Consider the following 122,626-nt stretch of genomic DNA (forward strand, 5'->3'; position numbering starts at 1 on the left):
GTATCATTATGATAGTGATGCGAAGGCTAGTTTTCTCTTGGATGCATAGCTGACTCGCTGCTGCTTTGCTATTAAAGGTCATGCTTCATGAAGCTGTTACCTTACTCCACTCTCTTTACTCCCTGATGGTTGTGGTGTTTCCTGTTGGGAAGAGCAGTTCCCTGAAAGATGCTATGGCTGATGGGTAAGGCGAGTAGAGAAATCTCCATCCTCCCGCCCCTCGATTGAACGCCGTCTCTGTCTCTGTCTTTCTGTGTCTCCTGTTTCTCAGGACGTGTCCTCTCATGAAGGGGTCTCTTCCATAACTGCCTCCAACTCTTAAATTTTCTTAAACTGTTCGATGAGTGTCTCTATCTGGGAAAATCACCGTCACAAGCCACAGCCAATGTAGGAGGGAGATTTCCTTTTCCCTTTGCACGAGTCTCCTCTGTGAAGTATTCCTGATGCTTCACTGCCTTGACTTCTTCAGGGTTTAGCTATTTAAAGTCCCCAAAGGCATAGCTAATTGTTTTCTAAGCCATTTTGCTTCTTTTCTTGACTTGATCAAAGAGGTTCACATCTCATAAATGGGGCACAGAATAGACATATCTTGTTTACACATTAAAACCTTATCGAGTGTAACTATATTCTGTGATTACATCAACTGAGTTTGTTGAGGAGAACTCCCTCCTTTACACAATGATAACTGTGATGCAAATTATAATCTTTCCATGCTGGCTAATCCTGTATGACTCCCTTTGTCCCACTTCAAATGAAAAGGGGGCCTTAGGTCTCATACTCACTTCTCACTGGCCTGAAGCACGGAGCCCACCCTCCAAGGGTACTTCAACCCGGAAATGATCTGGGAGGCAGGAAGGGAGGACAGAATTTTCCCAATGGCACTTATGTAACTGTTACTATGAGTACCTGAGATGCCCAGCAGAGAATAGATTGGGAGCTTGCCCAGCGGGAGGGACCTAAGTGAGCAAATTTGGGGGAATAAGGGTAGGTGTGGTTGTGTTGGAGACAAGCCCTAGTATTGACTATAACAACAAGGGTGAGATATAATCCATCTTCCCAAGTTCCCCTTGGGATAAGATCCTGGCCCCCACTGTGGAGACCACTAGCCTAAAGAAGCAGAATAAGAAATGAGTTCTCAGACATGGCCAATGTATTAATTTATTTTGTCAAACTATACATATCTGTTCTATAGGGGGAGGGTTTCTATGGGAAGAAGGAGGAAGATAGCATGTAGCGACAGATATACAAAAAGAAAGAATAAAACATGTTTTAAAAAAATGCACAAGGGATACAGAGGAATTGTATTATTACCTTATTAAATTATACATGTATATACAATTGCTTTAAGATAAATTACATGTGTCAGAAGTTCACAATTTTTTTATGCAATCCTCTCTCTTGTTTTTATTCGTATATTGAAATGTTTGTGCTTGGTGATGATTAAGTTCACAATAATAAACAACATATTAAAAAAAGAAATCTAGGTTTCAGTTAGTATCAGGAGGTGGGAGGAATATAAGAGGAAAAGATTGAAAATAAAATTTAAATACAACAGACTGTTGGTACCAAATTATTAACGTTAAAGTTTATACCTCTGTGTGTGTGCACATGCACCACATAGACACAGACACAGACAGACACACCCACACCTATAGACATACATATGAAGTTTGGTAATAATAGAGCTGCAGATCTAGATAGCTAGTACAATGGAACAGGCAGACAGGGTCTGGACTTGGGAGATGAAAGGCTATGGTGGATGGGAATGAAACCATGAGGGGTCAAAGCATGGGAAAAGACTTTTCACCTTGGAAGGTGGTGATAATGAATGACGGAGATTAGGAGGAGTAGGAGATGGAGATTTGCCAGCTATAGAGGCAGGGGAACCACCAAGCAAGCAGAAGCATCAGAACACATCAGAACACACCCAAGGTTCTAAATAGAATGTTACTATGACAGAGACTTCACAGATGCCATCTCCGAGGTGAACCTTGCAGGCTTGTTTCAGCTAGAAGAGCCAATGGTAAGTGGCATAAGAGGACTAGAGGAGGAATGAGGCCTTCGCTGACCTTGTCTTGGTTATAGCAGGAAAGGACCTGTGATAATGTACTTAAATCCAGTGTGCTTCATAATTAAGATACAGTATTATAGGAACCAGGCAATGTCCTTAACTGCAGTGATAAGATATTGTTCCATATGGTCTCATCGTGTAAATTGGTTGTGTCTCCTTCGAAGCTTGCCTATTTGGATATAGGATTCCTCCACAGTGAGATGATTAGTTCATGTCTATCTTTGGGATATGGAGTGACCTAAGCTCATTAGATTGTCTATGATGAAACCTAGTCTCTAAATAGGTCATTAGCTTTTCTTTGAGAGAGTAACTCTGAGGTGTTCTTCACCTTTCTTTTTTTTTTCAAGTCTTGTTTCTTACTCACCATGGAAGTGAGGGTTGGGGAGTAAGAACTCATATATCCTTGCTATCTTGACCTATTAATTCTTACCCCTAAATAAAAAAATTCTTACCCATAAGCAAGGGTGTATAGAGTGTTCAAACAGGACTATCACCTCTGGTATGAGGGCTTGCAGATCCCTTTTTAAGGCTGCTCTTCCATCTTTGGTGTCTACCTGGCACTTAACTCTCACCTGTGACTCCAAGAAGCTGTACACAGCAGCCACACCCCAGTAAACCATCCTGGCAGACGGGCTGAACCAGATCAAGGGTAACCAACAGGCTTCAAACCTGTTGAGTTAGGCGGTGGAATAGGCAGATGAGAACAGTTTGTTCCATCAGCCATGAAGGTGCACTAAAGGAGGTACTGTGGAGGGCTTAGACTAAAGTCAGGCATCAAAGACACCGAGGTCATCCACTGCTTGCTGGCCCATTGCCAGTCATCTTGACTTTTGTCTTGCCATTGGACTTAGAGGACTCAGGGAGAGAGAGTAAGGTGGACAATTTTGCACAGCTCTGCCTCATTTAAATCTAATTTGCAAATGAGTCAAGACATCACCTCATGATGTCATTGGTCCTCTTTGAAAATAAAGGACAAACAACAACAACCCCTAAGCAACATCAATAATTCAGTTTCTCCATTCTTGTTCATGGGTAGCTGACAATTGTTAACAAGATCACAAAACCACACCGACTGCGGTCTCTACAAATTCTGACTTCAACTGGGACCTCATTGTGGCGCAGCACAGTGGTTATGCATTCCTATGCACAAAAGGAACACTATGGCTCCATTGGGCCGCTAGGTGGAGCAGTGGATAGAGTGCCATGCCTGGAGTCAGGAAGACTCATCTTCCTGAGTTCAAATTTGGCCTCAGACACTTACTAGCTGTATGGCCCTGAGCAAGTCACTTAACCCTGTCTTCCTCAGTTCCTCATTTGTAAAATGAGCTGGAGGAGGGAATGGCAAACTACTCCAGTATCTTTACCATGTATTCCTCAAATGGGGTCACAGAGAGTTGGACACAAATGCAACGAATGAACTACAACATAGCTCCATTCCTTCAACTCTTATTAGCATCCTATCCTATATCCTATAACAACTATTTAAAAACTTCTTCTTATCTTATCCCTCAACCTCACTTCCACTCCTCTGCCTCTCAGGATAATTATCTCAGTCTTTACTAAGAAGATCGAGATCATCTGGTGTGAATATCTGCAACGTTCGTCCTCTGTGCGTATAAATCTCTCTTCGCCTGGATCCATTTTCCCTTCTTTCCCTCTTACTTTACACCTGTATGTACTCTTGATCTTGTCCACCATTCCTGTTGGACATCCCTCCCATGCATATTTCTAAAAATTATATTTTTTTTCATGAACCAAAAATCCACCTTCTCTTTCTTCCACCTTCTCCTCCATTGAGAAGAAAAGAAAAAGAAAATCCCTCTTACAAATACAAATAGTCGAGCAAAACAAATTTTCATTTTTGGCCATTTCCTATATCTATATCTATATAACTATACACATATATGCACATATATGTATGTCTGGGTGTATAAAATTCAGTACTCTCAATCCTTCACCTATCTATCAGGAAGTGGGTAGTTTGTTTAGTTATTAGTCCTCTAGAATCATGGTTGGTAATTGTGCTGAAAAGAGTTTTTAATTCTTTCAAATTTGTTTGTCTTTATCATTTTGTAATCATTGTATAAATTGTTCTCTTGGCTCTGTTTACCTTGTCCTGCATCAGTTCATAAAAGTCTTCTCAAGTTTTTTTGAAAGTATTCTCACTCAACATTTCTTACAGCACACTAATGTTCCATCACATTTATATACCATAACTTATTCAGCCATTCCCCAATTTATGGCTACTCCTCTCAGATTTCCATTTTTTTGCCACCTCAAAAATAGCTATACACATTTTTTATACTTTTAGAGTTTTTCTTCCTTCCCTTCTTTTTAGAGTTTCTTTTCTTTTCTTTCCCTTACCCTCCCTCTAATTCCCCCCTCCTCTTTCCCTGTTGAGTGAAATTTATTTCTGTACCTGACATGTATGGGTATGCACATATTTTTCCCTCCTTTGACAAGTTCAGATGAGAGAACAGTTCAAGTGTCAGTTACACCTGCACATGTCTTTGTATTGCCCACTTGTTGAAACAGTAAGTCAATGATCACAATACAGATAATAATTGCCAAAATGCCTGTGTAGCTCTGTATCACAAAGTATATGAGACTTTCCACATGGAAGGTAGAAAAAGTAAACCATTTATTCAGACACCAGAGAACGATATCCCATAACCAAATGCTCAGCTCCCACAGCCAGTCAGTCCACTTCATCATAACAGCAAGGAACCCAAAACATTCAATGCAGAATATCACAACATGGACCCTCAACATCCCAAAACCTCTCAGACCCCTGCTGGGGTCTTCTCCAAAACAAACTCACAGTACAGCTAAGTCAGCCTGCTCAGTTGTAACAATCACGAAGGCAGCCCTTAGCAGCCACTAGCAGCCATAACATCTTTCTCTTTCTCTCTCACTCTCTTAGCATTTTTTGTGACATAACTTCCTTTTCCTCTCAGGAAGCTCCTCCTACCATGTAACTTAGGCTTCCTGTGATGTAAGCAGGTCACATGGCCTATTAATGGGTGGGAAAGATCTTCAAATCAAAACTGCTAATACACTTGTACACCCTCATTACATGAGATAATTTTCCCTAACCTTCCTTTCCCTTCTTCCAAGTCCCAGTATACCTCTTCCATTTTTTTCCCTTAAGAACATCAAGCCATAACAGAACATTGCCAGGCTTTACCTAATTTGACTCACTTTTTGACCACTGATGATGGGATTTTTCCTCCTGTAGAATTTTACAGTCAGTTCTGCTATAACACTTGTTTTGAAAAGATGAGTTTGTTCCAATGCAATTGATATATTAGGGAACAATTTGAACATTACTTGTATTTTGAGTTTGCTCATGAATGATTTCGCCTGTTAGAAATGACAAAAATGCAGAAAACTCCATCACTTCACTTTAACCCATATGCAGCACCACTTCTAGTGTCCACTTCCACAAGGAAACTTCAGGTCCTTTTCTAAGGTAAAGTATAATATTTATTATATATCTTCTGGTACAGTGGGAGCTGTGGGAAGAAGAGGGCTTATGTACACTCATGAACATTACTTTCCCCTCCCCCCCCCAGCTTCTGCAAGCCGTGGCTGGGACCCCTGCTCATGTGTACAGTCTGAGCAACACCCTAAGGCCATGGATGCTGCCATTTTTTATTGTAGCATTTGTGTATTTCTTAACCATTTAGCATATATGAAACCATGCTACCTTTTTTATCAAGTTCCTTCTTTTTTTGTGGGATGTCAGGAAGACTTGAGTTCAAATCTCTTCTCAGACACTTACAAGCTGTGTGACCCTGAGCAAGTCATTTAACCCTGTTTGCCTCAATTTCCTCTTCTGTAAAATGAGCTGGAGAAGGAAATGGCAAATCGTTTCAGCATCTCTGCCAAGAAAACCCCAAATGGAGTGACAAATACTGGACATGACTGAAACGACTCAACACAATCTTTTTTGTGTGTATGTCACTGACCAAGTTTTTAAGTATTGTGTCCATAAACACATTATACCCTATAAGCCTTGCGGTTTTTATTGTGCAATTTTGCATGGGGTGGTGATTTTTAGGAGTATATGTGTCACATGATAGTAAAACTGACTATACTCAGTTTTGGTGGGTAAAGTTAAGCTTTGCTGTAATCCTTTCTCCTTTGTCTTCTGGAACATCATATTTCAAAGTCTCTACTCCCTTATAGTAGTGAGTGCTAGCTAAATAACATGTGATTCTGACTTTGGCTTATTGGTACTTAATTTCTTTCTTTCTGACTGCTTCTAATATTTTTTTTTGATCTGGAAATTCTGGATTTGGCTATGATATTCCTGGCAATTTTCATTTTGGGGTTTCATTTAGGAAGAGACCACTAGATTTTATCTATTTCCTCTTTGCCCTCTGGTTCTAGGAGATTTGGGAAGTTTTCTTTCGAGATTTCTTGAAATATGGTATCTAGGATCTTTTTTTTTAAGTTTTCAACATTAACTTCCATTAGATTTTCTTCCCATCTCTCCCCTCCCCCCATTCCAAGACAGCATGTAATATATAAAGAAGAACTAGAACCAATGGGAGAAACCACTAGAAAGAAGAAACACACACACACACACACAAAAAGAGAGAGCGAATAATATGCTTTGTTATTTTTCTGGATGTGGACAGCATTTTCCATCATGAGTCTTTTGGAGTTGTCTTAGATAGGATCTTTTTTTTTCAATTATGGCATTCAGGTAGTCCATTTTAAAAATTATGTCTCGTCCTCTTGTTTTCCAGGTCAGTTTTTTTTTTTCTGTGAGATAGCTTACATTTTCTTCTATTTTTTCAGTCTTTGACTCTGCTTCATTATTTCTTATTGTCTAATGAAGGCATTGGTTTCTATTTGGTCCATTCTAATTTTCAGGGAGTTTGTTGTTTGGGCAAAGTTTTGTGCCTCTTATGACAATCTGTTAATTCCTTTTCCAATTCTTTTTTCTATAGCTCTCATTTCTTTTCTAGCATTTTCCTCTAGCATTCTAATTTCATTTATAAAAACATTTTTTAAGTCTTTAAATCTCTTGCTTCATCACTTTCAGGAACTCTACTTAATTTTGTACCCTCACCCCAAACTGTGTTTTCTTTTGAGGCTTTGCTTATAGATCTTTTGGAATCTTTCTTTGCTTCTGCGTTTGTGTCTTGAATGTCTCTGTCACCATAATAGCTTTTAATAAATGGGATTCTTTTTCTCCTTTCCTCATTCTTCCAGCCTCCTTACTGACTTCAGGCTTGATGGCAGGGCCAGCTCTGGTCACTTCTGGTAGTTCGGAGCTTTCTTGGGGATATTAAGTGTTATTTTATCCTAGGACCTTAGGGACATCTCAGGCTGAAGATCTGCCAGCTTTCAGTGCTCCCCAGGTGATCTGATCCAAGGCAAAGTTTAATCACTGACTCCCTGGTCTAAGCTCCACAAGTTCCTGATCTGGGTTTGGGTTGGAGAAACAGTAGACTACTGCTGCACTCAGCCACTGTCAACCACCTGGGAAGCTCTGCAGGTTCAGAGTGACAGAACTGCAGATTCCCTTTTGGACTGGGATTCCTACCCTGGCTATTCGTCTGTTGATGTGCAGTCCTGCACTCATGTCTGACTCTTCATGACCCATAGACCATACTGTCTGTGGGGTTTTCCTGGCAAAGATACTGGAGTGGTTTGCTGTTTGCTTCTCCAGTGGACTAAGGCAGAAGTTATGTGACTTGCCCAGGGTCACACAATTAGTAAGAGTCTTCCTGATTCCAGGCCCAGCACTCTATTCACTGAGTCACCTAACTGCCTTCTATTGCTCTACAGGCTGAGCTAGAAGCTGGAACTGAGATGCTGCTTTCCTCCTGGAATCTGAGCCAGGTGGTGGCCGTTTGCTTCTGAACTTCCTTTCTCTTCTCTCCATACAGGCCTAGGGCCTATGGCCACTCCTGCTCAGTCCACCATGGATTTGCTATCTGACACTGAGTAGTGGCTAACAAAGCTGCCAGCTGGCCTCTGGTCCCATCTCAGTGCCCCAGGATGGGTATGAGACATCCTCCGGCCCTAGAACACAGCCTCTCTCTGGGTACTTGAGCGCTCCCCACAGCATGCTTCTGAGCAGATCCCTGTCCAAGATCCATAGACCTCCTTGTCTGTCTCCCTATGCTGAATTGACTTAGAAAAGTGACTTGTGATTTTTTTCTTGGATTCACCCATCAGGATTCAGTGTGGTGCATTTCTAGGTCTGTTTGGAAGAAGAATTTTTTGTTTTGTTTTTTGGTTGTGAGGCACTTACTGGATTGCCTCCCACTATTCCCATCTTGGCTTGAGACCCCTCTCATGCTGTTCAATCAGACCCTTTCTACTGGCTCCTCCTCCTCGACATGTCCTCTTAGAAGGCACATACTAGGCCTACCTTACCCTAAAAAAACAAACAACAAAAATCCAACAACTATTCTCTTGAACTACTGCCTCATCTCATTTCTTTTCTTAATTCTTTTAATTTCCTTCATCATTTCTTCTTTTTTTTTAGGGGGGGGATTTTAAGTCTTTCTTTTTGTGACAATAGTGCAGGTTGCCCGTGCACTTGGTAGATGTTTGAGATGACACTCGATGAAATATAATATTAATATCTGACCTCGCCTAGTCCCTCTCCAGCCTTCTCAAAGAGCTTGTGGAAAAGCAGGTTGTCACTTAATCAATAGGAGAGCGTACTATCTAAATTGATCACTAGGTGGCACTACCCTCAAGCCACCAGTCAAGCCTCAGTCACTGCAGTGCTGCTAGCTGTTCTCTCTATGAAGTGCTCTAGCAAGCAGCTAGTGGCTGCCTGCCTCACCGAGGGCTCTCAGTCTCCACTCCTCTGTTCCTGTTTGCATGAAATGAATGGGATGGGTGGTCGACCAGCTATCCAGCTCCAAAGAGAACCCCAAGAAACTGAAGAAGGGGGAAGGGCTGAGTTGTAAACTCACACACGACATCTAATCATCTTTCAGATTCTTTCTGGCTTCATCCCTGTACTGAACTCCTGCTTGGGCAGTGACTGCAAACCTTGCTGTGTTCTTCTCTTTGACCAAAGAACTTGGATTTTTATTATGAACTAGAATATTATCAACAAACATCAACATTTCCATATACAAAGAAGGCCAAAAAAAGAGGATTGTATATGAAACCATGAACCTATTACATACAGTTTGTGTTTTTAATGTTTATTAAATTTAATCAATGTAGTACTCTGGTTCTCCACTTGTCATCCCTTACTATAACTCTGTGACCAACCCATCTTCTCTTTCTTTGATGATATCTCTTAGTTCTTTTCTTCAAAGTTCCTCCTTGGTTATATGTGGTGCTTCCTGATTACATCCAACATATGCCTTTCCAATGCCCTCTGTGTGATACCCATCTTTAGTTCTTTGGAGGTCTTCTGTATAGCAATACTAGTAAAATGCTTATATTGAAAAAGATGAGCCTTTGATCACATAGGAAGCTTGGGGTCAGTAAAAGACCTTTGCGATTTTCCAAAAGAAAGTACAGTTGTCTCCCCTGCTCCTTTTTTATGAACTGGGTTCAAGTCTGTCTATACTACTTGTTCCAGCTGTACAAACTGTTGAACAAATTCTATGGAGTATCCATTCAATTAGAGGTTGAAATTTGTGTGACAGATATTTTTCATCCATTTGGCCTTTCCTGTGTGGATGTGTAGGTTGAACTACTTTGAGTGATAATAGATCTTGGAAGAAAGTGAGGAAGGCCTCTACTATGCTGTCAGGATCCCTTGTGGCAAATGGGTAAGAATTACACACATGCATACACAGCCATGTGATCAGCATCATTAGAGGTAACTAACAAATCAATGAGATCACAGATCCATTTGAGTACTAAATCTAGCATCGTAATACAAACATTGCCATGCTTGTCTGTGTCCCCTTCTGGGTTTTCTTGCGCTCTTTTATGTGTATTTTTTAAATGTTTCACTGTAATTTTTTTTTTCTGATTTCTCCAAGAGTGCTTTCCAATTTTCCAAACAGTTTTTTGTCCTTATTCTGGTGTTTGTGTCCCTGGGTTTATTAAATAGTATGCCATCACGTTCAATTATTTTCGGATCTTGTGTAATTTATCCTATTCATTGGTCGACTTTTCTATTCTTTAATCAGCACCAAACAGTTTTGGTGATTACTACTTTGTAGTAGAGTGTGAGATCTGATATTACTAAATCCATTTCCAATTTTCCCCCAGTATTTCCTTGGAAATTCTTGATCTTTTATTCCTTTAAATGAATTTTGTTATAATTTTCTTTAGTTTTACAAAATAATCTTTTAATAGTTTGATTAGCATGGCATTGAATTTATAAATTAATTTAGGCAGTCTTGTTATTTTTATTATATTACCACTATTCAAATATGAGCAACTAATTCCTCTCCAATTATTTGTCTTCTTTAATTTCTGTAAAGAATGTCCTGAATATGTCTTAGAAAGTAAATTACCAGATATTTTATACATTCTGTATTAATTTTGAATGAAATTTATCTTTCTGTCTCTGCTAGGTTTTATTGCTAATACAGATGATTTTTTGTGGGTTACTTTTATATACCCTGCTACTTTACCAAAGTTATTATTTCTATCAATTTTCAGTTGACTTTCTAGTTCTCTCTAAGAATGAACCTGGAGTTTAACAAAATATGTGCAGAAGATGGAAGGAAGGATAAAATGTAATGGAGTTGGTCTTTTGCTGACCAAATCACAGAACAGGGATGAGGTGTTGACTTGTTACCCTCACTATAAAATGCAGGCCTAGGTGATTCCTTTATGACTAATGGTTAGAGTCGGTACTTTGAGTGAATCAGTAATAGGATGAAGAATGATAGGCCACGATTCAGGGTGACCTATAAAAGTGGGTTCACTGAGTTCAGGAAAGATTCAAAGAGAAACACAGCTCCTGATGGGGTGAGTGGAAGAATTAGGGAGCTGGAGAAAGGAAGCTTTAGGAAGTCACACTGGCGCTGAGAAAGAAGCATTAGGTAGAGGCAACTGTCACAAGAAAAGAGGCCAGAAATCTGGGAGCTAGGTTGTTCAGCTCATTCAACACGGGGTATATTAGGACAGAACCTGTGCCGCTGAACCATCACCCTCTTTCCACTATAGACCCCTAACTTGAGCTCCTCCATGGAAGCCTAAAGTCTTTTCCTTTGGGCGCTGGTGCAGTGGAGTCCATTTACTTCTCTTCGTTTTAAATATTTATTTTGTCTTTATAAACAGGAGTAACTACCACCACCAGAAGTTTCCAGCTAAAGTGAGAATACAGTTAGGAGGAAGCATCTGAGAGAGGGAAATATCCTCAGATAAGAGATCGAGGTAGATCTAATACTGGAGTATTTTGCCAGAAGTACTGTCTCTGGTTGGGGACTGAAAATTAACAAAAAAGGTAAAGGGAAGCCCTATCTATGGATTTGGTTCCTCTTTCTGCTAAAGGGACTCAGCAGCTTCGACCCTCCTTACAAGCGAATAGTCTTTTTCTGACTTACATACTCCACTCAGTTTCCTCGTTGCTAGGAGCCCTTTGATCATTAAGTCATCTACTTGGCTGATCAACAATTTTTCCTCAGGAAGAGTCTGCAAAGTGCTTTGTAGATATCTTGTATAAAATATATAATATAAATATTGTGTGTGTATGTTAGGTATGTATATATAAATATTGTATGTACATAGCTTTTTGATTCAACTTTCCAAAGCAGAAGATAGTTTATACTGAGAAAGCCCATCTGGTCCGTAGTAATAGGGACAGGGGCATCATTCCTTTACACTGCTATGATAGGAGTTCATTTGGGGATTTTTTCACCCTCTGCTGTGGGAGTTTGAATACTATTTTTATTTCTACCTTCCTGTTTCTTTGAAGCAGGATTATTTTGCATATTTGCTTTACTGTTAATTACTAAATGACACTTATAAAACATTGTTTATATACTAATACATAATAATCATTGTGGCATAATGTTCAAGCATTAGTTCTCTCCTATAGTATAGTATTGTTTAAAATTGCTATTATGGATCAATCTATTGATCAGAGGGGTAAAAGTTGCCTGAAATGTTTTATGGCCAGTGAGGTGGCCCACCCATAATCCCTGCTAATGGGGGCAGGCTGAAGCTGGTGGATAGCTTGAGTTTCAGAGTTCTGAGTTGTGGGGATCCTCACTAAGTCTAGCATAAATATGGTAAGCCCCTAGGAGGGGCAAATAGGCTCAGGTTGGAAAAAGAAAATAGTTTAAGGCTTCTATGCTGATCAGTATTGGAATTGGGCCAGTGAGTGGAGGCTGCACTTCCAGCCTGGGCAGACATGGAGGCTCTATCTAAAAAACAAAACGAAACAAAAATATTGGAAGAAGAAGAAAAACAAAGAAAGAAAGGAAAAAAGAAAAGTTTTGTGACCTCTTTAAATGGAAATTTAAGTTGTCTCCTGATTTTAGGAGTGAGAATAAGAATTAAAAACAAGGATCGTTAAGTAAGAACATTGAAAACAAATGTCAAAGAATTGGGAGATTTCAGAGTTAGAGCCGGGAAGATCACTCATTCAAAATCTGTGAATCACATGATCTACTGTATCATTCAAATACACTCACTGCAGAAGACAGTAATTGGGAACTGATCTATATAGCTAGGTGACATAAAGAGTAGAGGTTTGGATGTGGAGTTAGGAAGACCTGAGTTCAAATCTTGCCTTATATAATTTACTAGCTGTGTGACTAGGCAAATCACCTAACCTCAAGTTTCCTTATCCCTAAAATGGGGAAAATAATAGCCCTTACTTCACTGGATTGTTTTGAGGATTAAATGAGTTAATAATGGCTATGGACATGTGATGTTTATATTTATATACCTAATATGTACACATAATATTTATATCTATATACAAGATATCTACAAAGCACTTTGCAGACTCCTCCGATTAAGGAGGAATTGTTGATCAGCAAAGCAGATGATTTTATTTGTTTTTTTTATTTTATTTATTTATTTATTTATTTTTTTCAAAGCAGATGATTTAATGATCAAAGGGGGGCCTAGAAATGAGGAAACTGAGTGGGGTATGTAAGTCAGAAAAAGACTACTCACCCGTGAGGAGGGTCAAAGCTGCTGAGTCTCTTATAGCAGAAAGAGGAGACCAAATCCATAGAGAGGGCTAAAGCTAGGCCTCCAGTGATGGACAGGACATACGATACCACCTGTGAGAGAGATCGAGTCTGGGCATGAATTCAGTAGGAATTGTCTTATCTTCCCTACTTATTTGGGCTATCCACTCAGACATTTTTCTCCTTGGCAGAGAAGCAAAATAAGTCAAATGGGGTAGGCACTGAAGAGGAATGGAAAAATATGACGGTGCATAGACTACTGGACCTTGAACCAAAGAACACGAGTATACTGTGCCCGAAAAGTCAAGATGCCCGGACTAAGACAACACGAGGGAAACCAGAGAAATGATTATGCATGTAGCTAAATGACAGGACGCTGACCAACAAAATGAGTGCCTTGTACCTAGCTGCACGCTCTTTGACACACGACTATTGCATGCTTAGGACGCTTCTGCTTTTAGTAGTCTCTTCTTCATGTTTATTTGTTTTTGCATGGCTTTGTCTATTAAATGTACACGATTTTGTTGTTTGAACATTCACTGTTACATGCATTTTTGTTATTCGGCAAGCCTATTGGCATTATTATGGCTTCATTTTTGCTACATTGTAATGCCTATTTACGTTCTAAATTCTACTCACTAAACTTCCAATCATGTAAAAATGGTTATTCATTGCTTAGTCTTGGTTTAGGATCATTTGTCTAGATTCCTTTTTTCCTGCTTTTTGTGGGGAGTTGTAATGATAGTCACAAAAATCTCTGTATGTCTCTGAATATATATGTACTGGGCAGGTGGTGCAATGAGTAGAGCGCTGGGCTGGAGGCTCATCTTCATGAATTCAAATATGGCTTGAGTTACTAGCTGTATGACCCTGGCTCTGTTTGCCTCAGTCTCCTCGTCTGTAAAATGAACTGGAGAAGGAAATGGCAAACTACTCCAGTATCTTTGCAAAGAAAACCCTAAATGGGGTCATGAAGAGTTGGACATGACTGAAACGAGTTAACAATGACAAACAACACATTCATATATATATATATTGCTATGGAAGGCACATGTAATATGTCCTGTATATAATTTACACCTGTAGTCACTGAAGCCCCCTGTTGAGAGAAGATGCTTTATGCTCTGTATAGTGTGGGTATTTGCTGAGACTGGCACCTTGTGATGATTACCTGGGATTCCAGGTTAATCATCCTTGTTCTGTTAAGTGCTGGTGTTTATTTTTGGTTAGAGGGATAGACCCAGAGTCAGGAAGACCTGAGTTCAAATCTTTACAAGCTGCGTGACTCTGGGCAAGTCACTTTACCCTGTTTGCCTCAGTTTCCTCATCTGTAAAATGAGCTGGAGAAGGAAATGGCAAACCACTCCAGTATCTTTGCCAAGAAAACCCAAAATAGGGTCACAAAGAGTCGGATGACTGAACAATAACACTTAGCAGCTATGTGACCCTGGGTGAGTCATTTTACCTTCATGTGTCTCAGTTAAAGCCCTTTGCAAACACAAAGTAACTATATAAATGCTATGACAATGATGTGATATATAATTCTAGATAGTGAACACACTGTGGCTGATTTTGCAAGGAGCCATAACATGTGTAACCCCGGGAAAAAAATACAATAAACAGGTTTACCAAAGCTTAAGCTGAGTCTTGGAGAGCCTGTGACTGAAAGTTCAGTTTCCCCTCTCCTTGGGAGCTGTAAGAAGAGATGTTGCTCTTACCATCCCAAGGCGGTAAGAGTGAGATATTGCTCAGGCAGATGGCACTAGAAGTATACAAGCATTGAGGTTTAGTCTGGACCATCTCTGGGGAGCCAGTCTCCGAGAGACTCGGCAAGACACTTAGCTGTTTGTTAATAATGATAACAGCAAAAATCTTACCACTAGGTCTCCTACTTTGCTTTGGCTCTCTCCCAGGAAATCTGTTTTCCATTCCTTGTTCTTTTAAAATATTTATTTGCTTTCTGTTTTTCAGTCATTTGCTCGTAAAGAAACTAGTTATTCCAAACTAAAATGTTTGTTGATTGTATCGTGGGTTCTAGTGTGTGATCTGGGTGGTGGGGGTGGGGAAGGCTATACCAGAGTTAGATTTTGCAACTGTAATATGTATATATATATTTTAAGGGGCAAAAGGTCTTGAGTCTCTTTTATTCTTGAGCCTTTTTAAAAAATTTATGTAATTTATTTAATAATGATATATATTATATATGTATATGTATATATATTTTTTTTGTTGGAGAAATTCTCTTGGGCTGAGGGCTCAAGACAAACCAAAGAGATGTTGACCACTATTATAATCCCCCCCAAGCAGGAAAAATAATAAGGGAATCTAGACAAATAACCCTAGACAAAGACTAAGCTATGAGTAAGCATTTTTACGTAGTGGAGGAAGTGTGGCGAACAGAATCTACAGGAAGCTCCAGTGAGGCAGTGGCCAGCAGGCAAATTTTCGGCTTCCTGGCTAGAGGCTAAAGACAGCCCCCTACGGACTTCCCCCAACCCCTGCCAGTTAGGGAGAAGAAAAAGGTGATAATTAGAGAAAAGGTTAACACCCTTGGGGACTCAAAAAGAGTGGAGTTGGGAAAGAGTGGCTCCCTCATTTCCTAATGGGAGTAAACTGATGGACTGAGCTAGATTCAGGGAATAAAAACAGGAGAAAGACAGTTTCTGCCTTTCCAATGAATGAAAAACACAAATAAAATGTTATTGGTTGTTTCCATGTTGGAGTTTTCTTGGTAAAGATACTGAAGTGGCTTCCCATTTCCTTCTCCAACTCATTTTACAGATTAGGAAACTGAGGCAAACAGGGTGAAGTGACTTGCCCAGGGTCACACAGTGAATGTGTGTGAGGTCAAATTTGAACTGAGGTCTTCCTGACTCCAGGCCTGGCACTCTATCCACTTTGCCACCTACCTGTCCCAAAAGGAAGCTAGAAAGGATAAAATGAAGGTGCCTGGAGGCTGGGATGGGGAGGAAGTAAAAAGAAAAATCCTAGAAGAGAATATGGAGTGCAGGCTGGAGAGAAATTTAGACCTGGGAGAGTCCTGGGGGTGGTGGTGGTGGTGGTGATGATGTCTATGCTTAAAAAGGAGATCCTGGGAGAAGTCATGCAATCAGAGGGAGAGGCCACAGCTGAGGGTGCTTCCAATGTATGAAATCCATGCTTGGAGTGAGCTTTTTGACTGTTTTCTTCAGTTACATCCAACTTTCCATGACCCCATTTGGGGTTTTCTTGGCAAAGATACTGGAGTAGTTTGCCATTTCCTTTTCCAGCTCATTTTACAGATGAGGAAACTGAGGCAAACAGGGCCAGGGTCATACAACTAGTAAGTATCCGAGGCCAGATTTCAATGAAGATGAGTCTGACTTCAGTCACAGAGCTCTGATGAGGGCACAGTCTTTGGGAATCCCCTTGAATCTGGAATACAGTCTCTGGGAGCCCCCATGAACTCTCCTTGAATCTTCCAACTAGATCTGGCCTTCCCCTAAGGCCATAAGCCTTACATTATCATTAGGCCCAAATCTCTACCTAGCCTTGCCCTTTATTGTCCAGCTACTTACCACCCTTGATACTATCAATATCCATGCCTTCAGCTACTTCCCACCCTTAATCCCATTCTCTTGGTTCCTGGAATCTGACCTCATCTCAGTCCCATCAAGCTCCTCCTTAGACTCCTCCTCAAAACCCTCCCTAAACCCCTCCTCTAGGCACCCCAGACCACCCCTCAATCCTTGCCACAATCTTTGTGTATATAATCTCCATTTTGCCTCCATGAAGGCCCTCAGATTCAATCTAGCTCAGCTTAGATTGAATCTGGCCCGCTTGTGAAAACAGGCATCACAGAGGGTGGGTGAATCCCTAATAAACTTTGTCTTTTCCTTTGGCTGAGAAGGCTTGAGTCGAATTCCTTTGGCAGGACCCGGTGTGTAGGTGCTTTGGGGTCTCGAGCACCCCTAGAAACCTATGGTTCCCTCCTATCATCATTTTGCTTTAACCTCTTCAGCTCCATCTACTTTGCCACCTAGTTGCCCATGAGGTGAGCTTCCTGATGCCCAGGTCTGATTATATTACTCCACTGCTCAAAAATATTAAATGACCTTTTCTGGGTTTCTTTGTTGTTGTTTTTAGGGGAACTCCCAATGAGGAAACGATACTCTGCAACTTAGTCTCAGGGGGGTTGGGGCTCTGAGAGGGTATGACTGGCCAAAGATCATTGGTGTCAGAGACCTACTTTGAAGCCAGGTTTCCGTACTGAGATTGTCTAACAAGCTGCCTCCTTTCGCTCCTCAAACATAATCCAACTACTTATACCCTTAAACCTCTCCCATTAATTCTGACCACAAACTGTCTTTTTGGCCTTATTTCCAACTCTTCAAGTACTCTTCACCTCTAACCAAATCATTACTGTTTGTTATACAACACCTTTCCCTTGTTGCATATGAAGTTCCCTATGCCCAGAAAGACCTCCCCTTTCCACTCAATCTCTGCTCTTTAAAAATCCTACCCATCAATCCCAATTTAAAAGCCACCTCCCCAGGAAGCCATCCATGATCCCTCCTAGATACAAATCAGGAAACCTTCCCCAACCCCTCTTGATTTCAGTGTTAATGATTTCCTATTTATCCAGTAACATAACATAACATAACATAACATAACATAACATAACATAACATAACATAATCCAGTAGCATAATATAATTCCTATTTATCCAGTAATACAACTTGCTTTGGGCAGCTAGGTGGCACAGTGGATAGAGTGCCAGGCCTGGAGTCTGGAAGACCTGAGTTTAAATTTGACCTCACACCCTAGCTGTGTGACCCAGGACAAGTCACTTTTTGTCTCAGTTTCCTCATCAGTAAAATGAGCTGGAGAAGGCAAATGTCTTTGCCAGGAAAACTCCAAATGGGGTCAGGAAGAGTCAGAAGCCACTTGCTTTGTATATATTGGTTTCCCCCATTAGATTGTAAAATTTTGGGGGGCAGGGATGGTTTCTTTCCTCTTTTTTATCTATGCTAGTATAGTGCCTGGCACACAGTAGACACTTAATAAACGTTGATAGATTGGTTGCGCCCTTCTCTGAATTCCAACACTTTCTTTTTATATTTTCCTTACCTTCTATGTTGAAATTGACCTGTAAACATATGTTAATTTCTTTTCTTACACAGTAAAGTTCTCGAGGTCAACTAGTGCCAGGCACTAGGCTGGAATGAGACCGTTCTTGCCCATAGGGAGTTTATACTCTATAGTACAGTAGGAGACAAGCCTGGTTTCCTCTCCTAGCGTTTTGAGCAGGTTAGACGCTTGATCAGTGTCTACAGTAGGAACAGAAGTAGGCCGGCGGTGGGGGGCGGGGGGGCTGTGTGCCGTGAGACCGCTCCCAGGGCGGGGGAGCTGCAGAACTGGGGAGAAGGGGGAGGGGTGGCGCCGCGGACCTTCCCGGTGGAAGCCGGAACCTTGTTTCCGGCTCTGCGTGCCTGGGGGGAGCGCGTTGAGCGTGGCACCGGGACGTCGGCTGCAGCCTGAGGCCGGGCGGGCGGAGCTGGAGCGGCGGCCGTGGCTGAGGAGCGGGCGGAGGAGCGAGGCCAGGGCCGGGGCTGGAGCCGGAGCTGCGGCTGCGGGACATTCGGGGCGGCGGGCGGCGGGGTCCGGGCGCCGGGGCTCGGCGACGGCATCAGCGGCCATGGCCGAGAGCATCGTGAGTCAGTTTCCCCGCGGGCCGGCCGGTGCGGGAGGGGAGGGCGAGCCGAGTGGGGCGCCTCCGGGATGAGGCAGCAGATTTCACCGCCGAGGCCTGCGGGGCGTGGACCCGCGTCTCCCTCGCCCCCTGGCCCTCAGGCTTTCTGGCTTCCCCCTTCCCTGGCCCTGCCATCCGGGCCCCTTCTCATCCTCGGCCTTCGCCGGGACGCAGCCTCCGAGACAGCGCCGGGGTCCGGGGGAGAGTCAGCCAGCCGACCTTGGAGGCCCGGAGAGGAAAAGTCCAAATAAAAGAGACCCTCTTTCTCTCCACCCCAGAGCCCCGGCCACAGCCCAACCCCGTCTCTTCCATGACCTCCTGTTCCCTCCTTCTGCCCCCCACCTTACCTTTCTCCATATGAATTCCAAGAGCAGAGTAGCTACAAATAAGGACAGCACAGAAAAAAACTCCCTGTCCTCCGGAGGAGGCTCAGAGCAAAAGTACAGTAATGTGACATTTTTGTCAATTTCCCAAAAAGCTTGTTAAATGCTTGTCTAGAGGGAACTGGCGAAGGAAGTTCATTTTTCTTTCCTTGGGAACTCAGACTTCATCGCTTCTTAATACCTTACAGCAAAATTAAATCTTAATCAGAAAGCGCAGAAACCGGTTATTGCTTAAGCTGTGATAAGTTTTAAGCGCTCTACGCGAGCAGCAAATGACTCAGGAAAATTAGCTGGGGGGATTGGGGCAGAAGCGTTTTGGTGGTAAATAAAGAAGGGCAGTGGCCGCGGAGTGAAATGAGGGCTGTCCCGGCTTGGGGACGGCGCTTCTGGCACCTGCTGTTTGGGCAGCTCTTCAGGATGAAACCGGCAATCCCTCGATGTGTGTCCGTATTGAGCCACCCTCCCTGGATATGTCCGTATTGAGCCAAACTTCTTCGTTCCAGACTAATCTCTCCTGCCCCTAACTAGCTTTTTGTTTTACGGCAACCAGACTCATTGGTGAGTCTGTCTTTAGGGAGGAAGACAAGGAATAGTACAAGAAAAATTAAGAAAATAAAGTGTGGATGCTTTTAAATGTGAGGTTGCAGAAAAAAAAATAAGGTTACAGAAGTCAACTAACTTGGGGCTAGAAATAGGTTAGGAACTGTTGGTAGATTTAAAAGTTGCATTAGGACCTTCCGTTTACAAGAAAACTAAACTTTTCATTCTATTGAGGATAAGAATGCTAAGATCTTGTTACAAAGTTCTTAAGTCTAGGGATAGCCAGAAAAAGACCACTTTTGTAAGGCTACGTCACCATTAATAAAGCTAGGTGTCTTGTAGAAATGTTTTGACTGGACAACTAAGCACCTTTACACATGCTACATTTTTGAGATATGTTTTTTTTTTTAGGGGGAAAAATGAGTTTAGATGAATTGTTTCTTCTAAAAAATATTGAGTGTATTGTTGAGATCATCACATCAGTCAAAAGCCGAGGGTCTAACTCTAACCTATGGTCTAGGTCATTGGGGTGGGGAACCTGCTTTGGCCCCTAAGCCATATGGCCTTCTAGGTCCTTGGGTGTGGTTTTTTGACTGAGTCCAAGTTTTACAGAACAAATAATTTTATTAAGGGGATTTATTCTGTGAAGTTTGGATTCCGTCAGAGGGCCACACTTGAAGACCTAGAGGGCCACGTGTAGCCTCAAGTCCGAAGGTTCCCTACCCTTGGACTCTAGGAACTTTTACAAAAATATTTTGATAACTGTACTTCTTTTGTAAGTCTTTGTATGTGACTTTATAACATTCTGAGAAGGGGTACATAGGCTTCACCAAACTTCCAAAGGGATCTGTGCACCTCCCCCCCGCAAAAGGTTAAAGTCCCTAAAATTTTAATTCTAAACATTCTGTTTCTGTGAAGTACGTACAAGCTATCATAGTAGTTCTTGTTTTATAGATGGAGAAATTTTGTAATTATACCCTCAGGTCTGTGTCTCTTCTTGTGTCTTATAGAACTAGTACAATCTAGTTTTATCTTTTACTAAGAAATTTGAAATTGGTTTGGGAGCATATATAGTTATACACTGTTTAAGATGATCAAATGAAAATAATATCTGTAGTTTGAGGAACTATTTCAGAAACCTGGAATTTCTTTTCTTACACAGTGAAGTTCTCAAGGTAGACTAAACAGTCATTTATGAAGTGCCGGGCACTAGGCTGGAATGAGACCGTTCTTGCCCGTAGGGAGTTTATACTCTGTAGTACAGTAGGAGACAAGCCTGGTTTCCTCTCCTAGCGTTTTGAGCAGGCTGGACTCTTGATCAGTCTACAGTAGGAGCAGAAGTAGGCCGGCGGTGGGGGGGATGGGGATATGTGTGCCATGGGACCTCTTAGAGGAGAAATAAGTACCTTGTGTTTTTGAGTAGAATTGATCAGTTCAGGAACTAGTTTTAATATTCCTAATTATTGTGGGAGAACAGGCAGCTGAATATTTTTTCTTAGTTCATTTAGAACTAGTGGATTCAGATATTAATGGAAATGTTTTTATAAATATGTTTTGCATTGAAGTATTCAAGTGCTTTTTAATGTGGAGACATTTACTGAAATTTTAATCCACATGTAAAATGAACAATCCAAAAACTAAAAGGGCTAATCTGAGTTTAAAAGTTTAGGGTAAAGCAGGTAAATTAATTTTTTCTAAACTTTTAATGAATGAGATGTCCATAATGTTCATCCAAAGAAATAAACTGCCTTAAACTCAGAAATCAACAACAAAGTTTTTCAGACAAAAGTTAGTGATTTATTAGACAACAACCAAAAAAACCCCATCACATTGTTATAGTATAATGGGTACTGCATTTGGAGTCAGAGCACCTGAGTTTGAATCCTGAGTCTTCTGCTTATTATCTGTGACCTTGGGAAAATCATCTCCTATTTCTAAGTGTGTTTCCTTATCTGCAGAATGAGGTGGTTGGACTAGACCTTGAAGATTCCTTTCAGCTCCAAATCCTGTGATCCTTTGTTTTGGGAGGACATGAATTAGCCTTGATCAGTTTGATCCCGGAATATGTCAAGTTCAGGCAATCATGAGCCAGTGGGGCATTTTGCCATGTAATAGTAGAAATAATTTTTAACAGATCATACATTTCTCATATGAGTTAGCCCTTTTATCCAAAAACAGTACAGTAAATGTTGAGAAAAATAACTATAGCAGAAGTGCTTTCTGGCAGTCTGTTGTTGCAAGGACAGTTTCTGTTCATATGGTTAGAGCAGCATTTATTTTTCCACAATATTGTCCTTCTGTTTCAACAGCACTCTTTGCATGAAGCGATAACTTTGATTCAAATGAAAAATTTAAGTCCTTCTAGAAAGCGGTGACCTCTGCCCAGTGGACAAACATATCTAATTCCCAACTTAGCCTGTACCTGATCTTTTAGGATTGCTATAAAAAGTAGAGAGGCAGTGAGGTATAGTGGATAGATCCTGGAAGACCTGGGTCCAAGTTCCACCTCTGACAATCAATGGTTATGTGACCCTAGGCAGGTCACTTAATCTCTTAGTGACTCAGCCAGCTCGCTAAAGCTACCTTGCAGAGAAGGTACCTGTCTCCATTGGCAGAGAAAGTTTCCTCATTGGAAGTTCCCTAGACTAGTGAGGTAACAGCCCCAGTGCCTATCCTCTCTTCCTATAAAAATGCATTTGAGTTTTCTCTATTACGGCACAGGACTATATTTCTTAATTCTTTTGCACTTTTTACCAAGGGTGAGTGGTGGTTTGATTTCTTATACTACAGGTCAGTCAGTACTTTTGTAAAAAGATTCCAGAATCAAGTGAATTCCTTTTCAGAAGGACTTTGAATCTTCTTTCAGTGGTAATACATGTTTTCTTTCATGAATAAATCTCAAAGGCTCAGGATAAAAATAATCTTACCGTCCCAGATCTAGTCTTTTATAATTGCTCAAATGCAAGCTGTGTTTTTCAGCACAAAACATGAAGCCATTGCTCTTTTCAAAATGATCTGAAACTTGCGACTCAGGGCTATGCTTGTAGATAACATGACATTACCTGATGGTGATTGCAAATCTTCCTTTTCACCATTTCATTTTCTAGAAAGAATCGATTTGGTATTGAGAAGAAGGAAAAAAGTCTGGTCTGAGGCTTCTGAAGTTTCAGTGACAGTCTTTGTTTTAGTGCTGAAAAGCTATTGTTGTTTTTGTCTCAACCAGATAATGGGGCAGGACGTAACACTTTTTTGTTTCATTTTTAACAGATAATCCGTGTCCAGTCACCAGAGGGGGTGAAGCGGATCACTGCAACAAAGAGAGAAACAGCTGCAACCTTTCTGAAAAAGGTACCTGTGACTTTGGTGTTTACCTTTCAGCAGTTTACCCTTCTCTGCCCGCCGTTCTTCCCCATTTCCCGACCCCCAGTCTCTTCACTCACTCCTCCCTCACCCCTGTGGTCATAATTGGATCAGTATTCTGTAAAATCCTGGGGTTGGGTTTGTAGCAAAACTGGTCAGCGCTTGGGATCTTACAAGGTGACTTGCTGATGAAGTTATTAAAACATTTTTTGAAAAGTAAAAGATATTTAACTTAAACTATATTTGCATTTGTTGTTGCTGTTTGCTACCTACCCAAATGTTAGAAACAATTTGAATATATAAACAATGTGAATAAAAGAAAGGCCATAAAAAAGTAACTACAAGGCTTAGAGGAGTCTTGCTGAAGTTTTAAGTTTACTCTTTCTTTTTGCCTTTTTAGCCTGAGTAATAGACATTCGTTAGCATCATTTTTTTAGAAGTGTGAGATAATACTGGTTCTCTGTATGAGATGTCTTTATAGACTGAACTGAAGTAAAGTGACTTACTAAAAAGGTTGTAGGGGAGAGTGTGAACTGGAAATATGAAGAATAAATTGAATTAATTGTGCTTTGAATTTTTGAGGTTATAAGATCGCCGCAAGCATTCTAAGATTTGACTCTTATTTGCTAGAGGCTTTGATGTTCAGTTTCAGAAATACAATTATCAAACGCTGTGAAACAAGAAACATCAACATTTGCTTTTTTCCTGGGGGGAAAACTAGAAGACAGACCTTGGAGTTCTGACTTTGATTTGCTAGTAGAGAAGCTTGTTTTATAATCCCGCTGCTTCCTCCTAGCAGTTTATGTCGCATCTTGCCTTTCTTAGGGAGAGTGCATACATAACAGCTCCAGCTGTTGATGGTCTGGAGGGATCATATTGATGGGATGTGATTTGTGAGCCTTGTTGTTTCTACTCTCTTCAGCAGACCATCATAGAGCACCTATTGGCCAGGTGAAATTTCCCAGAATTATTCATAAAAATAAAGGCAGAACTGGTCTGAAACGTGCTTTTAAAGTGCATCCCATCCTGTCCCTTCAAAAAAATTGCCTTAAGAAAAGTAAGGGTAGTAAGTATTATTAACTCTTCCTATTCTATCTGTGTCACCATTTTATAAATAATCTCATTGATTAATATAAATGTCTTGTCATCTAGTCCTTAATAGCATCATACTTGATAACATTCAATAACGAGCTTAGTATTTCACTTTGTTTCACCTTGAGAATTTAGTATTTCCAACTCTGGTTCTTAAAAATTTGTTGCCTATATTTCGTAGAATTGTAGAGGTCTTAGAGCTTTATTCAGGTCTTCCACACAACTCATTAATCCCTTCTACAACATTTCTGATATTGTCTCCCTTTGACTTTGTTGAAAGTTGTTTTTTAAAAACAAAGTAAGGGACTGATACAGAGTAGACCATTTGAAAGATGAAGTGTGATTCTTGTGCTTCTGTTGTTGTATGTCCTTAGCGCACCTGTTTAATATCAAGTGAGTCTGTTACAAGATGCTCTTTACGTTAATTTGTTTGTTTTTTTTTAAATTCTTATAAATCAATAAAAATCAAGTTTCATTATCTACTTTGACTTGGTTTTTTGTTTTTTTAATTTAGAGCATCCAACTACACTTAAAAATATATTTTTAAAACCATGGAAAAAACAAGTTCATCTTTAGAGACTTATTAAAATACAAAAGGAGAGAGAAGGAGCACTAAAGTGTTTCGCTTCCTTCATTGTCTCTTTGCTTCAATCTGTCTTGCAAATGGCTGCCAAAGTAATCTTCTTAACTGTGCAGCTTTGATCATGTACCTCCACCACTCAGAAACCTTCTATGGTTCCGTATTGTCTATTGAATAAACTCAACTCCGTGAGCTTCACAGCCAGGGCCAACCACAGTCTGACACCCACTTTGCTTTCTGGCCTAATCTGACAGTACTCCCCATTACGTCTTTCATTATCCAGCTAAATTGGACTGCTCGTCACTCCCTTGAATTGTCCCACTTCTTTATTTCTTTGTGCCTTCGCTCTGGCCGTAGAATGTATTCCTTATCTCTTCCTGTTGAAATAATCCTCATTCTTTGAGACCCAGCTCAGGTATTACCTCCATTAGGAAACTTTCCATGATCTTTCACCCAGCACTGCTCTCTAGTTAAAAGTATTTTCCTTGTAACTCTCATAGCAATTCAGAAAGCACCTAGTAAGACATAAAACACTATATTAAATCAGGAATCATTATGAGTATTACTACTGTTTGTTCAGATAATACATCATCATGGTATGAAGGTGACCTTGGATTCTTGAAGACTCTGCCGGCAAATCACAAACTTTGGCAGGTCTTACCAAGCTGAATGGATTCAAATAGGGCCTTGGCAGAGGATTGCAGGGCTGGTATCCAAGGACCAGCCTAGAAGAATTTAAAGAAACTCATCACCAGGAGGTTGATTTTGGAGAGAGGAGGTGGGGGAAAGCATGAAGGGGATGGAGTGGGGGGCATGACAGTTTATTAGCAAGACTTGTCTATTAAGAAGCAGAGATTTAAATCTTTTTTTGTAGCAGAGATGCCTACACTAATTAAATCATGAATACTTGAAATATTCAAGTAAGATTGTTAATTGTACCTTTCTATGCATTTATATTCTAATTTGTATTACAGTTACTTGTGTTACCTTCCCTGTTAAATTATAAGTTATTTGAGGATAGAAACTGTTTTATTCATCTACCTTGTACAGAGTAGGTGCTTAATTAATATGGAATGAAATTGTGATTATATCTGTTGCTTTACATTTTCATTAAATTTATTTTTACCATATTTTCTGTTGACAATCTGTATGTTTGTGCAAGGGACTGGCTTCTTTCGAACTTAATTTCCTTACTCTAGTTGACTCTAGAGTGAGCAGCATATATGTAGGAGGTGCCACCTGTCTTTCAGAGGGAATTCATTTTCTTGGAAACTACTCAAAAGTTAGCAAAATAATAATGAAGGATCCCATCAAATGCAGAATTTTCTTAACCTAAAAACTTAGAAAATCTGGGTGTGCTCGTGTGTGTGTGTGTGTGTGTGTGTGTGCGCGCGCGCGCGCGCGTGCATATGTATGCGTGTGTTTATGCCTTTGTTGTTTTGGATTTATTTTAGGTTGCAAAAGAGTTTGGCTTCCGGAATAATGGTTTCTCAGTTTACATCAATAGAAACAAGACCGGAGAGATAACAGCATCACCGAACAAATCCCTCAACCTGTTAAAAATTAAGTAAGTACTCAGTGGGGAGAATTTCATACAGCAAATGTTGTCTGCTTGAGGTAGATTCGTTTGTAACTCATCTCCTCAAGGCAGTCTAGATACTCCCCTATTTACAGACTAGTATATGGCTGTCATATTTCTCGCGAGGTGTTAAGCAGTCAAACTGAGTCTGCAGTTACTGTTGAGCTAGATTTGATTGACTTGCAGTATTCTGAGAGGTATGTCATCGAGGGAAAAGATTTGTAGCCTAAGTGTGCTGAGATTGGATAAGCTGCACACTCAGCTTCTTAGGAACAAAAGACCTTGAATGTAGTTCTTTGGGAAGAAGTCAAGTCAATTAACTTTATACCTAAAGACCTCCATTGTCCGTGAGTGCCAGCAGTGTGGTTTCCCCACAGGTTGCTGTTTTTTTTTTTCAGGTGGCAGAATCCTCTTGAAGACATTGCTTTCCTCTGTAGCCAGATGCAGGTGTCAGTGGGGACTCACACTCTACAGTCCTCTTATTTCATTGTTGCTCCACACTGGAGCAGGTTTTCTGTATGTACAGTAATCACTTAAGTTAGTACAGTCTCAAGGCACTTTGGATTCCAGGCATCCCCTCCTTGGAGCACTGTATGGCATGAATTCTGTGGCCCTTAGGTGTATGTTTGTTATATTGCTATGTGGCCACCATCCTATGGGTCTAATCTGTCAAGAAGCAGATGTTCTTTGATGGACATTAAGATCTTTATAAAGCTTTTTGAACACTCTACCTAGAAGAAACACATGATAGTGCAAATTATAGGTCTCTTTAGTGTCATTCTAGCACATAATAGGTGCTTAATAAATGTTTTCTGATTGATCTCGTATGTTACTCTGACCAGTGTCATTTCTCATATTATTATTTTGTCATCAGCAAACCTCATTATCATATTGCAAGATTGCTGTTTGGCCATTTGTTAGAGTTGCAAATTGTATCGTCAGCAATAATCCAAGATAATAGTCAAATCCCAGTGAAACATTCGCATGAGCATCAGTTTCCTTACTAGGGGCCATTTTACTTATATATGCCTTCCTCAGATATCACTAGCTGCTCCCTTATAATGTTTGCCTATGTGTTTTCCAGGAACCAATTAATGTTATGTCCGTTATTATCAGCATATTTTAAACATTTTCTGTGTGCCAGACCTACAAAGTGGAAATGCTTACAGCCCTCAAGGAACTCATTGTAGTGAGAGTGACAACATGCAAACAACTATGTACATACAAGAGATATACATAATAGAGAAAAGGTTGTGGGGGGGGAAGGCATTAGCAGTGGCAGGGTGGGGGGAACCAGGAAAGGCTTTCTGAGGAGGGTGGGCTTTGGAGCTGAGTCTGAAAGGAAGCCAAGACAGTTAAAAGGCAGAGGTGAGAGCATTTTCAGCATGCTAGATAGCTAGCGCAGAGCCACTGCTAGAGAAGGAGGCTTGTGTGTGAGGAACAAGAAGTGACCAGTGTTGATGGAGCATGGACATCATGGGAAAGGTAGAGGCCAGGTTGTGAAGGGCTTTAGATGCCAAACAGAAGATCTCATATATGATCCTAGAGGTCATAGAGAACCAATATGTGTATTTCTGTTGTTGGAAATGTTTGTATAGATGTATATTGCATCTTAAGAGCCATTTTTTGGGCGTTAGGTCATCTTTTATTCTGTTCTGGCATTATGGTATTGGGAGAGAGTGGAAAAAATGGGATGAAAAGAACTAATAATACTTTAATAATAAGAGTAAACTGACTGAAAAGTTTGCGAAGTATTTTACCTACATTATATCATTTGAGCCTCACAACAGCACTACAAAGCAGGTCCCAGTTTGTAGAAGAGTTAGCTTAAGCTTAGCCCTCTTAAGTGACTTGGGCAGGGTCACACAGGTAAGCAGCAGACCTAGAATACAAACCAAAGTCCTCTGAACCCAGATTCATGCAATGTTTGGTTCTACATACATAAAAGCTGAGTATAATTGGTAAATAGAGTGCACAGTAGAAATGGATTGTCTTAACTTCTTGATTTCATGCCCTATCTCTATATACCTGAAGTGCTTTGAGGTCCAGGAGTCCCTAGGTTGATTAAAATAAAGTATTTTAGCAAAGATAATTTTTATTTAGTATCAGATTATAGCCCTTTGAATTTAGACTGTTAGTTGGGTCTTCTTTTGGGTCACCAGTATAAATCTGTGCTAGAGGACATGTTTTACATTTAAAATGATGAAAGTAGGACAATTAGAGATGACAAAGTAATAAATTTTTTTATGGTAAGGAACCTATAAAACAACTAAGAGGATGCTGGCATAATGAAAACTGGGACTTCATCATAATAGTTGACATAATCGTTTACTTACGTTAAGGGACCCTGCATATTTAGTTGGATTTTGTACACGGGCTCACTAAATTACTGTTGATAAAAGCTTGCCTTTGATATTTCTTATTGAATAGACATGGCGATTTGTTGTTCCTGTTCCCCTCGAGCCTTGCTGGACCGTCATCTGACATGGAAACTTCCTCCTCTCAAGCACTGCGTGTTTGGGGGGCTCCCAATGTGGTAGAAGATGAGATTGATCAATACCTTAGCAAACAGGATGGAAAGATTTATAGGAACCGAGACCCACAACTGTGAGTGTCGATTGTGATCAAACAGTTCACTTATTTCTTCCTTATTTAAGCAATCTTAATAGGGGGAATTATAGGGATACGTGAAGGGCCAGTGTGGGTCAGTAACCAAGAAAGCTAAGTCTGAGTCTAATAAGTATTTAATGAAAAATTCAAGTATTGAATTTGAGTAGTAATATCTAAATCATTGCTCAGATAAACTCACTTCAAATCATTGGGTTAGTTTTCTCTCAGACACTCAAAATTTCTCTAACATGCACTTTCAGAAGAAATTTGTAAAGTCCTGGGGAAAAGTTTGTAAAAAGACCAAGGGAAAGAAACCATTCCTTAAGAATGATCATACTTAAGAGCCACACTCTAAAAACTTATACCGAATCACTTAGGCAGCAAAATGAGGCTTGAAAAGTTTGAAAAGGGCAGAACTGAATTGTAACAAACAGATTTTTAATAGCATGTAAGTAGGAAGGTCCTTCCACTTTGAGGTTTCATTGCTCAAGAAATCACTTATTCTCTAAATGTTTATTATGTAAAATATATATGCACTCATACACATATTTAGGGTTTTTTTTTTAAGACACCAAGCAGAAGAAATCTCTTGGTTTACACTAGAGATATCAACATAGTTCTGAGAGAAATTGTTTGTCTCTGTTGTACTAACTCTTTTTAACTATATAAATTTGTCAGTATGATGTAGTGCTGACATTGAAGCATTGAGATTTCAAGTGCTGCTTCAGCAACTTTTATTTCTTAGATTAAAGAACCACAAGTGGGACTCAGTTATAGTTGGCTTTTATCCATGTCTCAGCTGTAACCATTAGCAGCACTCTTCCATTTGGGTTTCCTCCTAGGAACCCATTACTAGCTTTCCTTTTATTACCTGTAGCTTCATTGGAAATCATTTCAAACTGGAATGTGCGTGTGTTTTTTAAACTTTGACATGTTATCAATAGGAAATTATGTACTAGAAGACATAGAAGAGGTGGGAGGGTAAGGATGCACAGGTATGGAACATTGCATATATAATGTTAGATTTTTCCAGTGTAATGATCAGTTTTGCCGAATGTTTTTCTCCTTTAAATTTCTTTTTTTAAAAATTCTTTCGTAAAAGGAATGACTTTCCTGGAGTAGAGAGGGATATGGAAGAAATTTAGGTGAAATAAATATAAACGACATCAGTAAGAATCTTTAATGAAGAAATTAAGAAAGCAGGAAAAAAGATGCTCTTAAATAGTTCTGAAGTGTTCTACATAATCATGTTTTATGTGATATTCATATATATTTTTTTAGTGTGTAAAATGGTAGTAGGCACCAGCAGAAAAACAAACTAATCTGTGTTCATTTTTTGGCCTATAATATTCCTAGTTGCCGTCATGGTCCTCTGGGAAAATGTGTGCACTGTGTACCTCTCGAGGTAAGAATTTTTATGAGAGAGAGGAAGTGTGTGTGTGTGTGTGTGTGTGTGTGTGTGTGTGTGTGTGTGTGTGTGTGCATGCATACATTTTAGTGTTGGTTGATGGTCTCTTTCATAGAACTGTCTAAATACTTTCCCTAAATCTCTCCTTGATCAGTAGTAGCAATTTGAAGAACTTAACGTATTTATTGCCCTGGGCCTCATATTCCCACCAGTGTGAGCTGCAGAAACAGGATGAGTCCTTATTTATGGTAGTGACCTTCTCTGTGGATTATGTATGGTTAAAGCATTTGTTTTACTGTGATAAAGAGACACCATTTACAATAGACTCCCCAGCCAATCCTTTTAAAAAACTGACACAAAGCTGTGCTTGTCAGTTTTTATGCTTGTCATTGTATTGATTTACTTCTGCCCGAATCTTGGGTCTCCTCTACCAATTTGCCCTGTTGAGATTAAGAGTTTCCATGATAATGCTGACTGGTAACCAGGAGCCCTGAATTTATAGCAAGACCACCCTGATTTTCTGGATGGGCTCACCTGACTTCTGGCACTTTTTTGTAAACTTCTTTCTTGAATCGGGGACTTTTTTTCAAGGAGAAAATCTGTGGGGTTTTGAACAGAGTGGTAAATTAAAACGATGCATCCACTTTTTTATTTTTTTTTCCTGTCACTAGTGCCTGACTTACAGAGGGAGCACATGCAGCTAGATTATTTTTCTGTAAGCAGCTGAATCCAGTTTGCTTGTTTTTCAGTAACCAGCATGTTTTCAGACAGGTGCATAACCAGACTCTTTTAATATTTGCATTTTGGCAGCCATTTGATGAAGATTACTTGAACCATCTTGAACCTCCTGTGAAGCATATGTCCTTCCATGCCTACATTCGAAAACTGACCGGAGGGGCTGATAAGTAAGCAATTAGACTACAGTAATTGCATCTTAACAGACAGGAATGCCTTTTTGCATTGCTGGCAGTTACCTCGTGATTGCCACCAGGTATAAGGATGATAAAAACAGGGTTAATTTCATATGGGAAGAAACCCCCACATTAGTTAATTCTGTTCAGTTTAGGAAAAAAAAAGTTAGGTGATTGCCAATTGGCTAGCCAGCGCTGGGTGGCTCTGAAGGTCGGCGGAGGTGTCTGTGAGGAACTGTATGGCACATAGACAACATAAGACTGGGGAGTCAGGAAGACTTGGGTTTGAACCCTACCTCCAGTGTGTACTAGCTGGTTGACACCAGGCAAATCATGTAACCTTTCTGGGCTTTAGTGACATGGGGGTATGTTGATGACCTCTGGTCCTTTCCAGGTCTGCATCTATGATTCTTTACTTCTGGTCCTAGAATCAGAAACCCCAAATAATGACCACTGGGGAACCCTAGGGAATAGTTTTCATGATCTCATCAGGCTCCAGAGTGCAGTGCCTAAAGAGGGTAGATGAATACGCCAGAGTTTTGTGCAGTCTAAGACCACTGTACTGTGGAAACGTATCGGGATGGTTTTGGCTACCTCTCCTGGCTGGAGCTCTACTTTTCAGTTTAGTTACTATTACAGAGGAAATTTGGTCGTGAGAGGGATGGAGCTTTGGCAGTTGGTGTTGGAAACAATCTTCCTCACTAATTAGACATCGAGGTGGGAATAAAAATGGAGCCCTAGCCAAAATTGAGTTTGATGGCGGTGGCAGAGAAGGGATTGAGTTTAAACGTTTTGATCTGACCCGTCTCAGACGTTGCCTGTGGGGTTTTGTTCTGTGTGCTACAGACGGCACCTATAAAACAAGAGAGTTTCACCTTGGTCTTTTAACATTCTTGTTAGTATAGCAAGGCTAGGCGGTGACTGAGCTCAAATCAGCAGCATTTAGTGAAGAAAGCATTGTCCATTTGATTATGGCTTTTATTCTGACAAGCCATTGATGTCTTAGAATACTTTTCCTTGAGTCCATTTTGGAGGGAAAATAGAATCTCACATCTCACCCTTATTCTTGCATGCCAGCGTATAAAACTCTGTAGATTACCAAAATAAAAACAGGAAGGGAGGTTTACTTAGTGGGACTTGCACTTTGTAAGGCTCTTATTAATTAGAGGGAGGGGCAGTGGCATGTTCATGTGATGGACCAGGAACATTTTTATTTTTATTTTTTCTTAGTCTGTAGTGGTGGTGTAATGAAAAAGCTGTTGTAGTAAGTGAGGCATTTGTTGTGACATTATCTGGAAAGATAGGCTTCATGGCTATAAGTGTACATTTATGTCTCAGTTGCTGATATGCTGACTTAACTATTGATTTTGAAAATACATTAATCATACCATTATGTTCACTTGTGTATTTTTAATACTTTGCCCTTTGGAAGACTGGCATCCTGTAATGAAGGTTCTTGTCCAGATTCGACAAAAGCCAGTCAGTGGTAGAATCAGGTGTATAATTCTTGCTTTCTGGGTTGTAGTTCTTAACTTTGGTTTTGGCAAATAGAACACTTTTGTGTTTAATTGAACTAAGGTATAATTTTCCCAAGTGTTACTTGTGTATTTTTCTTGAATTATCTACATGACTGAGATAGATGTAGTTTGTAAGTATTAGGATAAAAAGTTGAAAGCTAATGAAACTCATTAAAACTCACTAAAACAGCTTTGGAAAATTTTTAGAGGATAGTATAGTGTGGCTAAAAAAGTGGATGTTAAACAGTGTTCTTGAAAATATTCATAGATGTTAGTGACAATAGGTGATGGCAATAAAAGACTGGTTTTTATGATAAAACTGCTTTTTTCCCTGTTGAATCCAAATGAACAGAAGCTCATTTTTTAAATGTGCTAGAATTTTAGCTATTTGTAATAGAATCATTTTTAGCACATGCTTCTTACTCCTGCCTGCCAGATGTTTAGCTCCTTAGAGAGGATTCTGTTCATGAAATATAAGGTATTTAACATATTCTTTTGCATCTCTCTCTGCTCTCCCCAGGCCACATTTTGATATTTAATTAAAGCTGCTTTTTATTTAGGGGGAAATTTGTTGCCTTGGAGAATATCAGCTGCAAGATTAAATCTGGTTGTGAGGGACATCTTCCATGGCCTAATGGCATTTGTACCAAGTGCCAGCCAAGTGCCATCACACTGAACAGACAGGTGAGTTGTTACATTGTAACAGACAACTTTGAGAAAAGTGTCTCTTAAGCATCTGCTGCATAAGCAATAAGCATAAAAGGCGTTTTGTGATTGATTAGTTTGTTAACTATTCCGAGGTCATCGGATGTCAGGGAAATTTCGGCTCTTGAGGGGAGGGAATCTCAGCCTGCAGGTTTTCCTTTTTCATTGCACAGTGTAGTACAGTGTTCTCACTTGATAATGTCTAAAATATCACCATTGTTTATACTCTGTGTGGTAGATATGGCAGGCTGTAGCCCTAGTTTGATCCTCTCTAAGATCTTAAAGGCTATTAATAATCTCTTCTTATTTGGTGTTTCTAAGTGCTTAGCAAAAGGTAAGTTTTGGGTTATAGCTTCCTGACTCAGGGATATAGTAAAAGTTGCAGACCAAATATAAAGCTAATCAGAATATTCTGTACTCATTCTTTACCCCTAAATTAGATTACTCTTCTACGTAGTTTTTCCCGCTTGCCTCTCTAGTGACCTTCCCCTCCTTTTTTCCCTACTTTCCTAAGCCTGTGTATTTTATTTGCCATAAAAGCTATTTGAGCTGGCATTTTAATAACAATCCTTTAAAATAGAGGTTCTTAACCTGGGCCCATGAACTCCTAAAAAATATTTTTACAATTATTTCAGTATAATTGATTTCCTTTATAATCTTATGTATTTTAATACATTCCAAGAAGGATCCCTAGGTTTTACCAGCTTCCCAAATGGGACAGTGAGTGACAAAAGAAAGGTTAAGAACCCTTGCTCTAAGGTGAATTTGAGTTTTTGTAATGGTAGTATCCCTCTAAGACTCTGGGTAAGTGTTTACCCCTTGCTGCTTGTCTTGGTATGGATGTTTCATGAGGATATTGATCTGTCTTAGTCTCTTTAGTCCTGTCACTGTTCCTGAAGCAGTGTTAGTATTTTGACCTATCTTTATTCCAAATATTTATTAGTTTTGTTGATGATACTTATTTTTTATTAATGTTAATTTTTGGTCATGCTTCTCCATAAAATAGTATATGAAGGAAATAGAGTTAAAAATAGATTAATGTAGGAAAATAAGTTATTTGAATACTATGGCTTTCGTGAATCTCTTGGAATGAAAGTCATCCTGGTGAACCCGATTCATTTGTTTCACAGAAATATCGGCATGTGGACAACATCATGTTTGAGAACCACACGGTTGCTGATCGTTTCCTTGACTTCTGGAGAAAGACGGGGAACCAGCATTTTGGGTACTTGTATGGACGATATACAGAGCATAAAGACATTCCTCTTGGCATTAGGGCTGAGGTTGCTGCCATTTATGAACCCCCTCAGGTACAAACAAACAAACAGAAACCTACAGGATTTGATAATTCATTGTCAGTCATTTTTGTAGAGCTAAAAGAAATCAAATTTCACCTGCATTTCCTTCCTGAAGGCTTATTTGAATGCTGTTTTCAGTTAGCATTTCTAAATTTTCATGCTAAAAGTCTTCATTTGAATTGTTAATGTTCCCTCCCCCCCCCCCATTTCAATTAAGACCAAATATTCCTCTTGACAAGATAGACCTTCCAAAGATATGTACATTCATTCAACTTTGTAGTGGGACTGGAAGCATCCATTCGCGGTGACCTCATTGCTTGTCATGATTCGGGGGTGCTGAGGATTTGACAGCTCTGCACAGGTGCAGTACATGCTAAGGACTTGCTCCTTAGGTCTCATCTTGCCTGCGGATGCAATGTAAAAGGAGCTTTGGGTGCTCAGACTTTGTTAGACATGACCTGTCTTTTTATCTGATTTTTCTAGAGCATTTCATTCATAGTTCCTAAGTAGGAAATTTAGCCAATAGTATTTGCTACAGAATGTAGTATTGAGTAGTGCTAACTGCAGAATGTATTTGGCCACCAATTGGAACATTGGAATGTCTTTGGTTGCCATGTATGTGTCGTGTTTGTCTGGTAATGTTATGAAATGAAATTAAAAATTAAACCCCACATTGTATTTGAGAACACAATGGAGGGTGTTCTGGGTCTTTTTTTTTTTTTAAATGATGACTCATCATTTTGCAAAAGAGTCACTAGGTGGCAATGGAGACACGACTTAAGAAGCTTGGTTACTTTCAGTTTAGATCACAATTCCTTGGGAAATTCCAGATTTGTAGAATATTTATCTGGAGCTATGTATCATAAACCATTACAGTTTTAAAACATTCTTTTAAAGGTAACAGTTTTGTTTTTTTCTTAAGTTAAAATGGCTCTCCCACGTTCAGCTTAGTGGAATAGAATGATCAAGTCTCTAATTTGGAGATCCTGAATGTTGTAACAGTTGACCTTCAGCGACCCTTGAGCTCATTAGGAGTTGAAGCTCATGCTGCCACATGTCATTAAACAAGTACTTTTCTCTAGATTTGTAATAAAGTCTTGATTTGACCTGTGCCCTAGAGGTATTAATGATCTCCATATGGGGGACATTCAGACGAACATAACGGCACTTTTGTTAGTTTGCCAGAATTTGACTAATTTACAAGGATATATTCAATTAGTAAAACTCAATTTTGGAATTACTTTGCCTTCCCACTCCTGCAACTGGGAGCTCTGAGGCTAAGTATGATACTTATTCTTATTCTTAATGAGCTACAAAGTACATTTAAGTGAAGATTAAAGTTCTTCAGTAAACTTCTTGACTACCAGGAAATAGGAGAGTTGATGTTCTTTGATCAGTTTGTATGTCATAAGGTACATATTTTGTGGATCCTTTTGAATTTTTCTGAATTGATATAGCTTCTTTTTCTCTCCTACATAATATTTTGTATTCTTTTACCTTTTAATGGCAAAGTGGCTATTAAGTTAAATAAATCACGAAAATATTTTTTCAGGCTGTTGCCTCAGGGTTTTTTTGTTTTGTTTTGCTTTTTTTTTTGTCTTACCACTTGCACTGGCTTTAATTTTGCTCTTGGCTCCAGTTGCTTCTGAACTGAACAAGCCCATCATTTGGAATGGGGTTGCACTCCAAAAAATTAGATTTTTCAAGGGGGGAAAAGGTGAGGACAGCCTTCCATTAGTCTTTAGTGACAATATACTTAGAAAAAGAGCTTTTATCTTAGATCCAAACCAGTATAAACAATCTGTTTTCATTTGTTTTTTCTCCTCCTTTTTCTGCAAAGCTATGTACTTTGCAGATTTGGAAAAGCCTATGTTTTCAGTTGGTTGCTTAGAGTTCTTTTTCTTGCCTGGACAATTCTCCTTTTCAGTGTATTTGCAGCTCTATGCATTCTAACAAGAAATGAGAGTGAAGAGGATACCCATGGTTCTGAGTATCAGCCCAGTGATTACTCTACAATGTATACTCTTTTTCTAATTCCCCCACAGATCGGTACACAGAACAGCCTGGAGCTCCTTGAAGATCCCAAAGCTGAAGTAGTAGATGAAATTGCTGCCAAACTTGGCCTGAGAAAGGTATTGGAGCCTTCTGTCAGCTGGTCTGAGTCTTTGCAGGAAGGAATGTTAGGGTACTGTATTGGGTGAATGGCAGGCGGGAGGGGATTTGTTTCATCTGGGATCAATTCTCCCCAGCTGCACAAGGTCAGCTGTAGACCTGACACATTTTGAAGCCTCATTTGTGTTTATTGGGCGCCAATAGCTTTTATACTTTTTGGCCTTAAAGTGACATGGGAACGTTTCCCTGAGCATAAAAAGATCCAAATGCCAGAGCTGTTGTACTCTCAAGTCATCAGCCACCCTTCTTGAGGGTTACATTAAAAAGCAGTAGAAGGAAGACCTTTCTCTTCTGTTCCTGGCAGGCGTGTATTCCTGGAGCGTTATGGCATTGCTGCTCTGGTACAGTTCCCTGTCCTGGTTTCTCTTTCCTGTGGGGCTCTGTGTGTACTTTTTGGGGTATCAGCGCCCTCAAATCCCTCTAAGTTGTACATTTTCTTTTCTCTGTGGTTGTAGGTCCAATTCAGTTGTCATAGAATTTTCTGTTTAGAAGTCTGAGAAGACAAGTCTTTTATTGTTTTATTTAGACTAGTCAAAAGTGAAAGCAGAGGAGAATTTTCCCTTTGATTGTGTTAATCTTGTTTATACTAAACCTTTGTAAAGTTGCTGCGTGCTGTGGAGATGTGGGAAAAGAAATGTAGGAAATACATGCATGAACATGACATTTTGGAAATTGAGGCAGTGTGGGGCAATGTCGAGAACACTGAACTTAGAGTCCCAGAACTTCAAATCCCTGCTTGACCCCTTACTACTACCACCTTCACGATGTTGGACAAGTCACATAACCTTTCTGGCCGCGGTTTTTTCATCTGTAAAAATGAGGGGGTTGGACTACATGTCCTTAGCAATCCCTTCCATCTCTAGGTCTATGAGCTTGTGACCTAAAAAAATTTAAATGTCAGCAGCCTTGTAAGTCTGAGCTAACAAAGTTTAAACGTCAGGATGTGTAAGTCAGATTTTGATTCTTCATATTTTTGGGTCAGTCTTAGCTGGCAGTGGAAATCAGGTTCCTACAAATTTAGTGGGGAGAAAACTTAAAATGATTTCAAACCTGAAGTAAGGATATTTGTGCCAAAGTTCTGTCTTCCCAAGGTTCTATCTATCTCTTCCAGCTGTCCTCTCTTGAAAGAGAAATTAATATTTCGTGTCCATTTCTTCCACAAACCTATTAAGGGAAAAGGGAACAAGCACTTAAGTGCCTACTTTGTACCAGGTACTGTGCTAAAAATTTTACAGATACCTTATTTTATTGATAAGTGATGATCATCATAGTACTTTTTACTTTTTAAATTTTTTCCCAAAGAGACTGAATTCCTAATTTGGCTTTTATAATGTTTCATTTACTGCTTAACCAAACTTGTTCCATAAGCTTTATTTTTTGTTGTTGCCAACTTTCTCTAGTTCATTTTTTTTTTTTAAAGAAATTTCAGATCCAGATTTAAAAGCTTTCCTGGTCTTGAGATCCTGATCTTGCAACTTGAATTCCACTGCATTAATGTTTGGGTGTTTTTGAATCAATACTTTGCTATAGCCTTATAGCCTGCCTACTCCATTCCTAGACTTCTTTTGGATTAAGTCTTTTAGCCTTAATTTCCCCATCTCCCCCCCTTTCCTTGAGCAGCTTTTTTAAAAGTCTGGCAAGCAAGATTAGTCATGCTGAACTCAGGTGGCCACATTACATCAGCTGTGGCAAATGACACTAAGTAATTCCCCAAGTAATTGGTCTGTGGTGGTAGTGGTAGTGGTAGTGGTAGTAGTGGGTTGGGATGTGTATGTCTGTGTGTCCTTTTGTTAAGAGATGAAAAAGTGTTCTCTTTAGCTCCTCCCCACTCCAGGCTGATGGAGATGACTGAAGTGCTTTAGCTGGGGAAAGTGTAATTCAGGACATTTTTCATGACTTTTGCCTAGTCCTTGTTTAAGACTTTAATCTTCTAAGGTATAATTGGGATACCAACCAACCTTTGTTTCTTCTTTCCTCCCTCCTTTGTTCCCTCCATACCTCCCTCCCTTCCTCTCGCTGTCTGGCTTGGTTACCTTCTAGATAGGAATTAGTAGAAGTTGGCCCAAAGAGGAGTCTGGTATTCTTTGTTATTTGGTATACATATAATCTTCAAGGTTATGAGAAAACTAATGTTTAAAGATTCAGAATTGAGAATAGTGTTTTCTTCATATAATTGTTGACACTTAGAAGCATTATTTCTTAGATCCAGCAGTTCCTCCTAATTTTGTGACCACAAAGAGCTCTTCCTTGGTTGGAGAGGCTTATCAGGTTATTGTACCTAGAATTTTTATTATGATTGAATCCCACAAGAAGATAGAAACTTTGCCATCCCTCCTGGCAGAGATAAAGAAGCATGGTGAAGTGCAAAGAGAGACCCAAGTTCAAATTCTGGTCAGATCACTTAATTTCTGTGTGACCTTGGGTATGTCAGTTCCCTGTACCTCAGTTTCTTCATCTGTAAAATAGAGATAATAATGCTGATGATCCTGTTGGACTACCTTCCTCTCATATGCTTGTTTTGGAAAAAGTACTTTCTAAATCTTTTTTCTTTTTTTTTAAATTATTTTTTTAGATTATTTATTTAGTATTTTTAGTTTTCAGCATTGATTTTCACAAGAGTTTGAATTACAAATTTTTTCCCCATTTCTACCCTCCCCCCCACTCCAAGATGACATATATTCTGGTCGCCCTATTCCCTAGTCTGCCCTCCCTTCTGTCACCCACTCCCCCCCATCCCCTTTTCCCTTACTTTCTTGTAGGGAAAGATAGATTTCTATGCTCCATTGCCTATGTATCTTATTTCCTAGTTGCATGCAAAAACTTTTTTTTTTTTTTGAACATCTGTATTTTAAAACTTTGAGTTCCAAATTCTCTCCTCTCTTCCCTCCCCACCCACTCTCCCTAAGAAGGCAAGCAATTCAACTTAGGCCGCATGTGTATCATTATGCAAAACCCTTCCACAATACTCATGTTGTGAAAGACTAACTATATTTTGCTCTTTCTTATCCTATCCCCCTTTATTCAATTCTCTCCCTTGACCCTGTCCCTTTTCAAAAGTGTTTGCTTTTGATTACCTCCTCCCCCATCTGCCCTCCCTTCTGTCATCCCCCCTTTTCTATCTCCTTCCTCCTTCTTTCCTGTGGGGTAAGATACCCAATTGAGTGTGTGTTATTCCCTCCTCAGGGCAAATCTGATGAGAGCAAGATTCACTCATTTCCCCTCACCTGCCCCCTCTTCCCTTCCTATAGAACTGCTTTTTCTTGCTACTTCTATGCGAGATAATTTATTCCATTCTATCTCTCCCTTTCTCCCTCTCTCAATATATTCCTCTCTCATCCCTTAATTTGATTTTATTTTTTTAGATATCATCCCTTCATATTCAACTCACCCTGTGCCCTCTGTCCATATGTGTGTGTGTGTGTGTGTGTATTCGTGTGTGTATTCCCTTCAGCCACCCTAATACTGAGGTCTCATGAATTATACACATCATCTTTCCATGTAGGAATGTAAACAAAACAGTTCAATTTTAGTAAGTCCCTTGTGATTTCTCTTTCTTGTTTACCTTTTCATGCTTCTTTTGATTCTTGTGCTTGAAAGTCAAATTTTCTATTCAGCTCTGGTCTTTTCCCTGAGAAAGCTTGAAAGTCCTCTATTTTATTGAAAGTCCATATTTTGCCTTGGAGCATGATACTCAGTTTTGCTGGATAGGTGATTCTTGGTTTTAATCCTAGCTCCATTGACCTCTGGAATATCGAATTCCAAGCCCTTCAATCCCTTAATGTAGAATCTGCTAGGTCTTATGTTATCCTGATTGTGTTTTCTCAGTACTCAAATTGTTTCTTTCTGGCTGCTTGCAATATTTTCTCCTTGATCTGGGAGCTCTGGAATTTGGTGACAATATTCCTGGGAGTTTTCTTTTTGGGATCTTTTTCAGAAAGCGATCAGTGGATTCTTTCAATTTCTGTTTTACCCTCTGGCTCTGGAATATCAGGGCAGTTCTCCTTGATAATTTCTTGAAAGATGATATCTTTTTGATCATGGCTTTCATGTAGTCCAATAATTTTTAAATTATCTCTCCTGGATCTATTTTCCAGGTCAGTGGTTTTTCCAATGAGATATTTCATGTTGTCTTCCATTTTTTTCATTCCTTTGATTCTGTTTTATAATATCTTGATTTCTCATAAAGTCACTAGCTTCCACTTGCTCCAATCTAATTTTCAAGGTAGTATTTTCTTCAGTGGTCTTTTGGACCTCCTTTTCCATTTGGGTAATTCTGCCTTTCAAGGCATTCTTCTCCTCATTGGCTTTTTGGAGCTCTTTTGCCATTTGGGTTAGTCTATTCTTTAAGGTGTTATTTTCTTCAGTATTTTTTCATGTCTCCTTTAGCAAGTCATTGACTTGTTTTTCGTGATTTTCTTTCATCACTCTCGTTTCTCTTCCCAGTTTTTCCTCTACTTTTCTAACTTGCTTTTCCAAATCCTTTTTGAGCTCTTCCATGGCCTGAGACCAATTCATACTTTTCTTAGAGGCTTTTGATGTAGGCTTTTTGACTTTGTTGACTTCTTCTGGCTGTATGTTTTGATCTTCTTTGTCACCAAAGAAAGATTCCCAAGTCTGAGTCTGAATCTGAGTCCGTTTTCACTGCCTGGCCATGTTCCCAGCCAAGTTACTTGACCCTTGAGTTTTTCTTCGGGATATGACTGCTTGTAGAATATAGAGTACTTTGTCCCAAGTTTGAGGGGCTGCACTGTTGTTTCAGAGCTATTTCTACACAGCAAGTTCTGCCACACCAGCATTCCTCCTCCCCAAGAACCACCAACCCAGAGTGTGACTCAGATCTGAGCAGGCTCTGCACTCCCGTTCTGATCTGCTGCTTAATTCCTCCCACCAGGTGGGCCTGGAAGCAACTGCAGCAGTAGTTCTGTAGCTGCACCTTCTCTGCTGCCCCCCAGGGCAGTGGCCGAACCGTGAACTCCTTTTACTCTGTCCCCCACAATTTTTCCCACTAACTTCCTCTGTTGTCTTTGGTGTTTGTGGGTTGAGAAGTCTGGTAACTGCCACAGCTCACTGATTCAGGGTGCTAGGGCCTGTTCCGCCCAGCTCCTGGTCTGGTTGGTCAGGGCGCAGCTTCGCTCCCAGCTCCGTGCGCGATAGATCTTACCCAGCGACCGTCCAGGCTGTTCTGGGCTGGAGCCCTGCTTCCCTCTGCTATTTCGTGGGTTCTGCAGTTCTAGAATTGGTTCAGAGCCATTTTTTATAGGTGTTGGGAGGGGTCTGGGGGGGAGCTCACGAAAGTCGCTGCTTTCCAGCTGCCATCTTGGCTCCGCCCCTCCCCGTACTTTGTAAATCTTAAAGTATTATGTAAATGTGTGAGATATTGTTATTTCTTTCCAGCATTTTTGATTCCATGGGACATGAGGTTTTGTTTTTTTGTCAAATAGGTACCCCATGCCAGCTCAGAAAAATTAGTTTTGAGGGAAGGAAGGATGTGTTTGGTGAAGGGTCAGTGTTAATGTCACCTAGTAGCACATCCTGGGGCAGTCTTCTTCTGAAATAAATGAGGGAGCCCAGGTGCTAATGAATCAGATATTTTAGACTAGACAGAAACTGATCTTCAATTATTGCTTGCTCTGTACTAGTGTAAAATGTGTCTGGAGTATTAGCAGCCAGATCAGATGCTCTGTTCTCATGCCCAGCCTAGATTCATTCTATCCTCTTCATACCCCAAGTGTGCTGCAGCTGTTCCCTTTCTCAGCCTCACTCTCAACCACTCCTGTGCTCTCATGCCAAGTTCCCAAATGCACTTCCAAGGTTTCCAAGCTCCACATTCAATCACTTTCACCCCATTATTGCTGCCCAGGTTCTCAGTTTCCCATTCGCTCCCAGACACTCCCCTTCTCTTATGCCAGGTCCTAAAATGCACTGTGGAGCTTTTCAGGCTCCACACCCAACCACTTTTGCCCCACTGTAGCTGCTCAAGAGAACCTCATATTTGCTATTAGGCATTCCCACATATGTACCTTGATTGCAACCACTAACTCTCCTTCCACACTTATGTCCCACTGGCCTCCAAACTGCTTTGACATACACCAGTTCTTTTTCTACTTCTTATTCCTGATTATCCCCAGTGGAAATGCAGTCATTTGTTCTCTTTTGTGGCTAACTTCACAGTGTCAGAAGGGGAAGAAACCTTCCCACAACAGGGCTCTGCTTGCTTCCATCTTCCCCTTTCAGTTCTGTGGCGTCCCAAGCTCTTGTTAGGCATAGGTAAAGGATGAGATCTTTGAAAAGAATATACTTAATTCTCAGAACAAAGAGAGTGAAGAAGAGATATGAATGAAGACAGAACTTAGTGGTAACATGGCTGAATTGAAATGCATAATCCCAGGTCTTCTAATGTGAGAGTTGAATCCAATGATAGATTCTGATTCAGGAAGTTTTCTGGGCAGAATTCTTTGGTGACCAAATTGGTGATGCGAGAGAGTGCAAGGAAAAATTCTGCTCACAAGTGAATTCTTAAGGATGTACTAATGTTTCCTGACAGAAACTCAGCTTACATTGGAAGAATTTTATGATGTAAAATTCATAGGTCTTCTGGTTCAAATAGGTACAAGTCCAAAAGCATCATGGACTGGTAAGATAAGATTCTTCTCTTTTAGAGAGACATCCAAAAAGATGTGTATTTTCTTTTTTATTAAGGTTGGCTGGATATTTACAGATTTAGTCTCAGAAGATACCCGAAAGGGTACCGTCCGATATAGCCGCAACAAGGTAAGGAAAATACAGAGTTAAGTGAAAAGTTTCTACTGTTTGTAGCTTAATCAGCTAGTTTAGACTAGAAATTTTGTAATAAACCAGTTTTATTTTGTATTGACAAACTACTTCTACAATCCTCCACTGAGTTTCTTATTAAATTATTTTCCAAAAGAGTTCCTATGATAAATTAGGGCTGGAGTCATTGACCCTCCTGATATTAGTGGCATGTGATCCACTTTTAATAAGTACATTTTTTCCGTGTGTGTTCATGGGAGATGCTGTATGCTGTTTCAGAGTAGCAGTTCTGGATAGTCAGTTTCAGCGAATGTCATTCATTAGGAATTAAATGCCTACTATGTCTGAGGCACTGTGCTTCATGCAGGGGATATAAAAGTGAAATCAGACAGCTCCCCTCAGGATCTAGTAGATATTAGATTAGATATGGATATATACACAAGTAACTACAGTGTACATTAGAATATGAGTCCACAAAAGAGTTCCAAACTGAGGAGCCACAAGAGATTTGAGGAGAGATCAGCTGGATCTTGACAGAAGAAGATGTAAGTGGATAGATGTGAATGTGAAAGAGAGTCCACTTCAGGTAGGTGAGGTGGTTTTTGCTTCCTTCCCCTCAGTTACAAACGATCTCTCCCTTTTTATGTTGTGTTGGAGGGCTTTTTTCTCCATTTCTTCATCTTTATATCCTAAGTGTTCACCTAGCATTGTGCCATTCATGTAGATGATTACTAAATGGTGGTTGAATTGGATTGAATTTTGTCTAACATTTAGACATTACTGTCTTATATTGTATTCTGTTGAAATGAAAAGAAAATAGGAATGCATTCTAGTTTGGGTTCTTCTGTTCTAGGACACATATTTTCTGAGTGCAGAAGAATGTATAACTGCAGGAAATTTCCAGAACAAGCATCCCAACATATGCCGGCTTTCTCCAGATGGTCACTTTGGATCCAAGTTTGTGACTGCGGTAGCTACAGGTATAAACTGGTTCAAAGTCAACTTTGTAATTTCACTATTTTGTGTGTTTGTGTTTTGTATATTTAAATGCATTTATCTTATACCTTTAAGAAGTTCTTTATACCTAACTGGAATGGTCCTAATCCGTCCTTATAATGGGCCAATGAGGGACAGAGGAGACAGTTGTGAGTCCCCATTTTGCCTGTCAAGCAAGACTCAGCACAAGAAAATGACCTTATCAGAGTCCACCTGCCAACTAATGGCAGACGTGGGAATCCAACCTAGTCTCATGGTCCAGAGCTCTCTCCATTAGATTGTTGCTTTTGGCGAATTAATTTTTGGCTCCCTTGGGTCTGTATGTGCTTCTCCTCACTTCCTGAAACAAGAATGTGAAGTCCAGCTGTGTGGGAGAATGGTAATTTGTTGTTTCCCAATGCTGCTGAAGTTTTCCTCTGACCACCCCAATAGCAGGAGGCATTCTCATTCATTCTTGTAGTGGCCCATGAAAAATACATATTAGGGAAAACTAATGCTTTTATTCTGTGTTCCAGCTTGTTCCTTTTGTTTTTCTGAATGTCGTGGCCATTCTGAGGTGCCATTTCCATAAAACTTCTTTAGGAGCAAAGAAATTTTGGATGTATATATAACATGTATCTCTTGTAAATTTATGGTAGAGTTATAAAAAATTATAGCCTGTAAGAGGCATCATGAAATATCTTCCAGAGAGTCTTGAGATGTTGTGGTAGAAAAGAGCAGTAAGTACATAGAACCTTCTGTTTTGAGAGGACTTGAAATTTGAATTGTGGACCTAATTGACAAAACCATCAGTCAGTCTTTATGGCATAATTGTACTGTACTGGGGACTGCGGTAGGCATCGGTGGGGTTCAGAGGGAGCAGACCTCATCTCTGCCTTCGTAGAGCTTACATTCTAGTTCAGTTCATTTAACTTTAATTCTCCTTACATGGAACCTGAAGAGATTGAGGATATCTGTGACTTAACAGATACAAAATTTATAAACAACTCATTCATACAAACAACTATTTCTGCCATACCTTTTCTTTCCACCCAGCTGCTGCTCTGTCTTGAGAACCATCATGAGGTGACTCCTGAGGACTCACATGTGGGGGTGGGGAGGGAGGAACATAGCAGAAACAAGGACACTTAGGGGGAGGGAGCTGAGGCTTCTGAGGTGATGGTGGCTCTTGGCCTCCAGTGTTTTCTTCCATATTGTCTTGGGTGATTCCACTGAAATTGTACTTATTAGAAAATCATTTGGGTTAATAACATCCTCTTTATTTTTATTTTAAAAGTTTTGATTGTAATCTTTTGTTTTTTATCATTTTCATTTTCAAGAGTGTTCCTAGCTCCTCCCTGATCCAGAGAGCATCCTTTGTCCAAAGAGGAAATTAGTTCATCAAACTAACATACCCACATCTGATAGTATGTCCATTGTTTTACCCCTGTTGCTCTCACTTCTGCAGAGAAAGAGGAACAGTGCAATTTTTCCTCTCTTCTTCAGGACCAAGCTTAATCGTTAGAACTCAGGGTTTTCTTTTCCTCTTCTGTTTACGTTGTTGTCATTTATATATATTTTTACTGGTTCTGCTTCACTACATCACTCCCAGTCTTCCCCTGTACTCTTCATATTTGTATTTCTTACACTGAAGTAATATTCCATTACATTCATATACCCCACAATTTGTTTAATTATTCCCCAGTAGATGGACATCTACTTTGATAAACATTGTCTTTAAAAGTACAAATACCACTGAGTGGCTAAGAGGCTTGCAGTCATTCACACATTTGTATGAATTAGTTCAGTCACATTACCTTTATTCTGTCTAATACATGGAATAGTTCAACTTCCCTGAGGGAGTAGTAATTTTGATTGAGTAGAGAGGAAGTGGGAAATTTTGAGGCACAGAGCCTTTTGAAGGGATCAGGAACTTCGAAGGTAGAGACCTTGTCTAGTGTGAGTGTTGGGGGCTGGGAAGAGAGGCATGAAGAAAGGTAGGAAGGATACCAGAGGTAGAGTTGGCTTTTTTCAAATTTTGCTTTGGGCCACAAAGGAAAGGAAAGGATCTTTTTCCTCCTTTTTCTCCATGTACCCCTTCCACCAGAGCACCTATTATTGCCATTAGAATTATAGTCCTGTTCCATTATAGGCTAAATATACTCTTGTGAGCCAGCCTGAGAACCTAATAATCATTTATAACTTATTTTCTGTCAGACAGAAAATCTTCTATCTATCAGATAAGGTCCTGAGGTCTGAAAAACCAATTTATAATACAACTCTCTTCTGAGTTGGAAACCATATACCTTCACCTCTTAAGAGACAGGAAAAAGATTGGACTTGCAGTCAGGAGACTTGGGTTTGAGTCTCAGTACTTGACGAGTCATTTAACCTTTCTCCTCCATTACCTCATTATCAAATTGATGGAGTACTCATCTCACAGGGCGATTGTGCATAGTGGCATGCTTTGTAAGCTGCAAAGCACATACATGTTGCTATATGTTTATTTTGGGACTACCCTGCTCTGAGTGATCGATGTACTTAGTACTTCATTCTTTGTGTCACTAGATGCTTGTTTGATAGACATTTGACAAAACTAGGTTATCAGTTCTAAAAGTATAGAATTGAGGAGGTTCTTTAGTTAATCATTAGACCTGCTTCAAAGGATTAATGCTCATAATGTGATAGTCTATACTTTTCTGTTTGTGAATTAATTTTCTTCTACTCCTCATTAGTATTCAAAACAAAACCATTCTTTCCACTAATTTAATAAGGGTTTTATTTTAATAAATGTCCAAATGAGGGTGGGTGAATCCCATTTAGACTTAGTGGCTTAGATTGTAAAGGGGATAAAGTTCCTTAGCATTGGTCACCTTGACTGCCCTTTCTCTGGCCATATTCAGAATACCTTCTGCTTGAGCCTTTTGGTGGTGGGAGAGCTTTCTTCAGTGAATTTGAGTGATCTCATAGAGCCAGAGAGTAGCTCCTAAGGCCAGAGTGAGAATTCTGTGTTCTCAGTTTCATCTCTTTGTCTCTTCACTGGGCGGCACAAACAGCTCACTCAAAGTATTTGGGAATCTACTCCTTTTTTTGTTTGTTTTGGTGGTGGTTATTTTGCTTTTACTTTTTTTGACACGTAAAGCAATAGTTAAAATTAGTGTGGAAAAGGGAAAGTAGAGGCCTCAGCGCTAAAAGTGACCTTTAGATAACCATCCAGATGGGAAGAGTAGAGTTAATCACGTAGTTGAGCTGCAGATTCAGTGATGTGGCTTCTTGAAAGAACACCGCAATATAGTAGATAATAAAATCTCACATCTCTATAACACTTCTTGGTCTGTAAGCATTCTCCTCACAGCAGCCCAACATGGGTATCTAGTACAAGAAGTATTATTCCTATTTTACATTTGAGGAAACTGAGGCTCCAGAATGTTAAATGACTTGCCCATGAAGCCATCAAGGGAGGTATTCAAACCCAAGTCTTCTGATGACAGCCCTTGTTTTTGCTTTTGTTTTTCTTTATTCAGAACTTAATAAACAGAATTTAATAAATTGGGCATTACTACATAGAGAGTAGAACAGAAAAAGAAGATTGTACATGAAGTTGTAAATCTCTGTTACATTCAACTTTTTTCCTTTTCTGTGCATAATAAATTCACTATGTGACTTTCAAAGCTGTCCTGCTTGTCTTTGTTTCTTTCTGGCATTCTATTTTTCTCCCGCACATTTTAAAAAATGCTTCAGTGACCCTCATTCCTTTCTTTTTTTTGCCATCCTGTAGGTAGCTCCCTTCTCCCTTGCTTCTCAAGAGCTTATTTTTTTTTTAAATAAAGGAGACTGTTGGATCAAGTACAGCAGGGCTTATGAGGTTTTCCTCTTGCTATCCCTTCAAGTCCCAAACTTCATCACTTAGAGATGTTAGAAACTGAACATTTCAAGAGTCCTCTCTCCACTAGCATAATAAACTCTGTAAACTCCCTGCCGCCCTAGCTCTTGAGGACCTTTTTTGAGGACCTTTGACTCCAAATGGTCAATTAAAGTAGAACCATGAAAGACTTTTATAAAGGAAAATGGTGGTCAATTGAGTGAGGCTTTCTTTTGAGTCTTAGCCCATATTTGGTTTCTGGAAAGTTAAAAAATAGGTTAGGAAAAAAGATTTGGGAGGGCTGTCTGTTCCAGATAATTTCACACCACCATTAAATAAACCATCATGTTCCACATGGAAAGGGAATTTACAGTTCATCTCATTGAACTTACCTTTGGAGTATCTCCATATGGATTAATTTTGCTTTCCTTAACAGCCTTCAGTTTTACAAGTCACACTTTCCGTTTTCCCATTCTCATAGGTCAGATTTTTTTTTCTCTCTCCAGTGTTCTATTACTTGTTTAATGATAAACTTGGTGACCACTTTAGGTTATAAACATCCAAATTAAAATGTTAACCATGTGGTCTTCCCTCTCCTTTCCCCCTTATCTCAAACCATCTCATTCTCCCCTTCTCTCCTCCTATCCCTTCAAGCAAGTAGAACCTAGTGTTCTCATGTGTGGCTTAATCATTGAGCAGCCACTTTGTACTAGGAAAAGTACATATATATCACATTCCCTGACCTCCAGGAGTTACCATTCATTTGGTTGCAGACAACAATTTTCCCTTAAATATTCCCATAAAGGCCTTGTATTCAAGATCCTGGCCTTAGGTCTCCCAGTTAGTTTAACACATGACACTGAAATCAACGTAGTCCAATAAAAGGTGGTAGTCTTGGAAGTGATGTGAACGTTCTTGTTCTTAGCAAACATATTCCCGTCTATTTTTGTGATAGGGAGAAAAGTGAAGCAAACATATGCAAAGATTTTCCAAAGAGAATGGGTCAGAGCTCTCACTAAAAGATATTTTAGTTTTTGTATAGATAATGCCTTTCCCTCAGGCAGATCTGATCCCTTTTTCAGAATGCTGTGATGTTGACTTTTCATCTCCTAAAAGGTTCATTTGCTCATGAACTAAGATTATTTTTTATAACATTTTGAATCGTTTTTATTTCAGGGATTGAGCTTATTTCAGTATCCTGGACAGCTACTTTCACTAGACTTCTCTTATACAACTTTTATCCTTTCAGGCAGAATGGTGTAGTATAAAGAGACAGAGTCAGAAGACTTAGGTGCAAGTTTCATCTTTATCTCTCTCTCTCTGCAACTTTGTGCAGATAATTTAACTCCTCTGAGCTTCCATTTCTTCTGCAAAATGCGAATAATACTTCTTTATACAGTTTTGGTGAGGATTCAGTGTGATAATGTATGTAAATCACCATATTATAAGTATAAGCTATTATATTCTGAACCTTCTTTTAAGTTTAACGGTTCTGTTTTTGTTTTGAGGAGAGGGGCAAAAGAGTAGCCTGCTATGCATAGGACTACTGGGTATAGTTGATCCTTCCTAGCCTGTGCTTTTTTTCAATATTCCCTGAAGAGACAGAGTTTTCTGACATTTGTACTTTCTCCCTGCTGTATACACCCTGGTGCCAGGAGGAACACAACATCAGGTAGATGTTTGAAAGGGTTGGTTTATATTTCCCCAATTCACAAGAGGGTGCCACTGACCATAGCTTATGCATGAACTTAAAGTATGTTTACAGTAATCTTAACAGAGAAATGTGTGCCCAGGGACATTTTTTTAAAAATCATAATTAAAATACTTTAGAATTTCACAGAAGTGTACATGGAACTAAACTCAGTTGTGAGAGATTATCTTCCCCTTTGAAGAAGATGAACAGAGCTGTCAGGAAGTTATTTTACATATGGTTGGCTGCAGTGCATTTGTTCTGAAGGTTACTTTCTGTTCCAGGTGGTCCAGACAACCAGGTTCACTTTGAGGGTTACCAGGTATCTAATCAGTGCATGGCATTGGTCCGGGATGAGTGCTTGTTGCCCTGTCGAGATGCACCTGAGTTGGGTTATGCCAAGGAATCCAGCAGTGAGCAATATGTGCCTGATGTGTTCTATAAGGTAAGAAGTGTAAGGTTCATATCAACAATTTATCTAACGTAATCGGTTGTCTTCATTTTGAAGTATTCCGATCTGTTGAGTGATTAGCTGTTTGTCTACCACAGTTAACTTAGAACTCTCCCTGTGAGCTAAGATACTGTGACATTCTCTTTTCTTTGTGTCTTCAGCAAGAATCCTGAATGAATTATTTGGTTAGTGTTTGGCAGTTATCCATTGTGGTCTGATTTTTATACATATTTTTGGTCTTGTTTCTTCTTTTGACCAGTAAAAATGGTATGGTTAAAATCAAGCCATTATAAAACGTCTTAAGATTTCTCCATATATGTTCATTAATGAAATGTGATAGAATAGTATCAGAAATTACGATCTTCCGAGGTTTGACTTGGGTTCCCAATTCTAGCACAGATTTTAAAATCATTTTTAAATACTATTAGGTTTAAACATAACTAACAAAACCAGATTATCAGTAGTAGCCAGAATGCCTTCCAACTGGGAATTTGGTTGGCAGAACATACTCTTTATTAGGTATTTAATTTTTGATATCACACTATTTTTTTTTTAGGGAGGAAGGCAGGGCAATTGGGGTTAAGTGATTTGCCCACGGTCACACAGCTAGTAAGTGTGTCAAGTGTCTGAGGCCGGATTTGAACTCAGGTCCTCCTGACTCCAGGGCCGGTGCTCTGCTCACTACGCCACCTAGCTGCCCCCACACTATTTTTTAAAAACAAGAATGCCTCTATAGTCATATTTCTCTTACTACTTGGAATGAAAATAGTTAAAGGAAAGATTTTTTAGAGACTAAGAAATGCTTATTATAGATTTTTTAAAATGTAATGTGAATCCCTTTCCTACTCTTAACGTTTCATTTTCATTGTCTTGTTCAATTTGTAAAATTTGCCTTTGCCCTTGATTATTCCTATTCTTGAGTTTGTCCTTGGATTTCTCTGGTGACTGGTGAAAAAGGAAGATCTTTTATTATGTTGCTAAAAAGTAGTTTACTCTTGCAGCTGGGAGTAGGACACATCAGAAGTCTTGTGTTCCTGTAAATGCTACTAAATAATAATAATAGTATTTGCTTTTTTTTTTTCCAGTTTTCTGGGAGAATGACAGGATTGGAAAATATGTTCAGTGGCGATCTAGGTCTATTTTGTATGAAACAGCTACATTTTGTTTATGTGATATGAGTGGTTTTTTCTCTGCTGTATTTCTAATTCCATCTCTTGAACTCTCTAGCTTGAACACAAGGAAATAGAGTTCATGATGTCTCAATCTTTTCCATCTCAGGTCCTTTGAAGTTCTTTGACATCCCTTTGGTTTTATATCTAGATAACTATCTCTTGATGAGATGTAAAGATGGTATGTTTGTGTATGTTGTTTTCTTCCTGTATTATTCTTATCGTCCTCTTCTTGGATACAATTTGGGGGATGAAGATTTTAACTACTCATCAGTCGTTTAGACTTGAGTGCCATTTAAATGCCATTTTAGACCTTGGTTATAGTGTAATCTGGTGTACTAGTTCTTACTTCATGAAACAAACAACTCTACATTCTATGACATTAGTGTCTATGTCAGCTTTTACTCTAAAGCAGGGGTTGTTAATCTGAAGTCTGTGAACTTTTTTTTTAAATTCTGTTCTGATAACTTTATTTAAATACAGTTGGTTTCCTGTGTAATCCTACATGTTTTATTTTTTACATTTAAAGACATGATTTTGAAAAGGGGTCCTTTATCTTCATTGGGTTGCCAAAGAGGTCCATTGACACAACAAAAAAGGGTTTAGAACAAACAGGATGAACAAGACGCTGACATCATTCTGTGGAAATTTCCAAGCTCTGATAAATTTTTTTATAATGTGTGAGAGTTTGAACTTTGGGCGAGGAAACATGTTTCATTACCTGGCTAATTGCATTTCTTATAATCTACATGAAAACTCTTAAAGATTTGGTAGTCGTTTGGTGTTTGGATTTAACAGTATTTTCTGGATTCAGAACTCAATGGATAAGTTTTTCATAAAGCTTTTGAGCCTTTGGAAAGCTGCTAGTTTTGTTTTTAAGGTATGATAGGGACTCTTGTAAGTTCACATAATGAAGAGGAGTGTGGGTGAAGGTCTGATTTTCCCAGATACATTATCCATAGTCACTTAGGACAATACATCTCATTTGCTGAGGCATCACTGAGCTTTAGCCAGAGCTAAATGTATCTGTGACCGTCTGTGGCATGGATCCCCTTGTTGGTGTTGCGGGCCATAGCAGGTCTATCTGCTCAGGCCAGTAGAGAGTCAGGAAGGCACTATGAGCTCCTTCCCATTTTTGAGCAGCCTGTGTGCTTGTCAAGAGTAAATATTTTGTGCATTCTGGAACACAGCTTGTTAGGGAGATTTGTTTTTGTGCCTAATTAGGAGTATATGTTGAATTGTTTTAACTTAAATTGTGTAGAATGAATCATATTGTCCTGTTTTTAAATACAGGGGAAGAAGTACAGGTAGTTACGGTAAGTAAAACAAATCTCCTTCTAAGGAAGAATGGTCCTTTCCTTTTAGGTTAGCTTTACCTTCCCTTTAGGTTATTTCCTCTTAAGCTTTTCGGATTGAAAGTTTTACCAATGTGTTTGAATTATATTGATGCAGAAATCTAAAGTAGTAGTAGCAATCAAAGCTGCAGGAAATTAAAAATGTGAGGTGGAAGAGCTAGATCTGTTAAGCAAAGAAGGACTTCAAAGGTGACAGGCATGTTTTTTCTTGTAAGTTATGTTGTCTGTATGCTTATGGAACAAGAGTTTAAGGCTCTGCCATGTCCCACCCATTTAAAAAAAATTATAGCTAAGACTTAGAGTGAGAGTCCCCTGTGGCTGGCTCGTTCTGATGGTCTCTTGCTGTAAGTCTGAGTAGAACAGAGGGAAAAATGACTTCTGCATCAATTTTGCAAGAAAGCACTTATTAAGCCTTTTTGTTTGTCTTTCACTCCAAGAAAAAGCTTTTTGCTATTATTGCTTTTGTGCAACTATCTTACGGGCCTTCATTGGGCGGACTTTCCTGCCTTTTGATAGGAAAGTATTTGTACCTGAGTCAGAAAACTCATGAAGTTAGCATCCAGTTTGAGGAGCTGCCTAATGCTTTCACATTTGGTGAACCATCCAAAAGAATGTTGCCCAACCTGTAAAATGTATTCATGTGGTTAAGTAGTTTTGACCCATTTTTAGAGCCTGATTGATGAAGATCTTGACAGCTACTAGCCAACTCTTCACTTAGATTTAGGAGAATAGCACATTTTAATCAAGCTTTCCAGTCAGTTTGCCTGAAAACCCAAAGGGCAAACATAGTGTTTTCTTTGGAGGATTTCTTCCTTGAGCCACCTTTGATTCCTTTAAGAAAAGGTGAATTCTGAGAACTAATTTGAATAACTTTATTCAATTTGAAAGATATTAGTATGAGTTTTTAGAGTGTTGAGATACACATTTCTATGTTTTTTTTTGTAATAGATCTCTTGAATTCCTGATTTCAAGCTTCCTTCCCTGTTTCCATATAATATATGCTATATTTCCTTGATAGCTTTCTCTGTTATGAGCAAGATAAGATTTGGTATTAGTCACATTAAATTTTCTACTGGATTTGGATATCTAAACATTACCCGAAGTTGATTTGGGATGGGGGTAGAAGGGGTGGGGGAGAAAAGTAAAACGTGAAAGTTAGTAGACTCTTGGAAATATCTAAGTTATCCTATGCTAATACTTCTGTGGCCTTTTCTTGTGTTAACTTTAAAAATACACCTTTCAGCATCAGCAGTAAGTAAAGATGCCATCCTTATGGTATTTACGATGCCATTTTATTGCCACTTTCATGTCCAGAGATTTCACCAAGAGGTGATAACTAATGCAAGGAGACTGTTAAATCTGGGCTACCTATGCATTCATAGCTCACTCATGTCCACAGTGGGCCTTGCCAGACCCCCTTGAAGGACCCCTCTCCCACCCATTCCCCTAGAAGCTGTCTGACGGACATGACTGTTGGCTTAACTTCTTACTTAGGGAGCATTCTCGTGGCAACTGGCCGAATCTTTGGACTACTATAAGATGAGCAAGTGAAAGGGGACCAAGGCGCCCCCCCCCACACCTTTTTTGACATCTTGCGATTCAGAAACTTCTTGCTCCCCATCTAACCATGAACTAACTGTAGCCTGCATTCCTTATTGGGGGGGGGGTCCTCTCCACTATATCAGTGAGTATACTAATCATGACCTCTTGACATTTCCATGGTGATCTCCTGGGACCAAACATGTTATAAGTTCTGGCCCAGTTAACAGGATTTTTTAATTTTTTTTTTTTTTTTAGAGAGAGGGAAGGCAGGGCAATTGAGGTTAAGGGACTTGCCCAAGGTCACATAGCTGGTATGTGTGTCAAGTGTCTGAGGCTGGATTTGAACTCAGGTCCTCCTGACTTTAGAGTTGGTGCTCTACTCACTGTGCCACCTAGCTGCTCCCAGTTAGCAGGATTTTGATACTTTAGAATAAAGTCTATTTAAATCTTTCTTTTCAAATAAATAATCAAGGGGACTGTTCCTTCCAGAAAAGACATTTACACATTCCAGAAATACTACTTTTTGTATTTGTGAGACAGGTGAACTTTATATTGGGTATCAGCCTCAAGAGGCATTACGTGTTAAATTTCAATAAAATTTTAGACTCTGGAAAGTTTAGTTTTGTCTTTTTTTTCTGCAGTGGCTTTTACATCTTTTTAATTCTTGCAATAAACAATCTATAGACCCCAGACTGTGTCATGGGTATGAAGTGTACGTGACTGCTAAGCATTCTTACACATTCAAGTTCTTAATCAGGTTACATATCCAGCTATTTCATTTAATTGTCCAAAGGAAACTCAGTTAAGCGTGTCTTTGATACAGGTCCTTTTGGGTGTCTATGTCCCAGATTCCAAACTTTTAGATCTGGGTTGTGAATAATTTACATGCAGTTTTTGCTTGCCCTTTCAAATTTATACTGCTCTGGTATGAGGACCCTGGAGAAAATACTGAATATAGGTTGCATTCTTTCTAGGCTGAATAGCTGACATATAATTTTCCTGGGAGTAGGGATTATTTCACTCTTATGTCTGTTTCCCATTCCTGGGGTAGAGTAAACACTTAATAAATGCTTGTGATTGATTCATTGAGCATGTTTTCCTTTTTAAAATATTCAGCCAGTTTGCTTCCATGTAAGCTTTTGCCATCAGATGACTTATTTGATTGACTAGGAGTGATGCGTTGAATTTACCTGACAAGCCTGTGCCTCCTCAACTTTCAGAACCAGACAGCCAAGAATTCTACAGAAATGTGCCTCATTAAGGGTCTCAGGAAAAGTGAAGAATATTCAACATTTGTTGGAGACTTGAATGAATGAATGGAAAAGCATTTAAGTGCTTGCATACTCTGTGCCAGGCGCTGAAGAAGAGTATATACTGACTCTATCGTATGTAACATGGTGGGGAGCAATATGACCTTATGTTTTATCTTTTGCCTCCAGAGTTTGGTAAACGTATTGAAAGCATATGTTGAAACTCTTCAGTCAATGTTAGATACAGTTTGTCACCTGGAAGTACTTGAGATGTTTTTATAACGTCACCTAGTACATAGTCTGGTTTAAATTATACAGAAGAAAGTAACTCTAGGGCATCCAGTGTATTAGTTCAATCACACTTATTATCAAAAATGCTTTTGTGATAACAAGGCACCTTATCAGCTTTGTGTTAGTGAAGTTAAAAGGATCTGTTCCCAGTACCCCGGTAATAAATGAGGCCATGTGGAAGGTGCTATTTAAGATTTCTTCTGTTCAGAAGGATGAACGAACCTCTCGTTTTATGCAGATTTTAGTGAAGGGAAGAACGTCTCTACAACATATGGGAAGTAGTTTAGTGTCATTGCTAAATATTAACATTGCTCAGCATCATAGCGCTTAGCCCTAGTAGCATTGCTCACCACTCCTGCTGTATCATAGTGTATGCTATTTTCTCCCCAGATGCTTTCTTCTCAAAAATTAATTCTCATACAAGCTTGGTTTACAGGAAAAGAAAATAAGATCCAGACAGCATCTGAATCAGAGCTTCAGGAGCATCATTAGGAGTTTGTGATAATTGTCTCGCTACTCTGCATTTATTTTCTCTTCACTGTTCAAACCAGAGCCACATACTGCCTTAAAGTAAAGGGGGTTTTAAAATTTTTGTGATGTGTGATTGAGTAATTGAATTGAGGGAGACTGTCAGGGAGAACAGCTGACTTCTGGATACCTCGTAAAAGAGCCTGAATTACAGTTCTGTTTTCTGGGTGTTGGTGATTTTACTAGTTGTGTTTAATAGTATCAGCTTCCTACTCTTTAGGCAGCAACCTCTGACTTTCTTAGTAAAATTGCCTGACATAATAGGCTTGGAACTATAGCAAGTATTTATTTGTAATTTTAGTTCACCATATTCAGGGTAGAGGAAGTATAGTGATGAAAATCCTTGGATGAAGATAGTTTCTAATCTATAATTTTAGGATATTGAATTGGGCCATTAGGGACCTTTAATATTTATTGAGCATTCAGTATGTTACATTCTATCTAGCAGCTTAAAATATATTGGAGATGTGGGCCTTGCCTTCTAAACACAGGAGGGAGCTTATGCTTAGGGTTGAATGCTTTGCTCAGTGCTAGGCACATTAAAAGTGTCCAGTAAATATTTATTGACTTGCTTAGCAATGTATATCCCAACATGTTTGCACAAGCTGTGCAAATTTTTGAGCAAATATTTTTCATCACATAGGATCCTGTTTGTAACTTAAATTCTTCATAGATAATTCCAGAGCCAGTTAAGTCCAATAGGGAAATTCTGACAAATTGAATTAAGATAATTTCTGTCTCATGAAAAATGATCTTTTGTTTAAACTGTCTTGCTCTGGACAGGCAGAGCCCTGGCTTTTAAACTAGAAACATGAAAGACAACAAGGATCTTGTTCTTTGCACTTTAAAGGAGTTTAGGCTGTTAGCAAGGACTGACCTTAAGGCTTTCAGGAGATGGAGTGCTTCCTACGATACCCTGTGCTCTCTACTTCACTTCTTGATTCTCTGCACTGGGAAATCCCAAAGGAAGCTGCTAGTGTCTCTAGTTTCCCCTCCTCACTGCTGGTGCACTGGAAAAGAAGCCAATGTTTTAAAGATTTCATTCTTCTTTTCTAAAACAAGATGGTGTTGTCCAGTCTGTGGAATTTCCTGCTCTCTTGTCCCAACACAGGCTGCTTTTGGTCTACATACACACACACACACACTCTCTCTCTCTCTCTCTCTCTCTCTCTCTCTCTGTCTGTCTTTCTTGATTCCAGCCATCTGGTGCCTTCTAAGCAGTACATAGAGCAGGGGAACTTAGCAATGAGGACCTTTGATTTCTGACTCTTCTTGTATCTTGCTACAAGTGGAGATAAAATTGCTGACACTTTGCTGGTGCCAGACTTACAGTTAAGACATATTCTTCTTAGTGTACCCTATCTGACATTTGCTAAGGCCCATAAAATGTAATTGCCTTTTAAAACGGTACGTGGGGTTAGGGATTGGCTGGCAAAGGCATTGAGGCAAGGGGAGAAAGAGAGAGAAAAATTACCTGATTTTCCCCAGGGAAGAGGGGGATTCGAGTACCCTTATTTTGGGGGGAGCAGGAAGCAGGGTTCACTTAGGTAGTAAAATTGAGAGGGAATAGCATGCCATACACAGAAGAGGGGGCATTTAACATGAAAATCCCTGGAGGGGAAGAAAGATTAAAGTGAACAGGTGCTGGAAAAATGTTTCTGCATATTAGAACTTAATTAGATTTGAAGATGATTTCCAGATGGGCTAATTATGTGTGTTGTTGCAGGTTATTTCTTGTAGGGGCAAGAGTGTATTTTTGGAAATGGTGATTTAGTTTGATTGGATTTGATTCCTGCCTACCATATCACATTGATCTAGAAGCATCTTCTTTTGGGGCCTTGAGATCCCACTCAAAAGGTTCCATGTCTTAGATTACTCCTGTCAAAACCAATAGAACCTAAGAAAGCTAATACCACCCCCCAGCCACCCTGACTGCTACAAAATAATCCATAAAGATAGCCATCTGTCATGTGAATGGATAAATGATTCTTACCCAGATTGGTTGGAAAGTCATTTCAGCTATGAAGGGAAGAAAACTGAAAGAAGCGACACATTTCCAGAAACCTACCTTTGAATCATGGTGGGTTGTTATTTTAAATTTTTAAATTTTTATTTTCAGTTCCAAATTCTCTTCCTTCTTCTACTCCTTCCTTCACCCATTGAAAATGCAAGAAATACGATTTCCATTATACGTATGAAGTCAGTTAAAACATTTCCACATAAGTCTTGTTGAGGATAAAAAAAGCAAGGAAAAAAGATAAAGCTTTGATCTGCATTCAGAGTCCTTTCTCTGGAGCATTTTTTATGAGTCCTTTGGAATTGTCATAAATGATGATGCTGATCAGAATAGTTAAGTCACAGCTAATTATCATTATAGTATTGCTGTTATTTTGTACAATGATCTCTTAGTTCTTCTCGCTTTACTTTGCATCAGTTCATGTAAATCTTCTCAGGCTTTTCTAAAATCTTCCCCGTCATCATTTCTTATAGCACAGTCGCATTCTATCACAAACACATACCGCAGTTTGTTTAGCCATTCACCAGTTGATGAGCATCCCTTCAGTTTCCAATTCTGTGCTACCACAAAAAGAGATGCTGTAAATATTTTTATACTTATGTGTCCTTTTCCTTTTTCTTTGATAGCTTTGTTGAGTAGAGACGTAGTAGTGGTATTGTTGGGTCAAACGGTATGTACAGCTTTATAGCCCTTTGGGCACAATTCCAAATTATTCGCCACAGTGGATGGGTGGTGGATCATTTGAATGGAAATATGGGAGTCTAAAGTCTTGCTGCTATGGTGGTTATTGCCCTTATTATTATAGAAAGCAAATAATGATAGTGCCAGAAGTGTGCCAGACAGAATGGTCTAGGTAAATTTGAGCAGGGAAAGCATGCTTTCATCTGGGGGTTGAGCTAGGCCTTGGAGAAAGAGAAAGATCGTTTGAAAGATTAAGTTGGGGAAGGATTGTGCTCCACCTGTAGGGATGGGGGGGGTGGGTAGGAGATGACAGGATGGAACATTCTGTGTGAATATATGGAAGTGACATAGAGTATGAGATTGAGGAACAACTCAGTTTAAGTTAGAATGTAGATCTGGATGTATAGTAAGGCCTCATGTCAGAAAATTTAATTTAAAATGAGAGAGGTCCCAAACTGGGGCTGGTGGATTTCTCATTCAGATAATGGGGTTGTTTTGGCTCACAAGTCGCTTGTGGTGATTGCCTCTAGAAGCTAGAGATACTGACCCCCTCAGAACATTGCCCAGGAAGGATGCTAATGTGTCGCATGATGGCTTTGAGCCACACTGCACACCTCAGGGGGATCTACTTGCAACCACTTCAGCGTCTGAAAGCCTTAATAACATAAACTTTTATGTAGGGCTCTATAATTGGAAATTATGGATATATAATTTATATATGATTCAATGAATGATTTATATAATAAGTGATGATTTAGATAGGAAGATTAACCCCCCCCCATCTTTAATGAAAAGCGTCAGTTCTTATGAATTTATTTCTTGAGCTATGTTTGAATTCAGAATGTTTGACATAAATCAGATCTAATTGTCATGTTATGATTAATGAACATATGCTGGCCATTTTTCCCCATAATTAAACTTTATGTTCGAAGCATCTGACAAAGCAAAACAAGTTTAGACTTTGACAGATTGTCAGAGGGTTTTTTTTTTAGTTCTCTGTATTTTTTGTATGTGTGTGTATTCATTTGTGTATATGTTTATTATCACTCATCAAAAGAAAGTTTTCAGAGGTGAGAATGGGATTATTAGGTAATGGTAATTAAATGTTTGCTCGTGGAGGACAACAGTGGTACAGATCAACCCAGAGTGGAAAAGACAAGTATCACTAACCTGTCTGCTCTTTTGCTTCCTTCACCAGCTCACAGGGCCACCATGGCACCCTGAAGAAGCTCCACCACTTGGGAAGGGAGCAGGGAAGTGTTTGAATTCGTGTTCCCAATGTTGTCTCACTATTAGCCAGTGGTGCATCTCCTTTCCCTTGTTACAGCTGTATTAAAATGCTCCAGGAAGTGATGGAAGATGGATCAATTGTGAAAAACGTGCAGATTTTCCTCCTCTCTTTTAGTGAGCTTTAGAAAGAAGTGAAAGAATTCTAAGGCCGACTGTGAAGGAGAGATACCTCGTCCTCCAGTGTTCCTGAATCAACAGTGCTTAACCTCAGACTTCTTTTTCTTTTAGGACATAGATAAGTTTGGTAATGAGATCACTCAGCTGGCCCGCCCCCTCCCGGTGGAGTATCTGATCATAGATGTAAGTGTTTCCCTTATATGTAGTCTGCTGGGTTAGTGTTGGGAACTGTGATGTGCCCTGCAGAACACCTTAGATCACGGATCTTAAGGAGCTCTAAGCATACCTGGAGAAGCTCCTAGGAGGGGAAAAAGGATTAGGAACTTACAAAACAAAGAAAAAAGCAAATTCCAGGGCTTTTGTTTTGTTTCCTTAAAAACAACTGAAGGATCCCCAGCCCCCACCCAGTTGGCAGAATATTTATGTCTTTTATTTATATATATAGTGTGTGTGTGTGTGTGTGTGTGTGTGTGTGTGTGTGTGTGTGTGTGTGTCTTATACTTCATGTGAGGGTGGATAGGAGAAGGCCAAATAAAGCAAGTTGAGATTGTTGTCAAACTAAGAACTGACATTTGGCCACTCCTGTCAAAATGCTGAATTAACTAGTGGATCCATTTTAAAAGGTATGTAGTGTTGTGCTTTTTCTTCAGAGAAGTCAGATCTAGTCTCAAGCCCATGACTCCCCTATGTAACTTGCAGGAAAATAGTCCATCTCCCCACTGGTTTTCCAGAAACCCGGGAAATAACTGATCTTTTGGCTTTCCCAAAATAAAAGTGATTTTGTTAATTTTCTCCTGTCCTTGTTCACCTCAACCCTAACTGCAGTATCCTCCTCCTCCGGATTTACTTGCCTCTTCCACTATGCCCTAAAGAACTCCTGTTTCATAATTAATAAGCTTCCCTTCATTTAGACCCATTATGCTCTTTCCACCCTCTGACACAAGAGATTTGGCTTCCAAGATAACACTACAGCCCTGGTCATCTTTTCTGGTACTGGTTGTACCTTCATCTTCTCTCATGCAGCCCTGATTTACTGGTCCTGAAAGCAAGGTTGGAATATTCCTTGCTCTCCGTTGCCACTTTCAAACTTTCTTTCTGCCACCACCACTCAGCAAACCTTTCCTCCTTTGAGGTCCTTTCGGTTATGTTATCCAGATCCTGGTGCTATTATCTAGAAGTCTCACAGGTCATCGTCTCTTCTTTCTTAAAAGTATTCAATACATGGCTCAGAGTCTTCTACCCCCAACCTAGGGTCCTTCTGTTAGGAGACTTTGGCATACATGCTGATGTTCCTTCAAATACCCCAACCTCCCACTTCCTCAATCCCTTCAACTCCCCGACCCGTTCTGCCATTCCACCTAAGGATGGTCACACCCTTGGTCTTCCCATCGCCCATGAGCTTTCAGTCACATCATCGAGAATTACTAAATTCTTTTGTCTGGTCACAATCCCTTATTTCCTCGCTGCCTGTCATTTACTACACCTCAAACTTTCCTTCATCCCATGCATAACCTCTTACCTCTCCACCCCTCAGTACTTTCCCAAGTGATCATGTCTGCTCTGGCTTTGTTCTCCCTTTTTTAGGTACTTTTTTAGATACAAAGGATATAAACACAAAGAATGAAGCAGTCATTACTCAAGGAGCTCATGCACTACAGGGGAGACCATAAGTACATATATAAATATATGTAAGATAAATATCACGAGAATAAGTACATGGTAGTTAAGCACAAGATAGCTATGGTGGAAGGGTGTTGGGGATCAGGTAAGTCTTCATGAGGAAAAAAAGAGAAGCATTCTCTAAAGTGGAGGAAGGAGTGGTTCCAGCTTGGTTGATACAAAGGCACAGACGTGGGAGATCCAGAAGTCTAGATCATGGAAGGGGCAGTACTGTCCATTGATATGGAAAGCTAGATTGGGGCCAGGTTGCAAGCAGCTTTAAAAGATAAGCAGAGGATTTTGTGTTTGATTCTAGGGGCTAGAAGGGGCCACTGAAGTTTATTGATTGAGATCTGTGTTTATGGAAAATCACTTTGGCAGCTTTTTGGAGGATTGACTGTAAGAGGGAAGAGACTTGAGGCAAGAAGACCAATTAGGAAGTTGTGGCATTTATCTAGACTAGAGGTTGTGAGAGCCACAAGTAAAGCAGTGGCTGTGTGAGTATCTGATACAAGAGCTATTGTTGAGGTAGAAGTGGCAAAATTTGCCAACCAATAAATATATGTTAGATGTTAAAGAATGAAGAGTTGATAATGCTGAGGTTGTGAACGTGAGAGAATGGAAGAATGGTGCCCCTTTGAAAGGGAAGGAAAAAGTATTTATTAAGCTTCTACTATGCACGAAGCAACTTAACATGTCCAAGACGGAATTTGTTGTTTTCCCACCCATTATTTTCCCTTTCTCTGTCAAAGGTATCATCTTTCTAGTCACTAGGTTTGCAGCATTCGTGTCCCCTTTTCTTCAGACTTTGTCCACTGTCTGTCTATTCCCCCCCTTTCACCCCTTAGAGCATTCCTCCCAGAACCTCCCTTTTGAGGAAGAGCCAAGGACTACCGTCTTTCATTCTCGGTACTTGCCCTGCCATGTCCTGGGGGTGCACCTCTTCACCCCCACCTCCGCTTTTAAGCTCCTCTTTTGTGTGTCCTCTGCCTAAGTTCCTTGAAGGCTGGCAAGGACTGTCTTTTCTTTTTGCTTGTATTTGTTTTCCCCAGTACTTAGCACAGTGCCTGGCACATAATGAGAACTTACTACTTCTGGACTTGACTATCACTGTCACACCTAATCAGTTGCCCAGTCCTGTCCATTCTGTCTCTAAATCATCTCTCATATCTGTCTGCTTCCTGCTCACACAGTCCTCGCCCTCGTTCAGTCCTTCATCACCTTGCCTTTTACCTGGGTGATGGTAGTAGCCGTCTGATCCTTTTGTCTCAGGTCTCTCCTCAGTCCGCCTGTCCTTCACACGGCTTCTAGAGTAGGAGCAGGACACAGGGGAGAACACATTAAAGAGGACAAATGTCATGGTAGCAATAAGCCCAGTAGAACGGCGGGCATAGTGCTGTCAGCCTTGTCTGCACTGATTAGCTAAGCATGCTGAAGACTTTCGTTCTTTCGCTCGTTTCTTGCACTTCTGTCGTGCCAGGGCCTGCGTTTAGATTCCGAGTGGGCATGTGATTGAGGCAGGAGAATATCGTTGCATTTAGAATAGTGGATCCCTGTGAGTAGAGCCCATTGACATCCCATTCCAATTGACAGCTCCGGAGAACATGTTTATTACCCTGTCAGTAAAGGCATCTGTTTTTTATACTACCTAGGGTGTAATTAAGTTGAAAGCAGATTGATGAAACATATATTTAATGTAAGTCGGGGTGATTCGAAACCAAATTTATGAAATGCCTTTCCCTCTCCTTTTAAAAATGAAGTGAAACCTCTTGCTGCAGTAGAATAATCGTTGATTCTGCATTTTGTGTTTGGTTACAGAGTGTGAATAGTTCCATTCCCTGTACCTAAGATCTCTTTTTGAGTCAAAGTGCTTGAATCACCAGAACACCCTGGGTGGAAGCAGATGTATAGCAAAAGGCCAAATAATGCAACCCATAGAAAGCAAGTGGTGGATAGCTCAATAGAAAACATTTAGCATGTTCTGCTTCGATAGAGAATTTCTAGAGTGGCTCATTTAAAACAAGCCCCACTTTAAGTCTTAATATTCCCAAATAGTCCACTCTGTGTTCCAAAGTTGTGTACATATCTGAATCCCAGGGGTTTGAGGGCTTCTTCAGTTTCTGGAACTGGGCCAGAACCAGGTCAGTTCTCTGCGAGGAGAAACGAGGGTCTGCTGCTATTCACTGAGACTCTTGTCTAGAAGAGTGGCCACCAGCTCAAAGAATCAGAGGATGATACCTCGGACTGTATGGCCTCCTCTTCTGTAGCTCTCCAGGGTAAGATGGTGGTGATGAACAGTGGTGCATTACTTCCTAGTTCACTTAGCAGTAAACATCTTGGAGCCACTTTTTCATTTCTTTCGGCCTATCCCTTTCCAAATTTAAGATTTAAAATAGGAAAATACATTCCTAAACTTATTTCTGTTTTCACACTTGGGCATTGCAGCATGGATCTCAAACCTAAAAAGATTTTTGAAAACCTTATTCTGCCCTGACTGTATACTCTTTTTGATGGATCAGCCTATTCTCCTTTGCAACTGGCACAGTCACAACAGAATCCCAGGCCGGCGAGCTATGAAACAGTTCGCTGCCTTTGCTTCTGTAGAAAGCTGAACAGAACAACATTTCCAAGGCTTAGAAATAGTCCCAGAGGATCCAGAATGGCTGCCCTAAATCTGAGATAGGTGTAATCTGCTACTGCTGTAAGTGTCATATTGCAGCAGAAAAGCTGTGTCAACCAAAAGGTGGTTAATAGCTCACACTTGGGTGCTTTCATGGGGAGGGCATCTGCCAGTAGGAATAAAAAACCCTATTTGTATTGATTCCTGTACGTTTACCACTGTCCCTGTCACATGTATTGATTGTATTTTAGATTTAAAATGTTCTTTGTCATCACTTAAACCTTTCTGAGCCAAATGAAAGGATTGAGACTCGGCTTTTGGCATCAGCTCTTGAGTCCAGACTTTTACTTCCTTGAAGGAGAGCAAAGAAACTGTTCCTTATGTTATTCATTGGCTTTTGTTTTCCTTCCTTTTTGCAAAGTACAAAGGCTGCATGGGAACTGTTCTTGGGCACTAAAAATTATTATCCAGAGCCATTAATGGTTCTAGCAATCTGGCTCGAAGTCATTCCATTTCCTAAAATTGTCACTGGTTGGGTCTGCACGTACTCCCAGAACCAGTCACTTGAATTTGAGCCTCTTAGTGCCTCCCAGAGATACCCCTCTTGTGCTTCTTCTCACATAGCTTCTGTTAGCACTGCTGGGAGTTGAAAACCACCCTTTTCACCCTTTAGTGTATAGATGATTACAGGGGAAAAAAAAAACTGTATTAAGAAAAGGCCCATAAAGTGGAAGCTGCCCACTAACCCTGTCCAGGCAAGGGCTGAACTGCAAAAAAAAAAAAAGGTAGTGATAGGGACCAGAAAACCCTGTCCAAATTTTGAGATTTTAATATAATTTTTTTGCTCCCATAGAAGTTAAATTTTTTTTAATTTCATTGTAAGAATTTTAAAAACTGTTTCAGAATTGATACCAACACCTTATAAAGCCTTGGGGTCATATAAGTGCTCTGAGCTAAGTAGAGATATTGGAATAGAATCCATATTCCTGTCTTATAATCTGGTTTACCCTAGATTCATGTTTGTTTATTCACTTAGATCACGACGACTTTCCCCAAGGATCCAGTTTATACTTTTTCTATTTCACAAAATCCATTCCCTATTGAGAACCGAGATGTCCTAGGCGAGACACAGGTAAGCTCCTCATCCCCAGAAATATATTTTAAAAGATCCGAAGATTGACCCTGTGTCAGTGGTATTTTTCCAGAAAGTGCCAAGTACTTGATCTGTCTCACTTATTCATGCCTCTCAAAGAAACTAACCAGACCTTTGACTGAGACAGTTTTGATCTTAATTGCTACAGGGCCCGTGGCTTCGAGTGACAGATTATTTAGCCAGGCCAGTCTCTTCTAAATCCCCAGAAGCCTGTGGGACCTCGAGGGAAGGACCCTTTTCAATTGACTCTTTACTTTTTCCAAAACTCACTGGTGATGGTAGGTACATTAGCAGCAGCCCCATTTTATTAATTGAGACAAACTCCTGCAGCTAAAGAAGGGTAAACCGCTGCTGTTCCCCTAGGGCTGCCCCACGTGCTGAGCTGCCATCTTATTGTCTTTCATAAACATAGTAATTAGCGTGGTCCAGATTTCTTTATATAAATAACTAATATTTCTTTAAGAACATTTCTCAAGAAATGTGTAAAGAATTGTTCCTCCTTTATAATGGAGGAAAACCAAGGCTCAGAGAGCTCAAGTGACTTTTCCTTGAGTCATGCAGCTAGTAAATGTTGAATGCAGAAGCTGAATCTGTCATTTCACTACACCACAAGGCCTCTTCCAGTGAAATGTCTTCTTCATTGTTTTGTCAGAGCTGGGAATGATAGTAATCACTGAAACATTCAGGCGCAAATCGGTGTTCCTTTTTTAAATAAAGTTTTCATCAATATTTTCTGTTGGTGTTACTCTTCAGTATGTTTTGAATACTAGGATGGGAGCCCTAGGTCTCTGCTATCATTCAAGTTAGACCAACCAAAATAAAGAGCAGATCTTGGAACTATTCTGCCAGTGTGTACATACTTTTTTTAATCACCTAGCAGCAGCTGACTTGTGAATAAAGATCTTGGTAAACAACATGAATCAAGTATGTTCATAATAAGGTTTCCTTCTGAAATGGTCACTTTTATAGTGTTCCAAAGGTGCTTCGTAGACTTGGCCTTTTTTCCCCAAAGACATCTCTAAGAAATTTAGAGTGTAGGAGAAAATTCTCACAGATGTGGTTTCCTGCCTAAAGTTTAAATCTCCTGCCACATGTATGCCCAGAGTCCAGGGTAAAGAGAAGATTCAAAGGGACTAAAAAAGCCAAACATTACCTTTTTACCCCTGAGTGGAGCTTGCTGCTATGCATCATTTTTCTCCCAGATGTGTGACAGTGATTTAAATTAGTATCTTTTTCCCAGCTACTCGAAAGGTATCTTCTATATCTGAATCTGCCTAACACTTGCGTGATCTCTTAACTACCTCACTAATTAAGTGTTCTCTAAGGTTCTCTTAGGTTCTTTTTCCAGAAGACTATCAGAAATTTTTTTGAAACTATTCTTTAGCTTTGGATCCCATGTTTTTTAATCTCAGTTTAAAAAAGAAAGCAAAACCAAACCTTGTGCCAGCATTGTATTTTGTTCAAATAAATCTAAATGGAAAAGTTATTACTTTCCTGAATACAGAGCTAGAGAACTGAAATGGAATAGTAAATCTTACTTTTTTCTCTCTCCCTGATCACTGCAGGATTTTCATAGTTTGGCTACATACCTGTCTCAGAACACCTCTTCCATTTTCCTAGACATCATCTCAGATTTCCATCTGCTCCTCTTTCTGGTCACCAATGAAGTTATGCCTCTTCAGGTATGTAACCCAAGGAGAAAATTCTTGGCTAGAAACCTAAGCATATGGAGTCCAAAATTGCCTTACAGGAGTGATATTCGTCTGGCAAAGTGTTGCCATTCTCTCCTATTTCTCTTAGGTATCTCCACAGCAGGAACTAGAATGTAGCTCTAGGTGCCTGAAAGGGAATTTGATTCTAAAATCAGTTTCCCAGTCTTTCTGTGCTTCAGGCTTTGAGAATGTAGAGAGTAGCTTTTTGCAAAAAGAAAATGTTTAATGATTGGAAGATGAATTTTCTGATTTTGGAATCTTTACTGGGAGGCTTTATAAGCTTGCTTTTTGAGGTTGAGGGTAGCTTTTTCTTTTCTAGTCATAGGCAGAGTCAGTTTTACTGTGTCCTAAGGCAGAAAACATTAGAAATACCAGAAGTAAAAATTCCTGTCATAGTTCAAAATTACAGCTTCTATTCTTTTCTCTCATATCTTTCTCCCCCAAAATAAGCTTTAGTGTTAATATCTTGGCATCGAGAGCTTGGCTGATTACCAGTCATGGAATTAACATCTGCACAGTTGGCATTTTCTGAATTTAAAGACACACAGAGAAAAAAAAGGCATGTGTTTTACACATACTGAGAGTTAGATACTGTCGGCATGTGCAGAACAGTTAGGCCAGCATGGGCAGCTGGGGCTAATCAGCATTGGAGCAGGTATCCTTCAGCTTTAGCCTTTCATTTTCGAGAAAATACCAAGGAAGAAACTAAACAGCATGTTTGGAGTTACCGTTGAGTTAAAGCATTGACTAACAGCTCCTGTAGTCTATAGGATAAATTCTTCTAAAACAGAGGTAAAGTAGGTTGCTCCTTCCTTTCTTCCTTTGCACCGTGCATGGTAGGAAGCTTCTGGGACAAGCTGCTTGGTTGGTCTTTGCACCTTCTATTTTGTCTGGTAGCAACCTCTTTTGTCTTCCTTTAAAGACCGGTCTTGGGGCAGGTAGGTGGCACAGAGTCAGGAGGACCTGAGTTCAAATCCGGCTTCACACACTTACTAGCCGTGTGATCCTGGGCAAGTCACTTAACCCCAGTTGCCTCCAAAAAAGAATAAAGACCAGTCTAGCTTAGCTGGCCTATATACCACTTTCAGCTTGCACTTTTTCTCCTTGGTTATATCCCAGTACTTAAATCTCTCAGTTTCCAGATCTGACCAAACTAACCATCTGCATTGATGAGATACTATGAAGAACTTGACAAATCTCTGTACTTTTTACATCAGTAGCCCTAATAGTAATATTCACCCTTCCTCAACTTAGCTATCTGAAAAATATACTTTGCAGATGAATAGGATATGTTGGAGCAGCCTTTGTCTGGATGTTCATTATTAAGAGCCTCCTGAAGGCTTCACCTTTTAATTTTGTAACTTTTAAAATACCCTGTGTTAGCCTTGAGGGCCTTGGGCATGAAGTATGTTTTTAAAAGACATAATCCCCAAGGTAAGGAGGAGCAGCTCATATACCTATGTCTAACTCTTTGTTGGCGTGTCCTAAGAATATGAGCCCGCAGGATAAAGGACCCTCTCCTTTATCTTCTGTGATCCTGAACAGCCTGTCAGCACATGAAAGACAGACACAGTATCCCCCACTTGGGGGTTATCTAGGAAGGATTTAGAAGCTTGATTTAGCATACACGTTTATAGCCCAAAGGATGTGGTTTTTCCAGCTACGTGGTATGACAGCTGTAGGATTTCTATAATTCCCTCAGAAGTTTGTCCTTTCAACAAGAGTCATAGGCATCTACTAGCTACATTTTTGTCTATACTTCACAAAATCGGTTTAAACTTACTCATTTTGGGGTCTTTTAGGACAGCATTAGCTTATTGCTGGAGGCCGTGAGAACTAGGAATGAGGAACTAGCACAGACTTGGAAGAAATCTGAGCAGTGGGCCACCATCGAGCAGCTCTGCAGTAAGTACCTAAACTCTGTTCCCATAGCCCCAGCACTTCCTATCCTTTTTCAACCCCTTCCCCCGCTCCCTCCCCCCCCAACTCTGGGAGTCATTCTGCTCCCTACTTAAGAAGAGGAACAAAGCCTTGCAATCTCTAGATGCTACCACTTGGTGTTTTATAAACTCATAGAGTTTATTTCTTCCCCCAGGACTCAAACCTTGGTAGAGTTTAAGGTTATTTGTGATAGAGCAGGTCCAAACTAAAAACGTCTGCCATGACATATTTTTAAACTTCTTGGAAACAGCTTACAAAACAGAAACTTGGTATTTTGATAAGCACTATCTTGGCTAGAAGCCACATTTGGGCATTTCTGGCAGAGGAGAATGCCTCACAGACAGACCTTTCTCCATACCTACCCTTCTTCAAAGTGTCCTTGACTGATGATAGAATATATCACAGTCCAAAGTCCAAATTAGGTCTTAGAAATATTGTGACATCTTTAATGTCTAATAAATGTTCTTTACCATCACTATCACACACAAGCGCTTTATGTCAGCTTACATTGGCTACAAAAACCATCCCAATTTGAAAATTTGAAACAACTTCAGTTCCCTGGGTCCTCTACGGCTGTAGGCTTTTTCCCTGCAGCTTTGAGAAATACCTGAGTGTCTTATACAAAGAAATTTGAAAATGTTGTGGTTGATTTTTTTAAACTTAGGCTTTACCTTCAAGCCAGTTAGGTACGTGGACTGTTCACCAGAAAGTGAGAAGATCCATTGGAAGGAGATATATTAACCTGCTATATTAAAAGAGTTAGAAGCTTAATAGCCAAAGAACTCTATTAAATGTGAGAGGATGCTGGGAAGGAGGGGATATGTGATGATTAGGGGAGGTGGGCAGGGACTTTCTGTTTACATAATAAAGCTCTTGATTATAAGACCAGTAAAACAGCTGACTAAAGTCCCATCTTCTCAAATTATACTTTGTGTTGAGTTTTTCTGAAAACTGACAGAAAATGAGTTATTCCCTCAGGTACCCAGAGCAAAATACCTTGGCAGCTTCATGCACTATTCCAGACTGAGCAGGTGATGGGAGCTTTTAAGTACAGAAGCTCCATCCAGCATGTGCTTCAGACCCGGCATAAGGACAGTCTCACCAGCTGTCACTTAGCAGTTAGTGCTAACGCTTCACCACCAGCTTAGTTTTTCCTCAGTATTACTTTTGTGTCCTTTGCAGAGTCATCATGGAAATATCAATGAGAAGCTAGAAAAATTCTAGAATTGATTATTGAAGCAAAAATTAGTGAATGTCTAGAAAAGGAAATAGTGATCATAGAGAACCCACATGGGTTCATCAAGAATAGGTTGTACCAGACTGATTGTAGTTCCCCTTTTTGAGAGTTACTAAACTGATAGGTCAGAGAAATGCTATAGGTTGCCTAGATTTTAGCAAAGCATTTGACAGTCTCTTATTCTCTATTTGTGAAAAGTTATGCCGGCTAAGCAGCAGTGCAATTAAGTACATTCTTAGCTGTCAGGAATTAAACAGTAGTCATTAATAGTTTGATGTCCATTTCAAGAGGGAAGTCTCTAGTGGATCTCCCTCAAGTTTAAGATGAGAGAAGAGTGTCTAGCTAGTAGCTCACTTAAAAAAGATCTTTAGGCCTTAGTGGAGTGTGTGCTAATGAGAGTTAGCAGTGCAATATGGCATTCAAGAAAGCTAAAGCCATCTTGGGTTGTATCACAAGATGCAAACTGCATCCAGTGTCCAGATGGGGAAGACAGAGGTCTCACTGCCCTCTGACTTTGTTAGACTTCATGTGGAGGATGGTGTTAAGTTCTGAATGCCACAGTCTAAGAAGAGCATTCATAAGCTGCTGAATGTCGAGAGGAGGGTTTATAGGATCACAGATCTAGAGCTGAAAGGGACCCACCTGTGAGGCCATTTAACCCAACTTCTCCATTTTACAGATGAAAAATGGGCCCAAGGAACTTAAGTAAACTACCCGTGGTCAAACATAGAAAGTGTCAGAGGTGGGATTTGAACCCTAGTCCTCTGATTCTGGGTGTTCTCTGGTAAAGGAATCCAAACACTGGTCACATGAAGGTCAGTCAGAGGAACCTAGGGATGAGAAGAGAAAATGTAGGGAAGGCCAGGATAGCTGGCACAAGGAAGTAGTTTTGTTCTGTTTGGCCTAGATGACAGGATTAGAAGCAGTGGGTAGTAATTCTGAAGAGACAAAATTGGCTTGATATAAAGGAAAACTTCTCAAGAATTAGATCTACAATGGGCTACCTCATGTAGTTCTAAGTTTTCCCTCCAACTTGTCAGGTGTTTTGAGGAGATCCAGGGTTGGTTTGGTTGGCCTCTAATGGCATTCATTAGAGCCCATTGCAACACCCTTTGCCCTGAACAGAAAGATTTAGAAGGCTAGGAAAAGTTGATTTGTGTGTAGAAAATTTTAGTCTGATTTAAAAGAGAGCAAGAAGAATGAAAACATGTCAGTTCTCTACTTGCTAGAAGTTCAGGTAGCTATCAGGAAGGAAAAACAGACATGAAAGTGTGTCAGTGTGAGCAATTTCTGGTTGCTTAAAGTCCTCATTCCCACCTCCTCACTCTATAGATGGGGGACTTTCTACCAAAGGAAAGGAAAACCTAAGTCTGGCAGGATTTTACTTGGCAGATGGGTCTGTTTTCCCTTTCCAGCCGCCTGTGTGTGTCTGATTCTGTTGGACAGCTATATTTTAAATCATTCATATTCTTTAACATAACCTCTTTGTATTTTAGTTTTGTTTGAAGTGTGGCCAGCTACTTTAAAAAATTTATTAATATCCTTTGTGTTTACATAACCTTCCTTTTCAAATGCAGCCCTCTCTCCTCTGCCCTCCAGAGAACCATCTCTTGTAACAAAGGTGGAAAAAGAAAGAGGGAGAGAAAAGCAGTGAGCACAGAGCACAGCTAAGCAGTATTCACTGAGGTTGACAGTATGTGCAGTGTCCCGGACACATAGCCCTGTCCTGTTCTGTTCTCCCCCTGCCCTCTTGAATAGAGAGAAGGCCATGTGTTTTCTTACTTCTTTAGGGCCAAACTTGGTCATTACATAATTACACAGCTATTCAAGTTTATTTTGATTTTGTTCTTTCCATTTTCCTTATTATAGTCTTATTTTATAATATCCCCTTTGTTAAGAAGTGATCTCAAGGGGCAGCTAGGTGGCGCAGTGAGTAGAGCACCAGCCCTGGAATCAGGAGGAGCCGAGTTCAAATCACTTGACATACCGACTAGCTGTGTGACCTTGGGCAAGTCACTTAACCCCAATTGCCCTGCCTTCCCCCCTCTAAAAAAAAAGTCATCTCCCTGTTCTTTTGAAATCCAAATACCAGTCCCCACTTTTGTTTAGGAAGTACCATCCTTATACATATATTCAACACCCAGAATTGTGAAAGGAATAGAGGGGTGACATTGCTTAGGGATTCTGATGTTTCATCTAAGGGATTGCCCAATAGTTGGGTTAATTTTCACATTGTATTATGTATACACACACATGTTAGAAGAGCATCTTCACATCTATTATTTCATTTGTATTCTCATTACATCTCCATAAAGGTAGGCAGGGCAGCTGTCATCTTCCCCATTGTTTTTAACAGCTGAGCTCAAAGAGCTCAAAAAACTGGCTCAAAGAGGCCCAAGCATATAGATAGTAATAGAACTAAGACAAGAACCCAATTCTTCCAGCACCCAGTTGGCACCATACCTCCTTTTCACATCTAGGATTACCAGTTGTTCAGTCACAGAAGTAGGTTAGGCACAGTCCTTATCTTCAAGGAAGTTTATAGTACAGTAGAGGCAGGAGCTAAGGCAGGTAAATTTCAAGAACCTCAGACATATCATAATGTCATCAGAGAAAAGAGAAAGTGCTCTGGGCCGGTACTTTTGGCTGACACAGGCAGGTTCTCTAAATGTGTATCTCTTTAAACAGCACCATCCATAGCATTCACAGGCATAAAGTATCTCTCTTCTAGTTCTCATGTTATGTTAATGAATCAGAAACCTTTAGGAAACCAGAATTTCTAACACAAGTCCAGTCCAGGCACCTTCTTGGAATTTCCTTGCATCTTCCTGTGGGAAGCTCAAAGTATTCCCCAGCATTAGTGTAGAGAGAGTGCTGGTCTTGTCAGGAAGACCTCATTTGAATCCTGCCTTGGGTACCAACTTCACTTTCCTATGAAATGGAGATGAAAACGGCACCTACGTCTCAGGTGCAGTAGAAATGTTAGTTACCATCACCATTCCTCCCGACAGCCTGGCAAAAGCATTTGTCAGGAATTCTTGTTTCCATTTTTATGAAACCAGAATGATAGAATATTTTGTGCCTGGTTGCCCTTGGAGGTCTTGGTTCAGAACCAGGGATCATTTCCTAGTGCCCCTGACTTCTGTACTAGCTTCATATTTGTGACACTGATATGCTTGGGAAATTTCCCCAAGGTTTCTTGAATGAAGGAGGGGAAGTGCACTGTTTCACTAGTCTTTAAAGAATGAAACTTCCTAAACTCTTTCAGATACTTAATATTTTTGATTAAAAAGCACTGGATCCACATCAGGTTATAACTGTATTATATTATGCATGGCTGGGAAATAATAGCACTGGATAGATCTCTCTTACAAGAAGTAATCATGATTTGAGATAATTTCTGAATGAAGTTTTAGGACCAACAGTGAGTGCTTGCATTTGTCAAGGTAATGCCTGCTCTCCAAGCTAGCTGTTAACACACCGTCATCACCAGCAAACCTCTAGGCCAGGCTCCCTCTAAATTGGTTGCACCAGTATGTGAAGAGAAGAAAGGTCACTGGAGCTGTGCCAGCAGGTTACTGCTGTATCAGTCTTTCTTTTGCTGCAGATGCTATGTGTCTGTTCTGGCTGCTCCCCAATACTCCCTCAGTTGTGCAGATCTCCTGGCTGCACATTGATGATTTGACTGTACACCTTTCTCTGCTTCCACAATTCTGATAGATTTCTTGGTTTCTTTTTGTGTGAACTCTATTGTCTCAGCCATTGCAGGCTATCAGCATTTACATATTCTTTGATTTCTTTTTCCTTTATCTGACTCATTGCTGTCTGCTGGAAAGTAAACTTGGCTTGAAGGGTTTAGAAGGCCTAGTGGTACATAGTGCTTCTCATTCCTCAGCTGAGGTTGGAAGTGGTCTGAGGACACCACTGGAGAAGCCCATGAAGCGCAAGGATTGGGGTATTGGATGAATCCGATGCCAAGTAAACAGTAGAAATCAAATGGTAGGGGCAGCTAGGTGGCACAGTGAGTAGAGCATCAGCCCCGGAGTTTGGAGGACCTGAGTTCAAATTTGGCCTCAGACACGTGACATGTACTAGCTGTGTGACCTTGGGCAAGTCACTTAACCCCAATTGCCCTGCCAAAAAAACAAACAAAAAACCAGATCAAATGGTATGTAAATGCCAGAGGTCTGCACTAGTTAGATATGTCTAAAGTCCTTAGAAGTAGCAACTTGGAGATCTTTCAGCAGTAGGACAGAGCAAGGGGGATGGTAAGATGGTCTGCAAATAGCAACCAAGAGATCCTTTAGAAGTAAGTAAATAAGAAAAGAGATATGTAGCCTTATCAGCAAAACAATTTTTGACAGTGAGGTTCCTTCTGCTCCCTTTTGTGTTCCTTTCCCTGGTGAGAATCCTGAGAGATGCTTACCTTGAGGCTTGCTAGTGATGATGACTTGAGACAACTGTCTGACTAATATAGGGATGAGAAGCAATCACAAATATGCTTTGACTGTAGGGCAGAGTTGAAAAAAAGACTATCCAAACAACGGCTGTAATAGCAATCAGGGAATGGTCTTTTCGTGTGCATAGTATGGCCATACCTTTATCTCACACATGGGTAGTAAGTACTGTCAGAAATGTCAGTATTATTGCGGGAAAAGGTAAGAATTCAGATAAATTAGTTGTGTTCTTCTTTGCCCACAAGTGATATGGCTTCTCTGGTTCTTTTCCTCTTCCCATAGGTACAGTTGGTGTCCAGCTTCCAGGAATGCATGAGTATGGTGCCATCGGGGGTTCAACACATGCCACCTCCTCTGCAATGTGGGCTTGTCAACACTGCACCTTCATGAACCAGCCAGGCACAGACCACTGCGAGATGTGTAGCCTCCCCAGGACCTAACACTCCCTACCATCCTCCTGGGCAAACCTGGGGACCAGACTCACAGCCCTCTTAGAAGCCAGGATCTTTTCTCATGATTCTTCCCCTGTAATGATGCCCCAGTGGTGGGCAGACCCGAAGGAGGGGAAAAGGCTACCCTTGGGTCTTTGTGATCCACAGAAGCATCTTGGCACTGTTCTTTCCAGAGGGTACCCAGTAGATAAGAGGGATCCAAGCTGGGTTTCCTGCCAGGCTGAATTTAATCTCAAAACTGGAAATCCCAAAACTGTATCCCCAATGCAAGAAAGTCAGACATTTAACCTCAGTTTACAGTTTTGCAATTTGTATTTGATAAGAACTGCGTCCTTCTGTGTCACCTGGAATTTGCTTTTCCTGCAGCCTTCCCCTTTCCTTTTTCAATTTCCTCTCTTTTTTATTCTCTTACCTCTCTACCCCCTCACCCCCCCCACTCCTTTACCCATAATCCCTTTTTTAAACCTTGTTGGCCCTCTGCCCTGTCCTCTACTCCATTACCAGGTGTTGGATGCCTGCTGACAGTGGTGGATGCTTCTGCCCCCTCAGCTTGGCCAGTCACCTGGTGAGAATGAGAACCAGCACAGTCAGATGAGCTGTGCTTTGGGGCAGGAAGCTTCTTCCTTTGTTGATTTGCATGATTTTTTTTTCCCCTTTTCACCTCTTCCTTCCTCTCACCAAACTAGGAGGTGAGATTTAAAGGTCTGAATTGGTTATAAGGACAGCAATTTGTAATTCCTGCCTAGAGGCCCTTTTGGTTTATTTGTTTTTATTTTTAAAGAGAAAAATACTGCACAAAAGGGAAGTGTGAGAGGCCACTTTCCACTTCCCTTTCCCCCTCCCTTCTCAAGCTTTCACCTTAATAAATCCCTTTTGGGGTGTGTGTTTGTGGATGGGCGTGTAGGGGTGTGTGTAGGTGTGTGGATCCACAGTTAGTTATCCTTTGAAGTAAACCTCAGTGCCTGAGTCTTTCCACCAAGCTACACAGTAAGGACAATTTTAAAAACAAAGTCTAGATTGGGAGAACAGAAGAGTGAGCCGCACCCAGGCAAGTGGAACACTGAAGCTGAGCACTGGAGTTGGGGTTTTGTTTTTGTTTTGCTTTTTAAATTTTTAATTAGTGCTAATAGTCCCCTGGGTCTACCAGAGGTGAGCTCAGCTCACCCACAGTATTCAGTATTGTGTTCCTGCCCACTAACCTTCTCTCCTGTTGCTGCTGCCTGAGTTGTTGGTTTTCTGATTCACTGGCATGTCAACTGTAGTAGAGGGAATTTAGGGTTCTGCTAAGTGTGAGGTCTGTGCAAGGCCCCTTGAGAAGGCAGCTGAGGAAGTAAATGACATCTGTGAGGGAAGAACAGAGGTCCTAGTGGGATCGATGGCATCTATTTACTGGCCAAGGCTCTGCCTGCAAGTGGGTGGGTACATCGTAGCCTACCATCTCCAGGGAAGTTGTTTACAGTCTTCCCACATGTTGAGCCAATTGGCATGGCATGGGCACCTTGTTACCACTCTCTTTTGATGCCAGCTGCAAACTCTCCTCAGCCTTTTAGCATATCGGAAAATGGGCACAGCTACAGGATGCTTCTACCACTTCTACACATCATAACATTTCTTGCATATGGTGAACCCTCTTTTCCCCATGGGTTCTAGAGAGAATGCTTGCATCTGCTGGTTTGCATGTTGACTTCTGATGTGTCAGAAAGTTCAGTGTAAGCTTTGGCTGATATCTTTGGGCAGAATTGACCAGTGGTATTAGCTGCTTTCCTGGCCATGGGTTTGGTTTGGATGACGATGTTTTGCCTGGGCAGTAACTTCCATGGGGGCATGTGGTACTGTTGCAATAGAGGATCCAGAGCGAAGCATGAAATCCCGCATAGGGAAGCACCTCTCCGGGTAATCTAATCTAGAGCTGTTGAAAATGGTCTTGGGGCCTGAATTTTCTTTTGGAATATTGACTATCCTTTTCAGTTCAGACCTAATCCTTAAGATCGTTCTGGAAGTTTAATGCATCTAGTTACTGAACTTCCCTAGGTGCACACACTGAAATCATTCTCTTTATTCATTTTCAACTGAGTGGAAACTTAAACTTGCTACTGAGACTTCATATCACAGATGTGGGATCAGACCACAGGAAAGAAAGACCCAGACTCCTCCTCTGCTTGCTCTAGTCTCCTTCATTTGCTGCATTTGTTTCACTTCACTTTCAAACAAACTTTTTTTTTCCCTTTTTAGAAATTCTGGCATTTATACAACTTTTTGTCCTCTTGATTTTATTTTTCTATTGGCTTAACTGCCTTTGGTTCAGTAACGGACTTTGTGCTATTATCCAAAGAAAGCTGTTGAGGGCTAGATGAAGCTATAAATATGGCAGTGGTACTGGGAGGAAGGTCTAGCCTTGACCAAACTCCTGGCTGCTTCCTCCAGAGTGGAGGACTGACCCCAGCCCCACTGATGAGTCCAAAGGCACAATCTGGCCTTCCTAAATGCAGAAAGCCTAAACTGAACTTGTCTGTCCTGCCGTTAGTATGGGCCATTTTCCCTTTGTTGTCTCAGCCAGAAGCATATCTCCCATGATGTAGCCCGCTGCAACGTCTACAGCAGAACCTGTAACGGTCCACAAGCCAAGAAGGCGGTGACTCACAAGTGCTCAGGATGGAAGGGCTCATGTAGGCCGTTCCAGCAGCCCTTTTTAACAAAGAAGGTGTTGGTCTTTCCTCAGCCCACTTCTCTTCTCCCCTTACAGTTTGCATACCTAAAAACTAGCTCTCTGGGGGTATTGGTGCTCCAGCTTTGCCTGTTTGCAGATGTGCATTTGTTGGATTTGGATTGGAGTTATCTTAATTACAGCCCTGTAAGTGAAACCTAATAAAAGTACCTGAAATGGCTGACTGGATCCCCCATTTTGTTGCCCTCAAATTAGTGTTTTCCTTTGTTTTCAACAAACCAGTATTTCCTTTCCCACCACCGCCCCCCACACTGTGTGTGTGTGTGTGTGCGCGCGCGGGTGCATGCATGTGTGTGTGTGTGTGTGTGTGTGTGTGATTTGTCCTTTGTTCTCAGAGAGGACCATGACATCAGGGAGATGACAACATGACTTGTAATTGACTTTGATTTAAGGGAGGGAGGGCTGTGCAGTCCCCAGCCTCTCTAAAAGAAAAACAAAGTCCTCATAACAAATTCACATAGTCTAGCAAAACAAATTCCCTTGGTGGCTGTATCCAAAAGTGTACGTCTGACTTTGCATCTTCAGTTCATCCACCTCAGCGTGATTCCTTATTGGTGGTTCTCTGTGATTGTTAGTCACTCGTTGATCAGAAGCCTTTCAAAATTGCTTGTCTTTACAAGGCTGTTACTGTATAAATTGTCCTTTTCGTTCTGCCCACCTCATTGCATCATTTCATACTCGAGTTTTTTCCGAAACTGCCCCCTTTGTCCTTCATCTTTATGGTTTAATTCCATTATGTGGAATTAAACAGTTCCTCAGTTGACAGGTGCCCCTTTAGTTTCCAGTTCTTCACCACTTCTAAAAAAAAAACTGCTATAAATAATTTTATTCATATTTGAGACTTTCCTCTTCGATCTCTAAAGGGTATAGGCGTAGCAGGAGCCAGAGGGTATGCAAGTTAGTGATTTGGGAGAGTAGTTCAAATTGCTTCCTGGGATTGCTGGACCAATATATATTCTGCTAGCAGTTCATTTATGTTCCTGTTGACCTGCAGCCCCTCCAACATGTTATTTTCCTCATTTGTCCCCTTTGCTAATCTGATGGGTGTGAGGCAGAACCTCAGTGTTGCTTTATTTTGCATTTTTCTAATAGCGGTTTGGAGCATTTGTATTTTCCAAATCATTGCTGATAGCTTGGACTTCTTTCTTGCAAAGCTGACTTTTCCTATCTTTTGACCATTAATCATTTGGGAGATCTATTCCATTTGCTGTTGGATAGTGGAAGTCAGGGTCTTACCCACCCAAATTATCTTCTCTAGCATTAAAAAATTCACCACAAGATTGTGGCCTTTGCTTCCCTGTGTTGGTCCATCATTTATTTCTTGATGTTTCAATGATGCATTTATGATCCATTTGTTGCTGCAATTTAGTTTTGTAGCTCTTTATCAGAGGAGTCCCCATTGAGCTTTCTTCCTCTTATCCCTTTATTTGGCCTAACTGTACCTCACCATTTCTTTTCCACTATCCTTGGCTGGAGAATTAGTTGAAAATGCCTACAAAACCTTTTCTGCACGTGATCTTGAGCCGTAAGCAGGGTGAAGAAATGGTGTGTTTGACTGCTGGTTTAATTTTTGGGCAGGCTGGTGGAAGGCCATTAAATACCCAGAACTAGATTTATGTTCAATTGGCAACGCCCTGCTTTAACCACGCCACTGTCTGCCGTCCCCAGATGTAAGCCCACTGCCACCGAATTAGTAAGACTTCAGACTTAACTGCCATTTTGCAGTCTTCCCAGCTTGACGTTTGTGGACAACATGATATTCAAAAGGGGTAGCTATAGTTAAGCAGCAGATCTGTTGCATCTCTCTACACCGACTCCACACTCCGCTTCCTGATCCCGGGGGACTGCCAGGGAATTGAAGTGCCTAAAACCTCTTTCAGCGTACACTCAGGCTTGCATTGTCCACCCCCATGAGGTCTTTGTTTCCTATTTATGCTGCATCAGAAGGTAAATTCTAAAATTCAACAAACGTTGATTCCCCACTTCATGGAACTGAAGAACAGTCCCTGCCCACCGTGAGCTTATGGTCTACTCAACTTAAACGCGTACCTAGGTAAGTAAATATGAGGTGGGGGGGGAGGGGGAAGGGACGAACTGGAGAAATTGAACAAGGCCTCCTTTAGAAGGTAGCATTTAAACTGAGCCTCAAAGGGAGACCCCAGAGACTCCAAGAGCTAGAGGTGAAGAGAAAGACCATCGCAGACATAGAGAGCAGCCTGCGATGAAGAAGAGCAAGGAGGCCAGTTTGGCTGGACCTTAGAATACATGAGGAGCAGTAATGTACATTCTGCAAAAATAGGTGAGCCGGGTTCCAGAGGACTTTGCCAAACAGGGTAGTTTAAATTCTAGGTGTGACAGGCAGTTTCTTGAGCAGGGAAGTGACACAGCTGCAGCTGCATGGAGGGTGGATTGGAGAGAGGATGAGTCTTCAGGGAGGGAGACCAGTCAGGAGGCTATTACAGCAATTCAGGTGTGTGAAGATGAGGGTTTGAACCTGGGTAATATTGTGTCACTGGAGCAAAGGAGATTAAGAGAAAAGGAGGTGGAATCCATAGAACTTGCGAACTAATTAGCTGGCTGGTGGGGAGAGTAAGTGAACATGGATTATGACTGAGGTTTAAACCTGGGTGAATGGAAGAATGGTGAAGGTGGGGTATAAATTGTTTTGTAAATGTTGAGTTTGTGATGCCCGTAGGACATTCAGATGAAGATGTCCAGCTAGTAGCTGGAGGTACAGGACGTGGAGCTCAGAAAAGATGAAGGCTGGATATGTAGATTTGGGAGTCATCTACACAGATAATGATAGTTGTACCCAGTTGACCAATAAACATTAAAAGCCTACTCTGTACCAGGCACCGTGCTGAGTGCTGGGGATGGAATAAAGGGGGAGAGTTAGTTCCTGCTTTCAAGGGAGAGACAACGTACAAACGACTGTGTACATAAATTGGAGATGATCAACAGAGGGAAGGCACTAGCACTACTGCCAATCAGGAAAGATTTCTTGTGGAAGGTGGGATTTTAAGTGAGACTTAAAGCCAGGGAAACCAAGAGACAGAAATGAGCAGGGAGAAAATTCCAGGCATAAGGGGATCGCCAATGAAAATGCCTGGGAAAAAGTCAGGATGTGGCGAGTATGATGCAATGGACCTAGTTTGCACAGGGCAGAGACCTTGGATACGTCCACACGTGTAAGACAAACCATAGATGATGGTGATGATCCTGGAAAGGAGACTGGGGAGCAGGCAGACAGGAAGAAAACCCGGGGAGGAGATTGTCAAGAGAGTCAAATGCTGTAGAGGTGAAGGATAGGAATGGCAAAAGGACTATTTTTAGAAATAAAAGGATCATTGGCTACCTTGGGGGCAACGATTTAAGCCAAATGGTGAGATTCGGTGGTAGAGACAGAACCAGATGGCAAGGGTTGGAGAAGTGAGTGGAAGGTGAAAAGCAGAGGTGCTGAGCATGGATACTTGTGCTAGGAATTTGTAGTGAAAGTGAGGACAGTTACTTCAGGGGATGGTTGGAACTAATTAAGGATTTTGGGTTGTTTTTTTTTTTTTTAAAGAATGAGAGTCATCTGGTAATGTTTGTAGGCATCAGGAAAGGAGCCAGAACATAAAGAGAGATTGGCAATTAGGGAGGAAGAGATGTTCAAAGGGACAACGTGAGGGAATGAGATCAAAGACACAAATTGGCATTGACAATCAGCCTCTGAAACTTCAGCATAGGAGAAAGTGAGGGGTGGTGTTAAGGTCACTTAAAGTGTAGAAGAGAGAGCTTGTGATAGATAACCCTGACTTTTTTTTCTGTGAATAAAGAAACAAGGTTCTCTAGTGAGGGGAAGGCGAGAGGGGGGTATGTGTAAAAGGTTTGAGATTTGGAAAGGACTTTTTAAGGAATCTGGGAGCTCCTTGGTGTAGTGGATAGAGTATGGGACCTGGAGTCAGGAAGACTCATCTTCTTGAGTTCAAATCCGGCCTCAGACACTTACTAGCTATGTGACCCTGGGCAAGTCACTTAACCCTGTTTGCCTCAGTTTCTTCATCTGTCCAATGAGCTAGAGAAGGAAATGGCAAACCATTAGCAAAAGTATCTTTGCCAAGAGAACCCCAAGTGGGGTCACAAAGAATTGGGCACAACTGAACAACAACTTTTGAGGCATTTGACAATCAGAAAGAAGTAAAAGGATTGGCATGCAACAGTGAAAATACAGTTGAGTTTAGATGGCATACCTTTGCAGTGGACCCAGTCAATGCCACCGTGGGACTTCTAGAAGCATTCAGCAGCACTAGTAGGAGCTGAGAAGGCAGAACAATAGAACAAAGAGAAAAGTGATTCAAGGGTTGAGAACAGTATAAAGTTAAACCATTTAACTTGAGGGTCAAGACTTTGAGGGGAAGCCTGGGGAAGAAGGGATGGGTAGAGTGACTGGAGGTTACTAGAGTCAATGCAACAGGTATATCTATATAAATATGATCCAAATCTAACAAAAAATGCCATGGCTAGGGCGCAGAGGTTACGGGGCCCCTCTCAACTCTGGACCAATAACTTGGTAGGATCATGTTCAGTTTGGGGACAGCCTAATCACCTAGACAATCATCCTTTCCTCAGCCTTTGGCTTTTTACATTCTGACCTTGGTATCCAGGGGATGGAAGCTTAAATCTTTGGTTCAGGCTCATGTATGAGGTCTCCCCAAAAAGGGGGAGTAGAAAAGCACTGGATGTGCACTCTAGATCAGGTATGGGACAGATATTTGTTCCCCACGTAAAAAATGCTTAACATAAAAGTTCTCACAAGTTCAAATTAACAAAAAATAATGGTCATCTCCAAGGGTGGCAGCGTAGTTGCCAGGGACTCCCTCCAAAGACTGAAGATTTGGGATCTCCAAAACTCTCAAACTAACAAGGTGACCTCTGAGTGTGGATATATCCATCTTGGGATCAAAACTCGTTAAAGGCCAGGAAAAAACAAACACTAAAAAAACAGACCAAAACCCAGGACTTAGGCAAGACGTGCACTTCAGTGTACTCATGGCCATGTAGCAGCCAAGATGGAATGAATTGCTCTACCTCCCTCCCTCCCCAGGAATCAACACAAAATAATTCTGACATGCAGTCAGGAAAAAGGAGAGGAAATAAGAGAGCCAGGGGGCCAGCATAACTTTTTTGTTGTTAAGATCTCAACTCTTCCTGCTCAGTGGCCAATAAAGGAGTTATTTCTTCATCTCAAAGCACCATGTGCCCTCAACACTCAATCTCTCTCTCTGTCTCTCTCTCTCTGTCTCTCTCTTTGTCTTTGTCTCTGTCTCTGTCTCTCTCTGTCTCTGTCTCTCTCTCTCTCTCTCTCTCTCTCTCTCTCTCTCTCACACACACACACACACACACACACACACACACACACACACACCACCCTCATTTTACAAAGTACAAAGCAGACTTCATATCCCCTGCACCTAGTGCAGAGCCTGGCACATAGATTCTTAATAAATACTTGTGGGTTGATTCATGGGGGTCAAAGAAGAGAGCCACACACAGTGTTGTGGGAAAATTTGAGGAGGAAGAAAACTGGAAGGTTCAGAGAAGACTTGATGGATTTGATGGCCCTTGACCTTGAAAGAAGAGGAAGCAAGCAGAGAGGAGAAAGGAGTGCATTCCAGCCAGAGGAGATATATTGAGAAGACACACAGTGGCATCAGAGGGGCAGGCCGACCACAAGATATGTTGGAACCAAATTATGATGGGTCTTAAACGCCAAGATAAGGGCTCTGTGTTTTCCTCAGGGGTCAAGGAGACCATCCATGGTTATGAGACAATTAAGGACCTTCTCTGACTATAGTACATCTGTTGGGTCTTGCTGATGAGAACAGACAGAGCTGAAATGGGAGTCAGGGCTCCTGAATTCTCATTCCAGTTATGCCACTGATTGACTCTGTATTCTTGCACCATTTGAACCTCTTGATTCTGAGGCTTCTCCATTGGGATACAGGGTCATATCCTGATGACTCCACTTCTTCATCCAGGCGCAGAAAGAATTGAGCCCTGCTGAGGGTTTTCTTAGAGAAACCTCTTGGTGGTTGGGACTTGGGACCCCTTCCATGTGACTAGCTCATGATGGAGAAGAGGAGCATTTCCCCAGGTGTGTTAACAATTAGAAGTAGAATTCAAGAATTCCAAGTCTAAACGTGGCCCTCCCAGCTCTCCTGGCAGAAGGGGATATCAGCGATTCGATGACGTCATTTGCTGCCTCAGCATGCATCTTTCCCATGTTCCCTTCAGTGGCTTTCTCATCTCCTCATATAATTGCCAGATTCCATCATGTAAATTCTCTGTCCTTAGGGAGATTACACCACCTCCAGATTTAGCACAGTTACACTCTGCATTTCAGTTATATATTCCACTGTCTTTACTACTCCCTCCTGAGAGTAGAAAGTATTTCATTCTTTGTGTTTGCATCACTTGCATGTAGTACAGTGCCTGATGCGTAGGCACTTAATAAAATGTTCGTTGATTGATTAGCAAGGTCTTGTAGTACACCTGTTCCCTAGTGTATTCCCTAGTGTAGGCATTCCTACGCCCTTTGCTATTCTCCTTGTTAGCTACCTTTCAGCCAATTACCAGTCAGAGTCGGGACAAGACTCTACAAGCAATTTGAGAACTGCTCTTCAGACATTTCCAATTGTCCCCTTCCCCAGGATAATCCTAGCTCAGGTTCCTTACCAAGGAGAGAGGCTCTCCTTATAATCATAAACCTTCATCTCAGGAAGCTGTGTGACTTGGCTTTGTAACCTTGTGTGGAGAGAAATGGAAAACATATAGGATTGGCAGAAGAGGGAATTTATTAAGCAGCTGCTATGTGCCAGGCAGAATATTCACTGATGTACAAATATTAACTTATGTGATCATCACAATTACCTTGTGAGGTAAGTGATACTAAGTCCCCATTTTACATTTGAGGAAACTGAGGCAGACAGAAGCAACTTGCCCAGGATCACACAGCTCGTAAGTATCTGAGGCCAGATCTGAACTCAGGTCTTCCTCGCTGAAGGCCCTGTGCCACCTAGCTGCCTAGCAGAAATGAAACAGTAGATTATGATAGAATATTACTGATAAGAAGGTAGGGTAGGCAAAGATACCAGCTTAAACTCACTCCAACTCCTCTACAATCCATGTCCTGATCAACCACTTAGTCATTTCCTCTTTGCGTTAAAGGGGACAAAGAAGGACTGCATGTTAACATGGAGGGGAGTGTGTTTTTTAACATAAGGGAAGATTAGGAAGTTGGAACTGTCTTCCTCCAATTACCAGTTAAAGATATTCTTCACAACATTGACAGAATCACAAGATCATAGGATTTGGAACTGGAAAGTACATTAGGCGTCATCTAAGTCCAGCCACTTTATGTTACTGAGGAGCCCAATGCCACTCTGATAGTCAATAAGCATTTAATAAGCACCTACTACGTTCTGGGCACTGTGTTAAGTGCTGGGGATACAAAAGAGGCAAAACATGATCCCTCTACCCAGAATCTAATGGGGGAGGCAAGAAGCAAACATGTGTACAAACAAGCTATATACAGGATAAATAAGAGAAGAAAGGCACCAGAATTAAGAGGGTTGGGAAAGGCTGCCTGTAGAAGATGGGATATTAGCTGCAACTTAAGGCAATCCAGAAAGCCAATAGACAGAGATGAGGAGGAAGAACATTCCAAGCAGGAGGGACAGCCAGGGAAAATGTCCAGAGCCAAGTCTCTTGTTCATGGAACCTCCAGGAAGACAGTGTTACTAGATCATGGAATACCTCTCAGAGAGGAAAGTATAAGGAGATTGGAAAAATAGGAGAGGGCTAGGTTACAGACGGCTTTGAATGCCAAACAGGGGGTTTTGTATTTGATCTTGGAAATGATAGGGAGTCACTGGAGTTTACTGAGTGAGGGGTGACATAGTCTGATCTGTGCTTTAGGAAAATCCTTATGGTGATTGAATGGAGAATGGATTGGAGTGGGCCCACTAGCAGCTCTTGCAATAGTCCAAGTGTGAGGACCTACGCCAGAGTGGTGGCAGTGTCAGAAGAGAGAAAGAAGCACATTGGAGAGACATTGCAAAGGTGAAATAGACCTTGGCAACAGATTGGATATGGGGGTAAGAGATGATGACAAATCCAGAATGACTCCTAGGTTGTGGGCTTGAGGAACTGGGAGGATGCTGTTACTCTTGACTAGAGGTTCCCAAACTTATTTGGCCTACTGCCCCCTTTAAAAAAATTTACTCAGCACCCCACTGGAAATCTTTCTTTAACCCTTTAATTTTTAAAAAAAATTGCATCATTTCAAACATATATATATATATACATATATATATTTTGAAATAATGCATCTTAAATTTAATAATTTATTGTAAATTTTTTTCCTGAATTAAAATTCTGATGATGCAATATAATATCATGCAATTGTACAGTATCGTATTGTAAACAAGTCATTACATGCACATGTTCCTGCCGATGCATGCTGGATTTCCCCGACAATGTGAGACACGCTCCCTTCCAACACCTGCTTGTTAAGACCTGTTGGCAGAATTGATTACTGATCGGTTATAACTTGCATTTTGTGTGTTTATTTGGAAAATAATGTAATCACTACAACTTTAACTCTGTTACATGACAGATGAAACATGTACGAATGGTTTTTCAAAATTTTCTTCTCTTCTTTCCTTATGCTTCCACCACCCCCTTTTTTTATTCAATGCCCCCCAATTGCACCTGAGGCTACTATCATGTCTCCCCACTCCCATCATTCTAGCTCCCCCCGGGGGAGGCATCTCCTACTTTGGGAGCCTCTGCATCTTGACAGTCAGAGGCAAGTTAGGAAGGGGGATAGGCTTAGACGAAAAGATAATTAGTTCCATGTTGGATGTGTTGAGTTTAAGAGGACTTTTGGACATCCAATTCAAGATATCTGAAAAGCAGTTGAAGAGGAGAGATTGGTGGTTAGCAGAGAGGTTAGGGCAGAATAGATAAATATGAGAATCATCAGCATAGAGATGATAATTAAATTCATGGGAGCTGATGAGATCACCAAGTGAAGTAGTATATAGAGGGAGAAGTAAAGAGGGCTCAGGACAGAAAGAACCCTGTGGAACCCTGTGGTTAGAGGGCATCATCCAGATTTGGATCCAATAAAGGAGGAGTAGTCAACCAGATAAGATGGGAACCAGGTGTGATAGTAATATACCAAGATAGTGTGGTATCCCAGAAACTTAGAGAGAAGGGAGTATCCAAGACGAGAGTGTAATCAACAGTGTCAAAGTTTGCAGAGAGATAAAAAGAACGAGGATTGAGAAAAGATAATTGAATTTGGCAATTGAGAAATCATTAGTAACTTCAGAGGGAGCAGTTTCAGTGGAATAATGAGATCAGAAGCCAGATTGTAAGCAGTTAAGAAGAGCTTGAGAGGAGAGAAAATAGAGACACCTATTATAGATGGTCTTTTCAGGTGGGTTAGACACAAAAGGCTGTGGTTGTGTGTGGTTCGTCCTTCATTCTCAAAGAGGACCATAACATCAGGGAGATGATGACATGACTTGCAGTTGACTTTGATTTGAGCGAGGGAGCACTGTGCAGTCATCAGCCTCACTTTCTCCTCCAGAGCCATCTGGGTCCAGAGGCCAGATGTTGATCAGGATGACCTTGGCCCTTTTAAGCCTAGGTCTTTTCAAGTGCTCATTTTGAGTGCAGCAATGCCCATACAGTGAATCTTTAAGAAGTGAGTCAAGGGATGGCCCCTTTAATAAATAAAAAAAATCAAATCAGGAGGGAAAGATCCTCAGGGTTGCTGCCCAAAAGAGAAGTTTCTCTCTACATTCACTCTGAGACAGGAGGGCCCAAAAAAATAACCATTAAGTGGTACTTGGGCAGGGATTGTTGTCCAATACCTGAGATCCAGAGTGAATTGGGTTTAAGGCTTGGCCTTTGAGAAAGAAATCTAGCCAGTAAACCCCAAATTAACTAGGTAGCTTTTGGCCACCAAAATTTAGCTTCTTTTGGGCAGAACACCCTCAGGTAAGGGGAGAGGAGAGGAGAGAAGAGGAGAGGATGAGCTGAGTTGTCCAACTAGAACTGGCCAGCTGAGCCCCGATTCAGGCAGCTCAGACTACTCACAGATTGTGGTTTGTCCTTCATTCTTGAAGAGGACCATGACATCAGGGAGGTGATGATGTGACTTGTAATTGACTTTGATTTGAGTGAGGGAGGGCTGTGCAAAGCCTCACTTTTTCCTCCAGCGCCATCTGGGTCCAGTGGCCAGATATGAATCATGATGACTGGAGATGTCCCAGAGCAGTGGGAGACACAAAGGACAGAAGAGATATGGGTCCATAGTTATCAGGGATGGAAAGATCAAGTGAAGGGTTTTGTTTTGTTTTTTTGTGGATGGCAAAGAAATGGTCATATTTGTAGGCAGTAGAGAGTGAGCCAGTAGAAAGGGGGAGATTGAAAATAAGTAATAGATCATTCTGTTGGAGGAGATGGGACAGAATAGGATCACTTGAACAAGTAGAGGGGTTAGCCTTGGTAAGGAATAAGGCCACATTATCATGTGAGAGAAGGGTAAAGATGCTATAATAGCAGGAAGCATCTGAGTTACAGGAGATGAGGAAGAAGTAAGAAGAGGAATTTCATGGTGAATGGTCTCAATTTTTTTTCTGTAAAATATGAAGCAAGATTCTCAACTGAGAGAATAGGGGGAAAAGAGCCATGGGAGATATAAGGAGGAATGAAAATCTTTGGAAGTTCACAATTATTTTCTTCATCTGTAATCAAGTTAAATGAATGGAATGGAATCGAATGAAAGTAAAGTAAACTCCCACTATGGAGAGTGTGATAGTGAGTCGATAAGGGAGGTAATAGTGGAATTGCCTAGCAGCAGTGAGGGCCCAGTTGAGGTTATATAACATAAATCAGAGGAGGTTGTATGATTTTCTCCACCATATTCAGCAGTAGGTGATTGTAAGAGCAAAAGTGACGTGGTGGGAGTGATCCAAGGCAGAGGTTTGGCAGGGAGCAATCAGTGGTATGATAAGGGCTCAAAGAGAAAATGGCAGTGTTGAGTTGAATCAAGGTTCATCAAGAGGTCAAGGTGGGGGAAAAGAGGAGAGAATGGCAAATACAGGGGAGATGGCCTGGGAGAGAATTGAGGGGTCAAGGGATTGGAGGACAAGGTGAGGATGAAGAGTAGGGTTTGGTAAGGGAAGGCGGACAGAAAGATGGAGAGTCAATAGAATATGGTAGGATGAAGGGATTTCAGAATTCTTGAATGTGGAGGTGGTGCATTTGTGGGTGATGACAAGATCAAGAATATGACCATGTTTGGGCAGCTAGGTAATCCAGTGGATAGAGTTCAGGGCCTGGAGTGAGGAAGACCTAAGTTCAAATGTGGCCTCAGACACTTACTAGCTGTGTGACTCTGGGCAAGTCACTTAACTTCTGTTTGCCTGTTTCCTCAACTGTAAAATGGGGATAATAGCGGCACCTGCCCCATAGGATTATTGTGAGAATCAAGTGAGATGAAAATTATTAATAATTAATAATTAATCTAGCACAGTGCCTGGCCCATAATAAGTGTTATACAAATGGTAGCAGCTATTATTATTATCATTTATTATTGTTATTATCAGTGCGTGGCTAAGCTGGGTCAGGAACAGGTTGAGGAATTAAGTTGTTAGGGTGTTTGAGGGAGAATCAGTATGGATCTTGAAGTTCCCTGGTATAAGATTGAGGGGGATGGGAATAAGATAGTACATAAGCAGAGTTAGGATTCAGGCCTAGATCTTCTGATAGCAAAGCCTGTGCTCTTTGCATAATATGTCAATCTTAGCGCTTCTGACAGAGAGAGAAATTTTTGATTCAGAGATTTATTACCTGGGCTTGTCAAGGCATGCCCAGTTCTATGCACCCTGAGGGGCCTTTAAATCATGTCTAGATTACCTAACTTGGAGGCCTCTGTGTGTCCTGCCATGTGAGTGGGTGTAGCCTTCTTTGATTGACTGCTTGTATCTTTAAAACTAGCAAGACAGAGCTACTTAGACTGGCAGTTTTCAGGAGAAATCAAAGCTATCTATAGTCATATGAAAAAATGCTCTTAATCATTATTGATTATATATAAATGCAAATTAGAACAACTCTGAGGTACCACCTCACACCTATCAGATTGGCTAATATGTCAGAAAAAGGAAAATGACAAATGTTGGAGAGGATATGCAAAAATAGAGACACTAACACACTATTAGTGAGTTGTGAACTGATCCAACCATTCTGGAGAACAATTTGGAACTATGCCCAAAGGGCTCTAAAACTGCATACCCTTTAACCCAGCAATACCACTACTAGGTCTATGTCTCAAAGAGATCAAAGAAAAAGGAAAGGGACCTATATATAAAAAAAATATTTATAGCAGCTCTTTTTGTGGTGGCAAAGAATTGGAAATTGAGGGGCTGCCCATCACTTGGGGACTAGCTAAACAAGTTGTGGTATATGATTGTGATGGAATACTATGCTATACTATGGAATACTAATGTTATAAGAAATGGTGAGCAGGATGCTTTTAGAAAAACCTAGGAAAACTTACATGAACTGCTGCAAAGTGAAGTGAGCAGAACCGGAAGAACAACGTATACGGTAACAGCAACATTGTATGATAATCAATTGTGAATGACTTAGCTATTCTCAGCCACCCTATCATCCAAGACAATTCTGAAGAACTTAGGATGAAAAATGCTATCCACCCTGAGAGCAAGAAATGATGGTGTCTGAATGCAGATAGAAGCATACTTTTAAAACCTTCTTTATTATTCTTGAGTTTTTTTGTTTTCTTTTGCAACATGGCTAATATGGAAATATTTTGCATGACTATATATGTATAATCTATTTAAATTTGATTGCTTTCTCAATGGGGGTAGAAAAGAAGGATGGAGGAAGAGAATTTGGAACTTAACATTTTAAAAATTAATGTTAAAAATTTTTGTTTACATGTAATTGAAAAAAAATAAAATAAAAATTTAATTAAAAAAAACTTAACTGTTCAATCTCTTTTTCTCCCACTCCTTTTTTAGCCAAGTAAAGTAGGGGTCAGGGTAGTCAGTGTTACAGACTAATGCCCAGTGGAGCCAAAATGGCAGAATAGTAGGAAGTAATGTAGTGAACTCTCTTCCACATACTTTTCCAAATAGATCCAGAAAATATACCAGACTGAATCCTTATGGGGGAAATCTAGAAAAAGTCATTTGTCCAGCCCAGCTCAGCATGAGGAGACAAGGAGATCTGTGGACACAGAGAATTGGTTAGCAAAGAAACATGCTTGAGCGGAACATTCCAGCACCCAAGGAGAGATTGTACAGCAGGGCAAGAGGAGGTCCCAGACCCATACCAGGTCACTGTGACGGGGAACAGGTGAGAACTGGCAGCTTTGTCACCCACTACCTGATTCTGGATCACTGACCCAGAGAGGACTGAGAAGAGGACCTGCGTAGCTGAGTAAGTGTTCTTGGGCATAGAGACCCTGGGCTGTGCATGTGGAGAAAGAAGGAAGTTCAGAAGTAATAGCAACAGAGTGATTCAGACCTCAGGTTTTGTGTCTAGGGTCTCACTTCCGGTATCTAGCCCAACCTACAGAGGAATAACTAAGGCAGGAATCCCAGACCAAATAGCCTACAATTCTGCCATTCAGAACCAACAAATCATCCCAGCTGACTGATAGGGAGGGAGTACAGCAGCTACTCAGGTTGGGACCTTGAAGAGCTCAGACCAGGAGTCAGCAATCAGACTTTGCCCTGGATCAGACCACTTTGGAAGTGTTGAAATCTTGCAGGTCCCCAGCCTATCCCTGAAATCCTGGAATGACACAAAGATCAATACCCCAAGAAAGGAGCAACTGGACCAATCCAGATCTTCCCTCTGGCAGTTTGGCAGAGCCCAGCCATAATAGCAAGTCCAAAGTCGGGAAGTAGATCGGAAGAATGGGCAAACAAAAAAATGTTGTGGTTCTCCCCACCATTAATGAGCTATTATGATAGCAGGGATGCTCAAGACACAAACACAGAAGAGGAGATTGACTCCCTCCAAAATGTCTATAAGCAATGTTTTGGAGAAAAATATAGCTTGGGCACAAACTCAACAAGAATTCCTGGAAGAGATGAAGCATGAGTTATTTTTTTAAAAAAGAATTTTAAATGTTTCCATAAATGGAATGAAAGAGTTTGAAGAAAAAATTAGAGAAGAAATGGGAGACTCTCAGCTCTTCTCCCAAGCTAGGTGCCAGGATCTGTTGCTGCTGCAGCTGCATCCCTGAGACAAGATGATAAATGTTGGAGTCAATGGATTTGGCACCTGGTGGATATTGTGGCTATCAATGACCCCTTCACTGACCTCAACTACATGATTCATCTGTTTTAATTTGATTTCACCTGTGGCAAGTTCAAGGACACTGTCAAGCAAACCTGAAAATGGAAAGCTGGTGATCAACAGAAAAGCCATTATCACCTTCCAGGAGAGTGATCCTAATAGTATTAAATGAGGAGGTGCTGGAGCCAAGTACGTAGTAGAGTCCCCTGGTATCTTTACCAAGGGAACCATCTTTACCATCTTTACCATGGAAAAGGCTGGGGATCACATTAACAGATGGAGCAAAGTGGGTCACTATCTCTGCCCCTTCTGTTGATACCCCTATTTTTGTGAAGGGAGTGAACCATGAGAAACATAATTCCCTTAAGATTATCAGTAATACCTCCTGCATTACCAACTGCTTTCCTCTCCCTGACCAAAGTCATTCATGACAACCTTTGGCACTGTGGAAAGACTCAAGACCACAGTCCATTCCATTACTGCTACCCACTAGACTGTAGGTGGTTCCCCTGGCAAGTTGTGGCATGATGGGTGTGGCACTGCCCAAAACATCATTCCTCTTTCGCTGGTGCTACTAAAGCTACAGGCAAAGTCATCATCCTTGAACTGAATGGGAAACTCACAGGCATGTCCTTCTATGTTCCTACTCCCAGTATATCTGTCGTGGATCAGACGTGCCACCTGGAGAAACCTGCCAAATACGATAATATCAAAAAAATGGTGAAGCAAAGTATCAAAGGGAACCTTAAAGGGCATGTTGGGCTACACAGCAGACCAGGTAGTATCCTGTGACTTTAACGGCGATACCCACTCTTCTACCTTTGATACTGGTGCTGGTGTTGCCTTCAATGATGACTTTGTCAAGCTCATTTCCTGGGATGGCTATAGCAACTATGTAATAGATCTTATAGTCTACATGAACTCCAAGGAATAAAGTGGAAAGCCATACATCTTCATCCTCAGTCAAGATAGGAGTTCCACTACTGGGGGGGCCAGATCTTTAACTTATTTTGCTATGCTGGGGATTTCATGCCCCATCCACAGCCCTTGCCCCAAGGCACCCCTGTGGGGGGAGGGTAGGGGAAGTATAGAGACTTAGGTTGTTTACCATCAATAAAGTCACCATATTAATGCAAAAAAAGGAAAGAAAAGAAATGAGAGCTATGGAAGAAAGAATTGGAAAAGGAACTAATAGCTTGGCACAAGAGGTACAAAACCTTACCCAAGCAACAAATGCTCTGAAAAGTGGATGGAACAAATAGAAACCAGTGATTCCATGAGACAACAAGCAATATTAACACAAAGTTAAATGGCTGGAAAAAAAGAAAATGGAAAGTATCTCATAGTAAAAACAACTGACCTGGCGAACAGATCAAAGAGAATAAATTTAAGAATTACTGGACTACCTGAATGCCTCAACCAAAAGAAAATGCCTAGACATCACATTTCAAGAAATCTTAAGGAAAACTTCCCAGATCTCTTAGAACCAGAGGACAAAGTGGAAATAGAATTCACTGGTGACCTCCTGAAAGAAACCTTAAAATAAAAACTCTTAGGAATGTAGTCAAAATCCAAAGCTTCCAGCTCGAAGAAAAAATACCGCAAGCAGCCAGAAAGAAATAATTCAGATGTCCAGGGGCCACAGTCAGGATCACACACAATACAGCAGCTATCACAATAAAGAAGCAGAGAAAGTGTAATATGATATTCCAGAAAGGAAAAAGTATGGGCTTACAGTCAAAAATAACTTAGCCAGCAAAACTGAGTATAACGCTATGGGAGAAAAAAATTGATCTTTAATGAAATAGAGGACTTCCAAGCATTCCTGATGAAAAGACCTGTGGAGAAACTTTTAAGTTCAAACACAGGTGCAAAGAGAAACATAAAAGGTAAGCATGAATTAGCCATGATAAAGGACTAAGCAAGGATAAAGTGCTTACGTCCTAATATGGGGAGATGATACATGTGTCCTCTCTGAACCTTATCATCATCAGAGTTCATAAAGGGAGTCTAAATAGACAAAGCTTGGGAGTTGTTCTGTTATGTTTTGATAATCTTAAGAAAAGAATGCAAAGAGAAGGGAAAACGAACACACTGGGGAGGAGGGAAGGAAAAGGAAGATTATAGAAAATTGTCTCATACAATCAGCGTGCATAAGTAGATGTCTATAGGAACTGGGGAGGGGCTGGGAGGAGTGTCCTGACATAAACCTCACTCTCATACGTACTGGTCAAAAGAAGGAAAAATACACACACACACACAGTCAGGTACAGAAATATGTTTCACTCAACAGGAAAACAGAAAAGAAAGTGGAGAAGGGAAAAGGGGGAATTAGAAAGAGAGGGTATGAAGGAAGAGATTAGTTCTAAGCAAAACAAACTCCAAGGATGTACAAAAATATTTATGATGCTTTTTCAAGATGGAGATGAATGGGAAGCTGAGGGGGTGCTCATAAATTGGGTAATGGATGAATAAGTTTTGACATCTAAATACAATGGAATACTATTATGCTAAACTCTTAGCATTGTAATGATCAACCAGGACTCCAGAGGACTAATGATCAAACATGTTACCCACCTTCTCAGAGGAAGGTGAATGCAGAATGAGATAAATATTTTTTTGAACATGGCCAATGTGGAAATTTGTTTTGATTAACTGTTAAAAAAAAACTAATGTCCCTTTTAGTTTAAGTATTTCCCCTTCTTTCTCTTTATTCCAGAGATAGATAGATAGATAGATAGAGAGAGAGAGAGAGAGAGAGAGAGAGAGAGAGTGTGAGAGAGAGAGAGAGAAGAATTGGAAGTCTTTGCTGTTTCCTGATCATGGCCTCTTTTCCATTGCCCTCCCCTCTCACTCCTGCCTCTGCTAGACTCTTCAGTTTTTGCAACAAGAACCTTATTTCCTGGCAAACTGTCTTCAGAACAGAGATAGAAAAAGACTAGAGAGAAAAGAGTAAAAACTATGTGTCCCAGAATATACAGGGTATACAGCAAGTGCCCAGAAAACCCCAAACCAAAGAAATTGCTATTCCTTTCCCCTTGTGAATTCAAGATTCACTTAACACCACAATAAGTGTGTGATATATTCAATATCTTCCACAACCCTCACTTCACATTCTGGTGGCGTTACCATGGAAACTTAGGATGCAGAAGTAACTGGGAGCCAAGCAGACATTTTTTACCCAGAGTTCCCAAACGTTTCTGATGATAAACTTGAGGACTTTTACAAAAGAGAGAGGCCTGAGTAAGGGGGTTGGGAAGGAGGAGTAAGGGTGTGTGAGTCATACCTGAGAAGCTTGGACTGGTGCCACATTCTTGACAGTATAAGATAGGAACAGAAGGAAGGGCTATAGCCAAGGCCTCAGTGACAGAACCAAAGGGAGGTCATGGTGCCCAGTGCACAATGAGTGGGTGGCATAAATCACACCAGACCAAGGCAGATCATGGAGTCAGCTGGTTAGCCTCCCACATGGGGTAGCCAACACTTTCATTTCCCCTCTTCCATCTTTGGGGGGTGGGGGTGGGTGAGTGGCCATCTGATGAATGTTTCATTCACTTCTCGTTTCTCTTCCTTCCAGGACAGGGTAAGAGTAAAGTGGGGAGAAGCCTATTTGGTTCCTATACAGTAGGATTGAAATTTATTTCTATTGTCACAAAAAGCTGGGTGCTACCAACCCTGACTACTGTGGTTAACTGTGGATTCCTGTCCTTCTTTCTTTCATTGGTTCCAGAGATCTCCCTCTCCACACCAGTTTCCATGGAAAATTATCTCCTATCTTTTTAAAAGAAAACATCTCTCCCTCCGTAACTTGTTCCTCAAGGACCATTGAAGGTTTTTTCATCACCCTGTCCATCTTGACCCTCCTCCCTACCCAGGGTCTGGGAGAAAGGGCAGACAAAAGACCCAGGGATCAAAACAGCACCCCAACAACTGGGTACCCTAGAGAAAGGCAATAGGGAGCACAAAGGAGGAGACATGGGTGGGGTGGAGTAGGCCCAGTATTCTATATTCCTTTCTGTTACTTCTTCTCCTGACACATGTACCCCTACACACACACACACACACACACACTGGGGTGTGAAATCACATAGGCACATATTTACACAGCCTGGATCATGCCTGTATGACTGTATGAGGATTGGTCCATGCCATACAAGGATCAGCTGAAGGAACTGGGCATGTTTAGCATGGAGAAGGCATGACTCTGGGGAACCAGATTGTTGTCTTCAAGTATTCCAAGGGCTGACTCATCATGGGACTAAGACATTCCATTTCTATTACTCCATTCTAGGAATAATAGGTGGAAAGTGGCGAAGAGGCAACTTTGGGCTTGATGTCAAGAAAAACTACCTAATAATCTGAACTATCCAGAAATGGAATGGCTGCTTATAGAGGACGAGTGTTCCCCTCTTTGGTCATCAAGCAGAGGTTGGATGACTGTTTGTTCAGTATGTTATAGTGAAGATTCCTTTCACATATGGGCTGGACTAACTGCCTGCCAAGGTCCCTTCCAAATATGTCCAAAGGACAGAGCCAGAGACAGTCATAATCCCTTTCACTCCAACAGCTGAGACCTTTTCACAGAGCAGGAAGGAACTCTTTCACCCCCAAGTTGCTAAGCGACTAGCTGCCTTACTCCCCAGGAGATGGCTGCTGTGACATAGATCTCTCTCTCTCTCTCTCTCTCTCTCTCTCCATGCTTCTGAATGTATGATGCTTCCAAACAAAGTCAAATTAAGTCCAGGCTAAGACCTGGCATTTTTTTCTATTTCTGTCTTTTTTTACAATAGCCTCCTAAAGGATCTTTCTCCCTCTCTCCCTGCTTCACTTTGATGCTAGACCTATTGACCTTATCCATAGATCTGGTAATATCACTCCACTCTCTCCTCACCAATATATCCCTGAAACCCTTTCCTTCTCAGGCTTCTATGACACTGCTCTCATCTCGTTTTCCAACCATTCCTTTTCAGGATCCTCCTGTTGAGGAGACTGGTTGAGGCATCTTTTCTTATCTTCCCCACATAGATCCATCACTAAGAATGTTTGTACCTCCTTCAAAAGGCAGAAAAGTTGCCTTTTCTGGATGGAGAGAGAATTTGGGATACTGGTGTGAGGTTGGGGTCAGATCTCACCCCCTTCAAACTATGGTAACTTCCCATTTAAACTACTATGAGGTGTGGGGGTGGACAGGCCTGGCTAATAAGGTCTCAATCCTGGAAGCATTAGTGTTTGGAGAGCCTGCCTCTGAAAGTGCATGATGATGAAGAATGGAGGTGTCCACTTCCAATAAAAGGCCTTAATGGAGAAGCTCTCCCTCTCTCTTTTCCTTCCTGCTGGCCACAAGGTGTAACTATGATTTGGTGGTGATGGAGCTGAAGTGGGGTGTTAATCAAAGAATGCCTATGAATGAAGATGAAGTGGAGAGCTGGCCCCCTCTGTTCCGTGTCATCAGGCACTTAGATCATGTTCCCCAGACTATACTCTCCTTAGCCAGTCTCCTTTTCCCTCACATAACTATTCTTACTAATGAAGATCACCAAGTGAAGTAGTATAGAGGGAAAAGAAAAGAGCCCAGGACAGAACCTTGTGGAACACTTACTGTTAGAGGGTGTGATCTGGATGAAGATCCAGCAAAGAAAGGAGACTGAGGAGTGGTCTGATAGGTGGAAGGAGAACCAGAAGAGAGTGGTGTCCTAAAGACCTAGAGAGGAGAGAAGTTCACTCAAGCCAGAGCCTGGCAGCAGTTACCTACTGGCCCTTAGGTCATTCTCCCTCCTTTTGTCAAGAAGGTCAGTATCTTGTTCAAAGTTTTCCTCTCTATCCCAACTCCTAACCCTCCGTCTAGCTATACAAAAGAGTGGTAATACACTTGAGGGTGGCCTTTTTTCCATACCAAGGCAACCCCTATATATGCATCTTTGCTCCCATCACCTCCCATTTTCTCAAGCAGATCGCCTGCAGGCAAATCGATCCTTCTGCTCTGGACACTGGCATATTCCCTCTTCCCGACATTTTCTGGAAACTTCCATACCCCATTCATACCCACAATCACCTCTTCTCTACTCTTCCGTTTCCCACATCTATTGTTTCCTTGCCTACTGTCTACAAACATGCCCAGATCTCCCCATCTTTAAATAAAACCCCTCACTAGAATATATTACTTGCTCTAACTCTGTTCTTTCTAGCTAGAGTCTCTTTCACCGCCACACCCTAGAAGAAAAAGTTGCCTATACTAGTTGCCTCTATGTCCTCTCCTTTCAGTCACTCCTCAACCCTCTGCAGTCTGTCTTCCAATCACAACAGTGAACGAACACTGCTCTCTCGAAAGCTACCAAGGATTCCTCTTTTTTCTCAGCAAAATATTAACTTATTGATTGGGCACATCCTTGTGAGTTTTAAAGTTGACATGAAACATGGGATTTTCATTTTACCCCTCTACTCACGTGCCTCTCTCCATGTCTTTCATTTTTAGGAAAATTAAATAGAAGCCAGAGAAAACTTCAAAAGTCATGCCTTCTTATCCAAAGCCACATCATTTTCTTTCATGTCCCTTTTCCCCTATTAAAAGATAGTTGAACAGAAGAATTCTATATTTCCTGTTTGTATAAAACTAAGGTGGTGCTTATCCATTGAGAAAATGGCTGAAACAAATTGTGATATACAAATGTGATGCAGTATTGATAAATTCAGAGAAACCTGGAAGGGCTTGTATAAACTGATTCAGAGTGAAGTGAGCAGAATGAGGAGAATAATTTGTACACTGACCACAACATTGTAAAGACAATCAGTCATGAAGACTTAAAGACCCTGATTGATGTAATGACCGATCATAATACCAGAAGACCAGTGATGAAGTAGACAATGAACCTCTTGACACAAAGGTGACAGACCCCCTAAGGCACACAATGAAACATTCACTTTCAAATATGGCCAATCCCAATGTGTGGATTTGTTTTGCTTCGCTATGTATATGGGTTATAAGGAAGATTTTTTTAAAAAATTTTGGGGATTGGGGAGAGAATATGAGGATAGAAGGAGAGTAGTGACAGTAATGTAAAAAAATTGATGATAAGAGCATCAATGAAGGATTTCTTAAAAATCATGGAAGAGAACAGAAAGAGGTTCTGAAGGAAACTAGACAAGTGGGTCAGCTGTAAAACTATCATATTGAATTTATTATGTATATGTAAAAAAATGAACAAGCTATTTCTAATGGAAATTGGTGCTTCATATATAATCCTCTTTTCCTCTTCTTTGTATGTGGAAAAGCTAGCTATTGGTGTTTGTCAAGTTCAGAATAACAAAAAAATGAAAAAAAATTATTAAAAAGATACATGATGACTATGCTGACTACCGAGAAGCACAGAAAGACATAGGAATAGATGCAAAGCAAATAGAACCAGCAAAACAATACACACAAGGACTACTACAATGTAAATGACAAGAACAACAAAACAATCAAAACTAAATGCCATAAAATTATAATGACCAGGCTTGTTCCAAAGAAGAGATCAGGGAATAATAGATAATAGCCAACAATTGCTATTTATTTATTTATAAGACATTATTTATGTATTTAATATTTTTAGTTTTCAGCATTAATTTTCACAACAGTTTACAAATTTTCTCCCCATTTCTACCCTCCCCCCCATTCCAAGATGGCATATATTCTGATTGCCCTGTTCCCCAGTCAACCCTCCCTTCCGTCACTCCACTCCCACTCCCCCCATCCCCTTTTCCCTTACTTTCTTGTAGGGCAAGATAGATTTTTATGCCCCATTGCCTGTATATCTTATTTCCTAGTTTCATGCAAAAACTTTTTTTGAACATCTGCTTTTAAAACTTTGAGTTCCAAATTCTCTCCCCTCTTCCCTCCCCACTCACCCTCCCTAAGAAGGCAAGCAATTCAACTTAGGCCACATGTGTATCGTTATGCAAAACCTTTCCCCAATACTCATGTTGTGAAAGACTAACTATATTTTGCTCTTTCCTATCCTATCCCCCTTTATCCAATTTTGTCCCTTGACTCTGTCCCTTTTCAAAAGTGTTTGCTTTTGATTACCTCCTCCCCCTATCTGCACCCCCTCTATCATCCCCCCTTTTTTATCTTCCTCCTCCATCTTTCCTATGGGGCAAGACACCCAATTGAGTGTGTATGTTATTCCCTCCTCAGGGCAAATCTGATGAGAGCAAGATTCACTCATTCCCCCTCACTCACCCCCTCTTCCCTTCCTACAGAACTGCTTTTTCTTGCCACTTTTATGTGAGATAATTTATCCCATTCCATCTCTTCCTTTCTCTCTCTCACTCAATATATTCCCCTCTCATCCCTTAATTTTATTTTATTTTTTTTTAGATATCATCCCTTCATATTCAACTCACCCTGTGCCCTCTGTCTATACATATTTGTATATTCCCTTCAGCCACCCCAATACTGAGGTCCCATGAATTATACATATCATCTTTCCATGTAGGAATGTAAACAAAACAGTTCAATTATGGTAAGTGCCTTATGATTTCTCCTTCTTGTTTACCTTTTCATGCTTCTCTTGATTCTTGTGTTTGAAAGCCAAATTTTCTATTCAGCTCTGGTCTTTTCACTGAGAAAGCTTGAAAGTCCTCTATTTTATTGAAAATCCATATTTTGCCTTGGAGCATGATACTCAGTTTTTCTGGGTAGGTGATTCTTGGTTTTAATCCTAGCTCCATTGACCTCCGGAATATCGTATTCCAAGCCCTTTGATCCCTTACTGTAGAAGCTGCTAGATCTTGTGTTATTCTGATTGTGTTTTCACAATACTCAAATTGTTTCTTTCTGGCAGCTTGCAGTATTTTCTCCTTGATCTGGGAGCTCTGGAATTTGGTGACAATATTCCTAGGAGTTTTCTTTTTGGGATCTTTTTCAGAAGGTGATCATTGGATTCTTTCAATTTCTATTTTACCCTCTGGCTCTAGAATATCAGGGCAGTTCTCCTTGATAATTTCTTGAAAGATGATATCTAGGCTCTTTTTTTGATCATGGCTTTCATGTAGTCCAATAATTTTTAAATTATCTCTCCTGGATCTATTTTTCAGGTCAGTGGTTTTTCCAAAGAGATATTTCACATTGTCTTCCATTTTTTCCATTCCTTTGGTTCTGTTTTATAATATCTTGATTTCTCATAAAGTCACTAGCTTCCACTTGCTCCAGTCTAATTTTCAAGGTGGTATTTTCTTCAGTGGTCTTTTGGACCTCCTTTTGCATTTGGGTAATTCTGCCTTTCAAGGCATTCTTCTCCTCATTGGCTTTTTGGAGCTCTTTTGCCATTTGAGTTAGTCTATTTTTTAAGGTGTTATTTTCTTTAATATTTTTTGGGGTCTTCTTTAGCAAGTCATTGACTTCTTTTTCATGGTTTTCTTGTATCACTCTCATTTCTCTTCCCAATTTTTCCTCTACTTCTCTAACTTGCTTTTCCAAATCCTTTTTGAGCTCCTCCATGGCCTGAGACCAGTTCATGTTTTTCTTGGAGGCTTTTGATGTAGACTCTTTGACTTTTTTGACTTCTTCTGGCTGTATGTTTTGGTCTTCTTTGTCACAAAAGAAAGATTCCAAAGTCTGAATCTGAATCTGAGTCCATTTTCGCTGCCTGGCCATGTTCCCAGCCAACTACTTGAGCCTTGAGTTTTTAATGGGGGTATGACTGCTTGTAGAGTATAGAGTACTTTGTCCCAAGCTTGAGAGGTTGTGCTATTGTTTTCAGAGCTATTTCTACACAGCAAGCTCTGCCACACCAGTGCTCCTCCTCCCCCAAGAACCACTAACCTGGATCTCCACGCAGATCTTAAGCAGGCTCTGCACTCCTGCTCTGATCCACCACTTAATTCCTCCCACCAGGTGGGCCTGGGGCCAGAAGCAGCTGCAGCTGTAGTTCTGTTCTCAGAGCTGCACCACCTCTGCTGCCCCCGGGGCAATGGCCAAACCAAGAACTCCTTTCACTCTGTACCCGCAGCTTTTCCCAGTAACCTTCTCTGTTGTCTTTGGTGTTTGTGGGTTGAGAAGTCTGGTAATTGCCACAGCTCACTGATTCAGGGTGCTAGGGCCTGTTCTACCTGGCTCCCAGTCTGGTTGGTCCGGGCGCAGCTCATGCTGGGCTGTGTTCCGCTCTGCTCCCAGCTCCCTGTGATAGACCTTACCCAGCAACCATCCAGGCTGTCCTGGGCTGGAGCCCTGCTTCCCTCTGCTATTTTGTGGGTTCTGCAATTCTAGAATTTGTTCAGAGCCATTTTTATAGGTGTTTGGAGGGTCCTGGGGGAGAGCTTTAGGGAAGTCCCTGCTTTCTAGCTGCCACCTTCCTAACATTTTTTTAGATTCCATTTTCTTTAGTTTGTGAATTTTTTAACATTCATTTAATTTTTTTTTCATTTTTAAAAATTTGAGTTCTAAATTCTCTCCCTCCACCCCAGCCCTTTCTCCACTGGTTAGTTGGTTGTTGTCCTTCATTCTGGAAGACCAAAATGACATCATTCTGTTAGAGTCAAGTTACAGTATGTCTGACTGTGGCTGATCAGACCAATCAGAGCTCAGAATGCTCCACCACAGGTTGGGCACAAATCGTCCGTTAGAGTCAAGTTACAGTATGTCTGACTGTGGCTGATCAGACCAATCAGAGCTCAGAATGCTCCACCACAGGTTGGGCACAAATCGTCCATGTGAACATTTAGGGGGATTCTCTGAATTGGCATATCTCCTGTTTCTTTTGAGCTCCTTCAATTCTGCTTTGCTCATAGAACACAGCACCTTCTCTGATGAGGGCACGCCATAGTGGGTGGTCCTGGGCACATGTCTCCCATGTCCCCCAATCAATTCCAAAGTTTTTAAGAGAAACTTTGCGAGTCCCTGTATTGCTTTTTTAAACTATCATGTGAGCACTGGCCATATGTGATTTCTCTGTAAAATAGTCTGTTAGGCAAGCGTGTTTGGCATTCAAACAACACGGCCAGCCCATCGGAGTTGACCTCTCTGCAGTGGAGTTTGAATGCTTGGCAGTTTAGTTTGAGAAAGGACCTCAGTGTCTGGTATCTTATCCTGTCAGGTGGTCTTCAGAATCTTCCTAAGACAATTCAAATGGAAGTGATTAATTTTCCTCACATGGCGCTGGTAGATTGTCCAGGTTTTACAGGCATACAACATTGAGGTCAGCACAAAGGCTCTATAGACCTTCAGTTTGGTAATCAGTCTAATACTGCTTCCCTTCCACACTTTACTTCAGAGCCTCCCAAACAATGAACTGGCTCTGGCAGTGCATGTGTCAACTTCATTATGAGTGTGTACATCCCTGGAAAGTACTGCCAAGGTAAGTAAACTTATCCACAGTATTCAAAACTTCTCCACTTGCTGTAACTGATGGTTCCATGTATGGATGGTGTGGTGCTGGCTGGTAGAGCACCTGTGTTTTCTTGGTGTCAGTTATTAGGCCAAAATTAGTATGAGCAGCAGAAAATCAATCCATACTTAGCTGCGTCTCAACTTCTGAGGCTGCATTGAGTGCACAATCATCTACAAACAGAAAATCATACACCAACACTCCCTCCACTTTAGTCTTGACTTGTAGCCTTTTCAAGTTCAATAATTTACCATCAGTGTGGTAGCTTGATGCCCTGTTTGTCCTCATTGAAGGAGTTTGACAACATGGCTGAAAACATCAGGCTAAAAGGCATGGGAGCAAGCACATAGCCTTGCTTCACTCCGTTGGTGACTGAGAAAGCGTGAGGGCATTGTCCATTATCCAAAAGCCAGGCAAGCACACTGTCATGAAATGAGGAAGGGGCTAGAAAAGGTACCCTAAAATTTGTCTGCCTACCCAACCCTGACCTATTTCCCACATTAGGCGGGGATCTCACCTTGCAGTCAAAATGCAAAAAAAAAAAAAAGTACAAAAACTTCTGCAAAGATGATTCCACTCACCAGTGGCACATGGAATGTGCACACACTTATAGACAGCACAAAAATCTGGTCGCCATGAAATAGCTCTTGTTTTGAGAGAGCTCAGCAGGTATCACATCCAAATAGCATCCCTGAGTGAAAAACGGCTAGCAAATGAAGGCCAGCTTACTGAAGTCAGAGATGGACACATGTTTTTCTTGAGTGCCCTCAATGAAAGTGAGCACCATGAAGCTGGTGTAGATTTTGCAGTCAAAACTAGCTCGTATGCCTACTAAAAGTAGTGAATGACAGGTTCACGCAATGTGATTGCCACTTGCAGGAAAACACCATCATAACTGCCTATGCTTCCACCATGACAAACCCTCATGAGGTCAAAGAAAAATTTTATGAAGACCTAGAGACCCTTACCATCAAAGTGCCAAATGAGGACAAGTTTATAATTCTGGGTAACTTAATGCTAGAATAAGCTTAGACTACCAGACATGGTAGGGAGTCCTTGGGAGGAATGGAGTTGGAAACAGCAAAAGCAATGGTCACTTACTACTAAAGACTTGTGCATCTCATGACCTCATCACCAACACTGTCTTCTATTTACCTAAATACAATAAAACTTCATGGATGCATCCTCACAGCAAAGATCGGCAGTTAATAGACCATGTCATCGTAAGAAGAAGAGGCGGACAAGATGTGAGAGTGATGAAGGCAATGTGTGGTGCAGAGTGCTGGACTGATCATAGACTTATCCTCTCCAAGCTAAGTATTCATATTCAACAAAAATGACAGTACCTAGAAAAAATAACTACCTTTCCCCATTAACTGAGAAGGTGAGCAATATGATACCCATTATACAGATGAGGTCCTGCAAAACATATTTCTATATTAACCACATTGCAAAACAAAACAAAACAGAAAGCAAGAAAAATAAAGTGAAACAAAATACTTCAGTCTGCACTCAGAGTTCATCAGTTCTCTCTCTGGAATGGGATAGTCCTTTGGAATTGTGGATCATTTGCATTGATCAGAGTAGAAGGTTCATTCAGTCATTTCAGCCATGTCCCCCCTCTTTGTGATCCCATTTGGGGTTTTCTTGGCAAAGATACCCAAGTCGTTTGCCATTTCCTTCTCTAGCTCATTTTACAGATGAGGAAACTGAGGCAAACAGCATTAAGTGACTTGCCCAGAGTCACACAGCTAGTAAGTGTCTGAGCCAGGATTTGAACTCAGAAAGACTCATTTTCCTGACTCTAGACTGGGCATTCTATCCACTGCTCCACCCAGCTTCCCATATCAGAGTAGAATAGCTAACGTTTATATAGTGCCTAGTATATGTCAATTATTATCTTTTGGTCCTCATAACAACTCAGCAATGCAGGTGCTTTTTTAAGCCCCATTTTACAAATGAGGAAGCTGAAGCAAACAGAGGTTAAGTGACTTTCCCAGGGTCATACAGCTAGTAAGTGTCTGAGGCAGGATTTGAACTCGGGTCCTCCTGATTTCAGGGCTGGCACTCTATCCACTGTGCCACCTAGCTGCCCTGCATGAGGGGCATGGTGGAGTTCTTGGCTAGTCCCTTTTGGAGACTCTTGAGAGTCCTCTCTTTGGGGACACATCAAGCTTCAAGTTTCTTCAAGCGTAGAAGTCTCTTGGGGTGCTCCTAGCTTTTACTTGGAGAAAGAAGATGGAAGAAGCCAAGCTTACTTCAGGTTGCTAAAGGAAAAGACTCTGGGAAGACATGAGAGGAGCCAGCAGTCTCTCCATCATGTCTCTATATCCAGCTTGCTATACTAGAGACTTCAGGGAGTCTCCCTTTGGGTGAGATCTAGGGCCCTCTCTCTCGGTTGAGCTGAGTTATTTTTACTCCAATGGGAGGGCTCTTTCACTCTGCATTGTCTGGTATATACTCTCCTATGTATACCTTCTCTGATTTCTGTGTTTCCATTATTTGGATAAATAAACATCTTTGCTATTCTCCATATGTTCATTGTGGAACTAATGTTAGCTGAGGAAGGGATCAAGTCTTAGATATAGAGGTTGCAGTCCCCTTTTCCTCCAAAAATGATGAAGTTATCAAAAATTAGATTGAATCCAATCATATTCCTCAGACAAACAATCTTTAAGGAAGCAGATACATATACTTGGGGGCAGCTAGCTGGTTCAGTGGATTCAGGGTGGTTCAGGGCCAGGAGTCGGGAAGACCTGAGTTCAAATCCAGCTTCAGACATTTACTAGCTGTGTGACCCCAGGCAGATTACTTAACTCCTATTTGCCTCGGTTCCTCATCTGAAGGAAATGGCAAACTGCTCTAGTATCTTTGCCAAGAAAACCACATGGACAAAGTCCATGGGATGATGAAAAGTTGGACACAACCGAATGACCCAACAGCAGCAATAGTACCCAATACTCCCTCTGTTTGAGGGGAGCAAAGTGGTGGCCTCTGGCCCCAATCTCCCACTTCCCCTCCTGGCAGGAATGAAAGTCTCCCTTGGAGAAGAGTAAGGGGAGAAGAGGCTAGAGATGTCTATTCTGCCCGTCTTCAAGCCACACAAAGACAGGCCTTTCTCAACACATCACTATACCTGTGAGGCCCCACTCCATTCTGTTAACATCATTACTATTATTAGCTTACGTTGAGGCCTCCAGTCTACTGATGACTTCATTCCCTGAGCCTTCTACCGCACTTGGGCTGAGCTCAAGAAATGTTTATAGAGCGAGAGTTGGCTCCAGCACACCCCTGGGCATTCATTGAGAGATGTAGGGGATGTAAAAACAAAAGAAATCAATAAAACTTCACTTTAGAAGAATATGAACGCAGACGGCTTTCTCTTGACCCAAATACATTATAGTATATGAGTTCCCTAAAATGTAATGAGGGCCTCCCTCCACACTGGGATCCCTAAAATACTCAGGTTCAATATGAGAGGGAAATAAAGGATACAAGCACCACCCCAGCATAGATTCTATTCCTAGCCCAGGCAAATCACCAAAGGGCTAAAAATAAAAGTATTTAATTGAAGATAGTCAGACATAACTAATAGGCAGCCAGGTGTCACAGTGGATAGGGCACTGAGCCTGGAGTCAGAAAGACCTGAGTTCAGATCAGACACTTACTAGCTGGGTGACTCTGGGCAAGTCACTTAACCCTGTCTGCCTCAGTTTCCTCATCTGTCAAAAGAACTGGAGAAGTAAATGGCAAACCATTCCAATAACTTCACCAAGAAAACCCCATAGGGGGTCGGACATGACTAAAATTAACTGAACAACAACAAAAAACATAACAGGAAACCCTATGTCATAAAAATCATTCTTAACCTCTCATAAATGAAGGGAAAACAATTTTTTCCATAGTTTCCCATGCCAGCGGAGGAAAGGCCCAAGTTTGCTCCTGAGGGAGGAGACAAGTCATACTTCCAGGGCCTTGGAGCTAGTGGAACAATCCTCTAAGTGGTTCCGTGCCCTCTTAGCTGTCACTTCAAAGCTCCACCTCTACCTCATTAATTATAGAAACCCCACGTTCCCACTCAAAAAACCTTGTGGCTCTCTGAGAGTCATAGGATCTCGGCCTCCGAGTCAGAGGAGACCTCAGAGGCTCTCTCGTCGTCATGATACCAAGGAGGAAACTGAACTCTAGGAAGGTTCTGTGATTTGCCCAGGCCTGCACAGGTAGTGAACATTAGAGCGAGGATTTGAGCTCCACCTCCTTCTTCCTACTGTATTATGTTGTCCCTCCTAAGATTTATTTTCAGCAGGTTTGTTCTGCTCAGGCAGAACACTGGCACTGCCCTCTTCCTGTCCTTCTCCGTAAATTTCCATGCCTCAAGCTCCATGCGCCATTTGAGCCTAGGCTCAGTCAATACCCAGCATCTTGCTGCAACTCCCACCTCCTGTTATTATTAATGCTTTGAAGAATTTTTTAATTTTTTTATTTTTAGTTTACAATACTCGGTCCTACATAATTTTGAGTTCCAGATTTTCTTCCCTCCCTCCCCCCCCCCCACCAAGGCGACATGGAATCCGATATATCTTCTACGTATAACTTGGCATTGAACGATTTGGAGCATTTTTGCACATAGCTTTTGATATCAGAGCTAGGAGATGAACTGGGTTTGCTCGACCCAGGTTCTACCTCGTCCCTATAAAATCCAGCACCACCTACCTTCTGCTGCCTCGATGATCTGCCCTGGTATGAAGAGGATTATGAAACTCCCTCCACACCCCACCCCTCACACTCACTAACCAAGGGGAATGACCACAGAGCTTGACTGAGTCGGCTGTACCAAGTCTGAAGAGTGAGCTCTCTGGGGGCCCATCACCGACCCCTTTCTTCCTGTGGCACAAAGATCAGCCCACTAATGTCCCACACACCACCCTGGTTATAACCTGCCTGCCCTTGCCCCTGCTTCCCCGTGCTCTTGCCTCTAGATATCTCATTTAGTCCTTGAGCTTTCTCCTTGTGGGCATTAAAATGAGCCCGTCAATGGCGTGTTCCTCTGCGGGTCTCCCTGGTTCTTTTGTCATACTCACTTCTAAGTACCCAAACTGCTGCCAAGGGCTGAGACCTGCCTGGTCAGGCAGCTCCGCCTCCACTGCTGTCGATCTCAGAAGTTCTACTGGCTTAGGGTTCAGTGGCTGTTCCCCTCTTTCTCCCCCTCCCCATCTCCCCATATTAGGAACGGTCTCTGCACCACCACCCCAAAGATGCTTTTGCTGCTAATAATGCCTCAGGCTTCTCGTCTACTGATGGTCAGAGTTCTGTCTCAGATTTTATTTTTCTTGCTTTCTAAACAAGGGTGGGTTTTTGGGAAGGAGATGAAGCCGATTTTAGTTTGGAAAAAAATTTTAATAAAAAAAATTCTGCCCCACTTTACCCTCCCCCTGCCTTTTGCTATGGGCTGCTTCTGTTTCAATTTTGTTATCTTTTGTTATCTTTTTTTTTTTTTTTAGTGAATATTTATTTTTTTTAAATGCAATTTATTTATTTAACATATTTGGTTTTCAGCATTGATTTTCACAACATTTTGAATTACAAATTTTCTCCCCATTTCTACCCTCCCCCCCACTCCAAGATGGCTTATATTCTGGTTGCCCTGTTCCCCAGTCAGCCCTCCCCTCTATCACCCCCCTCCCCTCTCATCCCCTTTTCCCTTCCTTTCTTGTAGGGCAAGATAAATTTCTACGCCCCATTGCCTGTGTATCTTATTTTTTAGTTGCATACAAAAACTTTTTTTGTTTTTGAACATCTGATTTTAAAACTTTGAGTTCCAAATTCTCTTCCCTCTTCCCTTCCCACCCACCCTCCCTAAGAAGTTGAGCAATTCAACCTAGGCTACACATGTATTATTATGTATAACCCTTCCACAATACTCATGTTGTGAAAGGCTAACTACATTTTGCTCCTTCCCAACCCATCCCGCTTTATTGAATTTTCTCCCTTGACCCTGTCCCCTTTCCAAAGTGTTTGTTTTGATTACCTCCACCCCCAGCTGCCCTCCCCTCCATCATCCCCCCCGCCTTTTATTTTTTTTTTATCTTCCTCCCTCTTCTTTCCTGTGGGGTAAGATACCCAACTGAGTATGTATGGTATTCCCCCTCAGGCCAAATCTGATGAGAGCAAGGTTCACTCATTCCCCCCTCACCTGCCCTCTCCCCTCCTCCCATAGAACTGCTTCCTCTTGCCACCTTTATGCGAGATAATCTACCCCATTCTATCTCTCCCTATCTCCCTCTCTCAGTATGTTACTTTCTCATCCCTTAATTTCTTTTTATTTCTTTTAGATATCTTCCCTTCATCTTCAACTCACCCTGTGTCTGCTCTCTCTCTTTTACATATATATATATATATATATATATATAAACACATATACATATATATACACATACATACATATACACATAGATATATACATACATACACATTCACTTATATATATACATAAACATATATATACATATATATATATATATACATACATATATATGCACATTCCCTTCAACTACCCTAATACTGAGGTCTCATGAATCATACTCATCATCTTTCCATGTAGGAATGTAAACAAAACAGTTCAAATTTAGTAAGTCCCTTGCAATTTCCATTTCTTGATTACCTTTTCATGCTTCTCTTGATTCTTGTGTTTGAAAGTCAAATTTTCTATTCAGTTCTGCTCTTTTCACTGAGAAAGCTTGAAAGTCCTCTATTTTATTGAAACTCCATATTTTGCCTTGGATTTTGTTATCTTTTTGTTATAGCCCACTGAAGATCAGTTCCTATGGGCTATGGGATGCTTGTTAGCTCTCTTCTTTTATACTCCTCACTTAGGTGGCATCAAAAAAGGCTTGTTCAGGCAGCATAGGGGGAGCTCCTCCTTTCCTCCCTCTACTTAAGGTTCCCTACCTTCACACCCAACTGGGTTAGGAGGAGTGATTTTTTTTTAATCATACCTCAGGGTACCTATGGCACCCTATAGAAGGGATTCTGAAGCCATTTTTGGTTTTTAGTAAGGATGGTTCTTACCTTCAAGAAGTTTATAGCCTACCAGGTAGAATGGAATGCTATGTGTATTTTTAAGTTGGCGATAAAGAAAATATTTTTTGGAGAATATGACTAAATCCAAAAAGCAAAAGCTCCTTTCAGTAGTGCCTTTAAACACTATACCGAACTCAAAATTCTGGATACAACGAAATCACACGAATAAGTGCAGTAGAAGGTAATATTTGATAGGAGCAAAAGAGAGAGGCATGTCTGTGTGGTTTTCAGGGCTTCTTAACTTGGCATCTGTGAGCTTATTTTTTAAATCATTCAATAACTATATTTCAATTCAGTTGGTTTCCTTTGTAGTCCTGGGTATTTTACTTTATGCATTAAAAACATTCTGAGAAGTAGTTCATAGACTTCAACTGCAGAAAGGGTCCATGACCTAAAAAAGGTTTAAAACTCCTGAGTTAGTGCTTTTTTGTAAAACATGAGGAGGCAGAGATCAGTTTTAGGTAGGAGAAGTCAGGGAAGGCTTCATGGAGTGCCAGGATTATGCTTTGATTGAAGACAGAATTTTAACAGGCAAGAAATAAGAAAGGCTAGCCTATACACATTCATAGGGGCAGAAAAAGGAAGGATGAGATAGGGGAAAGGTTCATAGTTGCACTTTATTGGAATGGAGAGGGCATGAGGGGGAATAATGTAAAACAACTGGAAAGGTAGGTTGAAACCAGATTTCGGAGAGCCTTAAATATTAGTTTATTAAATTTTTCAGTGTCACCTATCTCAACGATGGTTAGGTATTCTTCCCAAGACAACCATATATCTTTCTAAAAATTTCATCTCAACTTTTCCTCTAAAGGAAACACTAGTCCGTACCCTATGGGCCACATCACACTATCCACTAACTTTTAATCCAACCAGTCAGACAATAGGCATTTAAATGCCTAGTATGTGCTAGTTTGCCTCAGACTCAGTCTGAGCGACTGGGAGGATAGTGTTGCCCAGGATAGTAATAGAGAAGTTGGGGGCTGGGGCGGGGGGAGTTTAGGAGGAAATATACTGAGTTCAGTTTTGGACATATTGAGTTTAAGATGTCCACTGGACGTCAATTCGAGATGTCTGAAAGGCAGTTGGAAATATGAGATAAGAGATCAGTAGAGAGGTTGGGATGGGTAGATTTGAAAATCATCAGCATAGAGATGGTTATTAAATCCATGAGAGCTGATGCAGGCCTGGTTGGTGGGCAGCTGGATTGTAGTCCCATTCAAACTTCCCAACCCAGGACCCTCTTGAAAATGGACCCAAGAAATGAAGGGAAGAGTAATTTTCTTCTATTATCTTCAAGGGCTAGCCCAGAAGGGCTAACTGGTCAATTTCAATCTCATCTGGACATTCTCCTGGGCTTCCTGTTGCAAATGTCTATCGCCACCTGGTGACTGAGCCTGAGATTAGCCCCATGAACAAACCACCATCAAGCCTTTGGAGCTCCCGAAAGATCTTGTGTCTACTTAGCCACCATGGAAATTGGTATGAATGCTGTAAACTATATGAAAGAATTGGAAGAAGCCTGGGGACCTGGACATCTCCTGAGGGGTAGGCCAAACATCCCTTTCCGGGCTTTAGCATCCTTACCTGTAAAGGCAGTAGCATCTGGATGGGGACGTCAACAATGCGGGACTGGAAGCAGAGCCATGACTAGGCAAATTTTGAAAACTTTGCCTCCTGTGTATGACTAACTACAGGAAGCTCTGAGTCTTCATTACCCAAGCAACTTGACATCACAAAGCAGAATAAATAAAACCATTCTACCATGTAGAGCAGAACTCTGTGGAATTTAAATATGTGCATCTATGAAAAGTAATATTAATTATAGGTTACATCCTACATAACTGCCTCTTATCTGTCCCAGTCCTGACTCTGCCCAGGGAGATATAATGGGGCCCATAGCCTAATATAAATGTAAAGATCCTTCTGGTATGTGTCAGAAGAAAGCCTGGTCACCTCTCTCCCCTCTTGTTTTTTTTTTTTTTTTGTTCTCTCCCTCTGCTTGTTCTTTCTCCTCACTCTTGAAAGCCTTACAATTCCCACTGTAGGGGGAGGAAATCCTGTCTTCCAGGTCTGATCTCATTAGCTTCCTCTCTTCTCATGCTGGGAAGAAGCAAAACTTCAGTAACTTAGGTGTCTCTTGCAAGATGACCAGTCTAAACCTTGTCAGAAGTAAAGATTGTTATATTTCAATTCAAAGGCTGAGATCTCAGTCACATAATCTCAGAATTCAGGAGTTGAAAGGTGCCTCCATAATCATCTAATCCAACTGTCTAATCTATACACAGAATCCCCACTCTAACATACCTTTTCTTGTAGACCTCCAAGGATGAGAAAACTTTTATGGCTTCCCATTCTATTTTTGGACATCTCTGTCAGGAAGTTTTTCCTGCCATCTAGCCTAAGCTTTCCTCTTTTCAACTTTCACTCACAGCTTCTCATTCTGCCCTCATTTGGCATCCCTTCAAATATTTGAACACAGTTATCACGGTCCCCGTGAGTCTTTTCTTCTCCAGGCTAGACGTAGATAGATAGATAGATAGATAGATAGATAGATGGATGGATAGACAGATGATGGATGGATAGATGGATGGATGGATAGATAGAAAGACAGATAGATGGATAGATATATAGATGGATGAATAGATAGATAAATAGATAGATGATGGATGGATAGATGGATGAGTGGATAAATAGATGAATGGATGGATAGATAAATAGATGGAGGATGGATAGATGGATGAATGGATAGATGGAAGATGGATGGATAGATGGATGAATGGATAGAGAGACAGATAGACGGGCAAATAGAGCATTTATTAAGTACTTACCATGTACTGAGCTAAACACTAGGCATACAAATAATAGCCAACAAGACAGCCCTCTCTGCCCTCAAAAAGATTATACTACAATAAGGGAAGATGGCATATATAGGAAACCTAGAAGAGGGAAAGGAGAGGTCCAGCATGGTATGGAGATGACTTGGTTGCAAAGAGGCCTAGCTCCAGTCAAGATAAGTGAAATCTCATCTATCAGAGCCAGTGACCTAGAGGAGGATGTCAAAATTTTGATGGGGCGGGGAGAGGAAGATGATGGATGAAGTATAGGCAGCACTTGAGGAGACAGTGGAGGTGTCATGGAAGCCTGGTTCCAGTCAAGATTAAGGTGAAAGTTTGTCTGTCAAAGCCTGGAGATCCAGCTGCTTCAAATGATCCCAACATGACATGGATTCAAGGTCCTTTGCCACCCTGGTTGCCTTTCTCTGGACATTCTACAGCTTGTGAATGAATGAATGAATAAAAAAAATATTTAGCATGTGCCAAACAAGTATGTGATAAGTGCTGGGGATACAAATACAAAAGTGAAGAGAGGAGCTCACATTTTTATAGGGGAAGACAAACTATATAGGAAAATGGTGGGAATATTTTGGTTTAGAGATGAATGGTAAGTGGAGCCATGGGGATAGGGGAGGTAAATTGAGAAACCTTTCCTAAGAACAATGACAACATTGATTTGATTATGGCTCCAGACCTAAAAAATGTAGGCAGGGGGAATGACAGTGGGGTACCTAATGTGAAATTTATTTTTGAACCCAAGTATAAGACTTCACATTTATCCCAACTGAGTTTTATCTTATTAGATTCAGCCCAGTGCTCCAGAGCCTGTCAAGACCCTCTGTCATCCTTTGTTAGCTATGCCTCCCAGCTTGGTGTCATCTGCAAATTTAATGAGCATGCTACTTATACGTTTATCCACGTCACGGATAAAAATATTAAACAGTACTGAGCCAAACACTAACCTCTGTATTTCTTCACTGGAGACTTCCTACCACATTGATATTGAGCTGTTAACAACTATATTTTTAGTCACTTCTTAACTATCTAATGACACTATTATCTAGCCCACATCTCCAATTTCTGCACAAGAATAGTGTGATATACTTTATCACAAGTTTTGCTACATCTAGGCAAACCACTGCATTCCACTCATCTACTGGTTTAGAAACCGTATTAAACAAGGAAATCAAGTTGGTCTGGCATGGCTTATTCTTGAAACTCATGACTTATTCATGAATCAGGCTGGCTCTTTGCAATCACCACTTCCCTTTCAAGATGTTTGCAAACCATCTTTTTAATGATCTGTCCTAAAATTTTTCCAGAAATCAAAGTCAAGCTCACCGGTCTATAATTCTACAGAATCTGTTCTCTTCTGCTTTTTATTTTTTGGGGGACTCATTTGCCATTCTCTTTTCTTGTGGTATCTCTCCCATTGTCCATGATCTTTCAGATATCATTGACAGTGGCTCAGCAGTCGCATCTGCTAGTTGTCTCGTTACCCAGGGATATAGTTCCTCTGGGCCAGGTGACTTGAATTCATCAAGCGCAGCCAGTCACCCTCCTACTATCTCTTTATCCTGAGTATCAACTCCCTATTGGTCATTTTTGTTCTGTCATTTCTAGTGCAAAGATCATTTTTTTTCCATCAATAAACATTTAAGTCCTTACCATGCTCAGAGCTCAGTCTTCTTCCCTGGTGTGTGGACACCCTTGCCTGCCCCAACCCCTCAGCTCCCCTCCCTATTTCATTGGCCCCTGTCTCCCTTCCTCTTATCACCCTGTCTCCTCATTCCCTGTATCGTCCTTGACTCCTGACTCAATAAATGTGACATTATCAGGATTGCTTGTCCCTGACTGATCCTGGGCAAGCCTTTGAATGTATAGTTCACCTTCTCCACTGGTAAGGCAGGGAATAGAATGACAACTCCCCAGCTCAGCTCTGAGCCCTTCCTCTTTACATCCACATTACCAAAGCCTGGTGATGGACCACCTATGAGGTTTGGGGGCATTCCTGTTCCTATCCCCATCATACCTCTCTACAACTCCAGCTGGTATCCCAATAGACAACAGCTACTGAGACATGGAGACCCAGATTTCTCTCAGCATACCTCACTGACTCTTCAGAAAGATAGGGGCCAGGAGAGGCCAAGTAGAAAAGACATTTCAGTGCCTAAAAATCAAGAGACTCAGTTTCTAGTCCAAGGTAAGACTACTCCCCATCTCCTTAAATTGTCCCTGAATTCTCCTGACTACATTTACTGGCTTCACTCCTTCTATCTGGTATCTTTGCTTCCCCTCTCTCTACCTTTTAAAATACTTTCCTTGTCCCTTGAGACAACATTTTCCATTTTCTGATCTTGTGGTACCTCTCTCAGTGTCCAAATATCAAGGCCCAGCTCAGGTACTAGTTACTCCCCTACCTACCCACCCCATAAAGCCTTCCCTGATCCCCACCCCCAGTTAGAAAGGAACCCTCCCTTTTATGGAACTTTCCCTTCCCCAACCTTCTCCCTCTCCCTCTCCCTTTCCCTCTCCCTCTCCCTCTCTCTCTCCCTCTCTTCTCCTCTCCCTTTCCCATTGGACAATAGGTCCCTGGCTTCCTAGCACAGAGTAAATACTATATAGTCTTCCCCTCCCAGTTTGATTTTTAACTTCTTAAAGAGGCCTATTCACTGAATGAGCATTACCTCACTCAAAGTGAGAACCTGAAAAGATCTTAGCCTGAAAGGACCAGGGTCTCCCAATGCATCCTGGGCCATCTCTAGTAGTTCTGATGAATATCCAGCCACTGGACCCAGATGGCTCTGGAGGAGAAAGTGAGACTGGGGACCTTGCACAGCCCTCCCTCACTCAAATCAAAGTCAACTACAAGTCATGTCATCATTTCCCTGATGTCACGGTCCTCTTCGAGAATGAAGGACAAATGCAACAACTACAACAACCTTGGGATACTTAATACATACTGTCTTAAATGTGATGAGAGACAGATCAATGAGAATACAATCCTCAGAGCAGACTCTATCTGCTGCCAACCCATATGGGGAGTTTGGGTCAGCTTCCTTCTGGAAGTACTTGATATGGAATGAAGGGTCCTTGATCCCAACTCAGAGCATACACAGGTCTGCTGTGGCTGTTTCGTGTCCCTTTACTTTTAATTGGTTACGTAGCTAGAATTGAGGGTATGCACCAAAGGCTGCAACAGAAAACTCAATTTCCCTGTCTGCCAAGAGGTGTAAGGTCAATCCTCTGACCTCTGCAGGGCCACTGGGAATTGTACCCTTCTCCCCAGTAGGCCAGCCCATGAGCACATGCCCACCTAAGCAAACCTGAGTCTGGAGCCACCACCTCTTTGTGTCTTCTTTCCTTTGGTACAGAGTCTTGTAAGAATTTGAAAGGTCAGAAGGGTCACCATCAGCTAAGCCTGGGAAAAAACCAGCCCTGAGGAGTGATCGACCTGACCCAGTCCAGCAGTGAATCTACCTGGCTGCCAAGACACCTTGCCTTATAAGCAAGGAAGTGATTTATCCGTTGGCTATGTAGCACCTGGAAATGATCTGGATAGTCAAGTACTGGTGGTAATCACTTTAAATTTGAGCCCACTCAAGAGTAGGGACTAAGATGGTAGAGGGAAGAGTCTGCCCTGGGGGATGAGTGTGTTGTTGTACTTCTAGTCTAAATACCCTTTTGTAAAAGCTAATTGATGTGAATTAATTAATTGATACTGAGGAGAAATCAACTGGTTAAAATTGTTAGTGAGGTGTTCATCTCTGGTTAGATGATACTGAGCAAAATGATATTGGGTAGAACTCACCAGAATGGGGCTTGACCTAATAACATTAGGAGAATTTCACTGCCCTTCAGGGGTATTCTTGGAACTCTGAAGGGGTGGTGTAACAACAATGCTGCCTGCACCTACTGTGGCTGTGTAAGGCCAATAACACCAGCACACGGGAGAGCTGCTAGCACAGATTCTTTGATCTGCTTTTCTAAGGAAAGCAACTTTAAGGGGTTTATAATCTCAGTTTAATTAAATATACATACATAATTCACTTAGTTCAGGGGAAAAATTCAGCACCCTGAATTTCAGAGAAAACAAACAGAAATTACAAGCAGACATTATATAAACAGAGCAAATAACACAAATCATCAGACAGAGCTTCTGTCTGTCCATGGCAGTACATACATAGTTAACAGAGAGAGAAGCACCAACATCTGGGTTTTCAAAGCTGTTGGGCTCCTTAACGGCTACCCAGAGTCTTGTCTGGTCAAATTACACGACACTCTTCCAGTGAGTGAGCCCCAAAACAAAACACCAACTCCAGAGTAGATATACACTTCTTCAGAGTCAGAGGGCTTCACACTTCTCCTGCCCTAATTAACAAGAGGGTGTGGGCCTTCCTACAAACAAAGGTAAGACTCAAAGGCACTTCACTGCCTTAGTGCTGAGAAGCACTCTAAAACAAAAGACATCAAAAAGTCCCACTTTGCTTGCCCTTACAGGTAGATGTACCCATCTTTTTCTACAGACCAAAACTGCTGTGTATCTGGGATAGTAAATCTGTGGTCTCAATCCATAGACTTGAATCTCTCATGGACCTTTTGTTCACTGGAATGGGCACTCCCTTAACATAGACAGATAGATAACTTATTAATCACTCACTATGTTCCAGTTCGTGTGCTAAGCACTAGGGATTAGAATATAAACAAGCAATGCACTCAGGAAGCTTATTGTAGTGGGGGAAGACAACAGATAAACTGGGAGCTAGATAGGGTGTGGGCTAGATGAATGAATGAATGAAGCATTTATTAAACACTTAATATGTGTAAAGCACTGTGCTCCTCCCCAGGGTTCCTTGATACTCCGGCTTAGGCTGTCTTACATACCCCATGATTGGCAGTTGGTTGGTAACTGGGGATGGCTGACCCCTTCTCTACCATTACTTCTCAGGGTAATGATTGCAAGGGAAACATGATGGGTGGTCTGGGGATGGGGGTGCGCACTCCCAGGGTTCCTGTGCTTGTTTGTCTGTTGGTGAGAGTTGGTCGGCAATTGGTGGTGATGAGAAAGGTGAGCCCCTTCTCCCTTCAAAGATGGCTTGCATGCAAGATGGAATGATGTGGAGACAGCTGAAAAGTGATGTGGAAGTTTGGTTCCGGGCAAGATCAATCAAAACTTGGTGCTCTAGAGACAGAGCAATGTTTGGGAAGAGGTAGTGGCATAGCATGGAGAGAGCTAGTTTTGACCCTCCATGCCTCAGAAGACAGTTTGATGAGTTACTGTTGCTGGAAAAAAAACCAATAACCCCCAAACCCATGACTTGGTGGCCAACATACTAAACTTCTTTTTTAAAAAATAACTCTTTATTGATATTTTTTCTTATATCATCATAGTTATCCCAAGAATCCCCTCCCCTACTTCCCCCACAGAGCATATAACAAATACTATTTTTTTTACAGAGAAGAAGAAAAAGCACACTGGTTTAATATATAGAAAAACCTGCGAACCTCTCATCCCCACAAAGGAGGTTGGTGGTGGCGGTGTCCTCGCATATCTCTTCATTTGAGTCCTGCTTGTTCTTTATAATTTTATTACATTTACTTTGGATTTTTGGTGTATAGTTGTTCATTTACATTGTGGTAGTTACTGCATATATTGTTTTCTTGGCTCTGCCTACTTCACTCTGCATCCGTTCATCTAGATCTTCCCGTGTTTCTCTGTATTCATCACACGTATCATTTCTTATGGTAACATTCTATTACACTCATGTACCATGTTTAGCCGTTCTACTTTGTTTCTAATTCTTAGCTATCACAAAAAGTGCTGATATGTTTTGGAGGATTTTTATGACTTCCTTGGGGTATAAACCCATTAATGGAGTCTCAGGTTCAAAAGGTACAATATTTTAGTTGCTTTATTTGCATAATTCCAAATTGCTTTCCAAAATAGCTTGCTATTTCACAGCTCCACTAACAACGTACTAGTGTGCTTATCATTTTGCAACCTTTTCAATATTGATTGTTGCCATTTCTTGTCATTTTTGCCAATTTGCAGGTGTTTTGATTTTAATTTCTCTTATTACTAGTGATCTAAAGCATAGTTTTACATGGTTGTGAATACTTTGAAGGAGGATTTTGGGGCCATAGTTCCAAACTACTTCAATTTACAGTTAAGGAAACCTAGGTGCAGAGAAACCAAGGCTTAAGTTCAGTGCTTTGCCTAAGGGTGAGTGGCAGGGTTAGACTTCAAAACCCAGTCCCTGGACTACATGCTACCACACAGAGACAGAATCTTCCCTACGTTTTTTACCTCCTCGGATCACTGTAAACTAAATAAACAATAGATGTTGCCAAACCACCTAGAGTTGGAAGGGTTCTCTGGGGCCCTCTATGCCCACCCCCCCATTTTACAAATGAGGAAACTGAGGCAGAGGGAAGTCGAGAGACTCGCCCAAGGGTCATACAAATGGTTTGCAGAATTCGAACCCAGGTCCTCTGACTCTGGCGTGATGGGTGAACTTTGAGCTAAGTTCATATTGCCCCAACCCAGCTGTGTGACCTCCGGCTGAGTCACTTCTCTGGGCCTCACTTATCACACAGCAGGACCTCGGACTGTCCGGGCTAGGGCGGTGAGAGAAGCCAGCGGGGGACTCCAGGAAGGGGGCGGGGCTTGCTCCTCCCACCTGCTCCGGTCGTGGCCCCGCCCCCGCCCCGCCCCCAGCGCTTTACGACCCGCTCTAACTCCCGCGAAAAAGATTCTTGTCGTAAAGAGGCGCCTCCCTCCTATCCCCTCCCTCCTCCCTCCCTCTCCCTCTCCCTCTCCCTCTCCCCCTCCCTCCTCCCAGCCGCCCCGCTCCGCCTGCGCGGCCCTCCAGCTCCTCCTCCTCCTCCTCCTGTTCTCCCCCCCCCCCCTCCTCCTCCTCAGGTAATGGCCCCAGCTGCAGCCTCGAGCGTGCCTGGCTGCGGGCGGGCTGGGGGGTGGGGGGTGGCGTGGGGTGCGCGAGGCCGGGGGGCGGGGGAGCGCTTGGCCGCGGGGCGGGGGAGGGCGAGGCTGCAGGCGCGAGGCGCGAGGCGGGCGCCCTCCCGGGCCGGCCCGGCGGGGGAGCTGAGGGGCGTGTGGCGCCCGGAGCACGGCGCTTCCTCCCGGGCGTGCGGGACCGGAGCCCCGCTTCGTACTTCCTCTCCCCTCGGTCCCTAAACCTCCCCCTTCATCTTGTCTGCCTCCTCGCCCCACTCTCATCCCTCGCCCTGGTCAGCCCCCGAACCCCTTCTTCGTTCTCCCCTGCCCCTCGCCCCCCATTCCCCAGCCCCTGAACTTGTCTCCTCATCTCTATAACCTTCCCCCCATTCCCATCCCTCCCCCCTCACCCCCCCATCCCCATGCCCTCCATCCTCAATTCCTATCACAACCCCTTTGCCCCTGCCAGCCCCAAACCCTCCCCTTCATCCCCATCCTCATCCCCTACTCCCGTCCCTCTCCCCTCACCCCTAAATTCTCCTCTTCATCCCCCCATTCCCATCCTTCCCCGCTCATTCCCTAATTCCACGTCTTCACCCCCTTCTCTCTCCTCTCCTCCCTCCTCTCCCCCTCTTCCTCCCACTCCCCTCATTCCCTGATCCCCCCTTCTCACCCCTCTCCCTCCTCATCCTATTCCTCTCTCTCACATTCCCTAATCCTCCCACCCCATCCTTCTCTCCTCATCCTCCATTCTTCCCCCTTTCCTTAATCTTCCCTTCCTTGCCCACCCCCCATTCCGTACCTCTCCCTTCATCCCCTTCCTCTTCTCTCACCTAGTTCCCCATCCTCATCTCTCCAGCCCCATTCCTCTCCCCTGGTCCCCTAATCCCCCTTCTTCCTCCCCACCCCTCTGCCCTCATTGTGTTATCCCCCCTTTCCTCCCCGTCTTTCTCCATCCCCTAATCCCCCCTCGTTCTCTGGTCCCCCTTCCTCGTCTCCCCTCG

General features: G+C 41.3%; 1 protein-coding gene and 1 pseudogene across 1 annotated transcript; both read left to right on the plus strand.

The window, feature by feature from the left end:
- The first annotated feature begins 18,721 nt into the window (after positions 1–18,721).
- Positions 18,722–79,162, plus strand: NPLOC4 (NPL4 homolog, ubiquitin recognition factor). The gene is made up of 17 exons (XM_036754963.1): positions 18,722–18,863; positions 23,093–23,173; positions 26,312–26,424; positions 28,867–29,043; positions 30,403–30,451; positions 31,265–31,359; positions 33,443–33,566; positions 34,718–34,897; positions 36,931–37,017; positions 43,757–43,828; positions 44,682–44,808; positions 50,640–50,800; positions 61,158–61,229; positions 66,362–66,457; positions 68,044–68,160; positions 69,993–70,095; positions 76,108–79,162. Exons 1-17 carry the CDS (start codon positions 18,849–18,851, stop codon positions 76,263–76,265), a joined length of 1,827 nt encoding a protein of 608 aa, XP_036610858.1. The 5' UTR covers positions 18,722–18,848; the 3' UTR covers positions 76,266–79,162.
- Positions 79,163–93,735: 14,573 nt separating this feature from the next.
- LOC118847016 lies at positions 93,736–94,324 on the plus strand (annotated as a pseudogene).
- Positions 94,325–122,626: the final 28,302 nt, after the last annotated feature.

Source organism: Trichosurus vulpecula, chromosome 4 (genome assembly GCF_011100635.1).
Source record: "Trichosurus vulpecula isolate mTriVul1 chromosome 4, mTriVul1.pri, whole genome shotgun sequence".
Taxonomy (NCBI): Eukaryota; Metazoa; Chordata; class Mammalia; order Diprotodontia; family Phalangeridae; genus Trichosurus; species Trichosurus vulpecula.

Coding starts and splice junctions, on each gene's coding strand:
- NPLOC4 (XM_036754963.1), top strand. Junction 31,360..33,442: donor CTGACCGGAGGGGCTGATAA/GTAAGCAATTAG, acceptor CTTTTTATTTAG/GGGGAAATTTGTTGCCTTGG. Junction 50,801..61,157: donor TGCCTGATGTGTTCTATAAG/GTAAGAAGTGTA, acceptor TTTTTCTTTTAG/GACATAGATAAGTTTGGTAA.